Here is a 121,896-nt window from a genome sequence, read left to right on the forward strand (position 1 = left end):
ACTGCCTGCTGGGTATAAACATTACCAGGAGGGGACAAATCCCGAAGGTAGCTGCCACCTCGCCCACAGTAGCAGTTAGCCAGGGTCCTGCTGTGCAGGGCTGAGCCACCCTGGGAGGGAAATGACCAACGTCAATGTTGGGGATGCAGCATCTGCAGGAAAGTGTTTGCCCCATTCTCCTCCTGGGGTCATTGTTACTTTCCACTGACCAGCTGCCTGCAGGCTCCAGGCAGAAACAAAATGGGGAATGCAGCCACCATTCAGCGAAGATTAGTGCCTGACAGTAGCCACACCTCGGAACAATTGCTCCCTACAAGAGGTTCAGCACTGAATGAGAGTGCCCTATTGATGATGGTTATGAAAGAGTTGAAGGCCCGCTGGTGGGGAAGAAAAGTTTCATGCCCCCCTCAAACCCAGCACTGACTCTTCCCTCTCACCCTGCTTTTCCTTCGGACAGCCTCTGATATAGGCTTGCTCTTCCATGTGCAGGGCCTGGGGCAGCAGATTTCTGAGTCACTGAGGTGCTCCTGGAAGTCAGCTGGCTGCGGCGTGCCCACCGCATCAGTGCCGCTATATGCCCAGCGTCCGGACTTCACGATTAGTTGCTATCATTCACCCTGTGCAGTCGGCTATGTTAAATCCTCGTTTATGCTCATTTGAATGAGAATGTGCTGCTCAGTAGTGTGTTAGATTGCCATGTTTACAAATACACTCCAGGTATTTAGAAATTCAGAGGGCGCTAACCATACTGTTGGAGTTGCACTGGGCACCAGTTTTAATAACTTGAGCCTATAGATCCATCAGTTAGCCATTCTCTTCACATACTTTTGTTTTCCTCTGCCCTCCCCTCCTCCACCACAACTAAAATATGCTCCTTTTTGTTGGTTTGCTCTGTCGCTGTATGACACTAATCATCTCCAACAGGGGACTTGATTAGCATGCACCTCTAGGTGGGACTTTGGTGTCTCATTCCTGCCTCTTTTAGAACCAGGTGAAACAGTAAGTGGGGAAAAGAATCTATTTCTGCAGCCACAGTGTTAAATATCATGTCTCTGAGCTCATGGGTCTTATGTAGCACAAAGGGAGAGGAGAGCACCTTTTTGAATGGCAGTGAAAACTAAGAAAGCAAGATAATCTGACCATGACCTCAGGGGAGGAAAATGAGGCGTGCTTGAGACCAGGGCTTCTCAACCCTGAATGTGCATTTGAATCACCTGGGGCTTCCCCAGTAGCAGCTGCCCCAGTAAGGAAGGCTTGGCTGAAATGCCAGGTATCAAACTATCTCCCAGGTGCTGCTTGACCAGATACCACACTGGGCAGCAAGACACTGAAACATGCATAATATATATCCACATTCAAAGATATATATGCACTCCTATATTCACTGAAACATTACTCACAGTGGCCAAGACATAGAGACAACCCAAATGTCCCTCAGTAGAGGACTGGATAAAGAAGATGTGGTACATACATACATTGGAATACTATTCAGCCATAAGAAAGGATGAAATACTATTGTACTATCTGCAACATGGATGGAATATTATGCTAAGCAAAATATATCCAGTCAGAAAAACCTAAGAACCATATGGGATTTCACTCATATGTAGGATATAAAACTGAAACTCATAGACACAGACAACAGCATGGTGGTGACCAGAGGCATGGGGGCTTGGGGGTAGTAAAGGGTAAAGGGAGACAAATAGGTGGTGACAGAAGATGATTTGGCTTTGAATGGTGGGCACACAATGTAATATGCAGATGGTGCATCATAGAATTGTATACTTGAAACCTATATGGTCTTATTAAACAATGTCACGCCAATCAATTTAATAAAAATAAATAAGTAAAGCATATACAATATATTATCTTTAGCTAAAATCACTACAATAAGAATACACTTTCTTATTGGAGATTTGGAAACCAAGCTTGACAATTCCACTTCAGGATATATATCCAAAAGGAAGCAGGGACTTGAACAGATATTTACTGTATTTCCCCATGTAGAAGTTGCACACTTTTTCAAAAAATTTGGGGTCTAAAACCTGGATGCATCTTATACAGTGGTTGTAGATGTTTTTACTTGCATTTCCCACTTTTTCCCAGTTGTTTACATTGTTGAAGACAGTGATTCGTCATCAGACACTGAGGACAAGCTAATGGATGGGAGTTTTGACAGTGAGGAGTTGTATGAATTTCATAATGAATAAAACTTGAGTTCAATAACTTTATGTAATACATTTTTTTTCAAATTTAGGGCCCCAAAACTAAAGTGAATCTTATACATGGGGAAATGCGGTATATACCAATGTTTATCGCAGTGTTATTCACCATAGCCAAGAGGTGGAAGCAACCCAAATGTCCATCAGTGGGTGAAGGGATGGATAAACAAAATGTGACCCATCCGTACAAAATGTGGTCCATTCATACAGTGGAATGATACTCAGCCTTAAAAAGGAGTGCAATTCTCATACAGGCTACAACATGGATGAACCCTGAGCACATTATGCTCAGTGAAATAAGCCATACACAAAAGAACAAATATTGTCTGACTCTAGTTATACGACGTACTGAGAATAGTTCTGTTCACAGAACAGAAAGTAAAGCGGAGTTTTGTGGGGGCAGAGAGAGGAGGAAACGGAATTGTTTGATGGGTATCAAGTTTCAGTTTCGCAATATGAGAAAGCTCTGGGGAAGGGCTCACTAGATGGAACATCTTTACCCGTGCTGAGCCATGCGGTCATTACGGGTGGTGGAGGTGGCAAATTTTATGTCATGTGTATTTTACCACGATTAAAAAATTATTTTAATAAATTGGAAAAAATCAATCTTGGGTTTTAGAGACATTGCAAAAATATATTTTTTTAAACCATTTTAGCTGAGTCTTACTCAATTCTACAATGAGTGGGTCAGGTATCACCAGCCCTCACACCAGGCAGGAAAGAATTAATCAATCTTCTTCCATATTCCCATGTTCTTTGATTAGAAATCTATTCAAGCCCTGACAGGACAGCTCAGTTGGTTAGAGCCCTGGTTGGCAAACTGCGGCTCACGAGCCACGTGCGGCCCTTTGGCCCCTTGAATGTGGCTCTTCCACAAAATACCACGTGCAGGCGCTACCTCGATAAGGAATGTACCTACCTATATAGTTTAAGTTTAAAAAGTTGGCTCTCAAAAGAAATTTCAATCGTTGTACTGTTGATATGTGGCTCTGTTGACTAATGAGTTTGCCGACCACCAGGTTAGATCATTGCCCAAGGTGCAGAGGTTGCTGGTTATATCCCCCGTCAGGGCACCTACAGGAGCAGATCAATGTTCCTATCTCTTTCTGTCTTCCTTCCTCTCTTGCTGTGTAAATCAATAAATAAAAATTCTTAGGCCCTGGCCGGTTGGCTCAGCGGTAGAGCGTCGGCCTGGCATGCGGGGGACTCGGGTTCGATTCCCGGCCAGGGCACATAGGAGAAGCGCCCATTTGCTTCTCCACCCCCCCCCTTCCTCTCTGTCTCTCTCTTCCCCTCCCGCAGCCAAGGCTCCATTGGAGCAAAAGATGGCCCGGGCGCTTGGGATGGCTCCTTGGCCTCTGCCCCAGGTGCTAGAGTGGCTCTGGTCGCGGCAGAGCGACACCCCAGAGGGGCAGAGCATCGCCCCCTGCTGGGCAGAGCATCGCCCCTGGTGGGCGTGCTGGGTGGATCCCGGGCGGGCGCATGCGGGAGTCTGTCTGACTGTCTCTCCCCCTTTCCAGCTTCAGAAAAATAGGAAAAAAAAAAATTCTTAGCCTGACCTGTGGTGGCGCAGTGAGATAAAGCGTCGACCTGGAACACTGAGGTCGCTGGTTTGAAACCCTGGGCTTGCCTGGTCAAGGCACATATGGGAGTTGATGCTTCCTGCTCCTTCCCCTTCTCTCTCTCACTCTCTCTCTCTCTCTCTCTCCTCTGAAAAAAAAAAATTGAATAAATTAAGTCTTAAAAAAATAAAAAGCACTACATATGTTTTAAAAAAATTTTTTAAAAGAAGTCTATTCCGGCCCTGGCCGGTTGGCTCGGTGGTAGAGCATCGGCCTGGTGTGCAGAAGTCCTGGGTTCGATTCCCGGCCAGGGCACACAGGAGAAGCGCCCATCTGCTTCTCCACCCCTCCCCCTCTCCTTCCTCTCTGTCTCTCTCTTCCCCTCCCACAGCCGAGGCTCCATTGGAGCAAAAGATGGCCCGGGCGCTGGGGATGGCTCCTTGGCCTCTGCCTCAGGCGCTAGAGTGGCTCTGGTCGCGACAGAGCAATGCCCCGGATGGGCAGAGCATTGCCCCCTGGTGGGCGTGCTGGGTGGATCCTGGTCGGGCACATGCGGGAGTCTGTCTGACTGCCTCCCCGTTTCCAGCTTCAGAAAAAAAAAAAAAAGAAGAAGTCTATTCCAGTAATTATTGAATTCTGATATGTTCAAATTCTGTGTGTGTCTCCATCTCCCTTCCTAAGGTGAGGTTTGAGCAGGGGTCCCCAAACTTCTTACACAGGGGGCCAGTTCACTGTCTCTCAGACTGTTGGAGGGCCGGATTATAAAAAAACCTATGAACAAATCCCTATGCACACTGCACATATCTTATTTTAAAGTAAAAAAACAAAATGGGAACAAATACAATATTTAAAATAAAGAACAAGTAAATTTAAATCAACAAACTGACCAGTATTTCAATGGGAACTATGGGCCTGCTTTTGGCTAATGAGATGGTCAATGTGCTCCTCTTACTGACCATCAGTGAAAGAGGTGCCCCTTCTGGAAGTGCGGCGGGGGGCCGGATAAATGGCCTCAGGGGGCCACATGTGGCCCGCGGGCCGTAGTTTGGGGACCCCTGGGTTTGAGGGCAACAGCTCACCCGAAGATAATGTAGTAGGTGCTGTTGGCTTCCTAACCCTCAGGCACTTCTCTCCTCCTTTCTGACACAGCCCTGATATTTATGTGTTGCCCCTTCTTCACTCTGTCCATATGCTTCAGAGCCGGTGGAGACCCTAGACCAGGGCCATGATTCATCTATAGCAGTGGTAGTCAACCTGGTCCCTACCGCCCACTAGTGGGCGTTCCAGCTTTCATGGTGGGCGGTAGCGGAGCAACCAAAGTATAAATAAAAAGATAGATTTAACTATAGTAAGTTGTTTTATAAAGATTTATTCTGCCAAACTTAGTGAAAATCAGACATAAAGTACTTGGTAAGTAATTATTATTATATGCTTTAACTTGCTGTAACTCTGCTTTATAAATTTTATAAAGTAAAGTTACTTCCCTACTTTATAAATCACCATTACTGTGGAACCGGTGGGCAGTTAGAAAATTTTACTACTAACAGAGATACAAAAGTGGGCGGTAGGTATAGAAAGGTTGACTACCCCTGCTCTAGAGCATTGGCGATGGCTCCCTCCCCTTTCCAGTGATGGATTTCAGCATAGTCATGAGCCAGTGTTGTCCACAAGATGCAAGAAGGTTCAGGAAAAGGTTTCCTTGCTCTTAAAAAAAGACACAGGAAGAGATTGTCCCTCTGCTTATGAGGGATGTTGTGTGTCTAGAGGAGACACGTGGCATGAAACCCGCTGCCATGGTACTAGCCTGAGGATTACAGCGTCAGAAGGGAGCAGAACCAGGGCCATGTAAAATACTAAGTGCTTCTTAGTTTAAGCTGGTTGAGTAGGAGTTTCCTGTCTCTTGCAGCCAAAACCACTTTACCAATCCCAGCAGCACCTTGAGATAGGAAGCTACTCTGAAATTTGCTGGATGAAATTAAAGGAGGGAAAATGGGCTCAGTCACCGCAGCAGGACAGTCCCCCACGCTAAGCAACCTCATCTACTAAAAGATTTTTTTCAACTAGAAAGATAAGAGAGCACTTTGGTTTGTTTGCTTGCTTGCTTTCTGTTGGGTCAACAAATGTTTTTTAAGTTTGCTCTCTTATATTGGGCAGCGCCATGTGTGTGTAGTCTATGGAAGGCTGCCCTGCTTGCCCTCAGAGCGGCAGATTACAAATTGCGGATTGCCTTCCTGCTTGGGAGGGAGCATTGCTTGCTATTATTTGCTGGAGAAGGAATTTTTTGCCCCAGCCTGTTTTGCTGGAGAGTGCAGAGAGAGAGTCTGGAGGGTGAGTCCAGAGAATGAGTCCTGGTTGTGGAACAGAGACCGAGTTGGGGCTTGGGAGCCCTGATTTCCACCTGGCCTGTTTTGGATGGGGACTGCTGAGGCTGGTGGGGGCCTGTGAGTCCAGAGAGGGTTGGGGCTTTGGGAAACCCTGAGTGAGATGGAAGCGGTCATCCCTGCCTGTTTGCTCATCCTTACGAGACTTTAATAAACGGAACGGCCCACTATTTTCTGGCTCCACAGTTCCTTTACTGTCTGCCCGAATCCAATGAGAACCTTCATGGTGGCTGCAGCGGCTGCAGGCCTTAACATTTTCCTAAAGCTTCTCCATAGAAGCTTCTCCATTTTTCCTAGAAAACATTTAAAATGTCATTCCACATACAAAGTTTCATTTAATTTTACATTTCAATAGACCTGGGTCCTCTCAAAGCTAATGTGGGTGGACCTGCACAACCTCTTCTGTTTTGGTGCAATAATACTGACCAAGCTAATATACTGGGACAAAGCATTTAATTTTAAGAAAAGCAACTAGACAAATAGATGGATTTTTCACTTATAGAATTAAGTGACAATAAAGAAATACATTATTGGGTCAACCAACTTACTGCTCAAACATTTTCCTTTGATGAATCAAGAAAGAACTAGTGAGCCTGGCCTGTGGTGGTGCAGTGGATAAAGCGTCAGATTGGAATGCCAAGGTGCTGGTTCAAAACCCTGGGCTTACCCAGTCAGGATACATATGACAAGGAATCAATCAATGAACAACTAAAGTAAAGCAACTGTGAGTTGATACTTCTTGCTCCCTGTCCCCCTCTCTCCTCTCTCTGTAAAATCAATAAATAAAGTCTTTATATAAAAAAAGAAAGAACTGTTGATAAAAATGTAATGACACAGAAATATCCAAGCAAACAGAAAACACTTAGAGGTGAGAACTGTTAAAATATAGAATGACCTGTGAAAAAGTCGCAGGATTTCTAAGCACTTCAAGTCATTTTAAAGTAGACAAAATGAATTAACTCCTGACCATACCCAGTTACTTATGAAATGTGATTGTACTCAATATATTGCCATGAAATTTATTTTTCAGAGCATTGCATTAATAACACTGAAGAACAAAATTTTTGTTGCATCCACAAAAACACTTGTTCTTACCTAATTCGAGTGTGCTAATCTCAAATCTGACATTAGTTTTTCTCTGTAAACTACAGGTTTTTTGCAATTCAAGATTTTAGGTTTTCATCTTATTGTAAAATTTTCAACATTTAGTTTAACATAATGAAGTAGAATGTCTTCTTGGGCATCATTTTTGTGAAAATATAATAATTTATATAATGCAGTAAATACACTAAAAGATATGATTGCATCAGAATTTGTCTACAATTTTGAAAAAGAACATATTAAAACACTTATTTTCATCATAAAATTTGCGCAAAACTTATTTAAATTCTATTCAGACAAAAATTTGCGTTTGTAGCTCTTGCATTTGTGTACTTGTTGAGGACAATCTCATTTGATGCTCCAGCAGTTCTCTGCTCATCACTAACAGCTCCAAGATTTTCGGGAAACTTATCAAGGTGACTGTTGAGGAAGTGAATCTTTTTTTTTTTTTAGTTTTTTTTATTTTGTTTTGTTTTATAAATAATTTTTTATTTTAATGGGTGACATCAATAAATCAGGGTACATATATTCAAAGAAAACATTTCCAGGTTATCTTGTCATTTAGTTCTGTTGCATACCCATCACCCAAAGAGAGATCATCCTCCGTCACCCTCTATCCAGTTTTCTTTGTACCCCTCCCCCTCTCCCTCCTTCCCTCCCCCCACTCCCTGTAACCACCCCACTCCTGTCCATGTCTCTTAGCCTCGTTTTTATGTCCCACCAATGTATGGAATCCTGCAGTTCTTGTTTTTTTCTGATTCACTTATTTCACTCTGCATAATGTTATCAAGATTCCACCATTCTGCTGTAAGTGATCCGATGTCATCATTTCTTCTAGCTGAATACCAGGCATCCCCAAACTACGGCCTGCAGGCTGCATGCGGCCCCCTGAGGCCATTTATCCGGCCCCCTGCTGCACTTCTGGAAGGGGCACTTCTTTCATTGGTGGTCAGTGAGAGGAACACTGTATGTGGTGGCCCTCCAACGGTCTGTGGGACAGTGAACTGGCCCTCTGTGTAAAAAGTTCGGGGACCCCTGTCATGGTGTATATGTGCCCCATCTTCTTTATCCAGTCCTCTATTTTTTTTTACAGTGATTAAAAGCCTTTAAGCAAACTCTTGGCCAATACAACAAGAATCCATAAAAGAGTAGTGTCCTTAACATGTTCACCAAGTCCAAGTTGGCCCCATCACCATGCCAAATCCCTGAAAAATGCAATCCAACCACAGTTCAGTCTGTTAGGAGCTGTCACAGGGAGCAGGTGTCCAGGAAAAGTCCACATCCAGGAAAAGTCCTCATTGCACTGGAATTGTTGTCACCATTCTATACTTTGCAGCTCATGTCCAAGTCCCAGTGACCGCTGCTTCTAGCTGGTAATGATTCAGGTAGACTGGAAAAGCCATCTGCAGCATGTGTGGATATGGAGCTTCGGTTCTCCTCTGCCTGGAGAGATGAGACCAGGTTGTTTTTCCCTGGAGCTCTGCGACTGTGGCATGGTAAAGAGAACCTTGGGATACACTAAGCTGGGTGGCAAAGGTAGATTCATAATAGAAGTTGGCAAAAGGGGGAAAGAGAGCTCTAAATTAGGAGTAGGTCCCAGCCTGAAATATGAGTAGGGTATGAGGTAGGAGGGATAAAAGAAACACTATATATTAAGCAAAGCAGCAGAAAATAGGACTATCAACACCCACAACAGAGATCTTTGAGGGAAGAATAAAAAACCTGACTATTCAGGCAAAACATAGTTAAGTGACCCTTGTACAAATGAGATCAGTTTACCTGCTTCTTGAAAGAAATACCCTAGGCTCGTCCACAGTGTCGTAGATGGGGCCGACAGCCCTGGGCACCTTTAGCCTTCAGTGGCAAACCCCAGCTTTCTGGGCAAGGTTAGGTCATAGGTGGCTGGCGCAGGGCTGGAAGAGACTGAACCCTCCCTTACAGGAGCGAGGGGGAAGCCTACCTTCCAGTGTCCCTGTTTCCTCACAGCAGAGGCATGTAAGTCTGGCAGGCTTTAGCTCAATGACCTTCCTTTCCACTATTGAAGCAGGACCCAGATGGCATCCTATGAGACCCCTTTGGGGTGTTGAAGCCTTTAAGGGTGTATCCTAAAAGCTGGTAGTTCCCCTGATCTCTACTGGGCTTTTTGTGCCTCTAGGTATCTTAAAAGCCATGCTCAGAAGATCTCGCTGAGGGGTTTGAGGATCCCCATCCGCCTATATAAATCTTTTCCATATATCTGGAGCTATTTGGAAAAAGACAAAACAGTGTTATTAGCTGGATCTAATAGAGAAGGTAGTAGTTTGCAGGCGAAAAAGATTTGGTGTCTCCTGTTCATCAGCATTCAAAAGAAATGTAAAAATTTTTTTAAGTAAAAAGCATGATATGGTAGACCCGTAGGAGTTCCAGGATATGACTACCCCCTTTAAAATTTTTTTTTAAATTGACCTTAAAATGTTTGCTGAGTACACTTTAATAATATCTTAACTTTAAAGATTGTAAGCATGACAAAATACAGTAAATGCTTTTCCTCCATATGCAGGAGCATTTTCAGTTTAGCCAGTTTAGGAAATCCAGTAATAGAACAATGCATACAGACAATGAGCTATAACATGCTTAGCAGCCTCTCCTGTTCTGACAGAGGTTACTATAGATCCGGAATATGTATCCACTGTAATGTGGACATATGACTGTTTGCCAAATGAAGGTATATGAGTAACATCCATCTGCCAAAGTTGTCCTGGTAGGGGTCCTTGAGGGTTAACTCCAAATGAAGGGGCAGTATAGGACCCCTTGGACAGGATTTCCCAATCTGCCGTGCTGCTTCCCGAGAAAGTTGAAACTGTTTACACCGAGCTGCAGCATTCTGGTGATGTATAGTATGAGACTGACTTGCTCGGTCTGTCATGGTTGCTCCATATAATTTTCTTTTGGGTAGCTTGATCAACAAGGGCATTCCTAGGCCCTGGCCGGTTGGCTCAGTGGTAGAGCATTGGCCTGGTGTGCAGGATTCCTGGGTTCGATTCCCAGTCAGAGCACACAGAAGAAGCACCCATCTACTTCTCCACCCCTCCCCCTCTCCTTCCTCTCTGTCTCTCTCTTCCCTTCCCGCAGCCAAGGCTCCATCGGAACAAAGCCACCCCGGGCACTAAGGATGGCCCCATGGCCTCTGCCTCAGGTGCTAGAATGGCTCTGGTTGTACCAGAGCAACACCCCAGATGGGCAGAGCATTCCCCCCTGGTAGGCATGCCAGGTGAATCCCGGTCAGGTGCATGCGGGAGTCTGTCTGACTGCCTCTCCATTTCCATCTTCAGAAAAATACAAAAAATAAATAAATAAACAAAAAAATACAAAAAAAAAAAAGAAAAGAAAAGAGACAGAAAAAAAAGAAAGAAAAGAAAAGAAAAAAAAGGGCATTCCCTTGTGTTAAAACTCCAGGGAGCATGGAGTGAGCTTGAGTATGTCCTATGAAACATGGAGCTCTATGTTGACATATAAGTCTTGGAAGAAGGAGGAACTACTGAAATAGTTCATCAGCATTTGTCCCTAAGACAGCAGTCTTTATAGTGGAAACACCATAAATAACTATTTGCTGTCTGTCTGTAGATTAAAGGGGGAATATGGCAAATGCTGAAAAGCCATGATCTTTGTGCCCCTCCCCTCCCCCAACCCCCTCCTTCTCCTCCCCCCACCCTGTAACCCCAACACTATTGTCCATGTCTCTGAGTTTCATCTTTATGTCCCACCTATGTATGGACTCATATAGTTCTTAGTTTTTTCTGATTTACTTCTTTCACTCAGTATAATGTTATCAAGGCCCATCCATGTTGTTGTAAAAGATCCTATGTCATCATTTCTTATGGCTGAGTAGTATTCCATAGTATATATATACCAAAGCTTTTTAATCCACTCGTCCTCTGATGGACACTTGGGCTGTTTCCAGATCTTTGCTATTGTGAACAATGCTGCCATAAACATGGGGGTGCATTTCTTCTTTTCAAACAGTGCTATGGTGTTCTTGGGGTATATTCTTAACAGTGGTATAGCTGGGTCAAAAGGCAGTTCAATTTTTAATTTCTTGAGGAATCTCCATACTGTTTTCCACAGTGGCTGCACCAGTCTGCATTCCCACCAGCAGTGCAGGAGGGTTCTCTTTTCTCCACATCCTCGCCAGCACTTATTCTGTGTTGTTTTGTTGATGAGCGCCAGTCTGACTGGTGTGAGGTGATATCTCATTGTGGTTTTAATTTGCATTTCTCTAATCATTAGTGATGTTGAACATTTTTTTATATGCCTATTGGCCATCTGTGTGTCCTCTTTGGAGAAGTGTCTATTCATTTCTTTCGCCCATTTTTGGATTGGATTGTTTGTCTTCCTGATATTAAGTTTTACAAGTTCTTTATAAATTTTGGTTATTAACCCCTTATCAGATGCAATGTCAAATATATTCTCCCATTGTGTAGTTTGTCTTTTTATTCTGTTCTTATTGTCTTTAGCTGTGCAGAAGCTTTTTAGTTTGATAAAGTCCCATTTGTTTAACCTGTCTTTTATTTCACTTGCCTGTGGAGACAAATCAGCAAATATATTGCTGCGAGAGATGTCAGAGAGCTTACTGCCTATGTTTTCTTCTAAGATGCTTATGGTTTCACGGCTTACATTTAAGTCTTTTATCTATTTTGAGTTTATTTTTGTGAGTGGTGTAAGTTGGTAGTCTAGTTTCATTTTTTTGCAGGTAGCTGTCCAATTTTCCCAACACCATTTGTTGAAAAGGTTGTCTTTACTCCATTGTATTTCCTTACCTCCTTTGTCAAATATCAGTTGACAAATATCATAGAGCTGTGGGTTTATTTCTGGGTTCTCTGTTCTGTTCCATTGATCTATGTGCCTGTTCTTATGCCAGTACCATGCTGTTTTGAGTACAATGGCCTTATAATATAACTTGATATCCAGAAGTGTGATACCTCCCGCTTTATTCTTCCTTTTCAAGATAGCTGAGGCTATTCGTGTTCTCTTTTGGTTCCATATAAATTTTTGGAATATGTGTTCTATATCTTTGAAGTAAGTCATTGGTATTTTATCGGTATTGCATTGAATTTATAAATTGCTTTGGGTAATATGGATATTTTAGTGATGTTTATTCTTCCTAACCATGAGCACGATATATGCCTTCACTTATTCGTAACTTCCCTGATTTCTTTTATCAATGTTTTATAATTTTCCGAGTACAAGTCTTTAATCTCCTTGGTTAGATTTATTCCTAGGTACTTTATTTTTTTGGTTGCAATGGTAAAGAGGATTGATTCCTTGATTTCTTTTTCTGACAGTTCATTATTAGTGTATAAAAATGCCTCTGATTTCTGAATATTGATTTTATATCCTGCCACCTTGCCGAATTCATTTATCAGGTCTAGTAGTTTTTTTACTGAGACTTTAGGGTTTTCTATATACAATATCATATCATCTGCAAATAATGATAGTTTTACTTCTTCTTTTCCAATTTGGATACCTTTTATTTCTTTTTCTTGTCTGATTGCTGTGACTAGGACTTCCAGAACTATGTTGAATAAGAGTGGTGAAAGGGAGCACCCCTGCCTTGTTCCTGATCTTAAGGGGACTGCTTTTAATTTTTGCCCATTGAGTATGATGTTGGCTGTGGGTTTGTCATATATGGCTTTTATCATGTTGAGGTATGTTCCCTGTATTCCCACTTTGCTGAGAGTTTTGATCATGAATGGGTGCTAGATTTTATCAAATGCTTTTTCTGCATCTATTGAAATTATCATGTGGTTTTTCTCCTTTCTTTTGTTTATGTGATGAATCACATTGATTGATTTGCAAATATTGTACCAGCCTTGCTTCCCAAGAATAAATCCCACTTGATCATGGTGTATGATTTTTTTCATATATTGCTGGATCCGGTTTGCTAATATTTTGTTGAGGATTTTTGCATCTAAGTTCATCAAGGATACTGGCCTATAATTTTCTTTTTTTGTGTTGTCTTTGCCTGGTTTTGGAATCAGAATTATGCTCGCCTCATAAAAGGAGTTTGGAAGTCTTCCTTCTTCTTGAATTTTTTGAAATAGCTTGAGAAGGATAGGAGTTAGTTCTTCTTTGAATATTTGGTAGAATTCCATTGTGAAGCCATCAGGCCCAGGACTTTTCTTTTTTGGGAGTTTTTTGATAGCTGTTTCAATCTCATTTGTTGTAATTGGTCTGTTTAGGTTTTCTGATTCTTCCAGATTGATATTTGGAAGATTATATGATTCAAGGAATTTGTCCATTTCATCTAGGTTGTCTAGTTTTTTGGTGTACAGTTCTTCATAGTATTTTCTTACAATATTTTGTATTTCTGTTGTGTCAGTTATTTCTCCACTCTCGTTTCTAATTTTATTTATTTGAGTCCTCTCTCTTTTTTTCTTGGTGAGTCTCGTTAAAGGTTCATCAATCTTGTTTACCTTTTCAAAGAACCAGTTCCTGGTTTCATTGATCCTCTGTATTGTTTCTTTAGCCTCTATGTCATTTATTTCTGCTCTGATCTTTATTATTTCCTTCCTTCTACTAGCTCTGGGCTTTACTTGCCGTTCTTTTTCTAGTTCTTTTAGATGCAGGGTTAAGTTGTTTATTTGAGCTTTTTCTAGCTTCTTGAGGTATGCCTGTAATGCTATAAACTTCCCTCTCAGGACTGCTTTTGCTATGTCCCATAAATTTTGAGTTGATATATGCTCATTATTGTTTGTTTCTAGGAATTTTTTAACTTCTTCTTTGATCTCAATGTTAACCCATTCGTTATTTAATAACATGCTATTTAGTTTCCAAGTGTTTGAATGTTTTTCAATTTTTCTATTGTGGTTGATTTCTAGTTTAATGCCATTGTAATCAGAGAAAGTGCTCGATATGATTTCAATCTTCTTAAATTTGTTGAGACCGCTTTTGTGCCCTAACATGTGGTCTATCCTAGAGAATGTACCATGAGCGCTTGAAAAGAATGTATATTCTGCTGTTTTAGGGTGAAAGGTTCTGAAGATATCTATTAAATCGAGTTGATCTAATATGTCCTTTAAATCTGCTGTTTCTTTGTTAATTTTCTTTCTTGAGGATCTATTTAATGATGTTAATGGGGTATTGAAATCCCCTACTATTATAGTATTGCTGTTGATCTCGCCCTTTAAGTCCATCAAAGTCTGCTTTATATATTTAGGTGCTCCTATATTAGGTGCGTGGATATTTATAATGGTTATATCTTCCTTTTGTTTATTTTTATTTTTTTTGTATTTTTCTGAAGCTGGAAATGGGGAGAGACAGTCAGACAGACTCCCGCATGCGCCCGACCGGGATTCACCCGGCACGCCCACCAGGGGCAACGCTCTGCCCACCAGGAGGTGATGCTCTGCCCCTCTGGGGCGTCGCTCTGCCGCGACCAGAGCCACTCTAGCACCTGGGGCTGAGGCCAAGGAGCCATCCCCAGCGCCCGGGCCATTTTTGCTCTAATGGAGCCTTGGCTGCGGGAGGGGAAGAGAGAGACAGAGAGGAAGGAGAGAGGGAGGGGTGGAGAAGCAGATGGGCACTTCTCCTGTGTGCCCTGGCTGGGAATCGAACCCGGGTCCCCTGCACGCCAGGCCGACGCTCTACCACTGAGCCAACTGGCCAGGGCCTATATCTTCCTTTTGGATTGCTCCCTTTATCATTATGTAGTGATCTTCTTTATCTCTAACTATGGTCTTTGTTTTAAAGTCCATTTTGTCTGATATAAGTATTGCTACCCCAGCTTTTTTTTTCATTGCCATTTGCATAAAATATTTTTTTTCCATCCTTTTATCTTCAGTCTGTGTGCATCTTTTGATTTAAGGTGTGTCTCTTGTAGGCAGTATATGTATGGGTCCTGTTTTCTTATCCACGCAGCTACCCTATGTCTCTTGATTGGATCATTTAATCCATTAACATTTAAGGTTATTACTGATATGTAATTGTTTATTGCCATTTTTTTTTTCTTTAAAACTGTATTCCTCTTTTGCTATATTCTTTTTTTCCTTTGATCTGTTTACAACAGGTCCCTTAGCATTTCTTGCAGCCTTGGTTTGGTTGCAGTGAATTCCTTGAGTTTTTTGTTTTTTGGGTTTTTTTTGTCTGTAAAGCTTTTTATTTCTCCTTCAATTTTAAATGATAGCCTTGCTGGATAAAGTAGTCTTGGTTGTAGGTTCTTGTTCTGCATTACTTTGAATATTTCTTGCCATTCCCTTCTGGCCTCAAGTGTTTCTGTTGAGAAGTCAGAAGTCATTCTTATGGGGGCTCCTTTGTAGGTGATAATGTTTTTTTCTCTAGCAGCTTTTAATATTTTCTCTTTATCATTTAGCTTTGGTATTTTAATTATGATGTATCTTGGTGTTGGTTTCTTTGGGTTTCTCCTTAATGGAGTTCTCTGTGCTTCCTGAACATGTGAGATGTTTTCCTGCCTTAATTGGGGGAAGTTTTCCGCTATGATATGTTTGAACAAAGTCTCTATCCCTTGTTCTTTCTCTTCTTCTTCAGGAACCCCTATGATGCGGATGTTATTTCTCTTCATGTTGTCACAGAGCTCTCTTAGAGTTTCTTCAGACTTTTTGAGTCTCTTTTCTTTTTTATGCTCTGCTTCCATGCCTTTATTTATCATGTCCTCTAACTCGCTGATTCGATTCTCTGCTTCACCCATCCTGCTTTTAATTCCTTCCATTGTATTCTTTATTTCAGATATTGTATTTGTCATTTCTGACTGATTCTTTTTTATTATTTCAATGTCCTTTTTTATATTTGTTATCTCTTTATTTAGGTTTTTGTAATGGCCATCTATGGTTGCTCTAATATCTTTGAGCATCCTAACAATCGTTATTTTAAACTCTGCATCTGGTAATTTGGTTATATCTGATTCACTTATGTCCTTTTCTGGGGATTTCTCTTGGTTTATTTGTGTTGTATTTCTCTGCCTCTGCATTTTCTCTTCATGGGAGTGGCTGTGATCACGCGCTCGGGTGCACAAAGGTTGGTGGCCTTGGCTTTTGCCCTGCCCCGTGTGTGACATTATGCTCGGTCCTGAGGGCACTGGCGAGCACCTTTGCTCAGCTGCGGGTCTCCACCTGTTTCCGGGCTTTCGCCCTGCCCTTGCAGGAGGAGCCCACTCGAGGAACGGCTGCTAGCCTTGGCTCTACTGCTGGGCAGGACTGCGTGCCCAAGCTCAGCTCAGTAGTGGAACTCCGCCTCTTCTGGGCTTTTGGGTCCACCCCCGCGGGAGGAGCCGTCTACCAAGTCAGACCGCAAGCCTGGGTTGCATGGGCGGGGCAAGGCTGTGCTCCTCTGCCCTTGCTCAGGGGCTGGTCTCCACCCTTTCTGGGGTTCCTGCCCTTCTCCCGCAGGCTGGATTACAGGCTGTCAGCAGCTGAACTTGACCGCTTTTGCACACCCCCTTCTCCCCAGCCGGGCAAGATTGAGCTCACACCTGAGCCCAGTGGTGGCCAGCTGGCTTCCGCCCCTGTCAGCAGAACCACGCTTTTGTCTCCCACTGCCCCCTGCCCTCTGGTGAGCCCTCAGCCGTGTGGGTGGGGGCGTTGCAGCTCGGACCCTAACACTCACTACTGTAGACCCAAAAGCTCCCTCCTTCTATGCGACTCTGCTCTGAGCACCGTAGGGAAGCTTGTTTGGCTGCTCTCCTGCTTCCCTTTGCTGGTATTACTGTTTCTGGGGAAAATATTCACTTCAGCTTTGGGGAGTGACTCGTCCCAAGGGTTAGGGTAGCTATCTCCCAAAATGTTTCTCCCTGTGCCTCCTAGATTACACCCTCTTCCTGTTACTCTGGTCCTCTCCTCTCTCCCCGTCCCCAGGAGCCCCAGGTGAGTGGTTGTGAGAGAGATGTTCTGCGGGGTCCCTTTAAGAAGGATCCTGGGTCTGAGAAATCAGACTCTTTCTCACAAACAGTATCCTGACTTGTTTCCAGCTAAATACTTTCCTTATGCCTCTTCTGGGCTCTGGGGCTGCAGTTTGGGGCTTTGTTCCTGGGGCTCAGGACCCTTTCCCCTCTGCTAAACTCACTTCCCGCCACGCGAGTCTCTCCCTGCTGCTGTTTGCTCCGGGGAGCTGGGCAGCCCTCTCCATGTTTCTGCTTTTCCTACCAGTCTCGGTGTGGCTTCTTCAGTGTTCCTTGGTTGAAGAGTCCTCTTAGTTTAGTCCAAAGTTGGTTTTTCCAGATGATAGTTCTTAAAATTAGTTTGTAATCCACTTTGGTTCTGGGAGGTAGATGTTGGTACATCCGCCTACTCCAGCGCCATCTTGTCTCTTCCCATGCATAGTCAGGAAGTGAATCTTAATGCTCATGTTACATCCAATGTCACGGAAAGCCAACAGCATCCTTTGAACCAGAAGTTCATAGTTTTCTGCTTTTTTGTTGCCAAGGAAGTTCTTTGTAACTGCCACAAAAGACTGCCATGCTGCTTTCTCCTTATTCATCTTCCTGGCAAATTCTTCATCACATATGAGGGTTCAAATTTGAGGTCCATCAAATACACCTGCTTTTATCTTCTCGAAACACAAGGCAGGAAAAGCAGAAACAATATGTTGAAAGTATTCACTTTCTCTATTCAAAGCTTGAACAAACTGCTTCATTAAGCCAAGTTTGATGTAAAGTGGAGGAAAAATGATCCTGTCTCGATTAACTACAGGTTCATTCACAATATTTTGCATCCCTACTTCCAGAGCTTCACGTTTCAGTCACTCCTTCTGTGTCCAGTGTTTCTCCCGAGCTCAGCTGTCCTACAAACACAGAAAGCAAGGATACTTTGTGAAACTTCTCTGTTGTCCTAGCAGGAAATTTACCATTTTAAGATCCACACAAATGATCCAGTTGTGCTCCTCATACTTCAGAAAGTCGAGGACAATTTTTATGTCATTATAATCTTCTCGCAGATGAGTTGAATAACCAATTGGGACCCTTGCATAAACATTACTGTTGTGTAGGAGAACACATTTCAGACTCTGTTTAGAGCTGTAAAGAAATAGCCACCATTCTGTTGGACTGTAAGTGGTAACACCTAGCTGGCTGAGAAGACTACTGATATCATGACAGTAAAACAAAGTGTCTTTGGGAAAAAAGTCCACAAAAATTTATTCATGCTTCCTGAAATGGAATACTTAAGCTGACCAGTGAAGTACATTCTTTTCTTGAAGTCTGGAGGCTTTAATAACTCAGCTGCTTTCTTTGATAGGCCCAAATCTCTTACTAAGTCATTCCATTCGAGTTGGCTAAACTGCTGAGGGGTTAACAACTGCTTGGCATCAGAAGAAGACCCTTCAGATTCTACAACCATTTCCTCATGCGTCTTATCAAAATACACGTGATCACCATGTTCACTTTCTTCATCCTTAGAAGAAATAAAACCATTGAAAACTGGAACCGGGAGTGTCTCAGAGTGTGGGATAGGTTGTATCGCTGAAGGAATATTAGGATATGCGATCATATGCTGTTTTTTCTTGCCGATGCCCTTTGTATGGATCAGACAGAAATAACAGTCACTACTGTGGTCCTTAGGTTCACACAAAACCATGGGAATACCAAAAGGCATTCCTTTGCATTTTCCTTTTGTCCAGTCACGAAGCATTTCCTCACAATTATGACACACAATATGAGGAGCCCAATTCTTGTCTTGATCGCCAAGGGGAACTTAAAAATAGGCCATATATGCATGTGTCACAAATGATGAAATATTGTGCCTTTGACGTTGAAGTGTGTAACAGCCCTATATATAACAGAAGTTTTCAGGACTATTCTTATATTTACGCCTACTCGAAGAAGCCATGATTCAATCTTAAAACAAAATAAGAGGGTGTTTTTATCAGATAATAATTTTTTACATTTAAAAACAACTACAATTATGTAAAAGTGATGTTTGTAAAACATTAATTGCCTTGTAGTTATGTTCAATCCAAAAGTCTTTGCCCTTAACTCCAATTTAAAAACCAATGCATGCCATTAACTGTAACAAAAAGAAATTAAAATTGCATAAAAACTAGAGCATGCACCAAAAAGTGGATTTCAGATTTGTAATCAATGATGCAGACATATATAGAAAAAGTTCTGAAACCTCATGCAACAGAAAATGAAAAAAATTTGTTTCCCAGTGTAATTGACTAGGATGGTACTGACCAACAAAATTCTAGCTATACCACTTAACCATGCAGTGTCTTCTCAAGTTTGAAAGCACAAAGAAAGTTTTGTTCTGTAAGTATAGAAAAGCTAGAAAATGCCTTATTTTTTCTCTATTTGAGTTATTTTCAAATTATTCAGAGTACCCGTCAATTAATCACCTGATACAGCAATAAGACTGATAGAAGAAAGAAAAGAGGGATTAAAGGAGGGAGGGGACCTATGCATTCACATTGATACTGTCACACAATAGTATGACCTTGATATTATACATTTATTCTTCTGTACCTCCATTCCCAAATAATTGGGCAGGTACACAGGTTAGATCACCGCTGATACATACCGGTCGCATGCCATGACAGAGGTGCAGGCCTGGAAGGGACTTTGGAGATTGTCCAGTGGGTATTTTATGGATGAAGACACCAAGATTCAGATTATTTAAGACACCCAACCAAGTCACAGGGCTTTCATTTTTTTAAAAATCAACAAGAGAGCGAGAAAAGGGGTTTGAACCCCTACAACATGGAATTATTCAACGTACATATTTTTTCTTTATTGATTCCCTTATTCATTCATTCCACAATTATTTCCTGAGGGTGTGGAAGGCACTGCTGAGGAGAGAGCAGCAAACAAAACAGACAGAAAAACTACCCATTCGTAGAGTTCGTGTTGTAGGGATTAGGTATCTTTTAAATTCCCGGCTTTATTTTCCATTCAGGGGCTTCTATTTTAGCAATTCTCAGGAACCACCTAATTAGAACCAAAGAGGTTGAACACATTCTCTGCTGACGTAATTTGGCGAGTGTAGGAATTACAAATATGAATTAACTCCATCAACTACAAAGAGAAGAGGAAGCAGTGTATGTTCAATTTGTGAAAAGAGGGAGAACTCACACCCCATGAAAGAAAAAGAAAATGTTCCAATATGACAACCAGATTTACCAGCCACATCTCCTAAACAGAGGGCAAGACTTTAAAAATACGAGAAGAGAAACCTAAGTGTTTTCCAAAGCTTTGCATCCGGGGCAAAGGAACGCTGAACTAGACAGCTTGCAGACTGCTCACTGCCTGCAAGTGCTTAGCCCACAGCTGTTGGAAATGAAGGATGTCAAAATACGCACAAATAAGGACACAGGCACACACATCAAAGAAGCTCCAGGGGACACCTAGCATTGTCGTGGCCCCTCGGTGGAACACAGGAGAGGCAGGGAGGGGAGGGCTCGGACCACGTATAAATCCAAGCAAACTCGATATCGCCACCACAGGCTCAGCTGTGTTCTTCCCATCTGATGCATCATGGAAAATTCTCCAGATTTTTGGAAATTCTTTTTCACCGGATTCAGAGCCTGCTGCTGTGACAAGGTGTATGCTTTTATTCAGTGATGCCATCATAAACACTTGGATAGTGTGTCTTTTTTTTTTTCTTTTTCTGGCTTTTTTTTTCTTTTTTTAACCAAACCTCATTGAGTACATCAGGCAAAATAATTTTTTTGCTTTGTTAAGCATAAAATTAATGTTCTGGAAGTCCATACATCCCTTCAGCTCTCCGGTTAAAGCCGAAACACCACAGGGCAGCTGTGAGGGAGTGGCGATGTCTCTCCTGGGGCAAATGTGTCCCTTTCTAGAGAACAGTTTGAAGACACTGTTACAATTTTGAGAAACAGTTCTGTTTTCTTTTTCTGTTCTTCAGCATTTATGGATTTGGCTGTGTTAGTTTGATCATTGCGACAGATTTTTATTGAAAGTGCAGCACAGTGACTCCCTGCTGCAGTTGCTGCAAGAGGCAGGTCCCAAGACTCGTCCTTTCATAGAAGATGACCACGCAGTACAAAGATGATCCATGGGCCAATGTGGTCCCAAAACATAGGAAATCTAGGGCTGAACATTTTCCTCTTACATCACCAATTTATTCAAATACACAAGAGATTTTGCTGAGCACTGGGAAGTTGGTCCCCATAAAGCCATATGCTACTTTGGTAAGAAAGTACCACATTGTGCATAGCGCTGAAGAGAAACTCAAGAGGACAAGACAAACCTCAGTTCTGAGGCTGGAGGAACCCCAGCAGTTACAGCCCTGTTGTAGTAATAGAATGTTATGGTAATTAAATATATAGAAATATAAAAAACAAAAATATGGAAGATATATAAATGTAATTAAAATATAATATTAAAAATAATTAAGGAAATTAAATAATTTTATTTAATATAGTGGGTGCAGATGTGATAAACAGACTCTGACTTTCGAGCAGGACCCAGTTAGTATGTGTGTGAAGTTATACATAGATAAGAAGTGGCTTAGTGTCATAACTTTGTAAGTTAATGTAAATAAGAACATCTTAAAAAGTGGTTTGATATAAACATTTCAGTAGATTAACATAAAAGGGGTTCGCTGGGAAGAATTCCCAAAAAGGTGGTTTGAGGTGATAATCCTGTAGATTGACACCTGTTAGAAGGTGTTGGCCAGAAAAAGTACTAAAGCTGAGGGGCCCCCTGCTGCAGTTAGTCACCTAGATTCCAACATTGATGTGGACTATCTCCAAGCCGCTCTGAGCTCTGACCAAAGACAGCCAAGAGGAGCACATCAATGGAGCCCCTTAAGCTGTACCCAGGCACGCCAAAAGAATTTGTGAGTAATAAACTGCCTGTGTGATTCTTGCAGCTAATTTGTGTGTCTCAGTCGTGTCTTTCCTCCGGTGGCAGTTAGTGTGGGCACTGATAAGTAGAATCCTCACAGCCGCCTCAAGAGTAGTCTCGAAGAGGCTGCCAGCCCTGCTGATAAGCAGTAGTGTCCCACTGCACTGGGAAGTTGAATCAGAGACACCTGATCGACGTAGAGCTTGGGCTCTACTAGGACAAGCCCCCAGCCCGTGTATGCTGTCCCCAAAGAGTCAGCTGGCAGGATTGGTCTTAAAGAATAAATTCCCAGAGGACATCCTGACTACATATATAGAAAGATGTCTATCCTTTGATCCAATAATTCCCCTTTTAAGTCTTTAAATGCTCTCCTGAGAAGTACACAAAAAAGCTGGTACAACGATGCTCACTTCAGCATTCTTTATAACATGAAATAAACAGTCTTGCCCTACACGGCCTGCAAAAAGGGCTTCATTAGACAAGTAAGGAGTATCTGTACATGGTATGCATATGTTGCCTTTAAAAAGGAGTGTGCAGCCTGACCAGGCGGTGGCGCAGTGGATAGAGCGTCGGACTGGGATGCAGAGGACCCAGGTTCGAGACCCCGAGGTCACCAGCTTGAGCGCGGGTTCATCTGGTTTGAGCAAAAGCCCACCAGCATGAACCCAAGGTCACTGGCTCCAGCAAGGGGTTACTTGGTCTGCTGTAGCCCCACGGTCAAGGCACATATGAGAAAGCAATCAATGGACAACTAAGGTGTTGCAACGCGCAATGAAAAACTAATAATTGATGCTTCTCATCTCTCTCCGTTCCTGTCTGTCTGTCCCTGTCTATCCCTCTCTCTGACTCACTCTCTGTCTCTGTAAAAAATAAATAAACAAATAAATAAATAAATAAATAAATAAAAATTTTTAAAAAATTAAAAGGAGTGTGCAGACATAGGGTCACTTATACGGAAAAAAGTCTCCATGACATATTGGTGAAAAAACATGTCATTATAAAATGACATGCATGATCTAGTGTCATTCTTATTTAATGAGGTGTACATATGGTAGACACCTGGGGGGTAGCCTGAAGTCTATTGGTTCTGGGCATCTCTAGGCAGATACCTTAGCGAAACCTGTACTTTGTTCCTTATTCTGCACTGTGCTGCTGGAACATTCTCCAAGAGTAGGTGAGGATTTTGTCACTGCAACTGGAAGCCGGCTGCCAGGAGACTTCCAGGACAACATTGCGGAGGCTCTGGGAAGTCCTGGGAAACCCCTGTGTAAGCAAGGACCACTGGAGGCCCCAAGGATGGATGTGAGGGTGGGCAGAAAGGCTTACATGTTGTGGAAGCACAGAGGGGGCCAAAGCAGAATTACTGGGTGATTAGGGTGAATTCTCTCCAGGGCTGAACGGGACTGCATGTCTCCATTATTATTCATAGACTTCCTGCCATCCAAGGACTCAATGGGCCAGGCCGTTGGAACAGCCTGGCAAACTGGGGCTTTTTTGCTCTTGTTTTTCTTGGGGGGGTGGAGGGTGGGGTTTTTTTTGGTTAGCTTGTGCCTGTGCAAGGGAAGCAAATACCAAGCTAACTTTCTCAAGAAGTACCAGTGTTCGGAGGTGGGGAGAAATGATTCCACGGAGCATACTGATTCATCGGGCCTCCCCAGGGAGCCTGGAACTGTCTGGATGGGGAGTTGTTTTCAGCACTGTCATAGTGTATGTGCTTCTTTTCTAAAAGAGGGTGAAATAAGAGGTACTGACTGTAACAGGAATCTAGCAGTGGTTCTAGACTCTCCCTGTAACTGTTATAGTTAGCTTTGGAATCCTCATAAACCAAATATGCAACTGGTTGTCTACTAGAAAGTGTAATAGCTCTTATGGTGCAAAGTTTTCTGAGTGGGTACGTGAGAAGCATTTTGGGGCCTGATCACCAGTGTGCCTGATTGTGTGTGTGTGTGTGTGTGTGTGTGTGTGTAGCCAAAATACTTATTGAAAAGAAATTTTTCAAAATTATTACATCAAGGAGCTCCAATGTAAATGTCTGGGGAAGTGATATTCTCATTTTCAGAGGGCTTTCCTATTCAGTCATCTTAAAACTTTGCTGCCAAAAGAAATATAAAGTAAAACCATGAAGCAAAACCCAAGCTGCAACAAAGGATCATCAAACATTTGAGCCTATTTAAACATTTCAGAACATCACAAGGTCAAAAAATAAAACAAAATAAAATAAAGCAGCCTCTCTGTTCAAACCTAGTTGGCAAACGTTTGATGTTAAGACGGCAGACTTTCTACCATGCCCTTTGAGTTAATACAGGGATACAATGTAATCCAATAAGCATGGCTTCTCCCATTGGGGATTCTTAAAACGTAAGAAATAGAGCACACTGGCTGTTTCATCGGTTTGAATTAATAGCAACGTTCCTAGATAGGATATTGTTAAGGCAAGTTATTATTCTATGACCACTTGCTGCTTGAAATGTTCCCATTCAGTGGGATCTATACATTGCCAATGTTAAAAACGAGAGGGTTTTCTGGTGACAAAAAAAGAGTATTTGATTGTGTAATCTTCAAAGTGTTTAATTTGTATTAACGCTAAATCCAGAGGCCCCCGAAACATCGGGGGCTCTCGACGTGGATTTCTGTTCTGGTTCACACACCTTGAGACAAAGGCTCCTAGTCAAGACGTGGAGGAAAAAGACGTTTTGTGTGTGTATGCACGAGATGTGGGGCAAATGTATTCCTGGGGCAGCCTGAAACGGTCTTCAGAAAATGGATAGAGTGTCTTCTCGCAGAAAGGGCCTCTAAGTAAACTCAACTGCCATTCAGAAGATTTGCTCTGACACTTTGCAAGGGCTGCAGGAAGAAAGGAAAAGCTGTTGTCAGGTTTGGGGTGTTTATCAGCCCCCCTCGAGACACTTGACCTAATGCTGCTGCCCCCTAATCCGCTGATCTGCATGCGGTGGCCTCCAGCCTGAGCCACAACCGCCCTGCAGAATTGCCTGGGACACTTGTCCCAAGAACGCTGATCCCTCGGTACATTGTGTCAAGCTCACCTACTCCCCCCTCCCCACCCGCCCCCTCCCACGGCTCCCCCGAAATTGAATTCTGCTCACAAATTGTGAAATAAGTTGTTTGGGCTGGATTTGTCCAGTGAATTGTCCCCCTAATGAAACAGTCTGTTCATTATACAGCAGCGGGATCAAGACCGAACGCTCCCAGAGCCCAGCCTGGGCAGGTTAACGTTTGTAGACTGACAGTTGACAAAAGAATGAATAGCTCTCTCCTGTCAAATTGGGCTTACAAACAGCTTGGCATACAAACAGTTACTGCTAGTGCCCGCAGATTTAGGGTCCCCGCCCAGCTAATGCCTCAGATTTGTATGTACAAATGTCTCCGTCTTCAAACTGTTTGCAAAAGAAATAAAATGACCAAAAATTAGTTTGTTTTAGCTTTCTCCCTCCCTCCAACTCCCACAAGTGAAACATTAAAAAACAAAAGAAGGAAAGAAAGAAAGAAAGAAAGAAAGAAAGAAAGAAAGAAAGAAAGAAAGAAAGAAAGAAAAATAAAATAGTGACTAATGGTCTCATGGAATACTGTTGAGTTTTTGCTGAAGGCATCAAATTAAGCAAGTCCATTATTTGGCAGGAAACATTTATTTCTGCCCAGGGTACGCTGCTTCTTAGAAAGCAGCAGAAAATCTAATGGAATTAATTTAAGATGGGTGATTTTAAAAAATAGAGATCAGAGAGACGGGAAGAAATCAAAAACATTTATTTCTATTCATTTTGGTACCTGTTGCTTAAGACTGGCTATAAGACCTCCCCTCCTTTAAATTGCATTGGTCTTTTTAAAATGCAAAAAGATTAGATTTCTAAATCTTTTTCACAGGCAATTACGTGTAAATTAGATAAAACTCATTTTATTTTTCTGTGGTGGTTTTTACTGTTTTGTGAACAAATTAGACTAATGTAAAATCATTGAGCCAGAAAATTTTACAGGAAAGAAGCCACATATTTTTACCATGTGGTTTATCATCAGTATGGCAATAATTGTTAGTCTGGATTGGGTTAAAGAACTCTTTGGTTTATTATAACTACAGCAGAAGAGTAGACAAAAGCAATATCATTCAAACGACAGCTCAGATAAGGGCCTAATATCCAAAATTTACAAAGAACTCATAAAACTCAACAACAAACAAACAAACAATCCAATAAAAAAATGGGAAGAGGACATGAACAGACACTTCTCCCAGGAAGAGATACAAATGGCCAACAGATATATGAAAAGATGCTCAGCTTCATTAGTTATTAGAGAAATGCAAATCAAAACTACAATGAGATACCACCTCACTCCTGTTAGATTAGCTATTATCAACAAGACGGGTAATAGCAAATGTTGGAGAGGCTGTGGAGAAAAAGAAACCCTCATTCACTGTTGGTGGGACTGTAAAGTAGTACAACCATTATGGAGGAAAGTATGGTGGTTCCTCAAAAAACTGCAAATAGAACTACCTTATGACCCAGCAATCCCTGTACTGGGTATATACCCCAAAACCTCAGAAACATTGATACGTGAAGACACATGTAGCCCCATGTTCATTGCAGCACTGTTCACAGTGGCCAAGACATGGAAACAACCAAAAAGCCCTTCAATAGAAGACTGGATAAAGAAGATGTGGCACATATACACTATGGAATACTACTCAGCCATAAGAAATGATGACATCAGCCTGACCTGTGGTGGCGCAGTGGATAAAGCATTGACCTGGAAATGCTGAGGTCGCCGGTTCGAAACCCTGGGCTTGCCTGGTCAAGGCACATATGGGAGTTGATGCTTCCAGCTCCTTCCCCCTTCTCTCTCTCTGTCTCTCTCCCTCTCTGTCTCTCTCTCTCCTCTCTAAAAATGAATAAATAAAATTAAAAAAAAAAAAAAAAAAAAAAGAAATGATGACATCAGATCATTTACAGCAAAATGGTGGGATCTTGATAACATTATAAGGAGTGAAATAAGTAAATCAGAAAAAAACAAGAACTACATGATTCCATACATTGGTGGAACATAAAAATGAGACTAAGAGACATGGACAAGAGTGTGGTGGTTACCAAGGGTGGGGGGGGGGAGGAAGGACATGGGAGGGAGGGAGGGAGAGAGTTAGGGGGAGGGGGAGGGGCACAGAGAACTAGATAGAGGGTGACGGAGGACAATCTGACTTTGGGCGAGGGGTTTGCAACATAATTTGATGACAAAATAACCTAGACATGTTTTCTTTGAATATATGTACCCTGATTTATTAATGTCATCCCATTACCATTAATAAAAATTTATTAAAAAAAAAGCAATATCATATATATCCATAACTTTGTAAGAAAAACAAACATACAAACAAACAAAAGGTTACAGATTTACAGACTAAGAACTTTTCAAACTCAAGCTTGACCTACCATTTCCTTCTAGGTCAGGCTCATCAGGATGGCCAACCTCCCCGTCATATGAAGAGTCACTCTCATGTTTTTGTAAGTTCCCCATCATGTTTCCATGGTCTCTAAAGATCATTTTTTGAAAAATAAACATTATAGAAACTCTGCCAGTAGCTGTAATGATTTAATTCAAATATTCCTTAAAAAGTCTTCCCTTCTCAGTGTCTAATCCTGAACTGATATTACGCAGGTTTAAGAATTCTAAACAATAAGTAGGATCTTAACTCAAAGTCAATGACAGTGGGCTGTTGGAAATCTGGAAAAAACAAAAGCATTAGACTGCTGAAGAGAACAATGGGCAGCCTTTATCCCAGATGTGGTTGAATCATTTTTATGAGGCTGTCCAAAGCTATAGAACAGGGGTCCCCAAACTTTTTACACAGGGGGCCAGTTCACTGTCCCTCAGACCATTGGAGGGCCAGACTATAAAAAAACTATGAACAAATCCTTATGCACACTGCACATATCTTATTTTAAAGTAAGAAAACAAAATGGGAACAAATACAATATTTAAAATAAAGAACAAGTAAATTTAAATCAACAAGCTGACCAGTATTTCAATGGGAACTATGCTCCTGTCACTGACCACCAATGAAAGAGGTGCCCCTTCCGGAAGTGCAGCGGGGGCCGGATAAATGGCCTCAGGGGGCCTCATGTGGCCTGCGGGCCATAGTTTGGGGACCCCTGCTATAGAATATACAGCCCTCGTATTCTGTAGTCTGGGGACAGGAGTGGAAGAGAAAGTTATGAACAGTTCAGCAACAACAGACTCCACATTGCAGCTGCACGAAGAGCAGACCCAGGAGTCACTTCCACATCCCATCTCTACCCATGACTCCCAGAACTTCGAGAATATTTTCCATAACATCCACTCCTTTTGATCCTGACATTTTAAGACATTTAAAAACCAAGGTCCATGACTTGTGTGGAAATTTGGGCTAAGAAAGAGAAATATGTTTAGAGAAATGGTATTTCCCAGTGACTGTTGTGATGCAATGACTACCTGGCCATGAGGAGCTACCAGAAAATGCAGGGGTGTCAATAATCAGTCACCTGTTTGGGCAGGCTTCTCTTTACAATCCACTAAGATGAAAAAGAACCCAGGGGGAACGTAATAGTACCTTTCCTGAAGAGAAACAAAAGCTATTGGCAGAAGTGGTTTTTAATAGCAAACAGTAGGCTAAAAGACAAAGCCTTCCCAATGCTTAAGAAAAGCAGCATAGTGTGACCAGGTGGTGGCGCAGTGGATAAAGCATTGGACTGGGATGCGGAAGACCCAGGTTCGAGACCCCAAGGTCGCCAGCTTGAGTGCGGGCTCATCTGGTTTGAGCAAAGCTCACCAGCTTGGACCCAAGGTTGCTGGCTAGAGCAAGGCGTTACTCGGTCTGCTGTAGCCCCACGGTCAGGCACATATGAGAAAGCAATCAATGAACAACTAAGATGTTACAACGAAAAACTGGTGATTGATGCTTCCCATCTCTCTCTGTTCCTGTCTGTCTGTCCCTATCTATCCCTCTCTCTGACTCTCTCTCTCTGTCTCTGTAAAAAAAAAAGAAAAAGCAGCATAATTAGCAAGAAGGGATGGACATTGTGTGTAGGTCTCTGAGGAATGAAGCACCATTGACCTCTGTGTCCAGTCTTCCATGGAGGTAAAGTGAGTCCTCCAACAGCTTTTCTGCCCCATCTGTGAAATGGGAAGTCATACCTTCTGCTGTTGTTAAACTGAATAATTTATGTGTAGCACAGTGCCTGGTCACGTGGTCCAGCAATCAAAATGCATTCTATAGTATATATGCATTATATCTATAACTGTATATACTCTTGAGGAGCCACTGAGCCACTTCACCAGCAGGTGTTGTAAAGTACCAAAAGCTACAGAATTAATATTAATATTTTGGGAGGCTTGAGGAACATTTTGTTGATTTGGGTTAAGGTGTGCAGAGAAATTGTGAGAATAGTCTCTGTACTGTGTGATTGGCATAGCCAGGATGGCTCTTGGCATTGTGTTGTAAATGCAAAGCGGAGGAAAATATGGATCCCCAGACATTCCACCGCGCCTATGGGGAAAGGGGTGAATGGCTAGCCAGGTACAGGGAGAGAAAAGCCAAAATAAACCTTTTCTCATAGCAATGAGCCATTTGCAGGCATTTGTCCCCACAGAAACTACCTCTCCTATGTAAATGCGTGTGGTTAACACGTGTGACTCTGGACAGAGAGATAGCAGAAGAACACTAGATAATATAGGAATGCCTTTTAATAGGGAAAGAGACATCTTTCTACCATTGTGTTGGCTTGTAAATTTTGTTTTCCCCAAAAGGATGTATGGCTTGCAAATTGAACATGGTCCTATCATGTTAAAGGACATATGACTATAACCAATAGTGGTAAGAGGCTCCTAATTACAATTTTTGCTTCTGTACTTCCCACTTACAAAACTATAAAATCTAAGTAGAACAAAGGGCCGGCTCGCTCTCCTTCAGATTTCTATCGGAGTTCCCGCCGTTTGGCCAGCTAGACAATAAAGCTTTGATGTGTAACCGACGGACCTGGTTCGTGTCTTCCATGTTTCGGGTCCCTCCGAATTAGGCTTAACACTCTTATGAGGATTTTGAGCAATCTCAACTGGCTAAAGTAGAAAAACACTAGTGTCTTATGAGACACCCAAAAGAGCCAATGGAAAGCAGAGAGCATGGTTATAGATTTTAATAAGCTAAGGTCACTTTCACTCTGCCACAATTTGCCAGGTGAGACTTTAATTCACCAAAGGTCAGGTCTAGATATCTCCCTCCCTTAGTTCATAGGTGAGGAAACTGAGGTTCAAATTTCTGAGGGGTTAAAACTCAGGCCTCCTGACCCCCAACTTAATAATGTTCTTTGTCTTCAGCTCTTTCATTTGAAAGGAAATGTTCCTTTTTGATGCATAATTCTAATTTCATTTGTGTAAAATGGAACATTTGGGCGAGTTTAGTAACTTTTCTGAATCTAAAGCCATGTTTTGTCTTTTAGGTGTGTGCATGGGTCCATGAGAACTGTTTTTAGATGTTAATTATAGTGTCTACTCTTTTCCAATTAAATGCTGAGGTGGTCGTTATTGGTTTGTAACTTGTAAAGTCAAGTAAACAAACAAACAAACAAAATTTGTTAAAGCCTTTTAACAATAGAATATAAAAACTATATTTTTCACATAAAACTATATTGATTTGAACTTAAACCATGGCCCAAGGGTAAAATGAACAGGAGTGCTAGTTGAGACAGGCTGTATGAGACATGTACTTGCTTTATCTTAGTTCTAAGATGCCCTCAGGTCCCCAAAAACCTCTAAAAGGTGTTTGTTTCTCCTTAGCAGCTCCTCTCCCTCTGAGAAGGCTGCCAGACCTGCTTCACAAGTACCAACTCTACAGGGAGGGACAGTCTAAAGCCACCACCATACAGGCTCAGGTTGAGCTGTCCTTGCTCATCGCTTGGGCCACATGTTGCCTTGGTTCCACAAACTCCTAAAATTCAAGTATGATCACATCAGCAGAGATTATGTTTTAGAGAAAGAGATAACAAAAAAGAAAGCTATTTCCATAGTTTTTCCCAGTACCAGCATTGTGTTATAAATGCAAAGGCATTTGTCCCCACAGAAACTACCTCTCCTATGTAAATGCGTGTGGTTAACTACTTCTTCCATGGAAGAAGTAGTTCATAGACACCACTCTTTACTAAAGGTGGGACCAGGGAATTAGACCCCATGTCAAAGGAACAGAGTGTAGGGGTTGAAACCAAAACCCAAATAAAAACACAAAGCCCCAAATAGGCTGTGCAGTCAAAGGCATTGACTTTTAGTTCAGCTACAGATAAGCTGTGCAACCTTGGTTAAGTCATTTAGTGAGGCTGTGCATTGGTTCCTTCATTTAAAAGGTAGGAGTGATAATATCTACGCTACAGGGTTGGAAATAAGGATGAAATAAATGAGCACACATACAAAGCACGTATCAAGCATGGAGTCAGGAAATGTGAACGGTTATTATAGGATGTTCTCAGTATCCTCCAGTGCCTGCTCTTTAGAGGTGTGGTTCCTAGACCAGCAGTCAACGTCCCATGGTCAGCAGTACTGAGTCCCAGCCCCATCCCAGGCCTGCCAAGTCAGAGCAGTTAGATGAGTCATACGCACCTTCGAGTTGGAGGAATGCTGGCTTAGGACACGAGTCTGTCTGCATGCTGAACTTACCCCTGAGGCTTTGGTTGGGCGGTGTACAAGCATGATGCCTGCTGAAGTCTAGGGTTAGGGTCCTCCTGTGCCAGAACACCACCCAGAGTGGGGGCTGCCAGGCCGCTTGTTTAATGAGTTTTATGATACATTAAATCTTCCAGGCCTCATGGCAACCTGACCATTAGCGAAATAACTTTTTTTAAGGTAGCCCAAAACAAGCCAGCTCAAGCGAATAATGGAATTAGCGTGTTGAGATTGAAATCTGGGTTGTACCACGTGAGTCCCTCCCTGTCAACCACAACTACTGTCCTCATGGCTGATGATGGCACATTGTTTCATCAAATTAAGCACCAAAGGGATGTTGTATAGGCAACATATGATCCTCTTTCAAAAGTAATTAGGCTGGCATCCCACCAGCAGCCTCACCATGGTGCCCCCTGAAACCTTCTAAGTCACAGCGTCAAGGGCATTTGTTTTTGCAAAACAACGTCTTGTAGACATGGTTGTTTTTCATTGCAGGCTTGCTGTTGTCGGAAGCACAGCCAGGATGTGAGACATGAAGGGGTGGAGATGAGCAGGTTAGGAGGTGTATTAGTCTTCTCCTGTCCCCCATTATGATTGTGGTGGCAGCCACAAACACCTGTACTCTCTCCTGCCACCTGATGGAGGCTATGCTGTCAGAGATCTGTTCTTTGTCCCTTCTCTGTTTCTTTAAATTTTGTTTGTTTGTTTACTGTATTCATTAGATTCCACATATAAGTGAAATCGCATGGTATTTGTCTTTCTCTGACTGGTTTATTTCATTTAATATAATGTTCTCCAGGTTTGTTCATGCTGTTGCAAAAGGTAAGATTTCCTTCTTTTTTATGGCTGTGTAGTATTCCATCTTGTAACTGTAGCATAGATTTTTTTATCCATTTGTCTTCCTATGGGCACTTTCATTGCTTCCAAATCTTGGCTATTATAAACAATGCTGCAATGAACATAAGGGTGCATATATTTTTTTTAGTTTGTTTTGGGTTTCTTTAGATAAATACCTAGAATTGGGATCACTGGGTCATAAGGCAGTTCCATTTTTAATTTTTGGAGGAACTTCTGTACTGTTTTCATAGTGGCTGCGCTAATTTGCCACCAACAGTGCATGAGGGTTCCCTTTTCTCCTCACCAGCATTTACTGTTTGTTGATTCATCAATGATAGCCATTTGACAGGTGTGAGGTGGTATCTCACTGTGGTTTTAATTTGCATTTCTCTGGTGATTTGTGATGTTGAGCAACTTTTCATATGTCTTTGTCCCCTCTCTTAAGCAAAGTATAGTGGGGGTAGGTTTTAGACCATGATGGGAATAATTACATGGGTTAAAACACTTGCTGGGAAAAAAAAGAGAGAGAAGAGAAAAAAATTTTTCTCTAATGATCAAGGGACAGAGAGGAGCTTTTTGTGGGAATGCCAGTCAGCCTAAGAGCTGGAGGGTCTGCAGAACCTTCAGTATAGAAGAAGTGGTTTATATGCCCTTGAACGTTGAAACCGGCCCCAGATGACCTTTCAAGAGAAAAGTCATCAGGCACATTAAGAGCAGTGCTTGGTTGTTATATTGCTTTTATGTGGCTGGCCTTTCCTCCAAGGAGCAGGAGTGCTCACCACGGTGCAATCAGCAAACAGCAGTCTTTACCATGCCTGCTGGGCTCAGCGTGCCAGGGTGGCAGAGGCCATTAGCTGCTTTCCTCTCTTCCGGCAGCAACTCTTTCTCCTCTCCTCCCCTCAAAGGCCCCCAAAATGAAAAGGTTTGAGCAACCTGAGTGCAAAGGTTACATAAAGAATGCCACACACACACACACACACACACACACAAAAAGGAATGCCACAGGGCGCTTCCTACCTTCTGGTTTATATGTAGCCCTTTGTCACCGCTCCCTGTGCAGTTGTCACCACCACTAGGGGGCAGCCCTGAGGCTATAGCACCTTCTGTTCTGCTAAGAGGCAACCAAGTAGGTAGGAAATCTTTGAATCCCAGCCTGAACAAAGATATCTCTCTCTCTCTCTCTCATTGAAAAGAAAGACTCAATTTTTAAAAAAGTTTTTCAGAATATACTGGAAAGGGTAAAATAAAAAATGAAAGTCTTATCAGGTGTCCCCTTCTGACCATCCCTCTGCACCAAGAGAGCCGCTGTCACTGGCGTATTGTGTACCGGGAAGGGATTTTACATGCTGCTGGATCAACTTTCAGTACATACTGGAATTTCCTCTACAGTGCTGAAAATGAGCCAGAATATACCTGTAACTTCACCCTGGTGGGACTGTCTCACAAATAACGTAGCATTACCCTTTCAGTTAGGAGACACTGTTTTTTTGTATTTTGGGGGTTTTTTCCTGATTTATTTTTTAACTCTGATAGGATTATTACAGTATCCTGGGGCAACTCTTGACCCTTCATAAAATGAACATGGCAAAACTGACCACTTTCCCACCAGGGGCAAGAAACAATAAACAACTAGGTATCCAGGACAATAAAATCCAAGAGAGCCCCAATTTTAGTGACCTCAGCATTGCAACTTATTTTCCTGAACCAAATCAAATGCTTAAAGCTTCAAATGCTTAAAGCTTCAAATGAGCAGGAGTCAAACAATTCTTAAGGTTATGATCTGCCAGAGAAGCTATTATTCATAAAGTGACAGAATGATTTTATGAGAAATAGAACCCATCTACTGGTCTGGTTAAAAATATATAAACGAGAAAGAAGCATTGTGATTCCTGCTGGAATCACTGGCATCTCAGAGTGGAGAGTGGCCCCTGCATTACAAGCTTAGAGTATAATACAGATCTGTGTCCAGCCATGACAGGGGCAGGACCTGATGACCAGGTTCCTCCTGCGATGGGGATGGGCACAGTGTACAGTCCTTGTCACTCAGAGAAAATAATGACTATGCTGAGCCAATTTAAATGACCTTAAACTCGTAACCCTGGTGTTCTGGCCACTTTGGGATCTGCCTGTGGCTGAAGCGTAGCAAACAACCAACCTGCTGGGGGAAGGTGCTACTCAAAACACACCTGTAATGAGTTATTCTTATTCTTATTAACTATTTTGGTATCAATTTAAGACCCAAACACTGATGCAATTTGGGCCTCTTTAGCGCTGGCCTCATCAGCCTCTCTCCCCGTTAATTAGCGCCAGCGGTAAGATGTTGCTAATAGCTACACATCTTGTAAACATGTTGAGCAGACCGTGCCCCTGGAGGCCCACACTGGTAAGTGATATCTCAACTGAGGCTGGCAGAGCCGTGTCCCCACCGGGGACCAGCCTCGAGGTGTGCAGCCTCTGCTCAGTCAACACAGCGTGCTGCGGGCTCCCTGTTTGCTGTTCCCGTAGAGGTGACCGCCTTTCTCAGTAGTAATGATCATGACAATGAGAAGGAAATAAAAATGAAGATGAGAAGAAGGAGCCTGAGAGGACACTTGCATTCACGCTCATGAGGGAACATTTCAGACAAGGCCAGGTGGTAAGATCAGGCAAGTGCTGGTGTCATCCCTGAGGTGAACAGACACAGCAGGCCTGGCAGAGGACAATGTCTGTGACCATCACTTAGTCTGCTGAGATGGCTGGCTGGCAGCTCCCAAAACCAGCAGCAGATCGTTCAAAACAAGTCTGAGAAACGACCTGCATTCAGGGCAAACTCCCTGGTTCGCCTGGACTCTCCCCACCAGCACTGGAAGTCCAGTCAGTCTCAGGCAGACCAGGACAGTTGGTCACCCCACCTGGAGTCACAGAGGGCCTGGTTGAGAGATCCTAAAGACCACCTAGTCCAACTTCCTCATCCTACATAAGGGGAAACTGAGGCCCAGATGGTGCAGGAGGCAGCACAGCATAAGACTCAGGTCTTCTTAATAAACAATGACCATATCTTGTCACATGGATAAAATCGCCAGATCATTAAATGCCAGCATGGTACAGGACAAAAGACCATCCCCAGAGTGAGGTGATGTGGATTCTAATCCTGGCTCTAACCCTAACTGGCGACTTTGGATGAGATAACACCCACCTGCCAAGTACTTTCCACTGACTCTTTCATTAATCTGATCCTTTGAGGGATGATTAATATGTCCATTCAACAGGGGAAAATTGAGTTCAGTGTCATAGTAAGAGGTGAGATTTGAAGGCAGGCTTCTGTGACACCAAAGCAAACGTTCTTCCTGGAACAGCCCTCATACTGGCATGAAACTTCTGGCAAGTCCCAATAGCTGCCGCTCTCACCAAACAGTTCATCAGGTAGGAATGGTGGCCAGAAAAGATTTTTCCAGTTTCTGTGCTGGCAGTGAGGGTGGGGACATAATCCTCTCAGAATGCCCAAAGGACTGATAATCGAGGAAGTAGCACTGTGCCTTCTTCTGAGAAGGACATAGATTAGCAATACCCATGCATTGACCTGAGCTTTCTTTGCTTTCTTTGGGACAAATTCAGCATCTGATAGAGTTTAAACATTTTCAAAGTCACCAGTTTCCTATCTCCACCACAATCAGAATATAAACTGCAGGATGACAGGACTTTTATTCATTGCTCTAACCTCAGGGCACATATGCCTCACACATGGTAAATTTCTGATTTATGTTTGTTGAATCAGTGCATGAATAAATTCAGTATAGGAAATGTTGAGTAATTTTAGCATACATTTTAATTTTTAAATATTTCAAAGTTGGCCCTGGCTGGTTGCTCAATGGTAGAGCATTGACCCAGTATGTGAATGTTCCCTAGGTTTAATTCCTGATCAGGGCACACAGGAGAAGTGACCATCTGCTTCTCCATCACTCTCCCTCTCTCTTTCTCTTTCTCTCTCTCTCTCTCTCTCTCTCTCTCACACACACACACACACACACACACTTTTCCTCTCCCGCAGCCATGACTCAATTGGTTCAAGTACATCAGCCCTGGGTGCTGAGGATGGCTCTGTGGAGCCTCTGCCTCAGGCACTAAAAATAGCTCGCTTGCGAGCATGGCCCCAGATGGGCAGAGCATCGGCCCCAGACAGGGGTTGCCAGGTAGATCCCAGCCCCGTCAGGCACATGTGGGAGTTTGTCTCTCTATCTCCTTCCTCTCAACTTGGAAAAATAATAACACTATTTCAAAGTTGATCACAAACCTAATAGAGGAAGAGGTAAAAATTAGAGAAATGAAGATGTATCTGCATAAAAAATATTGGATGGACCCTTGATGAGATGTGTGTGTGTGTTTAGTTTTTATAAATTAAATACTTTTAATTATACTACAGAAGCTTGCTATGTAAAGGAATTTTGGTGGACCCTGTAATAAAACAATCTTTTTTTTTTTTTAATCCTGGTTCCCTCCAGGATTTTTTAAAAATTATTTATTCATTTTAGAGGAGAGAGAGAGAGAAAAGTGGGGGAGGAGCAGAAAGCATCAACTCCCATATGTGCCTTGACCGGGCAAGCCCAGGATTTCGAACCGGCGACCTCAGCAGTCCAGGTCGACGCTTTATCCACTGCGCCACCACAGGTCAGGCCGAAACAATCTTTTTATAAAGGGAATAATCACTGTAAATTAATTTTTCTAAAATATTTTGAGGGTTTATGTTGGATTTGCTTTCAGGGAAGGGTCTTTTTATGGTCAAGTTAAGTCTCACTTCCCTTTGTTTAGGTGGTGACTTACATGTAGAAAGCACAGAACTGAAATGTTATTATATTTTGTAATCATTTTGCCTCTTGCATATTTATCAAGTATCTATTGTCAAAATAATATTAAATAATCAGAAGGCTTCAAGCTGATTTTTTAAAATAAATCTTGAGGGTTTTTCTAAATGATTAGCATTTTTAAATTAAACTTTTCTACAAACATGTGTGAGCCCCTCTGGTTTTTCAGCATAGATGTGGCATACAGGACTCCTGTGAGGCCATGGAAGAAGTAGGTGTGTGGTATTAGGGGTCTGAGATTTATGGGGGAGCTTTATATCATTTACCAATTTCTATGATCCCTAACTCATTAGCACTTGAAGATGGTGGCACATCTTTAAATAGTGTATATTTTGACAATGGAAAATAAATAAGAATAAATCACAACAGCTTCAAAAATGTTAAAATAGCCTCGGACCTGAAAACTCATTTTAGAGAAAAAAGTCAACTATAATCTAGAGTTAGTCATAATAATAAAGCGATATAGAAAAAGTCAGGCTTGATGGTCGGAGTACAGAAAGTAATTGATATATTGTGGTCAGAGTTTGTGTGTAAATGTAATGGCCTGAGAAATAACTTTCTGATTGGATTTTACTGCCACTCTCTATTGGTTGTGCTATTAAGATAATGATGGAACATCTTTCCTTGTGAGCACAAGAGGTTTAGTGCTTAAAGAATTAAGTCTGTGACTATTTCAAGGCAAACAGTGCAGAAAACACCCACACTTCGAGGAAAAGTGTCTAAGCCAGGTTAACAGACCCATGAAGCTATATGAATTCTGCTTCTTTGGGCTTCCTTATTATATCTCCCTAGAACTATAACTAATCCTCTTTATTTGAACAACTTCAAAGAGTCTGATTTGACACACACGGCTCACACATAACAGCCCAACTTAGTGCCTGCCAGCAGGTAATCAGAGGCAACAAAAAGGTATGTCTTGATGAAGAATGGCCTTGTTTTTCAAGCCCCACTTCAGTTTACCCAACAGAAATCCATCCCGTCTCAACCCAGTAATCAGAGGCAGTAGGAAGCCTAGTTTGCAGAGGCAAAAAAAAAAAAAAAATCTAGCTTATCAGATTTAGAAGTAATCAATTTCATCCCACTGTGTTTACTTATAGAAAACCTATTAGTTTTTGTACAGCTAACTTTGTAACCAGGCACTTACTTAGTTATCTTATTGTTTCTAATAGCTGTTCAATGAATTTTTATGAATTTTGGAGATATATAATGATATCTCCCACAAGTAGTTCATTCCCCATAGTTAGAGCTTTCTGGTTTCTCTTGCCTAATTGCATTGGCTAAAACCTCCAGAATGATATTAAATAATAGTTTCCAGCCTAACCAGGCAGTGGCGCAGTGAATAGAGTGTCAGACTGGGACATGAAGGACCCAGGTTCGAAACCCCGAGGTCGCCAGCTTGAGTGCGGGTTCATCTGGTGTGAACAAGGCTCACCAGCTTGAGCCCAAGGTTGCTGGCTTAAGCAAGGGGTCACTAAGTCTGCTGTAGCCCCCCTCCCGGGTCAAGGCACATATGAAAAAGCAATCAATGAATAAACTAAGGTGCCGCAATGAAGAATTGGTGCTTCTCATCTCTCTCCCTTCCTGTCTGTCTGTCCCTATCTGTCCCTCTAACTCTGTCTCTGTCACAAAATATATATATTTTTTTCCATAGTGGTCAATATTGTCTTATTTTTGATCATGGAAAAATGCTTTAACTATTTTACCATTAAGCATCGTGACAGCTTTTCAATTAACATGTGTATATGTATTTACATGCAAATTCACTGAGTCTGGGATCTAATCCTAATTAAAACTTTTTAAATTTAAAAAAAAATGGCTTTTAAATTTTGATAAAAGAGCCCTTTTGTCTACCGAAAGTATGATTATGGAGTTTTTGCCCTGTAGCCTGAATAATGAATTTTGATATCAGAATTCATCATATCAAAGTATCCTTGCAATCCTACAGTTTTTGCATTTTAATAGACTTGTGAATTCAACACGCCAATATTTTCTTTCAGAATGGTATCTAAAGATGTACCATGTAAAGAAATAGTATTATCTCTCTCCATTCTAGTGTTTCTATTCTCTTCTGCACCATAGGAAGGGGGATGCTTTTAATATATACATCTCTGGAATTCAGTTGCTAAAACAATTGATAATAATAATTGTAGCTCACACTTCTATAGCTAACCTAAGAGCTTTGCAGGTATTAATGCTTTCAGTCTTCAGAATGATCCTTGAGAAAAGTACTATCACCATCATCATCATCACCATCACCATCATCATCACTGTCTCTGAGGAAATGAAGCATAAATAACCTTTCAAGGTCACCCAGGTAGTTAGTGACAAAAGTTCAGACAAATCGGCATGAGAAAGTATGCTCTGATTCCCTAAGTCACTCATTTATTCAAGCTACAATGTGTATTTATGTAATGCCTCCTATTTTGAAAGCACTAAACCAAAATTTTCCTTTAAAAAAGCAAGTGAACATTTTGATGAATACTTGTGTCTAAGAAACATGGTTTAAAAAGTTTATATCTCTTTAGTCCAGACAATGTGTCCATAAAACTTTCTCCCAACTTCTCCACATCTCTGTCTGTGACATACATCCCAGTATGTCAGACTGAGGAAACAGGAAGTTCAGCCCAAGATACTCGCTCAGTCTGACAGCATCGTGGGAGATCCCGTGTGGACGCGGCATGTCTGGGGAAGGTAGGAAACCAGCTGGACTGAGACAGGCAGCAGGACAGCATGCTTGGGCCAGAGAAGTGTGAGTCCCTCATGTCCAAAAAATACTCAAGTGCCAGCCAAAGGGGGAGCATGAGAGTGGACCAGTGTCCGGGAGGTGGCTGTCATACCATATGTCTTTGCCCCTGAGCCCCTGTGGCATTTTTAATGTGTTGCTCTTGACCCTACTATTACCTTGTTTTAATTAACCTCCTGAAGCCCCTCTGTCTGGGTGGCCATGTCAGCTGTGCAGGTGATGGATAGAAGGCACCCCATCAGTATTTTTTGGAAGGAGCCCTGTGAATGGGCCTGATGAGCAGAGTTTGGGGGCAGGGGAGAGTGGACAGAATGTTTCCTCTCTAATCCAGCATTTAATCACAGGAGCCAGCAGGGACAATGGAGACCCCTCCAGCCTATCTCCCAAAGCCTGATTCCATGTGGTGAGCCCACCCTCTGTTGTCATCCCACAAGGAGGCCCCTCCTCCCCGTGCTCCACACAGGATTAGCTTCACAAGCATCATTAAGGAGAAACGGCCAGGATGTGGGACTCAGGACCACAGGGCCAGCCTCTGCCACTAGCACTTGCCTGTCCACCATGAACCTTTGTTACTTTTTGGACCTGTAATTCCATGAAAAGGCCTTATTTTTCATTTCCAGGAGGACAGTCCCATGAAACTATTTAATGCATATCATTTTTCCTAAAAAAATTGTGATTCCAGCCCTGGCTGGTTGGCTCAGTGGTAGACCGTCGGCCTGGCGTGCAGGAGTCCTGGGTTCAATTCCTGGCCAGCGCACACAGGAGAAGCGCCCATCTGTTTCTCCAACCCCTCTCCCTCTCCTTCCTCTCTGTCTCTCTCTTCCCCTCCCGCAGCCAAGGTTCCATTGGAGCAAAGTTGGCCCGAGCGCTGAGAATGGCTCTATGGCCTCTGCCTCAGGCGCTAGAATGGCTCTGGTTGCAACAGAGCAACGCCCCAGATGGGCAGAGCATCGCCTCCTGGTGGGCATGCCGGGTGGATCCCAGTCGGGCGCATGCGGGAGTCTGTCTGACTGCCTCCCCGTTTCCAACTTCAGAAAAATACAAAAAAAAAATTGTGATTCCACAGACGATTGAAAAGGTGCCCACTGGTTCCTAGCAATAAGAACTTCTTCTAACTTGGTTCCTATTCTACTCAAAGTCTTCCAAAAAATTGAAGAAGAAGCAATACTTCCAAACACATTTTATGAGGCCAACATAACCCTCATACCAAAACCTGGCAAGGATGGCACAAAAAAAGAAAACTACAGACCAATATCTCTAATGAATACAGATGCTAAAATACTAAACAAAATACTGGCAAATCGCATACAACAACATATTAAAAAAATAATACATCATGATCAAGTGGGATTCATCCCAGAATCTCAAGGATGGTTCAACATACGTAAAACGGTTAACGTAATACACCATATCAACAAAACAAAAAACAAAAACCACATGATCTTATCAATAGACGCAGAAAAGGCTTTCGATAAAATACAACACAATTTTATGTTTAAGACTCTCAACAAAATGGGTATAGAAGGAAAATATCCCAACATGATAAAGGCCATATATGATAAACCATCAGCCAACATCATATTAAATGGCATAAAACTGAGGACTTTCCACCTTAAATCAGGAACAAGACAGGGTTGTCCACTCTCTTCACTCTTATTTAACGTGGTGCTAGAAGTTCTGGCCAGAGCAATCAGACAAGACAAAGAAATAAAAGGCATCCATATCGGAAAAGAAGAAGTAAAGGTATCACTTTTTGCTGATGATATGATCCTATACATCGAAAACCCGAAGGACTCCACAAAAAGATTACTAGAAACAATAAACCAATACAGTAAGGTCTCAGGATACAAAATTAACATACAAAAGCCTATAGCCTTTCTATATGCCAACAATGAAATATTAGAGAACGAACTCAAAAAAATAATCCCCTTCACGATTGCAACCAAAAAAATAAAATACCTAGGAATAAACATAACAAAGAATGTAAAGGACCTATATAATGAAAACTACAAGGCATTGTTAAGGGAAATAGAAAAAGACACAATAAGATGGAAAAATATTCCTTGTTCTTGGATAGGAAGAATAAATATAATTAAAATGGCCATATTACCCAAAGTAATATATAAATTTAATGCAATTCCCATCAAAATTCCTATGACATTTTTTGAAGAAATGGAACAAAAAATCATCAGATTTATATGGAACTATAAAAAACCCCGAATAGCCAAAGCAATCCTAAAGAAAAAGAATGAAGCTGGAGGCATTACAATACCTGACTTTAAACTATATTATAGGGCTACGATAATCAAAACAGCATGGTATTGGCAGAAAAATAGACACTCAGACCAATGGAACAGAATAGAAAGCCCAGAAATAAAACCACATATATATGGTCAAATAATCTTTGATAAAAGGGCCAACAACACAATGGAGAAAAGAAAGCCTCTTCAACAAATGGTGTTGGGAAAACTGGAAAGCCACATGCAAAAGAATGAAACTCGACTACAGCCTGTCCCCGTGTACTAAAATTAATTCAAAATGGATCAAAGACCTAAATATAAGACCTGAAACAATAAAGTACATAGAAAAAGACATAGGTACTAAACTCATGGACCTGGGTTTTAAAGAACATTTTATGAACCTGACTCCAATGGCAAGAGAAGTGAAGGCAAAGATAAATGAATGGGACTACATCAGAATAAAAAGTTTTTGCTCAGCAAGAGAAACTGATATCAAAATAAACAGACAGCCAACTAAATGGGAAATGATATTTTCAAACAACAGCTCAGATAAGGGCCTAATATCCAAAATTTACAAAGAACTCATAAAACTCAACAACAAACAAACAAACAATCCAATAAAAAAATGGGAAGAGGACATGAACAGACACTTCTCCCAGGAAGAGATACAAATGGTCAACAGATATATGAAAAGATGCTCAGCTTCATTAGTTATTAGAGAAATGCAAATCAAAACTACAATGAGATACCACCTCACACCTGTTAGATTAGCTATTTTCAACAAGACGGGTATTAGCAAATGTTGGAGAGGCTGCGGAGAAAAGGGAACTCTCATCCACTGTTGGTGGAACTGTAAAGTAGTACAACCATTATGGAGGAAAGTATAGTGGTTTCTCAAAAAACTGCAAATAGAACTACCTTATGACCCAGCAATCCCTCTACTGGGTATATACCCCAAAACCTCAGAAACATTGATACGTAAAGACACATGTAGCCCCATGTTCATTGCAGCACTGTTCACAGTGGCCAAGACATGGAAACAACCAAAAAGCCCTTCAATAGAAGACTGGATAAAGAAGATGTGGCACATATACACTATGGAATACTACTCAACCATAAGAAATGATGACATCAGATCATTTACAGCAAAATGGTGGGATCTTGATAACATTATACGGAGTGAAATAAGTAAATCAGAAAAAAACAAGAACTACATGATTCCATACATTGGTGGAACATAAAAACGAGACTAAGAGACATGGACAAGAGTGTGGTGGTTACCAGGGGTGGGGGGAGGGAGGACGCAGGAGGGATGGAGGGAGGGAGGGAGAGAGTTAGGGGGAGGGGGAGGGACACAGAGAAAACTAGATAGAGGGTGACGGAGGACAATCTGTCTCTGGGCGAGGGGTATGCAACATAATTTAATGACAAGATAACCTGGACATGTTTTCTTTGAATATATGTACTCTGATTTATTAATGTCATCCCATTAACATTAATAAAAATTTATTTAAAAAAAAAGAACTTCTTTTTTTTTTTTTTTTTTTTTTTTTTTTTATATATAGAGAGAGAGTCAGGGAGAGGGATAGACAGGGACAGACAGACAGGAACAGAGAGATGAGAAGCATCAATCATTAGTTTTTCGTTGTGCATTGCGACACCTTAATTGTTCATTGATTGCTTTCTCATACGTGCCTTGACCGTGGGCCTTCAGCAGACCGAGTAACCCCTTGCTGGAGCTAGCGACCTTGGGCTCAAGCTGGTGAGCTTTTGCTCAAACCAGATGAGCCCATGCTCAAGCTGGCAACCTCAGGGTCTCGAACCTGGGTCTTCCGCATTCCAGTCCAACGAAGAACTTCTTCTAAACACAATGGTGCTAAGACAAAAGAAAACTTCTCGATGACTTCACTTTCTTCTCGATGACTTAACATTCCTTAATGGCATGACTCTGTAATTATATACGATAATCACAGCAAAGTTGTGACTGTTTTGTGCTTTAGTTTTTGTCAGCCAAGTAGTTTTTAATATTGCTATGTTGCTAATGATAATTTTATTTTTTTTATTTTATTTAGAAAATTAACTTCAAAGGGGTGACATTGATCAATACAGTATATAGGTTTCAAGTGAACATCTCTATAGTATTTGAACTGTTGATTATATTGTGTACCCATTATCCAAAGTCAAATCATTTTCTGTCATCTTATATTTGGCCCTCTTTACACCCTTTCCCCACTGCTTCTCCATACCCCTCCTCCCCAGTAACCACTTCACTTTTATCTATGTCCGTTGGTCTCAGTTTTATATCCCACCTATGTGCGAAATCATATAGTTCTTAGCTTTTTCTGATTTACTTATTCCACTCAATATAATGTTCTCAAGGTCCATCCACGTTGTCGTAAGTGTCATTATGTCATCATTTCTTATGGCTGAGTACTATTCCATTGTATGTATGTACCACATCTTCTTTGTTCAGTCCTCTATCAAGGAACAGCTAATGATGATTTTAATGACTATGCATTTATTTTATCATAGAGTGAACCTTTACCCTACTGCTGGACACATACATAAAGGGATGTCATACCATGTGCAACGAGGCCCAAACCTTTGGAATCTAGAAAGCTCAGTGTGGTCTGCCTGTGACCTTTGTCCCTGCACCACTCTGGGTCTCTCCGTCTCTAAAAAGAGAGGGTTACAAGGACACCTCCCTTCCAGAGCCACTAGAAAATCGAAGGAGATGATGTATGTACCAGCTCATTCGGAACTACAGCACACGTACAAGCATGGTTATTATTCACTTCTTTCCAAATGTTTGATACTGAAAATAAAGACTATGGTAAACATTTTCATGTGTATAGTATTTGAGTTCTTTTGAATGCTTTGCTTAGGACACATTCAAAGACGTGTATCACTGGATCAAAAACTAGGAACATTTTCATGATGTTGGATCCAAATCATCACCTGGTTTTCAAAAGGGTTGAACCACTTTACCTTGTGACGGGCTACGTATGGAGGTAAAATTTCGCCTGGCGAAAGGTGTCCTGGGCACAGCCAATCTTCAAGACAGGTTGGCTAATTATGTACTTTGCCACCATTTGAGTTGTTTGCTGGTTAAGTCTGAATATTTTTCATGTGCTCCCTTAAAAAAAAGAATTCCTTCCGTGTGCAACTGCTTATCCATATGTCAATAAGTCAGCTGTCACACAGTAGTTAGAACATTTTCAAAAGAATGCAAATTAACCAAGGTAGGGAGAAAAAGCCTATGTCAGGTAGAGAAACCGGTGTGAACTTTAAAATGTTGCTTATGTACAACAGTATGTGCAGGGCTCTGGAGTGGATGAGTGCTCAACAGTCAAGGATTCAAGTTTCATTCTTTCTACTGAAACGCATCCATCCATGACGGTGTATCCAGGCCTGGAGCTCAACTTCACATCTTCGGTCCTTTCCTGTGGTATAGATGTGACCCTATAAAGAAGACAGATAACAAATTCAGAGTCCCACTTTTCACCTGTAAGAAACTGAGGCTCGGGGGGGGGGGGGCTGTACTTCAACCAGTGGGTTAATTTGTAAGATTTACTAGGTGTTATTTAAGCACTCATTAAAACTACAGGAAACCATCCGGGATCTCTGAACACACTTGGAAGTCTGGTGGTGTTGCCTGCAAGCTCCCCAGAGATTAGGAAATGAGGGGAGTGGAGAAGTCTTCAGCCATAATGACAACAGCACACAGATGCGAGGAGCTAGTCCACCTGAAGCATCTGCTGCCAGACCCCTGTGCTCAGCTGCCCCTTGCCCATGAAGAGCATCGGTCCTGATGGCTGTTCACAGAGACAGCACTTGGAAATAAATGGCAAATCACAGAACAAAGAGAAAACTTACAAGAGAGCTCTGAAGAGAGTAGTATAATTATAACATGTGAGTGTTAGTATAATAGTACAATATTGAAATATGGTTTATAATGATAATATTTGAGTATTGGTGTTTCAGTATAAGATTTGAATGTGGCATTATAGGTATAAATAAATGGAAACAATTTATTTCATTAATTGTTTATCAATAGTGAAAGTTATGAAATACATTTTAATGTTGATCTGGGATGATTAGCATCTGTTGAACGTTTTATAGCAGGAAGTTTGCCCTGGGAAAAAAAACAGAATTTCCTGCATTTTCTACTGGAAGCAGGAGAGGATATGCCTGGACAACAGAGGACAGACCCATGGCCGCTGGCCCTGCAGATGGTGACCCTTTGTAGGTCTGTTTAGGGCCCTAGCAAGTTCACTGGACAAGCACAGAAATATTTTAAATAATTGAAACAATTAGTGTCTTTAGTTTCAGAAAATTTCCCTCATATTTCAGCAGCCATCAGATTATATAAAAATAAGAATAGTAGAAATACTAGGTAAAACAGTGTGGTTTTGTATGGACACTTTTTTTAATTCATGTTTTTCAATGGTTGATCTTAGTTGAAGGCGGGAGCATGTGGCTGATCACTAAGGTTCGCAGGAAACCATGAAAGTGAGTTAATTATCTGTGATTGTTTGCTACCTGTGACCATATGACAGCAGTGGAACATGATGCTGGTGGCAAAAATAAGATACAGGAGAGCTTTGAAGACCTCTGGAGAGAAACCAGAGCCTGGGCTCTGTCGGGTTCATTAGGACACCTTGGTGTGGAGCCCTGCCTACCCACCTGCTCAGGGTGACTTGGCTCTGCCCATTGTTCCCAGTTCAGCTTCAGAGTTGGGACTAGAAGGACTGAAAGACCAGTGTACAACAAGCCAACAAGGGTTAGCATCTCTGTTCTCAACAACCTCAGGCTCTGGGGGGGGAAGTCTGCCTGTTTATCTTGAATGCCAGTTATCTGCTCTCTTCTCATCCTTTGCAACCCCTTCTCAGTCCCAGCTCTTAGTAAAAGGTCTGGTACCCCTTTGTTTATATCTCCCTGTCATTTTAAGTAGTCATTACCTCTTCTATTTTAAATTTAAACCTTATCTCTTAAATAGATGGTAGGGGTTAGTTAGGCTATTGTTGGGTCATGTAAATATGTGAATGCAGGTGAGAAAGGAAGAGTAACCAAGCCTGCCTAGCACTCAGGCCTCAGAGCAACAGGGGGCTCAGGGCTCATCTGGTGTGGCCTTCAGCTTTCTGCCTTGAGGCAGGCAAGGTGCCCAGGCCTGGTCACTGCCTGAGTTTGCCCAGGGAGTACCTACTGGGGGAACAATTTAGCCAATAGAAATCAAGAATTTAAAAATAGTTCCTATATAGCAATTCAATAATTTGACTTCTATGACATTCATCTAGAGAAGTGAGCCAAAATGGAGACAGAACTCTATATCTAGGATATTAATCACATCATCATTTATAGCAAAAATAGGAAGGCACTTGACATCCAGTGATGGGGCAATAGTTAACTGCAATAGTCCATATACAATTGAGCATTTTTAAGCCAATAAGAATCAATGTTTTTGTGAGATTATACATCAAAAGTGGTGAACAAAATCATATGGTGTGGTCCCCATTTGGACTTTTTAAAATTAGCATTAAAAACAAAAGGTTAACAATGATCTTCTCTGTGTAGCAAGAGTAAAAGGGATTTTATGTTTTTATTTACACTCCTTTGAATCTTCTGAACTTTTAATAATAATTTTATAATAGGAGAAAAGCTTATGTAATAGTGGTAATGACAACATAAAAGCTAGCGTTTACTGGGAGGTTTATTTATATGCGCCCGGCACTGTGACAAGCATGATGCCTGTCTTAGCTCATCTATGAATAATCCAGTGTTGTAAGGATTCTCACTAATTCTGCTTTGCAGATAAAGAAACTGACTCAATGTGAGTTCCAGGAATCAAATTAGGCAGTCTCTCTCCAGAGTTCATGTTTAAAGAATTTTTATTAATAACAGGAAATGCTCCTGATATTTTTTTGTAATGCACAGAGAAAAATATTGACACCGAAAGATTAACATGATGATCTCTGGGGATGAATGTGGGGACATTACAATTTATTTTCTCATATTCATATATATATATATATATATATATATATATATATTTTTTTTTTTTTTTTTTTTTTACAGAGGCAGAGATAGACAGGGACAGACAGACAGGAACGGAGAGAGATGAGAAGCATCAATCATCAGTTTCTTGTTGCGCGTTGCGACTTCTTAGTTGTTCATTGATTGCTTTCTCACATGTGCCTTGACTGTGGGCCTTCAGCAGACCAAGTAACCCCCTGCTGGAGCCAGCGACCTTGGGTCCAAGCTGGTGAGCTCTTTGTTCAAGCCAGATGAGCCCGCGCTCAAGCTGGTGAGCTCGGGGTCTTGAACCTGGGTCCTTCTGCATCCCAGTCCGACGCTCCATCCACTGCGCCACCACCTGGTCAGGCTCTCATATTTATATTTTTATAACCATAGATTCCCTGACCTGTGGTGGCGCAGTGGATAAAGCACCAACCTAGAATGCTGAGGTCGCTGATTCGAAACCCTGGGCTTGCCTGGTCAAGGTACATATGGGAGTTGATGCTTCCTGCTCCTCCCCTCCTTCTCTCCTTCTGAGTCTTTCCTCTCTAAAGTGAATAAATAAAATCTTTTTTATAAAAGAAAATTTATAAATAACCATAGATTACACTAATGGTAGAAGAAAATGATTAAATATAAAGTAACATTATGGGTTAATTAGAAAAACAAACTGCTATGTAGAACATTTTAATTAGAAAATGTACTTTGAGCTCCAAAAATTAAAACATAACAGCATCTCCACAGATAGGTAGCTGGTTGTGGCATTTGTGATGATCCAGCATGATTATACAATAGTATAGCAGAACTTCTTCAGGACCTACTAAAGGGCTAGCATAATTTTTTTGAGCATGGAATTATCGCCATAAATATTTACTAGTGAAAAGCAGCAGTACTAAAAGGCATGTTCTGGAAAAAAAAAAATTAAATAAGGAGGCATGGCCCTAGTCAGTTGTCTCAGTGGTAGAGTGTCGGCTGGGAGTGTGAAAGTCCCGGATTCAAACCCCAGTCAGGGCACACAGGAGAAGCAACCATCTACTTCTCCATCCCTCCCCCTCTCTCTTCTCTCTCTCTCTTTCTTCCCCTCCCACAGCCATGGCTCATTCAAGCAAGCTGGCCCTGGGCACTGAGGATGGCACCATAGCCTCATCTCAGGCACTAAAATAGCTTGGTTGCCAAGCAATGAGCAACGGCCCCAGATAAGCAGAGCATCACTTCCTAGGGGGCTTGCCAGGTAGATCCTTGTCAGGGTACGTGCAAGAGTCTGTCTCTGCCTCCCCTCCTCTCACTAAATAATAATAATAATAATTAATAATAATAATAATAATAATGAGGCACAAGGACAGAACAAAGCAAGTACCTTGGCAGGTGACTTGACCCCTCGCTAAGTCATACTAAGACCTAAAGCCTCCCTGTCTGGCCTTCAGATTCTTTCCAAAGCAATTGGATGAGGGAAGTCTGAGTATGGACCATCCAGGAACAGGAGAGCAAGCCCTATTCTCCAGCCCAATGCTGGGCCCCAAAATGCTCACTCAGAAAGCCATCTGCTTCCCTGTGTGCTTTCACTGGGTTACTCACTGTGATCGAAGTGAGCCCCTCTTCTCCTTCACCCACTCCCTTCCCTCCCCTGGTGCTAACTTAGTCACAGACTCGGGGGATGCCAGCATCATGTCTCCCCCTGAAAACAGAAGCTTGTACCCTTCTCATTTGGCTTCCGGGGTCAGGAATGCTCCCTGGAATGCTCGGGCACCTCCTAGGGGAAGTCGGCTGGCTCAGAGGAGCCCAGTCAATCTGGTTTGGTTTGCAGGGGCATATCGCCATCTAGCGCAATAAAAAGCAATGGTTCCACTTCTTTCCTTCAGCGAATGATGTCACTATGGATTGAATATTTGTAGCCATGTCACTTTTAAACTGAGTCACATTTAAGCTTCCCTAGGAAAAGTTTTGGTCATCTTTCTGTCTTTGGTGTTATACTTCAGTGAGTGGAAGAAAATGTAATGAGCACTGCTCTCCTATGGAAATTACCCAAAACCTGAGCTACTCAGGGGATTAGGGAGGGAATAATCTGCTGTTTTCCTCTTTCGATGGCATCTTATTCTTTGTTAACGTTCACAATTATGATTCTTTTTCCAAGAGTTTCCCCTAATCCCGCCGCACGGGCTGAGGTTCCACAGGTGCTCGCTCGCTCGGGGTAGCCAACCTTCCTGGTGTGGTGTTCTAGTTTGGTGACCTGGTTTCAGAAAGAAGCCATCAAGTAATCACTGTCAATACAGAGATTAATTAATGACTCAAAATCCAGAGTAAAGGTTCAGATGTACGACAGATCGTGAATGATGAACATGACCTGCTATGCACCACAGGCCTTGGCAAAGCAAACCTCAGCAAGTTTAGAGTAAATATAGGAGAGGTGATAGGGATAAAAAATTCTACTGTGGAGCAAAATGATAAAAAACAAATCTACATATACTGTTACTAATATTAATACTTATGGACCAAATTCTCACATTAAAACAGATTGGCTGACTGACCAGGCGGTGGCACAGTGGATGGAGCATTGGACTAGGATGCAGAGGATCCAGTTTCGAGACCCTGAGGTCACCAGCTTGAGAGTGGGCTCATCTGGCTTGAGCAAAAGCTCACCAGCTTGAATCCAAGGTCGTAGGCTTGAGCAAGGGGTTACTCAGTCTGCTGAAGGCCCCCGGTCAAGGCACATATGAGAAAGCAATCAATGAACAACTAAGGTGTCACAACAAAAAACTGATGATTGATGCTTCTCATTTCTCTCTGTTCCTGTCTGTCCCTATCTATCCCTCTCTCTGACTCTCTCTCTGTCTCTGTAAAAAGGAAAAAAAATTAAACGGAGCCCTGGCTGGATAGCTCAGTTGGTTACAGCGTCATCCCAATATGAAGAGGTTGTAGCTCGATCTCCAGTCAGGATACATACAGAAACAGATTGGTCTCTGTCTCTCTCTCTCTCTCTCTCTCTCTCTCCTCTCTTTCTCTCTTTCTAAAATTAATAAATAAAATTTTAATGTCTTTTAAAAAATTAAATTAAATGGAAATGCATAGGGTTATGAGTACTGTTGAAGAAGAACAAACCAGGCCCTATTTATAAAAGACCTACGAGAAATAAGGCTATAGTAAGTAAGGCAGTACAGTATTGGCATGGGAATAAGACAAAGACTGCAATGAGACAGACAATGATCTAGAAAGAGACCCCCATCTATATACTCACCTGACTTATGAAAAGCTGACACTGAAACAGTTGGATAGGACAAGAAGCTTTTACCCAACCTCACATCAAATATGAAAATCAATTCCAGATTGATTGTAGGTTAAATAAGTTAGGTTGACCTGTACTGCCACTTTGGTAGGCTGAATATTGATAATTCCATATGATGTAGCCCAATAAAAAAAAAAAGCTTTTGAAATAAAACACTGGAGAACACTTTCACGATACTGAAACAGGTAAAGGTTTATTAAAAGGATGCATAAAATATGATACTAAGAAAGGAAAAAAATAAGTAAGTGAGAATATCTTTTAATTAAGGACTTTTGTTTATCAAAAGACACCATTTAGAATAAGGAGGTAAGCCACAGGGTGGAAGACTAAAATACATGCATTCAACAAAGCACTCATATCTAGATTACGTAAATATCTACACAGTTACTTTTTAAAAAACCAGACAACCAGATAGAAAAGTGGGCAAAATTATGGGCAATTAAGCTTATTCACAAAGAAGCTATCCATAAAATAGTTATCAAGAAAATGTCAAGTGAGACCACAGTTTTATACCAATATCCACCCACCAGAATGACTAAAATGAATAAGACACTACCAAGTATGGAAGGATGGGAGAAAACTGGAACCTTCATAAACTACTGATGAGAGTGTTACATTGTCCAACTGTGTTAGAACACTGTCCGCAAATGTACTAACTATGAAACCTACGTGTACTCTGTCCCCAGGAATTTCACTCCTAGGCATGCATTCAACAAAAATGTATACATCTGTTCACCAAAAGACATCCATAAGAATGTTTGTGCCTCCCTATTTATAATAATCAAAAACTGGATATAACCCAAATGTCCATCAGTAGTAGTATGAAAAATATAAATTGTGTTCTGCTCACACAGTGGAATAATACAATGGAAAATGATTTGACTTTGGGTGATGGGCACACAACATAATCAACAGTTCAAATGCTATGGAGATGTTTACCTGAAACCTATATATTCTTATTGATCAATGTCACCTCATTAAATTTAATTTAGAAAGAAAGAAAGAAAGAAAGAAAGAAAGAAAGAAAGAAAGAAAGAAAGAAAGAAAGAAAGAAAGAAAGAAAAGAAAAGAAAAGAAAACAGTGGTAACTTGAAGGTGGAACAGAGCCATGTGGATGACAAGGTCTAGAGCGCAGTGTTGCAAGGTAAGGATGTGAATGTCTGCACCCTGCAGCAAATTGAGTAATACAATGCTGACAGTGCCACAGAAGGGTTTGGGAAGGACAGAGGGAACTCGGGGTGTCCCTGAAGTTGCCTCAGTTGGAATGAATGGTAACAGAGCTACCAGTAATGAGTTGGAGGCAGGTAAGCCAGGGGTAGTAGAGACGTCAAATGATAATATGTGGAAAAAGGCTGTTGGAGCAGTGGAATTTGGAGCCTCACTGTAGAAGAGTTCAGGAAGCCAGCACACTAATGAACAGAGCAGCTGCTAAAGCTTAAAGACAAAGCAAAATTTGCTTCAGTGCCGACATATGCCAGCATCTTTTCTGCAGGACACGTTGGAGAGGTGGGGGCAGATTTTCACTGTTACTTTATACACTAGGTATTGGAATGTGCTATTAGGATCCTGCATTGCTCTCATGATTAAAAAAAGAAGAAGAAGAGGGAAAGAAAGTTAATCAAGAAAAACTGGCATTCAAGCCCACAATGAACAAACGCTTGCCCACCGCTCCTGACTCTGCCGCTGAACAAGACAGGCCGTCTAGGGTGTGGTGTCATTTGTTTTCCCAGCACAGATTTTTCCTAAATCAACAGACACTCTGTGACCTCGTCAATACAAAGAACAAATGGAAGGGAAAGCTTTCAGATCCTTGGAGAGGCCTACAACCCGAGTCAATGTTTAACATGCCGCACACAGAGATCCCGCCATATTTCACCAGTAGCTGTTTGGCCTTCAGGTTTCTGAGGAGGAATGTACCTCCACACTCTCTGCCTTTGTCCTAGCACCCCACTCAGCAAGGGGTCCTGCAAGGACTGACATCATAGACAAGGTGACAAAGAGTCATAATGATAACAGCAGCCACTGCTATATGCCTCCTTTATGCAATGTTTACACTCAATACTTTATGTAGTTTATCTTAGTCATTAAAATAACTGAGCAGGCTATGTTGTCTCCGCCTTGCCGATGGGGTGTCCAGAGCTGCTGTGAGGTTCAGGCCTCCTGTGTCCTCAAGGCCCCAGCCTCTTTCACGTTCCTGTCTGCTCCTAAGTGGTAGGAACTGCTCCTCCAATCTGTGTCTATGTTCAAGCAAGAAGAAGCAAACTTCCACTCACCTTGTCTCAGCCAGGATGAGTCACTGACCTGTCATCTGGGGTTCATGTCAGTGACAGACAATGGAGTCCACTTCAGCTGGTTTAAACAGCAAGGGGTTTCTTGACACAGAGAGATGGTTCACGGATCATGGGGAGGGATGAACAGACTCCGATGGAACTCAAAATGTAACCATAAAATTGGGTCTTCCAGGGAGCTGCTGCCTCTTCCTCAACCAGGAAGCTGCTGAATCAAGACGTCACCTTCTCCAACCACAAGCCAGTGCCACAGTCATTAGCTCTACATCATGACATGGCTGCCACAACCAGAGAGTCAATCAGACAACCATCCCTACAGAGTCAGGCCTATGCTAGCAACAGAGATGCCCAGAACTCCCCTCTGGCTCCCCACCAAACTCAGTCCCCAAACAAAGCCTCATGGTCCTCTCTTCCTATGACTCAGCTCTGACTCAGGATAAGTGATCCATAAGACTTAATTCATGTCTGGAACCCCAGCTGCCATGGTAGTTGAGGGTTCTGCAAGTTGAAATTTTTAGTTTTCTGATCTCTACAGCAGAGGCAGGCAGAGAGAAAGGTGTTAGAACAGAGGTGGAATATGCCAGACCATCGGTTAACCACAGTTGTCCTGGAAAGCTAGGAAAGCCGGTGTCTGGTGGGCCTGCATTCCCTCCCTCCATCCTCAGGTATCCTGTCCACAGGTATCATCTCACTTCATTGGCACCTCGACCTTTCAGTGAAGCATTGCCCTCTCCAGTTTATAATAAGAAAACTGAGGCTCATAATGTTTAAATAACGTTCAAGAAGGTAGCTGAATCAAGATTTGGACCAAAGTTCATGCTCCACTGGCCTCGTGTGGTAGAATTTATGGGTTTAGCTGAAGCTACACAACAATAGCGGGTTTTCCCTATTCCCAATGTCCTGGCTACTGACTAGGATTTGCTGACTTCCAAAGGGCTGAGCAGACCCGGTGCTCTCCCCTCACCAAACCTCTGCTCTGGCCACGTTCTTCCTGGCTTGGAGTACTTGAGCCCGTGAACCACCCGAGAAGTCAGGCGATGTGTGTCAGAACTGTCTGGTGTGAGCACACATCCTCCATTGGCCAAAGAGTCACTCCATGAGGCATTATTTCCCCTTATATGTGAACACTTCAATCCTAGCCATCCTTAAAGGCCAACTCAAACCACCTGTCTATACAGACTTCTCCAATCTCCCTGCCTAAAGGTAGCCCTGCCTTCTCTGAAACTCATACTTACTTACCTCCCTTTAAATATTTCCCACAATCAACCTAAATAATCACCCCTTCCATCTTATAGTGTCCTTGAAGACAAGAACTATGAAATTTATCTGTTATCCCTCGAAACTCCTGGCCCAGGGCATGGGGGTGGTTGCGGGTTTACCAGATGAGTAATAAATAAATGGATTTCCTTAGTGATGCACTCTTTTCTTTCAAGTACTGGATAATCTGCATCTGGATAATTATAAATCAATTGCTCCAGGTTTCCAGTGTTTTTAATTAGCATACCTTCCTTCATCACCACCGTGCATCTGATTTCTCCTATTTTGTGAGCCCTCATTGGTTCATGTGTACGGAGTATTTTTGCATATTTACTTGCTTTGTAGCTTTAAACATTTTTAAAAATGAACTAAAAGAGAAAGAAAGAACCGGACTACATCTTTGGATTTAAAATGAAGTCATTTTCTCTTTGGAACAACCACAATAGGACAATCTTTACCCTAGTTTGGGGCATTTGCCGTAATAGTTCACTGGGCCAAAAAGAGTGGAACAAACCCCGAAAGTAAAAACATCAGAGTCTCTATGCTCTACACTTTCATACATTCAATTTCCTGCTAAAGTAAGATTTCTTCTATTTTTATCAGTCCTTCAAGGTCAGCAGACAGCAGCAGTGTCCTTAGTCCCTTCTGGAAACAGTCCACGTGAGAACCCCCAAAAGAGTGGCCAGTACTCACCAAGACGGGTTCTCTCCTGCCCTGGGCTTAACACTGGTAGGCAGGCAGCTTCCTCTTGGTTGCCATGGAAATGACCAGGGCTGCTGGCCCTCTGGAGACACAAAAGAACAGCAAGTGCGAGACCAGGCATTCCGTCCTGCCTCCAAGATTAAGCGGTTGTCCAGCCAGAGTGAAGGCTCGGCAGGGCCTGAGGGGTGGAGAAGCCAGCCTCCCGTCAGAACTCTGACATGTAAGTCGCTTCTCTGTTCTTTTCTTGAAAGGTATCTCTAGCTGGACAGATTTTAGCAGCTTCAGAATTTCTGCTGTGGGGCAGGAAGTGGCTGTGACAGTTTGAAGAGCCCCTTCTTATAGTACTGACATTTCTTGAATATAATACATGCTTATGGGTGCCTTCCCCACGGACCACTCTTGAGCTTCCAGGCACATGAATTGCTCTTTACTGAGATTCTGCCTTTAAAGGCAATGTTTTCAATACATTAAGCAAAGGATAAAATGATCTTCTCACTAGTCCCTAAATAGATAGGCTCACTTAGGTTAATATTATATAACAGGTATTTCCATGGAATCTGGGCTTCTTCTTCTATTTTAAAAGTCTGGCTATATTTTCCTGCTGGCCTCCCTAGCTAAGTAACAATTCAATCAAAGAGACACATGTCACATCTCTTTCCCTGATTGTGATCTGTCCCAGGAGAGCCCAAGCTCTACGTCAATCAGGTGTCCCTGATTCGACTTCCCCGTGCAGTGGAACACTCCTGCTTATCAGCAGGGCTGGCAGCCTCTTCAAGATTACTCTTGAGGCGGCTATGAGGATGCTACTGTTAAGTGCCACCGGAGGAAAGACACGACCGACACACAAATTAGTTGCAAGAATTACACAGGCAATTTATTACTCACAAATCCTTTTGGCATGCCTGGGTACAGCTTAAGGGGGCCCAATTAGCATGCTCCTCGCGGCTGTCTTTGGTCAGAGCTCAGAGAGGTGTGGAGACAGTCCACATCAACGTTGGAGTCTGGGTGAATACTGCAGCAGGGGGCCCCTCAGCTTTAATACCTTTTCTGGCCAATGCCTTCTAACAGGTGTCAATCTACAGGATTAACACTTCAAACCACCATTTTGGGAGTTCCTCACAGGGAATCCCCTCTATGTCAATCTACTGAAATGTTTTACATCAAACCACTTTTTAAGATGTTCTTATTTATGTCAGTTTACAAAGTTAATGTAAATAACACTAAGCTACTTCTTATCTAGGTATAACTTCACACACATACTAACTGGGCCCTGCTTGTAAGTCAGAGTCCATTTATCACATTACAGAGTTATGGCACTAAGCCACTATATTAATTCTTATTCAAATGGTATAACTTTATTTAATTTTAATTATTATTTTTAATATCATTTTAATTACTTATATATATCTTCTATATTTTTATATATTGAATTACTATAACCTTATATTACTATGTGATCACAGGCAAAGCTAGAGCTCAGAATACTCGCTGATCGTGTTTCTTTGCCCTGTTTTTATCTGATAGTTTTATATTTACTGCTTATTTATACATAACTCATTAGAAAGCACAGGTAGATAAAAGAAACTAAGTTTAGATAATCATTAACATTTGAATAGGTTACTTAACTTTTTTAAACAATGGGCCTTTTATATAAAAGTAAAAAATAACAACAATACTTTTGTAATTCAGTAGTCCTTACACAGTCCGGCATGCATTTCCTTGTTTAATAACCATGTTTTTGAAAAGTATTTTAGCAATAAGTGTGTTGGGGTTTATTGAGAAAGGAAAATATTTCAAAATAATTGCGTATGATTTAAAAGAAAAAAAACCTGTCCTTAAAAACTACGCGAAATATCAGACCTTGTTTGTTTGAACTTTTTTTTAAATGAGGAGTGGGTTTGGAAAGTTTTTTACTTTTGTTTTCAGACCAAATAATGCAATATGTTTGAAAGAAAAAAAATTTTTTAAATTTATTTGACAGATATTAGGTATTTTCTGAAAATAACAGTGTCGATAAAGTATTTATGGTAATGAGTGCTTTTTAATAACTGGCTTACATTTCCCAAATTTCTTCTCCACATCAATATTTTTACTGCTTGAAGCTGGTATGCCATCCGCTTTTAAAATTCAATGTCGGCCCTGGCCGGTTGGCTCAGCGGTAGAGCGTCGGCCTGGCGTGCGGGGCACCCTGGTTCGATTCCCGGCCAGGGCACACGGGAGAAGCACCTATTTGCTTCTCCCCCCTCCCCCCCCTCCTTCCTCTCTGTCTCTCTCTTCCCCTCCCGCAGCCAAGGCTCCATTGGAGCAAAGATGGCCCGGGTGCTGGGGGTGGCTCCTTGGCCTCTGCCCCAGGCGCTAGAATGGCTCTGGTCGCAACAGAGCGACGCCCTGGAGAGGCAGAGCATCGCCCCCTGGTGGGCAGAGCGTCGCCCCCTGGTGGGCGTGCCGGGTGAATCTCGGTCGGGTGCATGTGGGAGTCTGTCTGACTGTCTCTCCCCGTTTCCAGCTTCAGAAAAATACAAAAAAAAAAAAAAATTCAAATGTCAGTGGAGAGAAGAGACAGACCACACAGTTCCATGGCTGTGTGAACAAGGGGGCAGCTGAGCCATGCTGGGGGCTGGAATCCCGGTGATGGAGAGGCTGGAGGGGTTTATAATCATTGGTTCATTAACTCTCACAAGGACATGTGTCAGGTGAAAGGTGCATTAGTGACCTATTCCAGTAAGACTTCCCATTGGCTGACTCTCTGAGGTATAGTCTTTCTCCCCCATTCCGTGTTTATCTTAGAAGTGGCACTCAACTAGTGCTATCCTTACTTTTAAATCTAATTTTAAATATTCCTTTTCTCAAAAAGTGTTTCTGAAACGTTTGTGTATAACAGAACCCACCAGATTCCTTTTGTTTCCTACTCAGCCAGCACGCTGTTCCACATCCACACTTTAGGTTCAAGGTTGCAGAGCCTAGTGCTAGAGCAGGAGGCATGGAACACTGAGCAGGAACATGCCCCAGGGGTGAGAGGGAAAAGCTATGGTTTTCAGCATGACTCTTTTGAGTAAAATTTGGCTGTCTGGGTTCTAATCTTCACTGTTTCCTACTGGCTCTGTGACCTTGAGCAAGTTAACCTCTTTGAGTCCCCATTTTCTGATATGAAAACGGGATCCCAATATCTACCTTTAGGATTATTGCATAGGTTGACTGACGTAAAACATGCAAAGTACTTTGAACCATATAGGGCACACCAAACGCATTCATGAAATGTTATTATTAATCAAAAGGCATGTACACAGGCAGACTCGTTTCACTGTACCTTGCTTTATTGCGCGAGGTGAGCAATTTTTGCAAATTGAAGGCAAGACTCACCACCAGAAAAAAGATGACGACTCGGGGTACTTGCTTTGTTGTGGTGGTCTGAATAACTCGTAATCTCTTTGCTGGAAGTGGGTCTTGCCTTCAGTTTATGAAAATGCAGCATCTGTGAACCCCAATAAAGTGGGGCACAGCAAAACAAGTCAAGCTCCGGGTTCCTGATTTCAGTCAATTTTCAACACATGGGTCTCCTACATTTCTTATCTTGAAAGTGCATTGTCCCTTATCGAGGACCATTTTCTATATTTAGCTAGGTTAGCCTTGGGAACACAGGGTTGAGGGGCAAGCGTCCCAGACGCTTGCGAGTAAGATACTGGGTGACTGAGCAGGAAGCTCAGGGAAGAGTCTGGCGGTAGCTCACAGGTGATACTTCAGTCGGGGGGTAGCCTGCAGTCACCAAAGAGTGGGGTAAACATAGAGAAGAGAGCCAGGCACTGAGCCGGGAGCGTGCAACAGCAAATGGAAGCAATGGAGACGCCAGCTGGGTAAAGAGAGAGGCAGCAGCCATCAGCCAAGACTGCAAAAAAACAGGAGAGTTTGGTGTCCCAAAAGCGCAGCAGAAAGGAAGGAGTGGGCAACTGTGTCAAATGCCAGTGAGGTGTCAAGCAAATGAAAGGAGACCAGGAAATTAACACCCTGCTTCTGCACTTTGGGGGATGGGAGTCGCTGGGAACTCGAGATGTTTTCAGTGCTCTAATGGGAAAGGCAGCATGATAGGAAATGGCTTCAGAGTCTAACATACGCACAAGCCCTGGGCTCTCTGTAAGATCACCACCAACTTATAAAAGCTCCTTGTTAACCTCTCTTATATGGCAGACTGGTGTGGTCCTATGGAGACGCAGGTTTGAAGCCAGCAAGAATTGTGCCTACTACATGCTGCTAACCTACTGAAGTTCTGTGAAGGAGGTGGGATCTGAAGACCATTTAAGAGATGAATATTGTTTCTTAGAAAATGAGAAATAGATTACACAGACACAGGGGTCACCGTAAGCAGCGGGAAGGCATCTCTCACCCAATGGAAGACCACACACACACACACACCCCTCAGGACTTGCTCCCACAATATTCTCCTTTCCAGGTTGTTGTTTTTTTTAATTGATTTTAGTGGGAGAGAAAGGGAGGAAGGGAAGGAGACAGGAACATCAATCTGTTATATGTGCTCTGACTAGGGATCGAACCAGCAACCTCTGCGCTTTAGGATGAAGCTCTAACCAACCGAGCAATCCGTCCAGGGTCCCTTTCCAGTTTTGATAGCATTTTCCATTTGCACCTCTGAAATGTCTGTTCTCCAAGGTCACTAGACCAGAAAGCCAGAATCCTCTCTGTAGCCAAGAGGTCTAAAGACTTCACTGGGAGTCATGCCTAGGCAACGTTTCGTGGGTACCCATTTAGACCAAGTTGTGATGCTCAGATTACCCACAGGAGCTCTGCTGTTCTCACAGAAATAATTTTCAAAGAGGAGTCAATGAGATCAGGAGGGAGGGATTCTTTTAAATAAACTTCTTATTTTAGAATGGTTTTAGACTTACAAAAAATTTGTCAAAATAGCACTGAGAGTTGCCATATGTCCCACACCCAATATTTCCTATTATCAACAACTTATGTGGCTTTGGTGCATTTATCACAATTAACACACCAATATTGATACATTATCATTATTAACTAAATTCCACACTTTATTCAAATGTCCTTAGATTTTATCTAGTACCTTTTTGTTATTGTTCCAGGGTTGCACCCAGCTTCTCACACTACCTTTAGTTGTCATTCCCAGGAGGCATTTAAACATCTTTCAAGAAAGCAACAAGGTTTTAGATTACCTTTGGTTCTGATATTTGTAACTAAAACCATTAAAGGAAAATTTGATTCTTACTTTTCTAAAATCTAATCGTTGAAATAGTTGACTATGGATGAAAGGAAATAACTATTGAGGAAATAGTTCAAGGGACCTTGTGGGACTGTAATCATGTACAACTGTAAGGAAAGCTCTGAATCCCTTGTATTGTTCTGGAAGGAAGTAATTAAAATATTCAAGCCCTAACAGATTTTTTTTTCTCATCTCCTAGCAAAGAAATTTCTCAGACTCATTTTCCTTGGCAACCTCACACTCATAATACTGGTCCAGTAATTTGAGCACAGCTCTCCCTGAATTAGTGTTACAGGGCTGAACACTTAAATGTTAGGTTGTGGGCAACTCTGCAGGAGGGGTCTCTCAACCGAGAGCAATTTGGCAGTGGCTTCTGCTGCTCACACATGCCTCTGAGATCAACACACACTAGCTCTGCTCACCTGTCCTTCGGCCCTGAAAGGGTGTGCAGAGAGGAAGGGCAGTGAACAGGGGCTCCCACTTGGGGTTCACGGTCCCCATTCCAGGTGAGCGTGTTTCTCATTACATTCACAAGAAAGTTCCAAGTCACCTGCAAACCCAGACCAAGCTCGTTGGTAAAGTCACGGGAGATTGAGGATGCCTCATGGGACTTGTGCCAGATGTCTTTCAATGGCTTTCAGGAGACTCACAGGCAAGGCAGAGGATACCGAGCTCAATCTTTCCACCCTCTCAACCCACACACACACGCTCTCACTACGCTTCCTGAGTCACGGCTGGGCCAGATGCTGAAAACCTTGCTAAAAAAGAAGATGAATTTCACTTGCTTATCTGACAACATGATAAGCTCCACAGTTTTAGGAAAGAAAAGCTAAAACAGGAGTGAAGAATTGGTAATGTGCATCTTTGATTTAGTCAAAGGGATTTATTTGGATTGTGTAAATGTTTATGGGCTGCTTCTCTGTGACAGGCACTGAGATAGAGACGGGGGGAACCATGGTCAACAACAAGACAAGGACTTTGTCCCATTAGAAACCTGACTTAAAAACAGCATCCCAATAGAAAGGGGCCCGGCACCCAATAAGCAAGTTAGTGGATGAAATTAACACTCAGTTGAGTTTAATGCTTACAAAGCACAAAATGCCTGCTTCTCAGTTGATTCTTCATTATCTAAACCAGGGGTAGTCAACCTTTTTATACCTACTGCCCACTTTTGTATCTTTGTTAGTAGTAAAATTTTCTAACTGCCCACTGGTTCCACAGTAATGGTGATTTATAAAGTAGGGAAGTAACTTTACTTTATAAAATTTATAAAGCAGAGTTACAGCAAGTTAAAGCATATAATAATAATTACTTACCAAGTACTTTATGTCGGATTTTCGCTAAGTTTGGCAGAATAAATCTTTATAAAACAACTTACTATAGTTAAATCTATCTTTTTATTTATACTTTGGTTGCTCCGCTACCGCCCACCATGAAAGCTGGAATGCCCACTAGTGGGCGGTAGAGACCAGGTTGACTACCACTGATCTAAACTGATAAATATTTGAGCACTTTAATCCATTTCTATTACTAATCTCAAATCAGTAATCCAGTTGATACTTTAGAAGGTGAAGGATTGAGAAGTGCAGATCGGTAGTTACAGAACAATCACGGGGACATAAAGGACAGCACAGTGAGGTCAGTTTTCTGCCTTTCACAAGGTACCACCCTGAACCTCAACAAGAGGGGAAGTGATCTCTATCAACAGAGACTGCACAGAGCGTGACTTCAGAATTAGGTGCTTGTGAGGGCATGGGAAAATTCAGTGGCTCATACCAGGGGTGGGGAGGAGGGTGTGTGCTTCTGTGGAATGTGAAGAAGAAAGAAAAGACAACACTTATCCCAGTAAGAAAACACAGGGGAGAGACCCAAATGAACTCGCAACATTAGAAGCTTTGAAATATCAAACAGCAAGGATACCGCTCCTCTTCTCAACTTCATCTTGCGCAGTGTTTCCCTCTCGCTCACCTACCTCCTGCAGTGTGTTTGTGGAATGGAGCCAAAGGAAAGAAAATGCTAAAACGACTTCTTGAGCAAAGTCTTCTACCTCTGGCCTCCATACAGTGTTTCCGTGGGCATCTTGTCCACATTATACAGAGGAGCCGATATCTCCTGCTGGACCCAAGTGGGAAAGGTGGTGCACAGCCATGGACAAGTGGGAACCAGATCTGAGAACAGGTGACCACTGAACTCTGGAGCCCTCCACACAAGTCTTCCATATTTTCTTTTAATGCTTACAGTCCCTCTAACAAGGGACAAGGTAGAGGTAAGGCTTAAGATGAAAATACAGTACACTTGGGTGACAATGTATTTATTTCCATCTGTACCAAGGTTTATGCTCTGGCCAGATAGCTCAGTTGGTTACAGCATTGCCCTGGAGTACAGAGGTTGCCAGTTCGATCCCTGGTTAGGGCACATATAGGAACAGATGTGCCTGTCTCTCTCCTGCTCTCTCCCTTTGTCTCTTTAACTTCAATAAAATAAACATTAAAAAAACTTTTTTTAAGGTTTAATCAAGTGCTTTTAAACCCTTATATGAAAGTGGGGTTTTTTAGCACCAGGCAGCTGGAAATAGTGGATGAAGGGATGACCAAGGAGCTAAGAGAAAGGCACAGCAAAGGGACCCTGGGAATAAGAAAGGCCCTATACCAACTTCAGGCTCTGGCCCAAACTGGTCTTATTAGCTATGGGTCTGGCAGCCAGTCTATCGAAACCCTCAAGGGGCTCTTGACCCTGAGAACATGAACTGAGTCTTCCTCGAGGCCATCAGAGGACAGAGGAGCTGTCTTCAGAAGTGGGGTCCCAGGCAAGAGTGAAACAACAAATGCTTCCCAGTGCTGCCCATTTGGGATCTCCTGCTTCCTCCACCACCTGCTCCTTCTGAGGCGTTCAGGAGGGCATTATTGGGAAAGAGACTTTTTTTTTCCTCTGGGGGTTGCTTGGTGTGTAGAAGAGAAACTTCAACCCACTGGTGACCATTTGGTCACTAAAAGGGGTGACCTTGTCTGAGAATGAAGCCAACACAGAGGAGAACAGAGACAAGAACTGGACAGACATTCCTAACAACCCACTTTTGAGCACCTGGATCAAGTCGTACCTGACATCCTTTCTTGATTTTTTAAAAAGTATGTGAACCAAGTTTTGTTGTTTGATTTACTCAAGAGAACCTGAACTGTATTTCTGTAACAAGCAGTTAAAAGAGTGTTAGCATACTGACATTGATAAACTGCTTCTTTTTTCATTCATTCCATAAACATTTATTGAGTCCTTGCTGTGTGCTAGGCACCGTGCTGGAAACTGAGAATATAAAGCCAGTTAGAGCTCCTTCCAGGGCTTAGACCCCAGTAGAAGTGACTTGTGAAGCAATAATCACAGTGCTTGCTGTGTGACAATCACTGTAATTAGAATTCATGTGGGGCAGTGGTTGGCAAACTCATTAGTCAACAGAACCAAATATCAACAGTACAACGATTGAAATTTCTTTTGAAAGCCAAATTTTTTAAACTTAAACTATATAGGTAGGTACACTGTTATTAACTTAATTAGGGTACTCCTAAGCTGGCCTTTGCTAAACACTCAATGTGCCAAAGAGCCTCATGTGGCTCACAAGCCGCAGTTTGCTGACCAAGGGTGTGGGGTGTTAAGTCTGCACCTAACTGCCTGGGAATGGAAGATGCCATGACAGGCCTCATGGCGGAGGTAGTATCTGAGTTTGGGAATATTTCTTGAGTGGGAAAAAGGGAAGGGAAATCACCTGTGTAGTTAACCTAGGGTGGCCAAGGTTTGAAAACCCTGAAAGTGGATAGAGAGATTGGCAGACTGGCAGTGGGAGAGAGGAGTGGAGGGCTCCTGTGGGCTGGAACCCTCCGATGCACTCTGACGTGTCACTTTCTCAGCACGCTAGCGTTTGTGTGCTCCGTAGTTGAGGCCTGCCCCCTGCCCTTGCGCACACCCAGGCAGGGAAACAGCAAGGGGCAGGGGCATCATAATGTATCTGCTCATTCCACTTACACTATGCAGAATCTGCCCACCAATGAATAAACACATAGTGAAAGCAGGGCGTCCACAATCCACATCCAACAAACCCCCAGAAAGAAATCTGTGGTAACACTGGAGGAGGAAAGTGTCCACCTGGCATCTCTACAGTGATCCCATCAACTGGTTACCAGGGATATGTGTTCCGCTCTGTTCCCCTTCATGAGGCTTCCTGCATCTGGCCTCCAGCTCTGGCTTTTGGGCTCTCCGATGTCCAGAGAACAGGGCCATCGGTGGTCCAGCCAGAGTCTTGACTGCTGAGAATTTGCTCACAAATTGCTCTGGGACTCCCAGCCTCACTCCCTCCAGGAAATCAATGTCCTTTTCCCTTCTTATCCCCTGCCTTCATCCATGCATGCCTCTGAACAGTGTTAGCCCCCGCAAGAATGAGGCCCTGAGCTGGTAGACAGATCCTCTTCTGTCCCTTCCCTTCAAGACCAATGGTACTGACAACTGCCCTCCCAGGTCTCCGTGGCAGGGTTACTGGGATGTGAAGCCCTAGAAACCTGTGGTGGAATCTGGGACAGGTGATCATCTAAAATTATCTTGTAGTTAATAAATTTTCACTGTTCCTTAGTGGTAATAACCACCACCACACTCTAAGACTTTAACACTGGGAAGCCTCTTGTTCCGGGTGCATTCTGGCTCTCCACATCTCTCAAAGCCTTTCTCTTATTACAAAGTGATCAGTGAATAAACCCTTTAAGGAAATCTCGTGCCAACTTCAGAACACACACAGAACACTAAAAAAGTGCCTTATTCAGTCCTCCAAATGGACTTTAATCTATCTCTCGGCTATGTTCCTATAACCATGTATGTATTCCATAGAGCCTTTCTTGGAGGGCCGGGTTCAGGTCTTGTTTACCTTTGTTTCTTCTGCATGGCCTTGTCGAACAGCCTATGCTGAGGCCTACTGGCTCTTGCCTTTGTCCCCCTCCCCTGCCTTCTGAAGTAGCTCTCAGTCCTCACCTGCAGGCCCTGCCCGTCTGAACTCTGAAGCAAGATCAAGTCCATTAGGACATCAGCTCACCACAAGCTCCTCGTCTGACTCTGGACTGTCTCCCCAGGGTCAGCAAAAGTGATGGCCACCTAAGAAACTCCCAGCAAGCATTTGTTGAATGACTGAATGAATGACACTATGATTGCTCTGAGAACCAATGTCTCACCTTCTGTTCAAATTCTCTTGGCTGAGCTTATTTTCACTCCCCCGCACACGAGCCTGTCCATCCACCTGACTTGGCATTTTCAGCTCTGCCCATTTGAGCTTCTCATTGCCTCGCCACCTCCGGCCTCATTTTACACCCTTAGTGTCCAATGTCTGTCTGGCCTCTTTCCTCCTGTCACCATTCTCTATGAAGACACGTTTAACTTCCCAGACTGACCCTTTTAGTCCCTCCCCAGCCATCCCTAGCTCTGGTCTCTCCTGGTCAGAGGTGTCATCCCAAGTTTCTCGCCATTCCTATGGGCTCTATAAATATAAATGAACTGAATTGTATTGCTTGGTCTCTCTCTTAGTCATCACCTAACTCAGGGGAAATTGGATTACTTTTGCAAAACTGGAATCTGGTGCTTTATTTCATAATGCCTATCTTATTTCAATCCATTAAAGGAGATTGCACATCTATTATCTACCAGGCACTGTAGTGCATTTTCCCCCTAAGTTGGACAACCAAGTTGGTGTTGCTCAACTACATGTGCAGCCCTGTCTTATCCATATCTCAGCACTTACATATTGCTCGGTTTGGAGCCCTGTGGTAAATTATCTGATAATATAAAATCATAAAATTTGCTCTAAGGAAAGAATAGAAAAATCAAGATCATTGTGACGAATGGCAGGGACTAGTCTTTTCATCATCTATCAATACAGTTTAAATTGACTCTAACACTTATATTTCCAGGAGGCCAGGAAAGGCATGAATGGACCTATAAACAGGTTAATGGGATGGGGGCATGTTTGTCTAGTTAGAAATTAAAGTTGACCATTAACTAACTGTTTCACTGGCATTCATGCTATGTTGTCTAACAGGTAGTGCTCAGGCAGCTAAATAAGGAACTGCTTTGTCTGTGGATTCCAGGAAATCAGATACGGAGAGAGTGGAGGGAGTGTGCATGTTTGGGGCAGAGGGGGTGCTGACAGGTACTCAGTACCAGACCTCAGAGGTTTGGAAGGTGTGTACACCCACATATAGGATGTGCTAGGTCTCCTCCCCGGCATCCACTGCCCCGCCCTTGCTGGTGTTATTCTGTCAGCAGGTGTCACAAGGAGTTTTATGCCCCAGATGAGTAGAGTTCAGGGTGTTGGCACCCAGCAAAGAGCATCCCTGCACTTGGGCACCTGGCATCATCTGCTTTTGTTAGAGCTGCAAGAGAGGAGAGTTTACAGCAGGTCATTCAAGGGCTCCTCTCCCATGAGCAGTGCCTTTCTAACCAGTGGTAACCGAGCTACGTATCTCCCTCCAGGTGAGTTCTGATGTGCTGGCTGATGCAGGGACCATGAGCATGCTGGCTCCCACTGGGACAAGAATGGCACCACCTTCCGGACACAGCCTCCTTCTGATCAGCATGCTGGGCATCTTGGCACTCGACCACCTCACACGAGGCCAGAACAGCACACTGATTTTCACCAAGGAAAACATCATTCGAAACTGCAGTTGCCCCATGGACATCCAAGACTGTGACTACAGTCTGGCCAGCCTCCTGTGCAGCTGCAAAACTGCCCTGCTTTGGGCCTCAGAGCCCCTCAGCTATAGTGGCCATCTGACGGTCTGGTTCACGGATGCCTCTGCACTGGGCCTCCTGCTGAACTTCACGCTGGTCCAGGACCTGAAGCTTTCCCTGTGCAGTGCGAACACCCTTCCCACTGCATACCTGGCCATCTGTGGTCTGAAGAGACTTCGCATCAACACCGAGGCCAAGCACCCTGTGCCAGAGCAGAGCTTACTCATCCACAGTGAACCCAGGGAGAAGCCTATGTGGCACACAGGCTGGCAGTCATGTACTTATGTCTCGTTCTTAGATATGGCCCTGTTCAACAGGGAGTCGTCCCTAAGATCCTATAGTATTGAAAATGTTGCCAACATTGCCAACAACTTCCCCTCCTTTTCTGACTTGAAAACCTTCCCAATTCTGAGCAACAAAAGCTACGTTGTCACATTCATTTACTAATACTGTCAGTATGCCTAACCACTGGAGACTTTGACCCACTATGGATAATTTGAAGAAGGGACCTGGGAATAAGTTCATGGGTGTCTCTGCCCACAGCTCCCCTCTCCCCAGAACCCCTTACAGCAGAGCCACACATACGGGTCACCAGCCTTCTTTGCCATATTCCCTGCCCAACCATGGGAGCTGTTTTGGAAAAAAAAAAAAAAATAGAAAGAAACCAAAACCCAACTTGGTTTGGCCCAGAAACATCTCTTGAGGGCCAGCTAGAGGCTAGGTCCCTTTTCTTGGGGGTCTGTAAAGTCATGTTAGACCAGAAATAGAACAAGCCAGTCACACCAGGGGCTATTTAGTGGAGCTCAGCGTAGGGGGTGACCTCCAAAAGGGTATCGTCCTTCAAAATACTGCCTTACTGGTGTTCTGCAGTATTTTGTGACAGGGCCTGAGATTTTTCTCCTAAGTAGAGAGCAATAGATTTCAAAGGCGTCAAGGTTGTGGGCTCCGCATGAATGATGAGGTTCTCTTAGACAGATATTTTCCAAGTACCTTGAAAAATATGTGCTAAGAACAGATGCATTGAGAAAGGAGAATTTTGTGAGGGTGTTTGTGTAGGGGTGAGGCCTGGGTAGGGTGGGAACTCAGGACCAAATGAGGGCACCAGGGTTTCAAAGAGGGGAATAGAAGTGAAAGTTGGGGGGCACAAAACCAATTGCATATACCTCCAAATTTGCCTGGACCCTGGGAAAGATTCCCTCTCTTTCATGTCCTGCTCTTTCTTTGCCTCCTTCTGTTGTTGTCCCCACTGCCACTTCCATTTCTCCTCTCCTTTCCCCATCTCACTCCTCCTGCTCCAGAACCAGAACTAAGAGTAACCACCATTAGAACCATGTTTAACTACACTAGGAGCAAGCCTGGGAACCTAGCAATCACAACATCATTCCCATGGATAAAATGCTCACATGACCAATAGATAATTAAAAGAACTTGAAGGGCTCAGTCCATTTGGAAGTTTAAGACTGGAACGTTAAGACAGATTGTATGACACGGTTAACACAAAATGATTTTATGTGTACTGATATAAGAAACCAAGGCAACATTTTTCAAATTAAACTGACTCATCATTGTGGAAAGAAAATTTTTCCTCACAGAGACCCAACTATTAGAGTGGAATGAATAAAAAGAATGCATGCTGCTTGACGAGGCAATGGCACAGTGGAAAGAGCATCAGCCTGGGACGCTGAAGACCCAGGTTCAAAACCCCAAGGTCGCTGGCTTGAGCAAGACGCCACTGGCTCAGCTAGAGCCCCCTGATCAAGCATATGAGAAAGCAATCAATGAACAACTAAGGTGCTGCAACAAAGAACTGATGCTTCCCATCTCTTTCCCTTTCTCTCTCTCTCTCTCTCGATTGCAAACAACAACGAAAAAGAATGCATGCTAATTATAGTAGAAAGGTCTAAACTCAGAGTGCAAAGAAATAAAACTTATTGCATTCCTTATGCCATAATCATAAGAAATAATTTTCTTATGAAATAAGATAATGTCTTGGGATGATGACTTTAGATCCCATTTATCATATTTTTCTCTTAATCTTAATATAGTGTAACTGGAATAACCTGAAATGTCTATATTTGCTTAATTGGAGGGGGAATTGCCCAGCGAGGTTAATTAGCTTGAGTCCATAATGCCACTTTTTAAATTAGGCCACAACTAAGACCAAAATATGAATTTTAATAGAAAAACACAATGAGAGGTAAGAGTAAAGTCACAGAAAAAAGATAAAGAAGGAAAGAACAAAGAACAGCAAGAAGGATATAAGTGTAGAAAATTAATGATAAATATATTTACTGTCAATAGTTACTGGAAATGTAAAAAATTGAATTTCAATGGACTTTGACTAATAAAATATAAAATTAAATGATGTCAGAAATTCTGAACATCTTAATGTGCATATCTTCTTCCATTTAGTGGCTTTTAATAGTTTCAAAGTCCTTTCACATATGATCTAAATTCTAAGTGATTCTCATAAGAAATAATTGTGGGTCAATGGGACTTGAATCAATAGCAGAGGGAAGTTAATGCAGTGACACACTGAGGTTGCCAGATTTCTGGACCGAAAACGTGGTCAGCTTGTCCTGACAAGATAAAGAGAGAACTGAGAACATCCAGAGCACACACTTGCTGGGGACGGCATTTGGTGCTCAGCTGGGGGAATCATCAGGGAGTCACAAAGATGGTGGCAAACTGAAGGGGCCACAGTAGCTCAGCTCTGGCTTAGTGTTGCCAGTGGAGAACACAACGGGGCCAGATTCAATCCTTCAAGGAATTAAGAATTCAGGTTTTTATGTGAAATCTCAAAGTCTGTAAAAGGTAGCCCACTATTCTGCTTTTTTGTTTGCTTCTGGCTCTCAATAACACTGTGTGGGTCAAACCAACCACATCAGAGGTCCCCATTAAGCTTGGGACTAGCTGTTTGTCACCCTTGATTTGTAGTATGCTGGTAAAAGTTTAACCCCAGCTCTCCAATTAGTTTTTAAGGAATTTGAAGCTCGATTTGATTATTTCCTCTGTAATCTTATTATAATGTTACTGTGTATTGATTGTACAACTTTGCAGCCCTCTAGAGAAACTAAGTAACAGAGAAAAAGGAAACATTCTCCTTTTGTACCCAGAAGAGGTACTTATAACTTTGTTGTCTTAAGTACCTCTTCTAGTATAGAGGACAAACAATAATGTATGATATTGAGCTAAGAGAGAGAAGTGATTCCTTTCAGAAAGGATACATTACTATTTTTGCTTTTACATTGGTTGTAGACTTCTTAGAGGTTGTCAAAAAGTGTCCATAGTGTATGTAATATATCACATTGATACCATGATTATGAATTACATTCTTTCACACAGTAACACTAGATGTAAAAAAAACTGAACTGAATAAAAATGATTTCAACTTTTTATTTTACATGAAATATTCTGAGAAAAGTTTACTAAAGGAGACATCCTGGAATTAAGTAAATTAAGTAAATTAAGATAATTATAATTATCTTAATTATAATCATCCCAAAGGAAAATGTTTTGCCTCAATCCCAAAAATCTTTACACATTTACTGATAAGTATCTATAAATGGCCATTGGCATACAGGAAAAAAAACGAATCGAATTGAAATGACTATCATTTTATATCTGCAGTTCTTAAGATGTAGCATCTTATTGGTTTCTTCTTAATATTAACTGCAGTTTTTGTTTATTCACTTATCTGTATCCAGAACTTGACTACAGGTTTAGGAGAAAGAACACATGCCTGTTCACTACTGGATTTCTGCTGCCTAGAACATAGTAGATGCTCAATAAATTTTGTTGAATAAATGGATGATAATAGAATTATCTAGTCTAAATAAGAGGTATATTTTTAAAAATACTGAATAAGCTCAATATTTCTATTTGAAGAAATAAAATACTGTTTACTTTTATTATTATACTCCAAATTTGGGTGAAGAGAAATTTCCCTTTCTTTTTGTTGAAGAAACTGTCATTTCAGGAAAGGAAGGAATAGTTATTACAGTTAAATTGTCGATATATTCATAAACATTAAGTAGCTCTCCACCAGGGCTACTGATGTGACAAAAAAAAATTAACTTTTAAAACCCAGAATTAAAAAAACCCTGCATTTAATTAATAACAACAGTTTGATAGAAAAGATAATCTTACTGAATTAGATATAGTGGCTAAATTTCAACAGAGTTTGAAAGGATTTAGAAGTTTTCTAACATTTTTAATGGGAACCATTCACATGCTCTGGAAAAAAGTACTTGTCATTACTTGAAATAATTATTTACTTGCAAGATAAAGAGTTTTTTGCACTTTTACCCACTGCTGAAATGTCAGGGAGCATAGTTGTATCGATATCTTTAAAAAAAGAAAGAAGAGCCTGATCTGTGGTGGTGCAGTGGATAAAGTGTTGATCTGGAACACTGAGGTTGCTGGTTTGAAACCCTGGGCTTGCTTGGTCAAAGCACATATGGGAGTTGATGCTTCCTGCTCCTCCTTCTCTCTCTCCCTTTCTCTTTCTCTCCTCTCTCTAAAATTAATTTTTAAAAAAGAAAAAGAAAGAAAAGGAAGAAAAGCTACTTTTTGAACAAAAGCTATAGCTGAAGTTATTAACTAGTAAATTTTTTAAAAACAGTTGTATAATTTACACAGATGAAATTAACATTACTACAAAATCAAAATAACTCTTGGTTATTCTGTTAGAATTCTTTGGTAAAAAAAAAAAAAAAAGAATTCTTTGGTCCTACCGTTCTTTGGTTTTAACTAGTGGAAACAACCTTGAACTACTTTAAGCAAACACACACAACAACAATGAAGCATTACCAGTAACAAAACAGAAATGTATTCTAAGGATCCTCAGGTACTCTGCCCCAACAGAAGCACAGTCCTGCTTCAGGAAGAGCTGTGAGAAAGAACAGGAAGGCAGGACGACCCCACACGCCATTCTCTCTGTCCTATCTGCTTCATCCTTTTCTCTTGCTACACAGAACTGTTTTTTCGGCTACTGGACTGACATGGTAATTTATGGCTTTCCTTCTGCCTTCTTTTTTGTTTTTTTGTTTTGTTTTGTTTTGTTTTTTGTATTTTTCTGAAGCTAGAAACCGGGAGAGACAGTCAGACAGACTCCCCCATGCGCCCGACCGGGATCCACCTGGCACGCCCACCAGGGGGCGGCGCTCTGCCCACCAGGGTGCGATGCTCTGCCTCTCCGGGGCGTCACTCTGTTGCGACCAGAACCATTCTAGCGCCTGGGGCAGAGGCCAAGGAGCCATCCCCAGCGCCTGGGCCATCTTTGCTCCAATGGAGCCTCGGCTGCGGGAGGGGAAGAGAGAGACAGAGACGAAGGAGAGGGGAAGGGGTGGAGAGGCAGATGGGTGCTTCTCCTGTGTGCCCTGGCCGGGAATCGAACCCGGGACTTCTGCACGCCAGGCCGGCGCTCTACCACTGAGCCAGCCGGCTAGGGCCTCTTCTGCTTTTGAGTTCATTGCAATTCCAGCCACAAGCAGGGACTCACTCTTTGTTTCAAGTGCAAAATCTTGGGAGAACCTGATTGGCCCACCTTAGATCAGGTGCTCATCTTTTGCCCTATCTGGGCATGTAACTAGACAACCGGCCTTCTTCTCACTACAGGAGTCAGTTCCCACAGGTAGAGGTGGGAAGGATCTATAACTACTTGAAAAACTAATCTACTGAGTAATTTGTAACAAATGTATTGCAATCTTGTTTTGGGAATAAAGGGATGCAAGCTGTAGAAAATGTTACTTTATATCAACATAGGGTAAAGTGTCTATTATTAATTAAACACAGATATTGTTCAGCATCATTCATGTCAACAAATATTTATTGCCTACTGTGTGCCAAGCCCTATTGCAAATACTGTGAAAACAGCAGTCAACGAAACATAAAATCTCTCTCTCCATGAAACTTATATTTTACCTTAAGTTAATGCAGAACTGCCTTCAGCAAGACAAAGTTTAAATTTTTAAATGTATTCAGCTTTTTTCCAGAATAGAATTATTGTTATAGTTTTATAAAGAAAAATTCCTAGATCAGAGAATCCTAGACTATCAGATTCCACCTGCGAAATAACATTTTTAGATACAATAAGAAATGGAAATGGGCAAAGAAAAAAAAAAAGGTGCATCTATTAATAAATAAATAAATAAAATGGGCAAATTAAAAAAAAGTGCATCTATTAAAAATAAAAAAAGAAATAGGGGAACTCAGAGGTTTCACCACTTTTTAGTTTGCCAAATAAGGGCATGAGAACAAACAAGCACACTATCATCATTATTTTACAGAAGGAAAGAGATTTTAGTATCTTAACATGGAAAGAGAAAGACAATCTCAGAATAAAGGACTATTTTTCTCCCAAGTAAGGACATCTGGCTATGTTACATGGACAGACTGTCCTTATGCTTCTCATGTGGCAGCTGACAAGGGAAAAGTTTTCACGGGTTCACAGACCCGCATTTGGTAACCACCACCAGCCAGAGTACAGTCTAACACTGAATCAGCAAAACAAAACAAAATTGACTTGCCTATTTGGTCTGAATGTATGGGTCAATTATTCTACGTAAAATCACAATTTGGTGAAAAAAAATCAGAAATATTGCTTGGAAAAATGATTCTAAAGAAAACCTGAACTCACTTGATTCAAACAAAATGGTTGATGTAACAGTACTCTGTAAGCCATTTTTGTCTTCCCAGAATATTAAAGTCACCTCAATCTTAAATGGTGATGACACTATGTTCAATAAACAAAGCTTAATACTTAATAAACACAGTTTAATACTTAACACATAGAACCACTTTATAAAATAATTTCTGATAATATACTACTGACAGGCAAATAAAGCAGCTATTCAGTTTCAGAAATTTAATTTCCACAAGATCTATAACCTCAGAAGGACCTTTGACTTGCTTGGGCAGCAAGATAATTTTTAAGCATTTGACTTTGCCCTTTAATTATTGAATAGGTAGACTGTCAAAGTTACAAATACATTTGTTGTCTTTTAATATCTTGGCTCACCTTAAAATGCAAGTGTTCTCCCCTCTATCCATATTAAGTCAACATGTTTACAGTGGAATACCTTTTAGGCCAAGGTATTAACATATTCTGCTCTAGACCTTATCTTTGTTACCTCTATGGTATTCATGTTACTCCTAATCTGTCTCTTGGCTCAGATGTCTGGAGACTGACCAGGCACAATTTGAATCTTTTGTGATGGGGACTGGAGTTCAATTTCACCAATGAAACACTGTTGGAATCAGAACCTAAATCAATGCTGAACAGCCAGAACATAAGAACTTAGAGTAATTTAAATAAAATGGAAACCAGATTTTATTTACTTCTCCTATTAACTGGAATAAAATGTTACAGAGTATGCTCTCAGCCGAGGTCAGCAATTTTCAACCTTTCTCATCTCATAAACTAATTACTAAAAATCTGTGGCACACCAAATAAAATGTATTTTTTTGCCAACCTAAGAAAAAAATAGGTATAATTTTGATTTGTTCACAGTAGAGGGTTATTGTTGTGTTGGCTGTCATCGTTTTTTTATTTGGCATTTTAAGGTAGAAGAGGTCAGTGCCCCTGGCTAAAATAGTCAGGTATTGCATGTTTTAAAAATTCTTGTGGCGTACCCATTGCAAATTGCTGACCAGGGTCATCCTTCTATTTTCCAAAAGTGAGTCCTGATGGGCAGATCTCAAATCCAATCAAAGAAAACCAGAGAAAAGAGGCAGATGTATATGTGGGCTTACGGTCATCCACATCAATTTGGAATGTAAAGCAGAAGTGAAATGTTGACAGGATAGTGTAGGCAAAAAGGCATTCGCCTATTTGCTGGTAGCAGTACATATCGGAACAGCTTCTGTAATGAACAATTGAGAATTAGCGAAATTACAGATGCACCCATTGGAGCTAGCAATTCCAAATCTACTTCACCATTCAGATGTGACTTTATTTTTTAAGCTTTATTCTAGCATTGCTTATCATACCAAGGCTGGAAATAACATTAACATCAATCTTTAAGGTATGGATTACATAAATGATGGTACATTCCCCACAATGGATCACTATACAACTGTGTAAAAGAGGAGACAACACTGTGTGTAGGCATGAACCGATCTCCCACTTATGTTAGTCAAAAAACGCACTGCTTCTTTCTATACTGTGTAAGAAAGGCAACTAAAAAATAAACCATCGGGTTTTATTTCACTTTCTGAATGCCCTTTGTTAACTTCTGGGTTTTGACACAGGAAATAAATTCATGTGTGCGCGCACATGCAAAGGAAAAGGCCCAAGTGTGGCGATGCCACAGGAAAGCCTGCGAGTTCAATCTCAGGGTCCAGTCCCCGTTCCGGCCTCTCCAGTTAGGGCTGTCACCTCTGGGATGCAAGTCCGGAAGGTATCATAACCATCCGCACCCCCAAGTCGACTTTCCTTACGTTTCTGAAATTGGCTGTTTCCACTCCTCGCAAACCTAGCATTCTTCCGCAAGCACTAACGCACTTTGTTTTCATTGTGATGGAAAGGAGGGGGCTCAAACTCTACGGCGGCTAACATTTACTCCAAGTGAAATGCAATGGTTCTGAATGCGCTCCGTTGCGACCATGGCCATAGGACAGCCGATTCACAGTCCCGGGAGCACCTACCCTGCGGACCAATTTCCTTCGCCCCGCCCCGCCCTCCTTTGGTTCCTTCCCGGTCCCGCCCCTCCTCCTGTCGCTCCCGCGCTCGGCCGGACGTCAGCTATCAGGGCCGCTGGTCGAAAGTGTGGAGGATGTGCTGCATCACCTTAGCCGGAGCTCACTACGTCCTGAGGTCTCTATGATCCTCTTTGTGACCCGTCGAATAGCACGCGAATCCCGGAGTTCCGTGCCAATAGTCCTCCATGCCGACAGAGGACAGTGCAGGGAGCTAACATTCTCGCGAGAGGCGCTGCGCTCTCTGCTAGTGAGGGCATGCGCGCATGCGCGCTCAAGGGTGCGCGGTAGCGCCAGGGCAGACAGCACCGGGTTAGGGCTCCCAGTAGTGCGCGTGCGTCCTTGCGAGCTCGGCGCTGCCGGGGCCGCCGTGCGGGAGCGGGTGGTAGATCGCCGTGCGGGCCGAGGGAATGTTCCGAAAGGCCAGGCGAGTGAACGTGCGCAAGCGGAATGACTCGGAGGAGGAGGAGCGAGAGCGCGATGAGGAGCAGGAGCCGCCGCCGTTGCTGCCGCCTCCAGGCACTGGCGAAGAGCCGGGCCCAGGCGGCGGCGGCAGCGACAGGGCCCCCGGGGGGGAGGCGCTACAGGGCCCGGGGCCGCCGCTGCCGTCTGCGCTGACCCCGGGGCCCGGGGCGGAGGCCGGGGGCTGCTTCCCGGGCGGCACAGAACCCGGCAACGGGCTGAAGCCGCGCAAGAGGCCGCGCGAGAACAAAGAGGTGCCTCGGGCCAGCCTGCTGAGCTTCCAGGACGAGGAAGAAGGTAACCGCCGCGCTTGGGCCCGATCCCGGCACCCCGCCCCGGTCCCCGCACCCGGAGCGCAGCGCCTTCCCGCCCGACCCACTGCACGCTTTCCCCGCCTCCGACTTGCTGCTCCGCGGGGGACGCGTTCCCGCGCCGCCACCAGTCCTTTTTTGAGCAGTGCCACCTCACCGTCCGCCCGTGGGTTTCTGCTCCAAGGGGCAGCGGCACGGACCGGCCTTGCGGAGCTTTTCCGACGGAAGTGAAGTGCCCCTGCGCTGCCTCTTTCCTGGCCGTGCGTTTCAGGGGCTACTTGAGCTCGGTCACTGGCTGCCGGCGGCCGGTTCCCCGAGCCCTCTGCAGGTCACCCACACCTCTTGGGTGCTCTGCCCGCACCTCCTTGACCAGAAGGCTAAGTTTGTAAAGAGCCGTCGTACTGGGTCTGAGAACAGAAGCCTGGAGTTGGCGCTCTGGTTCTTAGTGATCTTGGGCCAGTCCCTTGCAGTCGCCGAGCCTCAGTTTCCCCATAAAAGTAAATAAGGGTCCAGATGTCCGGCTTTCCGCGTGTAGGCCTTCGGACAATGGAGAGAGACGGTGTCATAAATATCCCAGGCAGTTTATCCCCTCCAGTAGGCTGCAGTCTGTTTAGATTTCTGATCGGAAACGAACCTTTCAGTATTTTGCTTTCCGACCAGTTCATTATATAACCCTTTATGTCCATATTATAAAATAAGAAAATAAAACAATTGGAAATGCTCATTTGTATCTTGATCTGAGATGCTTTCATGTTTCCAGTAAGGTAAGGTGCACACTTTCTCTTATGCCTTTCTGTTGTTATTTTATTTTGTTTAAATGAGGAGGCCAGCCAGTTTTTTTGTTGTTGTTGTTGTTTTGTTTTTGAAGATGTCAAGACAGTTTAGTAGTGTTTGTGTTTGACTTTAATATTTTTATATCGGAGACAATGGGAACATTGTTAAAACTTGTTTTTGAAGTATTTTTGTTTTCTGCTTAGTCTTTGAAGTGACTGTCAATCTGGGATGGATTTAGAGTTGCTGAAGTTGGACAGTTCTGTTAAGCACCTTTTGATTTTGGTTATTTTGTTTCAGATACCTTAGCAATTTGGTAATTTAAGTGCTTTCTCAATGATTCCCCCTCCCCCCCACCTCCTGACATAGATGATTTGAAAAAGACAATAGGACACCGAAAATCTTGTGCAGTTTACATGTTTTAGGCCTTAAAGTCATAAAACTTATTATTCCAGATTAATTTATGAAGTTGACTTCAGTTTCTGAGAGCCTGTGATGTATTTAAAATACCTTCAAATTCTGTATTCATTTGGGGTGTATGAGTATATATCTGAAAGAATTCGAAAAGCACTAAGATTGTGTAAAAGTTAGGAGGGAAGAGTGTATCTGAAAATGGTTGCTACAAACTTCATTTGATTTCTTTTTCAAGAAAATGAAGAAGTTTTCAAAGTGAAGAAATCAAGTTATAGCAAAAAGATAGTGAAATTACTCAAGAAAGAATATAAAGAAGATCTTGAAAAATCGAAGATTAAGACAGAGCTCAACTCAGCAGCTGACAGTAAGTACCAAAGTAATAGGATTCTTTTGAAAGGTCAGACTGAAAGCTCTTTCCCATACAGTTGAGTGGGTGTCTATGCATACTGTGAACTTGTTCAGTTGACTTTGTTTTTTTCAAGGGTCTAAACTGAGTGATGATACAGTGTTGTTATTTCTAACACAATTGCAACATAAATGCATTTTAAAGAAGACAAAAGTCATGGCCCCTAGAATGTTTCTACTGTGAAGTTAAATCTTCTTCCCATTTTCTTACCTGTGTCAGACTGCTGTTGAGCAGAGAATGGTTTCCCGCTGAATCCTGAGACACAGATTTATTCCTCTTTGAGTACTGTGCCAATTCCTGAATTTGCGTTTAATACACATTTTATGTTTCTCTGGTGGTATTGCACAGTTGGTTTAATTCTCAGCGTATTTCTAGGAAGGCCTTTAATTTAATGTTGCTTCCCACTCCTCGGTGTGGGGCACCGGCCCACATTGTATAGACATCACTCACCTTTTCTCATGACCAAAGCTGAAAGACTATGAGCAGTTATTTGTCTTTAGGAAAGTGGACCCATTGTACTGTGCTATGGTCTGCATTTTCTTGTGTAAATGCCCTAGGGAAATCTTTACTTTGTGTAATTAAAGCTAGTATAATTATTATTTCTCAATTTTGGAGACGCCTGACTTTGGAGACGCCACTTAAATGTATATTTTGGACCCACTGTACGGCAAATGTCCAATGAATTGCTGAAAGGGTAACTACACCTTTTTTTAAGATGCCAGAGAAGTGGAATTTGAAGCTAGATTTTTGATTATTTAAATTCCAAAAGGTGGAAGAGGAAGGGTATAGGGATATATTCAAAGATTAAAGTGACTAAAAGCTGTTTTGGAGAAGAGCAAGTACTCCTGACAGGCCAAAGCAGATGATTTGTGGAGGAAGCAGAGGTTTAGGGTGAAAGGTATGTTGTTGACAGATAGTGAAGGATGTTTAGTATCCAGTAAGGGGTTTAGAGTTGCTGTGTTCACTGGCTTGCCAAGATAGTGACATGATAAATGCCTTTGTAACCCTAACCTGGTAACCTTGCACAGCACCAGGAGAGGTTGGAGGCCTGAAACACTTTACACGTAAGGGTCATCTTAGATTTGTTACTAGTGGATCAAAAAAATCTCAGTTGAGCAAGAGTGAGGCTTTTCCTAACTGGGAAATTGTGGACGAGTTTAAAACGTTTGCTGTGATGTAGGAGAAGAATTGGAAAGAAAGCATCATTTGAGAAACGTTCCAAGGGAACAGTTGGCGGGTTTAGTGTGAGCTTTTGTGCCAGGTGACTGAGAGAATAATTATGTGTTGCATGCAGAAATAGGGAAGGCAGGTAGGAGGAGGAGTATTTTTAGGGGAACTGATTATCTTGGAATTGAGGAAACTGCTTCATTTTTTCAAGATCTCTTGAAAATCCACTGTATATGATGAAATAGTACGAGAAAGGTCAGGAAAAATGAGACCTGAGAAAGGAGCATTTACTGTTGGGTTTAAAAATCTAGGTAGGTACAAGGTTTGAGAGGCCATCATCCGTACCATTGTCTATCTTTCCACTTTCACGAGGCTCTCAGCAGATAACCCAGTTAACGTCCACCTCGAAGGTGGACTCTGAGATGTAGATTGTCATCATTGACCCTGAAAGGATGTTGCCTTGGAGCTCTTTCATTAATCAAGTCACAGTTCCAAAGTCTTTCTCCCGCAACCCTCCTTAGATAGGCAGAGATGCATTACCTTCAAAACAAGGGTAGTATTGTCTTGAAAAACTATTTTTGTGTTACTCCTAAAAGAATGAGCTCACTTTTGCACTGAATTTAAGTGGAATAGCCAGTGACAGTTGGAGATACAGGTTTAGGTTTGTTGCTTATTGAGAGGATAAAACCAACAGTAAATGGAATTGATGAGGGTGCAGCATAAAGAAAATGTTTCTGAGAACCCAACCTCTGCCTGTCATGAGCATACACATAGAGGAGGATTTACTAAAGAGATGCAAGAATCCTAAAGGCTAATGGAGAAAAGACAGGAAAGTGTCAAGATGACGATGGTCGGTCACAATAAAGCAGTACCAGAACAGTTGAGAAAAGGAAGGACCAAGGAAGGGCTGTTGGCAGGGTTGCTCTGTTTTTTCTTGGAGGAGGGTATCTGACAAGACTGGTCCACCAGCCAAACTCTGTGCCTGTGAGAGGAAGTGTATAACGGAGCTGTGGCTGCAGCCATTAGGTGCTGGTGAACTTGTTGGAACAGAACACAAAGGCCATTGCTGGGGTTAGTGAGGAAATGAAATAGAAGGCAGCTGGTCCCCACTACTTCTTTGAGAAGTTGGGCAAAGAGAGAGTGGAGGACAGTAGCTAGAGCGACCATTGGGGTCTGTAGCGGTCCAGCCACGACAAGTCTATTACGGGGTCCTCGAACAGGAAAAGGTATGGAATTAAATAAATGATAGAGAATTAAAGATATATACATACAGATGGGTTCGGGAGGACCACACAGTGAGCAATCTCTACTGCTCCTAAGCCGATGCAATGGCGGCCCCCAGAAGCTCATCTGTCTTTATTCAGGGAAAAAACGTAGTCCATTAGCAAATCAGTTGTTTCCAAGACAACTCAAAGACAACCCCCACCATACCATTTAGATCTAACTTTACACCAATAAGAAACTAGCTTCAGGCCCTGGCCGGTTGGCTCAGCGGTAGAGCATCGGCCTAGCGTGCAGAGGACCCGGGTTCGATTCCCGGCCAGGGCACACAGGAGAAGCGCCCATTTGCTTCTCCACCCCTCCGCCGCGCTTTCCTCTCTGTCTCTCTCTTCCCCTCCCGCAGCCGGGGCTCCATTGGAGCGGGGATGGCCGGGGCGCTGGGGATGGCTCTGTGGCCTCTGCCTCAGGCGCTGGAGTGGCTCTGGTCGCAGCATGGCAACGCCCAGGATAGGCAGAGCGTCGCCCCCTGGTGGGCAGAGCCTCGCCCCATGGTGGGCGTGCCGGGTGGATCCCGGTCGGGCGCATGCGGGAGTCTGTCTGACTGTCTCTCCCTGTTTCCAGCTTCAGAAAAATGAAAAAAAAAAAAAAAAAGAGAAAAAAAAAAGAAACTAGCTTCCGGCCTCTTCCGGAGAACATGGGTGGAATAAGCAATAATCAGGTATAGGTCTTTGTTAACTGGGCAGGTGATATGGGTGGTTAGGCCCAGCACCTGTCCCCTGGATATAAAAACACCCTGTTTATATTTCGGTCCCCAACAGATCCCCCTTTTGTATTTATTAAAACTTCAAATTCGTGTGTTGTGATTCATACTCATTTGAATTCCCATGTTCGGATTTGGAGGTAGACTGGAAAAATATAAAATCAACAACAATATTAAAATCACCAATGCTAGCAGATACTATAACAAGTGTCCTAATACAATGAAGTGATTAAAGCCTATTAGATTATCAAGCAAAGTCTTAACTAATACAACAGGATTTAAAATAAAATTCTTAGTCTTAAATGTCCTTAACATGTTAATGTAATTTCACCAAGTCCATGTTGACACCATCACTACTTCATATTATTTGTAAATGTAACCCAACCCCACTTCAGTCTGAGAAGTGTCCCAAGGAGCAGGAGTCACACGCATTCAGGAAAAGTCCACAAGGCACTGGAGTTGTGGTCACATTTCCATGCTTTGCAGCTAGAGTCCAAGTCCCAATGACCACTGCTTCTAGCTGGTAACAATTCAGGTAGACTGGAAAAGCTGTCTGTAGCACGTATGGAGATGGAGCTTCTGTTTTCTTTAAACTGGAAAGGTAAACCCAGGGTGCCTTTCCCTGGAGCCTTGCAATCTTGGCGTGGTGAAGAGAACCTGGGGATACACTATGCTGGGTGGCAAAGGTAAATTCGTCTAAATTAGGAGCAAGTCCCAGGCTAAAATGGGCATGGGGCATTGAGGCAAGAGGAATAAAGGAAACACTAAATATTAAACAAAGCAGCAGAAAATAAGACTATCAACACCCACAACAGAGAGCTTCGAGGGATGAATAAAAACCTGAATATTCAGGCAAGACATAGTAAGTGGCCCTTGTGTTCAAAAGCAACAAGATCAGTTTACCTGCTACTTGGAAGAAATACCCAGGCTCATCCACAGCGACATGAGATGGGCCCGATGGCCCTGGGCACCTTTAGTCTTCAGTGGTAAGCCCTAGTAGGCTGGCAAGGTCAGGTCACAGGTAGCCGGAGCAGGGCTGGAAGAGACTTGAACCCTCCCTTGGAGGAGTGAGGGGGCAGCTTACCTTCCAGTGTCCCTTTTTTTCACAGCAAAGGCATGTCCCTGGTGGGGGCAGAGAAGCCTGGCAGGCTTTAGCTCAATGACCTTCCTTTCCACTCTTGAAGCAGGGCCCTGATGTCCTATGAAGCCACTTTGGGGCATTGGAGCCTTTATGGGCATATGCCAAGAGCTGGTATTTTGCCTGATCTCTTTTTGGGCTCTGTCTGCCTTTTCTGTTCCTCTCTTGGTCATTATAGACCTTAAAAGCCATGCTCAGAAGATCTTGTTGAGGAGTTTGAGGGTCCCCTATATAAACTTATTCCGTATATCTGGAGCTAATTGGAAAAAGACAAAAACAGCATTATTATCTGGATAACAGATATAACAGATTTGACAGAGAAAGGGACGAGAGCATAGTAAAACAAGCCTTATACAATTGCTCTTGTGAAGTGAGTCTCTCATCCAGGGTCATGGTGTCTCACCAACCATTCAGGAACCCACCAAGGAGCTTCAGCAGACCTAGGAAAAACACATATTCTTGGCCCCATAAGAGAACAGGGTCTGGCCCTTGCCAGATTCCTGTGAGTGGGTCCCTCCATCACACTTCAGGGAAGGCTTTCCTTGTAGGATTCCAGAGTCTCTCAGCTGCCAAATGACCCTGTACATCAGTATTCAGAAAATTTAAAAAGAGCATGACAAAGATTTGCAGGAGTTTGAGGATATAATTCCCCCTTTTTAATTTTTTCTAATTGACTTTTAAGCATTTGATGTGCACGCTCTACAATGCCTTGACCCTGGGGATTGTAAGGAATTCCCGTCTTTAGGTCAATTCCAAAAGTGATGAAATGTAGTAAATGCTTTTCCTACATATGCAGGAGCATTATTAGTTTTAATCCGTTTAGGAAATCCAGTAATAGAAAATATATACAGACAATGAGCTATAACATGCTTAGCAGCCTCTCCTGTTCTGGCAAGAAGCTACTATAAATCCAGAATAAGTATCCACTGTAACGTGGACAAAGGACTGTTTGCCAAATGAAGGTATATGAGTAACATCCATTTGCCAAAGCTGTCCTGGTAGGAGTCTTTGAGGGTTAATTCCAAATGAAGGGACAGATTGTGTTATAGGACATCTTGGACAGGATTTAACAATTTGCCGTGCTGCTTCCCAAGAAAGTTGAAACTGTTTACACAGGGCTGCAGCGTTCTGGTGATGAATAATATGAGACTAAATTGCTTGATTTGTCATGGTTACTCCAATAATTTTCTTTTGGGTAACTTGATCGACAAGGGCATTCCCTTGTGCTAAAGCTCCAGGGAGCATGGAGTGGGCTCGAATATGTCCTATAAAACATAGAGCTCTATGTTGACGTACAAGTCTTTGAAATAGGAGAAATTGCTGAAATAGTTCCTCATCAGCAGTTTCCCTAAGACAGCAGTCTCAATAGTGGAAACAACTATAAGTAAATATTTGTTGTCTGTGTACATATTAAAGGAGGAACATGGTAAATGCTGAAAAGCCATAATAACAGCATGTAATTCTACTCTTTGAGCTGATTTTGAGGTGACTGTTTCAGTATAAACTTGTCCATCAATTATTAAGCCTGCTATTCCTGAGCTGGACCCATTAGTAAAAACTGTAGGCGCTTCAGGAATGGGCTTATTAACAGTTGTCTTAGGAAATACAAATGTAGTAATTAATGAAAATTGAACTATTTTATCAGCTGGGTAGTGAGAATCAATTTGGCCTGTAAAATTTGCAAAAGCAATTTGCCATTTAGTGGAAGTTTCCCAGAGCCATTGTTGATCTTTTGAAAAAGGAACAATAATTATTTGAGGCTCAAAACCTATAAGTTGTAAAAGTTACCTACACTCCTTGATAATCAAGGAGGCAACACAATCAAAATATGGAGATAAAACTTTTTTAGGAGTAACAGCTAAATGAATCCATTCAATAGGACCTGAAGCTTGCCACAATAGTCCCGTTGGAGTGTAACTCGAGGGACAAATTAATAAGGCAACTGATTCTTCAGGATTTATGCGTTTTAGTTGTGCTTGTTGCAAGGCTTTTTCTACAAGCTTTAAAGCTTGCTGTCCCGCAGCTGTAAGTAATCGAGGAGAAGCTGGTTCAGCCGAGCCTCTAAGAATATCAAAAAGTAGCTTCAGTTTCCTGGTAGTTAATTTCAAGGAAGGTCTAAGCCAATTAATATTTCCTAATAATTTCTGGAAATCATTCAAATTTTGCAAATGATCCGTTCTGATTTCTAATTTTTGTGGACGAATTTGTTGTCCCTCAATAGTTGTCCTAAATAAGAGAAAGGCGAAGATTGCTGTACCTTTTCAGGAGCTATATAAAGTCCTGATTCTTTCAAAGAATATTCTAGTTGTTGTAGAATAGTCAGCACAGTGTCTTTATCTGGATTAGCAATAAGAATATTATCCATATAATGAATTATATATGCTTTAGGGTGCTGCCTTCGTACTGGAGAGATAGCTTGAGCAACATATTTTTGGCACAAGGTAGGACTGTTAGTCATACCTTGAGGCAAAACTCTCTACTGGTATCGCTCCATGGGAGCCTGAAAATTAAGTGAAGGAACATTGAATGCAAAACGCTTGCAATCATGAGGGCTTAAATGAATAGTAAAAAAGCAATCCTTCAAGTCAATAATTACAAGGTGAAAATTCCATAGAATGGCAGTAGAAGGGAGTCCTAGCTGGAGAGGACCCATAATTTCCATTCTTACTTATTTCTCTCAAATCTTGTAATAGCCTCCAGTTTCCTGATTTCTTTTTAATGACAAATATAGGCGTATTCCATGGACTATTAGATGGTTCAGTGTGCCCAAGCTGTAACTGCTCTTGTACCAATCGAGCAGCTGCCTTAAGTTTCTCCTGAGAAAGGAGCCATTGGTCTATCCATACAGGACTGTCTGATTTCCAAGTAATTGAGTCTGCACAATGCATTATTTGGGTAGCAGGAGCTACCAAGGCCCCTCTGCTAAATTTTGATATTCTAACCCCTTAGTGGGCAAAAATTCCTGGTCAAGCATCTGAGTACTAACTAAACTATTAGGACTGACAAGCAACGCTTCCATATTTTTTAAAACATCTCTACTCCACAAATTAACTGGTAATCCAGGGAGCACATAAGGCTGAAAAAGTCCAGAATGACCTTCTTTATCTTTCCATTGTAAATAACTAGAGCTTTGCTGAGGGGATTTACTCTGCCCTATACCTTGTAATTCTGTGGTTGCTGCATGAGTGGGCCAGGAAGGAGGCCAATGTAGCTTAGCAATAACAGATACATCAGCTCCAGTATCTAAAAGTCCTTTAAATTTATGTCCTTGTATTATTAGTTCCATTTCAGGGCGTCCCTGACCTATTTTTCTAATCCAGTAGGCAGCATTAGTGGAACCAAATCCTTGATTCTCTCAGGGTCCCTTTTGCAGGGTTTGGCCCTGTCTTAAAAGAGGTAAAGGGATTAATTGAGCAATTTTCATGTCAGGGGAGTTAGTGATTATATTCCTCAGAGTGTGAGCCATTACTTTAATTTCCCCTGTATAACCTGAATCAATTACTCCAGGGAGAACAAAAAATTCTCTCATAGTTTTAAACTACTTTTGCCTAATAAGAGTCCTACTGTGTTACCAGGAAGTGGCCCAAAAATTCCAGTGGGTATAGCTTGAGGTCCCATCTCTGGAGTTAATATGAATTGGGAGGTGGGACTGAGGTCCAGTCCCGCACTGCCTGTTGCTGCCCAGGACAGTTGGGCAATGTTTGGCCTGCTGGAATCGGAATTTGCTGAGGAAACACCTGCATCGCCCCTATTGTTTGATGGGGCTGGGGAGGGCCCTACTGTCCGTTTCCCTGAAACACTTGCCCTTTGGCAGTATATTTAGACTTATATTCATTTGCCCAATGTTTCCCTCTCCTACAGAGTGGGCAGAGGTCTAGAGTTTTAGGAACTGGCTGCCCACGAATAGGAGGCTGAGGCTGATATCCAGGGGGAGTAGGGCAACTTTTAGCAAAATGTCCCACACCCCTGCATTGGAAACAAGGTCTATGAGCAGCAGTACTTTCCTGGCTTTCCTTTTTCGTTTGTTTTGCCTTTTATCAAAATATCCTGGAATTCTTGCCTTAGCGTCTGTGGTAAAAGCAAGCCCTTACATGTATGAAGTCCCAACATCGGCGCATATTCTGATATAGTCCTCTATATCACCCTTCTTGAGGTGAGGCCGAAGTGCAGCCTGACAAGCCAAATCGGCATTCTCATACGCTAACTGCTTTATTAGAATCTTTCCTAAGTTTTTATCCTCTACTATTCTTTTGACTGCTTGAATTAGCCGTGAAACAAATTCTTGAAATCGCTCGTCTGTGCTTTGTCTAATTTTACTAAATTCTTCCGTTTTTGCCCCTGGTGTAGGCAGCCATTTCCATTGCCTTTGTGGGTATCTGATTAATTATATCATAAGTAGTTAATTGATACTTTAATTGAGTTGCCATATGGGCATATTGTCCTTCTCCAGTTAACATATCTATAGTAACAGCACCCTCCTCTTGCTGGTTTTTCTCATCCTGCTCCACAGCCTTTTCATGAACGGCTGACTTCCACAGCAAATAATCACCTCCAGAGAGACAAGCCAGTCATTTGGCGGAAGAGCCTTTGCACTAATAGTATCTAATAAACCAAGTGTAAAGGGGGCAGTAGGCCCATACTGAGCACAAGCAAGTTTAAGTTCTTTCAGAGTTTTAAAAGGTACAGGTTTATGTTCTCGCACTAATTTTCCTTCATCATTCTGTCTTTCTACAACAGGAAAATAGGTAAAGCCATTTATTGTTTCCCCTATATTTCTAGCCTGGTCTATAGATAGTTGGAGCTGGGATTTTCCAGATTTTGAGCTATAGACTCTGGAATTAGCCTGATAAGGGTACGGAGGAGCAGAGGGTTGAATGTAGGAAGGAGCCAAGGGTGGTGGAGGCTCCGCGGTTAAGGCAGCCATAGCTGCAAAGTTTTTATCCCCCGGGTCATCCTCAGACTCCAAGTTGTTCTCATATTCACATTCCTGTGTCCGGCTTGCCCTGATACTCTTCAGACGTCAGTTCATCCTCATATGGAAACATTTCTACAAAAAAGTCCCTTATTTTTGATCCTAGTATTCCCATAGTTATTTACTCCCAAATTACTACTATACTCTTCCCCCCACATTGTACTTAAAAGCTCCACTCTAAAAGCTTTAACTTACTTCATGTGCTCACTTCTGGGGGAGTTCCATTACCTCTCCGCTTTCCTTTTTTCAATGGCCCCACATATGGGCGCCAATTGTCGCGGTCCAGCCACGACGTCTGTTACAGGGTCCTCGAACAAGAAAAGATATGGAATTAAATAAATGATAGACAGAGAATTAAAGATATATACAAAAAGATGGGTTCAGGAGGACCACACGGCGAGCAGTCTCTACTGCTCCTAAGCCAATGCAATGGCGGCCCCTGGAAGCTCATCCGTCTTTTTTTTTTTTTTTTTTTTTTTTTCTTTTTCATTTTTCTGAAGCTGGAAACAGGGAGAGACAGTCAGACAGACTCCCGCATGCGCCCGACCGGGATCCACCCGGCACGCCCACCAGGGGCGACGCTCTGCCCACCAGGGGGCGATGCTCTGCCCATCCTGGGCGTCGCCATGTTGCGACCAGAGCCACTCTAGCGCCTGAGGCAGAGGCCACAGAGCCATCCCCAGCGCCCGGGCCATCTTTGCTCCAATGGAGCCTCGGCTGCGGGAGGGGAGGAGAGAGACAGAGAGGAAAGCGCGGCGGAGGGGTGGAGAAGCAAATGGGCGCTTCTCCTCTGTGCCCTGGCCGGAATTGAACCCGGGTCCTCCGCACGCTAGGCCGACGCTCTACCGCTGAGCCAACCGGCCAGGGCTCATCCGTCTTTATTCAGAGAAAAAACGTAGTCCATTAGCAATTCAGTTATTTCCAAGACAACTCAAAGACAACCCCCACCATACCATTTAGATCTAACTTTACACCAATAAGAAACTAGCTTCCAGCCTCTTCCGGAGAACATGGGTGGGATAAGCAATAATCAGGTATAGGTCTTTGTTAACTGGGCAGGTGATATGGGTGGTTAGGCCCAGCACCTGTCCCCTAGATAGAAAAAAAATCCTATTTATATTTCGGTCCCCAACAGGGGTCAGAAGCCTGTGTCTGGAGACTGACAAGGTAGTGAGAATATTTGTGAGAGCCAGTTTCCTCAAGTAGTACTAAAAGTGGAGTTGAGAGCACAAGAGGAGCCTAGAAAAAGGGTATTTAGCATCTCTTTATATAAAGATGTTTGAAAGCATAACGCCTGAGACTACTGACAAAAATTCAGCTATCACTGTGTTTTAGACTAATATTGACTCAGTCACAAACAAGTACTGTACTTATGAACTTAACGAAACATTGAATCTTTTAAAATCTGAGCATATCTGAGCTGGTCAACCTTTTGTGGTTCTGTTTTGTCTATTAAAAGTCATTGATTTAGTGTGAATTGAGAGCTTAAGGAAGTGGGTATTTTTTGACTCATCTAACCATACACATCTGATAAAGTAAGCTCCAAAATCTCATAGTCTCAGAATGCATTTCAGAAGGAAGTGTATGATTAACAAGGTAGGAAGGTAACAGGAAAAAATTTAAGAGCCTAAAATGGAATGTTCTAACTCTCAGTGAAGTTAAGGGGCAGGTGGGTGGTGGTGGTAGTGGTGGTATTGTCTCTGGAACTCTTGTTTAGGGGAGAGAATATGGCTTGAGAAGAATAGAGAACTTTTATTTTACCATATTTCCCCATGTATAAGATGAATATTTTTTCCAAAAATTTGGGGTCTAAAAACTGGGTGCATCTTATACAGTGGTTGTAGATTTTTTACTTGCATTTCCCGCTTTTTCACGCATGTATGAATTTTATGATGAATAAATTTGAGTTCAATAACTTTATGTAATACATTTTTTTCCAAATTTTGGGCCCTCAAAATAAGGTGTGTCTTGTACATTGGAGCATCTTATACATGGGGAAATACGATACTGTCATTATATTCATTGTACCTATTGTGTGCATTGCCAGATTCAAGTGCTTCAAGGTGGAAAAAGTTTTGGTTTGCTTAATGTTTTCCTGGGACAAAGGATGTGATATAGGACTCTTTAGTTATAAGTAAAGTAAACCACTGGGTATAAAGTAAACAATGATAGTCCTTCGAAACCCAGCGGCAGGAGAGCAGTCTTGAAACTGGCCTTGGGAATGGCCTGGGAATTAGAACTCAGAATTGGAGAACTCTCTTCTCTCTCCCCATGGTGGAATATGGCCACTGCACAGCTCCCTTCCTGGCACATACATGGCTAGTCTTAGTGCCACCTACTCGCTGACTTGTCTCTCTGTCCCAGTTCTAGATTACCAGGAAGAGAATAAAGTTGTCTCTGCTTTGGTCGAAAATTTATTCTTAAATATTTAGTCATGGCGGTGGGGTCAGGGTTGCACAGTGTAAATGACAAATGGTTATGACTAAGAAGATATCCCTAAAGCCATTTATTACAGAGAGATTTAGCTGTTCCATGAACTTGGTTCTTGATAAATGGTGCCTGGAATGGGCTTAGTGTTTAATGAAATACTGACATAGAAAATGAAATGATGTACCCTGGCTGGATAGCTCGGTTGGTTAGAGCAGTGGTCCCCAACCTCTTTTGGACCATGGACCAGTTTAATGTCAGAAAATATTTTCACGGACCAGCCTTTAGGGTGGGACGGATAAATGTATCACGTGACCGAGACAAGCGTCAAGAGTGAGTCTTAGATGGATGTAACAGAGGGAATCTGGTCATTTTTTAAAAATAAAACATTGTTCAGACTTAAATATAAATAAAATGGAAATAATGTAAGTTATTTATTCTTTCTCTGCAGACCAGTACCAAATGGCCCACGGACCGGTATCGGTCTACGGCTCGGGGGTCGGGGACCACTGGGTTAGAGTATCGTCCAGACGCACAGAGGTTGCCAGTTAGATTCCCGGTCAGAGCACATACAGGAACAGTTGTTCCTATCTCTCTCTTGCTCTCTCCCTTTCTCTCTCTAAAATCAATAAAATAAACACTAAAAATACAAAATGAGTGATGCTTCAAAGATGTACCAAAAAGTCCCCTATGGGAGTTTGGAAGAAGAAACAGTTTATTATAATAAATTAGCAAAATTTTGATAAAATTAACTAAAGTGGGATTGAACAGGACTTCAAATGCAGCCATCTGTCCCATGTATTATTTTTATCTCACAATTATGTCTGTTGTGATATTTCATTTTCATGCATCAGTGGTGTGAGATTTTTAGAAATAATTAAAATAGTTCAAGCTTTAATGAATTGAGCCCATAATCAAAAATATCTCCTCAATTTATGAATTTTCTTTTAAAATCATTTTATTTTTCAAAAATGTAGGTGAAACAGCTTTGGACAAAGCAGGGCATGTTAAGGATGCAGGTCAAGAAGATGGAGTTGTCATCAGTGAGCATGGTGATGACGAGATGGAGATGGAGAGTGAGAAAGAGGAAGAAAAGCCAAAGGCCGCTGGAGCCTTTTCAAACGCTCTGTCCTCCCTGAATGTGCTGCGTCCAGGTGCGTGCTGCGTCCAGGTGCATGCTCGCCCACAGAAGAGGCCTTTGAAGATCCTTGTTAGGAGGATTCGTTAAGTGGTGTTCCTTATGTTGTCCTGTTTGAAGCCAGGGTATCTCCTTTTGCAGGCATGCAAAGTGAGAGAACTAGAGACTCCCTGGTTCACAGGATCCAAAACAGGCAGGCAGTTGTGGACTTCAAGTACATTGGTAAATGGTCCTGAAGTCTTTTTATGTATTTCAGGTTAAGATTTAAACTCTATTAGAACAGCTACTAAAAGCAAAAGTAACTGCTATTTTTTCTACACTTCATTTTTTTGGTTTCTATAGGAAATAGTTTGCAGATCTCTTCACTATTTAATCATCTCTTGAATAATTAAGTGCTTAGTAGTGAAATTTAAATTATAAAGAGGTATCATTTAACATTTATAAAATTTAAAAATGCTTACTCTGGGCCGGTAAAGTTGTAAAAAAATATATTTATAGATCTCGTGGCATTCTAATTGGTACAGTCCTTAAGCTGTTTGGCAATGCTTTCAGATGTTCTTGACCCTGTAATTTCATATCTACACATTTATTCCAAGGCAAGAATGTTTTCATTGCAGTAGTATTTGCAGTGAGAAAAATTTAGAAATGTTGGAAACTGTGTAGTCAGAGAGGAATGGTTTAGTAAATTAAGGTACGTTTACAGTAACAGATACTACATAGCTATTAAAATAACAGTTTGACAGGTAGGAAGGTTTTTTTACTATAGGTAAAAAGGTCAATTAATTTAATTATGTAGTAAATAATGCTTTATCTGTTAGAAGTTGTAAAGCCATTAAAAATTATATTTACATCAAACAGTAATAAGGAGAAAAACTTATGTTCTAGCATGCAGAAAAATGAAATACAGGATTATGTAGTCAATATGTTTACAAGTGAAGCTAAAACTACTTGCCAGAAAAATGCACTGTAAATCTATAGTGTTGTTTGGGGTCATGCGGTGTGGGTTCCTTTTAAATTTTTATTTATTTTCCAGTTTAGTAATATGATTTTACTACTTAAATATTAAAAAAAATAACAAAACTGCTTTTAGTTGATTCTGCATCACACACACACACACACACACACTTGCTGTTCCCCAAGTTGCTATTCTGTATTCTTTTTAGTTTCCTTAGTGACTTTTAGTTTTGATTTACACTAAATTGAAGATAAATCAGTTGAGTTGCAGGCATGGTTTGGGCAGGGCCGCCAGCAGCTGGCATTGGAACATCATCACTGTGACAGGGCTCTCAGTGAGGCTGTCTTCCCTATATAGTTTCAGGAAGGTAAAGTTTCACACCTGACATACAGGTAACTCTTCCTGTTGGTCTCCAGGAGAGATCCCGGATGCAGCTTTCATCCATGCTGCGAGGAAAAAGCGGCAAATGGCCCGGGAGTTGGGAGATTTCACCCCGCATGACAGTGAGCCCGGCAAAGGCCGCCTTGTCCGAGAGGATGAGAATGATGCCAGCGATGATGAAGATGATGATGAGAAACGCCGCATCGTGTTTTCTGTGAAAGAAAAGTCACAAAGACAAAAAATTGCTGAGGAAATAGGTAACTTGATTGAGTAGCATAGTAAGCCCATTACATTGCTGTTACAGCCTGTTGCTAATTGAATAGTCCTTAAGCTATTTGGTGATGGTTTCAGATGTTCTTGGCCCCATAATTCCATATCTAGAAATTTATCCCAAGGAAAGAATGTTTTCATTGCAATATTATTTTCAGTGAGCAAAATTTGGAAATTTTAGAAACAGTATATAAGTCGGAGAGGAATGGCTTAGTAAATTAAGATACATTAACAATAAGAGATATTATATAGCTATTAAAATATTAAATGTGGTTTGATAGTGAAAATAAATAGTTGAATAAAGAGCACCTACTGTTAGTTAGCTATGTTTAATGTCAGAGGACTTTCCTTGCTTGGACACAAATGTCTTACAGTATTAGAATTTAATGAAAACTATAACATGATTAATTGAGTACTTCTGTGGCTGGTGTAGTACTAAGCACATTACACACATACATTTGTGTCGTCAGCTCAGCATTCTTTGGAGACATTTGGTTTTGTTATTCGCTTTGTGGAGCTGATGTCAAGCTCACAGGGATGAGGAAACCTGTCCAAGGTTTTAACCATGGCATTAATGCCACCTTTTGCTTCAAGGGATACTGAGTATAAGACAAGCAGAGTTAGGAGCATTGAGTGAGACATTTTAGTGAGGTTGCGTGAATACCAATAGATTAGCTTAGTTTTTGTGAACTGTCAGGCTAGCACCTTTTCCCTTCCTGCTTCCTGGCATTACTGACTAGTCTCTGCTGCTGTGGCTATAGGCATCGAGGGGAGCGATGATGACGCGTTAGTAGCTGGGGAGCAAGATGAGGAGCTCAGCCGCTGGGAGCAGGAGCAGATAAGGAAAGGAATCAACATCCCTCAGGTGAGAGCAATGGCTACACTTTCAAAATGAAAAGATGAATTTAAGAAAAAGTAAATTTTCCTTTTTTCTTCTTTCCCAAGTGAAAGGAGGGGTGATAGACAGATTCCAGCATACGCCCCAACTGGGATCCACTTGGAAACCCCCATCTGGGGCTGATGCTCTTCCCATCCAGGGCCATGGTCACAGCTGAGCTATTAGCACCTGAGGGGGAGGATCCATGGAGCCACCCTCAGCGCCCGGAGCCAGTGCACTCGAACCAATTGAGCCATGACTGTGGAGGGGAAGAGAGAGAGAGACAAGGGGAAGGGGAAAGCAAATGGTCACTTCTGTGTGCCCTGACTGGGAATTGAACCCGGGACATTCGCTTGCCAGGCCAGTGCTCTACCACTGAGCTAACTGGCCAGGGCCAAAAAGTAAATTTAATAAAAGTAAAGAAACCTTTTTTTACCTGTTTTGTTAAAGTTAAAATATTGCATATTGAAATGAATCTTGGTCATTTGCTCAGGTCACATAATTAAAAAAATTACATAGCTCTGGTCAGCTAGCTCAGCAGTAGAGTGTCGGCCTGGCATGTAGAAGTCCCAGGTTCAATTCCCAGCCAGGACACACAGGAGAAGTGCCCATCTGCTTTTCCATTCTTCCTCCTCTTCTTTCTCTCTGTATCTCTCTTCCCTTCCTGCAGCCAAGGCTCCATGGAGCAAAAGTTGGCCCAGGCACTGAGGATGGCTCCATGGCCTCCACCTCAGGCGCTAGAATGGCTCTGGTTGCAACAGATCAATGTCCCAGATGGGCAGAGCATCACCCCTTAGTGGGCATGCCGGGTGGATCCTGGTCGGGCACATACAGGAGTCTGTCTCTGCCTCCCTACTTCTCACTTCAGAAAAATACAAAAAAAAAAAAAGAGAGAGAGAGAGAGAAAGAAAGAAATTACATGAAGTTATGTATCCAGTAAGCTTTTTAAAAATTTTTGATTGATTGATGGGACAAAAAGAACAAAACATTGATTTGTGTTCCACGAACTTACGCATTCATTGGTTGATTCTTTTATGTATTCTGACCAGAATCAAACCCGTGTATCTAATAAACTTTTAGAACAGCGGTTCTCAACCTGTGGGTCATGACCCCGGCGGGGGTCGATCGACCAAAACACAGGGGTCGCCTAAAACCATCAGTTTCCAGTTTCCGATGGCTTTAGGCGACCCCTGTGTTTTGGTCGTTCGACCCCCACCGGGGTCACGACCCACAGGTTGAGTACCGCTGTTTTAGAAGAAACTTTATTATATCCTGTTTTTTATAATCAATAGGTGAAAGAATATCTAGTTTCTTAGAACAATGTTTCTCAAGATGGTTCTTCAACCAGCAGCATCACATATAATCTGGGAGCTTGTGAGAAATGAAAATTCTCACCTTCCCAAAACCTAGAGAACAGGAAACTGTCAGGTTGGGTCCTGCATTTAATGAGCCCCTCTAGGTGATTCTGAAGCACAGTCAAGGCTGACAACTACAGTGTAGTACAAGGTTTCTTTCCTGGATAGCTTATTTTTTTCTGACTTTAGAAATTATTTATAGAAGATGGGTTTCTCTTACTGTAAATGAAAAATGCCTTCCTAAATAGTTAGAACATTTGTTTTATGGAAGTGAGTTGTGCAGTGGAAATGCTACATAAATGGAAGCCTTTGTTACTCGCACATGTGGTAGAGGAAGGCCTGGCCTGAGTGTGAACAGTCTTGGTACTCCTCTGCTTATCAGTTTATTCTATAACTGTAACTGGTAACTTTTCTTCTAATGATAAAATAGTGGACTTGGATTATTATTATAATATTGTTATTTTTTATCAAGTGGGAGGCAGGGAGGTAGAGAGACAGGTGCCTGCATGTCCCCCAACTGGGATCCATCCTGCCACCCCCATTTGGGGCTGACGTTCTGCTCATCTGGGGCCGCTGCTTTGTTGCTGGGCAACTGAGCTATTTTAGTGCCTGAAGTTTGGCCATGGAGCCATCCCCAGTGCCTGGGGTCAGTTTGTTCATTCGAGCCATGGCTACCGGAGGCGAAGAGAGAGAGAAAAAAAAAAGGGAGAGAAGGGGAGGGGTAGAAAAGGAGATGGTTGCTTCTCCTGTGTGCCCTGACCAAGAATTGAACCTGGGACTTTCATACTCTGGGCCAACTACCATTGAGCAAACCAGCCTTACCCAAAAATAACTTGGATTTTTTTTTTTTTTTTTTTTCTGTATTTTTCTGAAGCCGGAAACGGGGAGAGACAGTCAGTCAGACTCTCGCATGCGCCCGACCGGGATCCACCCGGCACACCCACCAGGGGGCGATGCTCTGCCCCTCTGGGGGCTGGGGCGTAGCTCTGTTGCGACCAGAGCCACTCTAGCGCCTGGGGCAGAGGCCGAGGAGCCATCCCCAGCACCAAAGCCATCTTTGCTCCAGTGGAGCCTCGGTTGTGGGAGGGGAAGAGAGACAGAGAGGAAGGAGAGGGGGAGGGGTGGAGAAGCAGATGGGTGCTTCTCCTGTGTGCCCTGGCCGGGAATCAAACCCAGGACTTCTGCACGCCAGGCCGATGCTCTACCACTGAGCCAACCGGCCAGGGCCTAACTTGGATTATTTTTAATGTCCCTTCCAGCTCTTTGATATTTTGTTTTTCTGAAAATTATTAGAAATAAATCCAGTAATCCTATAAGAGTTAGAACATTTATCTAGCCCTACTTTATTTGATTTTGAAGCTCTAAATAGTTATTTTAATGACATACTGTTTGGGAAATGGGTATAATTTTTGCTGTTAGGTTTTTTGTGTGTGTGTTTGTCTTTTAACCCTAAAGCGTTATTCTTTTCATAGTTTCAGCTACTAGTTTTCATATATATCCCATTTCTTTTCTAGGTTCAAGCCAGTCAGCCCAGTGAAGTGAACGTGTACTACCAGAACACTTACCCAGCAATGCCTTACGGATCCTCCTACGGCATTCCATACAGTTACACGGCCTATGGATCCTCTGATGGCAAATCTCAAAAACCAGATAATACAGCCCCTTTCAAAACTCCCAGTAATGAGATGACTCCCGTTACTATTGATTTGGTAAAGAAACAGCTTAAAGACAGGTAGGGCAGACCAGCTTCTTAAAGACCTGTCCTCTAGCTTTGTGTTCCTCAGCCGCATGTAGTCTGGGGTAGCAGACTCAGCATATCAGCACGGAAGATTCACTGGCCATCCTCAAAGCCAAACAGAAGATGACTTCATTCTTTGCTCTGCTACCTCCTTGGATGACTGTGGAAACCTCGAAAAGTTTTAAAAATGCCACTCGATGATCTTGTTGAATGAAGACAGTTCTGAGTTTGCATCTCTTGGACTCTGAAAAAGTGTAGTCAAGATATGGGGGGAAAAGCAGAACAGTGAGATTTTGGTTAGCCCACCAAGTAACTAATGATATCTGTAAACTGCTACTTTTTTTGAGAGAGAGAGAAAAGCAGTACAGGTGAAGAGATATCATTCCCAAGTATTTTGTATTTTTATAGTGGAACTAAATGCATTGTAATGTTGCAAGAGTCCTGACAGCATAGACTTTGGGGTGTAAATGTGTCATATTTATCCTTTTCTGTTCTGAAGGTTGGACTCCATGAAAGACGTGCACAAAACAAACCGACAGCAGCATGAGAAGCACCTGCAAAGCCGCGTGGACTCCACCAGGGCCATTGAGAGACTAGAAGGGTCTTCTGGGGGTATTGGTGAACGGTATAAATTTTTGCAAGAAATGCGAGGGTATGTCCAAGACTTGCTTGAGTGTTTCAGTGAAAAGGTAAGAATGCAAAAATATTAATCTCTTTGAATAGGGCAAAATTAAGAAGGTCTAGACGGCTTTGTGTAGATCGTTTCTGTATTTCTCAGAATATATCCACTGAATTTGACTTCAGAAGTGATGAGAAGTCAGGCTTTATTTTCTTCACTTCCTTAGTGGCATGGTATCTTGGGGGCAAATACACTGCCTTTGTTGAAAACAAAAAAGTAACTCAGCACATTTGAATAAGATACTGGCAAGTCCTGCCTTAATACAGTGTTAGAGGATTGGCCTGCCCTGGACTGTTAGATTATAAGAGACTCGTCTGATGGGATTTTCTTTTTTATGGTTTAGGTCTAAACTTATCTTTAAAATTGTTTAAAGTAATTCCAAATATGTATGAAGTTGAAAAATTTTATTAGTTTTTATTTTTTACCCTGAAGTTGCTCACCATTGCTGCAAATAGATTCATCTAAATAAGCCTATGCTTCATCCATGTCAGAAACCATTTATTGGCCATAATTTCTTTTAAGGTCTCTTTTCTTCCAAGTTCTTTTTTAGTATGTTAGTTAGAATTTTAGTATGAAGTTCAATTTTTCTTTAGTATGATTTTTTTTTATAATTAGCTGCATTGAGAAACCCTTTTCTTCTCAGACAGCCTCTTAATTGATTCTTTGTCTTTAAGATAAGTGTTATTGTTTGATGAGTTGGTTTATAAGCATTTGTGTATTTTATAGCCTTATCTTTAAAAAAAAGTTCAAACTTTGACTGTATCCTGTCTCTGAATTTTCAAATGATGCAGGATTAGAAGGCACATTTTTCCTCTTTTTTTGCTGTGTGGATTTAGTATAGAATCTGTAAGCATATGTTATGTTCAGATGAGTATTTTGACTTTTTGTCATCTTATTAATATGATTACTTCTGTACCCTAAAGCCATGGGCTGGGAAAAGAACCCTGCTAGACTGTGTCTTACCGGTGGGCTTTAATGAGTCCAACTGGGCTGTGGTCAGATCCAGGCTGAGGTAGTGCTCAGCAGTCCCCTCTGTAGGACTTATCACGAACTGGTCCTTACCAGCTGAGCTCTGGTGTACTTCTGAGGCAGACCAGAAGCATAGGGTGACGTAGTACAGGGCAGGAAGGCAACGCAGGTCTGCCTCTGTGCAGATGGGGTCAGCGTCAGCTGCCAGTAGTGTTTTTCCTGCTAGTGAAGCCCTTGATCCCAGCAGATGGTGCGAGCTGTCTACAATCTTTCTGAGACTGGAGAAAGAGGGTCTTTGTCTTAAACCATACATGTAAGTGAGGTTGTCCCTGGGGAGCTATCTTTTGGCCTTTGCTTTGGAACTTACTCTAGTAAACTTTACATGCTCCTGATTGCAAACTGAACTCTTAAAAAGTATTGACAGTAATATCATCAACTAGATTTACGAAGAGACTACTAGGACTTCTAGTTCATGTAGTTCTCAATTTGATACTGATAGTCAACTTTATAAGTAATGAGCAGTGTGCTTCTTTGCTTGATTGCTCTGTTCCTAGTGAAGGCTACTTCAGATTATGCTGACAAGATTCAGAGTTGCTTAGACCACTGTTGCTGGAACAGATCTTAGACTTTATATGATACACAGTAACTACATTTTAATAAAAAAGGTAGATAATTTCTCTTTTAAAGATGAGTATTTTATTTCATTTTACATTTTCATATATGTTCAATTTTTAGAAGACCTGCTAAATGCATGAATAATGTCATAAATTATCATCTAGGAAATAGGAATACTTGGATAGATTTGAGTATATTCATTTTTGTTACACTATAAAAATATTTCAGGGTAAGACCATAAAAAGATAACCATTCTTTTATTTTTCTTCTTTTGTTATAAAAGTTTAAGTGGTTTTGAACTTAAATTTTTAATTATTTGCAAATTATTTTAACTTTCCTTTGTTTTATTTCCCTGTAATCATCTTCTTTCTTGTGTTCTTCACCTTATAGTTGGTCTTGAAATAATAAAAGTCAATAATAACAGTTTTGAGTTGTAGAGGGTAAAGAAAATGTTCAGGTGCATCTCTTGAGATAAATTCATTTTGTTAGGAAGCATAATGGGAGCTTAAAGTGTGTCTTAGGCTTTCAGTCTCAGTAAAGTTTCTCTGGGTTTTGTTACAGGCATTTCAATTACCTCTGCAGGACGATTATATTATCAAAATTGTAACTAAATTGAATAGTTCTGTGAAATGTGACCTCAGGTAGAGGAACATGAACAGTCCCCAGAACTAAAGGGATGCCCCTTGGGTACATAGGTGTATTTGTCTTCAGTTCTGCATGGTTTAAAGCAGCGAGGAGGCAGGGAATGGAAATCACAATGATACTACAGTGAATGCTTAAATGTTAAAGATAGTCTCTGGGCTCAGCTGTATAATAATCAGTACAGATTTGGGGACATTGCTGCCCATAATATGGCATATGAGAGAATAACTCCATCACTTTGCCCTTTCTGTGAACATTTGCTGCTTTGCAATGGGATCATGCAAGTGTGTACAATTGCTCTTATTACAGACATCTTTGTGTTCCACCTGCCTTTTTATTCTCCATTCGCAGTCTGTTCAGCTCAGGAGGCTGCTATAGCACTTGGTGCCACTGTTCCCACTCTTAACTAATGTGTTTTCCATTTGCATTGACCACCAGGAAACTAGAATTTCTGGTTTCCTCAGGTATGTGTAGTGGTTGTTAGTGTTTTGTGACAGTTTCATAACATTTGGTTATAACATAAAGTTATGAAAAAAATGTTTTTTCTCTTTTTTCTTCTTTCTTTTTATGTTAGGTCATGTTCTGTAAGCTTTTGTATTTTGTATGAGGCACATCGGTGCTTAGCCATGGACTGTAACCTGGAAAAACTTAGCAACTTTGTCAAATGACAGTTCATGTGAAGAATTTTATTATATTACAAAATATGGAAACATTTCTGTATTTGATGAGAATAGCTTTTTGAGTTTGATTTCAGACCAGTTAGTGACAGGAATTTTATTTGCCTTATTAATGTGAATAAATGCAGTTTACATTTAAAATGTGTAATAAAGGTGCAAAGTGTGAATGACCAAGTAGTTTAGGTGTCTGAAATTGGGCAGTCAGTAGATTCCTTAGCCAACTCAGAGGGCCATTGCAGTTTTTGGCATCACTGTGATAAATGTTTATTTTAAATTGCAAAAATTGCAAGGCAGATGCTGCTGCTAGAAAGGTAAAAATGGACTTTAAGAGATAGCCAAGTGCTGTATTCTAAAAGAAAAGCAGTAAAACTTGTGATATTTTTTTACATTCAAGTGTTAAGTTTCCTAACCAAACTTTTTTCCAGTAATTAGGCACCGGACATGATAGCTCTGTATATGGATAAAAGAAGTGATGTTTCCTAAACATCATAAAACTGAATGGCTATTTGTGTCCCATTGGGAATTCATGATTATTCTGTCGATAGAGGGTGCTTTTTCAGAAATCCGGAAATAGTACGGAACCCTCAAATAAATCAGCAGCTGAGGAGTTTGGTGTTACGGAGTGTGTTGTATTTTCACAGGTGCCACTGATTAATGAACTTGAATCAGCAATACATCAGCTGTACAAACAGCGAGCTTCCCGCCTTGTCCAAAGACGACAAGATGATATTAAAGATGAATCTTCGGAGTTTTCAAGCCATTCAAGTCAGTCCATCTTGAAGGTTTTTATTATTCATTAAACAACCTTGTTTACTTAGTACAGCCTAATTGAAAATTAGACATCCCAAGCACCTTTTTTTCAATAAATGAATTCCCTTGCTCTTGTGTCAAGTAGATCTAAAAATTATCACAGCATTTATTTGAGTTCTGTTTAAGAAACTACAGCTTCACAAAGGAGCTGAAAAATGTACTAATTTGCTATCAGTCTTATTTTCTTTGGGCTTATTTTTTTTATTCTTCAGTTAGAAAAGACATTACAGTGTTTTATCTTAAAACCACTGTCTGTTTGGCTCTAATTGATTTTATCCCCCATTTTCATCCTGTTGATAACACCAAGGCAAATGCTATTGTTGATCACAGTAAAAGACTGAGTTTAGGGACTGGGGGATTTTGGGGGGCAGAGGGGTTTTATTCCATAAATGAGTTTTGAGCTTTACCCCTTGGAGAAGCAAAATTTTTTGTATTTTGCAGTTTTGTCTTATATACTATACTAGGGAATTTAGTAAGTCAGTTGATACCTACATTTCTTGAAATACTAGTGTAAAAATGTAGAAATTGAATTTATATTCCTTTCACTGTGTTATGGAAAACCAAAATTAATTGGAAACCTCTTATTAAATAATTTAGCTGAGACTATTTAACCAGACGTTTTTAAACTTTAATTCCTCTTTTTCCATTGCCCTCCATATTGTTGGGTGCTTTCATAGGAATTGTCTTAGCGTGGGGTTCTTGTGGGGTTTTTTTATCATCTCTTTGTTCCCTGTGTCAGCAGTTCTCAGTGAAAGTGCACATCAGATTACCCCTGATCGTAACTTAAAGTGCAGATTTCCTGATCCTTTCCCTAGAGATCCTTGCTAGGTCTTGGATGGTGTCAAATAAACCTGCATGTTAAACAACCACCACAAGCCATCCAAGTGCAAAGGGCTCTGAACATAATGCTTTGTCATGTGAGGTCCCTGAGAGAGCAGCCTCCTGTGTGCTGGGCGGTTCTAGAGCATCATCAGGAGGTGGCGCTGTGGCCCTAGGGCTGAGTCAGACTCAGACACGAGCCATGTGAGTGGCTCGGACCTTTTATTTTTGCCACCTATGTTTAAAGTGGAGTGTTGCTGTCTTGGGCACCTAGATGACGAGAGCATCCCTCCAAGAGCACTTGATCCAGGCAGAGTACAGGTAACTGTTACACCTATGAAGGGAAGCTATTTCCTTTTCAGTTAAATGGTTTGTGTGAGCCGTGCATTTCATCAAATACCCTTTTCTATTTATAATCTCTTTATAATTTGGAGCTGTTACATGAAATTAGAAGTAGGGGTTGAATGATGATGTCTATTACTTAGATTGAGAGTTGGAAAGAAATTGAAAGATAATGGGTGAAAAATACTGCCCTAGAGGAAGTACTCATTAATTGCTAAAGATTTGAGGAAAATTACACGTGGACCCTGAAATACCAATTCCATTTCTGATCTTTTTATAATGAAACAAAATGCCTGGGGGCCATCTCTTGAGATTAAACTCCACAGTTACTGCCTATAGTTCTTAAAGAAGTGGAGGCTGTCATTTGAGCCATCAACTCTCCTATCTCACTCTATATGCATTTTATAAAATCAGAAATATGGCAACATTTTAAACATGTCTTATATAATAAATATTCTTTAATTTTTTCATGAAAGAGACCTTTAAAGAGGCAGGAATTGTTTTTTGTAGTGTGGGACTTTAGCTAATTCATCTATAGTATGCAGTGAACTCACATTTGAGGTAAAGCTGGGCATCTCCTGTACTATACTAATCTTTCTTTATACGTTATGAACGCTGAAACATCCTTTCTAATGTCTGAGCTATTTTTAAATATGAATGGAAAACTCAGTAAAAAAAATTCAACTTTAAAAAGTAATTGGGTCTCAGATAGTTAGATGCTGCAGTATAGAGGGCTAATACTTGTTTTTATTTTTCCTTTGCTGCTGTTGGTGACACATTTCAGGGGAAAAAATATATGCAAGTCTTTCTTGCATTTTGCCTGTGAATTCCCCTTTTATTGTCCCTTGGGTTGTTTTCTACCAGTGGCTACCCCATACATAGTAGGTCCTCAAATAACATAGTGTTACAGCATTGATGAGATGCCTAAGAACTTAGTTCGTTTATATTGATTAGCCTTAGGTAAAGTTGGTTCCATTATACGTTTTGCTCACAGTCACGGAACCAATGGACGATGTTGGTGAGGACTCACTGTGTTACAGAATGTCTTCATGCTGTGGAAATGGGGGGAGGAGTGCAGTTAGATGTTTCCCCCCTCCTCCTACTACCTAAGGTGGGAGAAAGAGAATGGGGTCAGAGAAAAGACCCTGAGACACTAACAATCTTGGGGCCTCCAACAAAGGAGTTGAATTTCTACCTAGCTAGCTGATGGAGGTGGCTTCATTAGACAGCTCCCAGCTGTGTCCACAGAACATCCAGTCTTTTATATGAGGTAGCTCACAGTCATCAGAGAGCAACATAAGCATTAGAACCAAAGGGACAGAAGAAAGTGCAAGTGGCAGGTCACACATAACTGATGTCCTCAGGGAGGTAACAGAGGATCTCCCACACAAAAGATGGGTAGGGGACGACACTGTAGGAAAGGAATAGTCTGAGGACAAGAACCACCTCTTGGAAACTAAAACTATGGCAACTGAATTGTAAACTTAAATAGGCAGGTTGGAAGCCAAAGCTAAAATATTGTCCTAGAAAGTTAAAAAAGAGATGGAAAATAGGAAAAGGAAAGAGGCAATTGTGCTTCAAAATAGTATTTGAGAAAGCCCAAGTTGGTCCCATTTAGATGGGTTTTCAGTTTACAGGTTGATTTTTCCCTTGATCTAAAAGTAACAATGAATTTTTATAAAGCAAGATAAGAATAAAAGAATAAGTTATACAATTCCTGCAACGAAGCTGTTTTCTCATCCTACTATGTTTCTTTTCTGTCATTTCATATCAACACGTGATGTTTAAGTTCTTAAAAAAATTATTATTATTTTCCCTTTGCATGGGGGTAATGTAGATTTTTAATTTATTTGGTTGTCATGATAGCATCAACTTCTGTAACTTAGACATAAAAATAGTGATTAAGTCCAGTTGTATTTATAAAGGGTGGTTTAACTTATTTTTCTACTCCTTTTTGTGGGAACACAGAATAGTACTGAGAATTGCTCTAAACCAGAAAGCACTCTGGTTTACCAATTATGGCAGAGCCCTGCTGTTGAGATTAGCAAGCAGTCTATCATTATGGCTTATTCTGTGCAACTCTTTCCTCAGGATTGTTGAAGGAGGTTTTTAATTGTAACCATTATTGTTTTGCAGATAAAGCTCTGATGGCACCAAATCTAGATTCCTTTGGACGGGATCGGGCCCTGTATCAAGAGCATGCGAAACGGCGGATTGCAGAGCGGGAGGCCAGGAGGTAATTGGAAGTGCTTGCTGCGGGGTGGCTTGTGCAGGGCACGTCTCGCTTACCTGGTTTGAGAACTCAATGTTTGTTATTTAGGACTCGTCGTCGACAGGCCAGAGAACAAAGCGGTAAGATGGCAGATCACCTTGAAGGCCTTTCCAGTGACGATGAAGAAACTTCCACGGATACTACAAATTTCAACCTGGAAAAAGGTCAGACATTTATTTGGAAATGAGATTCGTTGTCAGTTTGGTTTCTGCTGGGGTGTGGTTTTTACCATAAAGTGACGGTTTAAAGGTTTGTGGCCTCGGTGTTAGAACTGGGCACTTTTTTCCTGATTAGAAACACACCCATTTTTACTACTGAGTTCTCAAAAACAGTAATAACCTCTTGTCATGGGGTTTGTTCAGTACTTACATAATAAATGATACTACTCTTCAGTGTCATAGGATTTTAACTGAACAAAAATATGTTCGATGCCGCGGCAGCTGCCTGGTCTGGGAAGGTGAGTGTGGAGTGGAGTATGCAGCCCTCTGGAGTGTCCTGACCACCGTGCTCCACCAAGAGGAGTAGTGGTACTGTGATGGGCCAGGCATTTCCAGAGCATCCCCAAACAGAGGTTTTAATTGCTCACCATCAGCTCGAATTGTTTGGAATTACACTGGCTGCAAGCCTTTTGCAACTCAGTTGGAGAAGCCTATTTTTCTTCCCCTTTTTTATAGTGAACGTTTCTAAACATATAAAAAATTTGAAATAACGCAGCGATCTCATGTACCTGTCACCCAGATTCATCAGTTCTTACCGCCATCTAACCAAGTGTTGCTGAACCATTTGAAAGTAACCTACAGATATCATGACACTTGTTCCTCAGTACTTTATTGTTTGTCTCCTTAAAACGAGGATCATGGCCTGACCTGTGGTGGCGCAGTGGATAAAGCGTCGACCTGGAAATGCTGAGGTCGCCGGTTCGAAACCCTGGGCTTGCCTGGTCAAGGCACATATGGGAGTTGATGCTTCCAGCTCCTCCCCCCTGTCTCTCTCTCCTCTCTCTCTCTCTCTCTCTCTGTCTGTCTCTCTCTCTCCTCTCTAAAAAAAAATGAATGAATAAAAAAATAAATAAAAAATAAAAAAAAAATAGCAAGAGTGCAGTGGTAGAGCATCTGCCTGGCGTGCAGAAGTCCCAGGTTCGATTCCCGGCCAGGGCACACAGGAGGAAAAAAAAAAAAAAAAAAAAAAAAAAAGAAAACGAGGATCATCACAGTACCTTGTCGCACATAACAACTTAATTTCTCAATACTGTGTCTGTATTCAGTTTTTCTCAGGAGCAGCTTTCAAAGTATTTTGATAGCTTTTTTGTGGGTTATTCTGTATTTTCCAAACCAGGAAGCACACAAGGCTCCTGCCCTGAATTTGGTTGTTAGGTCTTTTTGTCTAGAATTAATGAGTGTCCATGAGCACCTGACACACACACTCCTGTTATTTGTTTATTTAAAGCATTAACTTTTTGAAGAGACCAGGCCACTTGTCTTGCAGAATGTCCAATGTTCTAGATTTATCTGTCTCTTCTTCATGGTATTAGTTAGTTCTTCCATTCACTGTATTTGTTGTAAACTGAAATTTAGGTCTGAAACCTTGTTTAGATTGAGGTTATTTTTTTTTTTAATTTTTTTGGCACGAATACTCTATACAAAATGCCGTTTGTTGCTGCATAATAACAGATGACAACTGTTAGCTGGTCCCACTATTAGTGATGTTAAAATTGGTTTTGAGAAGTAGGTTGTCACAACTAGGTCTCTCCAGAATAAAGATTGCCCTTTCCCCAGTCATCTGGGGGCATCAAATGACCTTTCACTTAGAGATCCTAACATCTGTTGCTGATTCTTGTCTGTGTGTGGTACATGTGTGTGCACATGTGTTACTGATGAGTGGTTTGTGTCCTGAAGAGTGAGCTGCAGGTTGGTGCATTGTGTAATTACAGCTAATACACCATGGTAACGGAAATTTGAACTGAATTGTTGGGAGACAAGTGTAAATTAAACTATAACAAAATGGTTCACATTGAAACTGCAAAAGAGAGGTGCACTTTCCATTGAAACCTAAACTTACCTGTCTGTCCTTTCTTTTACATTGTGATGAACAGTTATGACTTAATTAGCCTGTCTTACTGATAGATAGGCTGAAAGTACTGAGCTGTGTGTTTTCTAGGACATGCTAAATGGTGGCTCTCTGTGGGTCTTGTTTTCAGATCGCATTTCAAAAGAATCCAGCAAGGTTTTCGAGGATGTCCTGGAGAGTTTCTATTCAATCGACTGTATTAAATCACAGTTTGAAGCCTGGCGTTCAAAATACTATGAATCCTACAAGGATGCTTACATTGGCCTTTGTTTGCCAAAGTTGTTCAACCCCCTCATACGGCTGCAGCTTCTCACCTGGACTCCTCTTGAGGTGAGTGGCTTCTAACACTGTTAAAAAGCCATATAACAGCCTGACCAGGTGGTGGCGCTGTGGATAGAGTGTTGGACTCCGACACTGAGGACCCAGGTTCGAAACCCCGAGCTCAGCAGCTTGAGCGTGGGGTCCTTGCCTTGAAGCCCTAGGATGCTGGCTTGAGCAAGGAGTCACTTGCTGTGCTGGAGCCCCCTGATCAAGGCACATATGAGAAAGCAATCAATGAACAACTAAAGAGCTGCAACAAAAAGTCAATACTTCTAATCTCTCTTCCTTCCTGTCTGTCTCAAAAATAAATAAATTCATATAACATGATGCCCAAGTCATTTTAACTCAAAGTTACAGTGTGCCTGGCCACATAGTTCAGTTGGTTAGAGCATTGTCCTGAAGTGCAGAAGTTGCCAGTTTGAACCCTGGTCAGGGCACATACAGGAACAGATTGATGTTTTTCTCTCTCTCTCTCCCTATCTCTGTCTCTGTCTCTGTCTCTCTCTCTCTCTCTCTCTCTCCCTCCCTCCCTCTCCCTCTCTCTGTCTCTCTCCCACTCTCTCCCTCTCTCCCTCTCCCCCTTTCTCCTCTCCCTCTCTCCCTCTCCCCTTTTCTTACTTGCTAAAATCAATAAATGAGAAATTATTTAAATTTTAAAAGCTAGAGATGTAAGCTTAAGCAAAATATTTTTCCACGGAGAGAGTGCCCAGAGCTACATTAACACTGATTGTAGCTGGCTGTGTCATAAGCCAGTGGTAATAGAATTAGGACCGCGAGACAAATGGGTGAATTTAGGAGGCGGGATTAGTGGGACCTGTTGGCCACATAATATGAGAGACTGGAATTTAAGATACAGTTTTGGAAGTTACCAACCTACAGATGGGGCTGTGGGCATGAATGAGGTTGGCTGGGTGGTATGTGTAAACTATAAGGCAAAGAGGGTTGAGATTGAAGCCCTGGAAATGACTGGAAAAAGATGTAGCTCTAGACCAGGGGTCCCCAAACTATGGCCCGCGGGCCACATGCGGCCCCCTGAGGCCATTTATCCGGCCCCCACCGCACTTCCAGAAGGGGCACCTGTTTCATTGGTGGTCAGTGAGAGGAGCACATTGACCATCTCATTAGCCAAAATCAGGCCCGTAGTTCCCATTGAAATACTGGTCAATTTGTTGATTTAAATTTACTTGTTCTTTATTTTAAATATTGTATTTGTTCCCGGTTTGTTTTTTTACTTTAAAATAAGATATGTGCAGTGTGTATAGGGATTTGTTCATAGTTTTTTTATAGTCCGGCCCTCCAATGGTCTGAGGGACAGTGAACTGGCCCCCTGTGTAAAAAGTTTGGGGACCCTTGCTCTAGACCATTCAGGTCCCGGCTCACTGTAGCGCTGTGCCAGACCCATGGTATTTCCCTGTGCACATGTGTCTTCATGTACATTAAGGGTTTGAGGGGAACATGTGTGCACACTGGAGTTCTTCTTTCCTCCTCTGCCCACAGCTTTCAGAGGCCCAGCCTCTCTGAGCCCCAGTTCTATCTCCTGAGCTCTGTCCCCACCCTGACCCCCTGACGGGCAGTTACCTCATCCGTCCCCGTCAGGGTCTCAATCCCATACTGCCTGTGGTGCATTTTCTGAAAAGATACTTTTCGTCTATTCTGTCCAGTTTTGATGTGTTTATGACTAAAGGTTAAATCCAGGTCTCAGTACTCTTACCATGGCTAAAGACATCGGCAGCCTCCATTTTAAATGTGTTTCGGTCACCTTCTTAATCTTCTGTAGGCCAAATGCCGGGACTTTGAGAGCATGCTGTGGTTTGAGTCTCTGCTGTTCTATGGCTGTGAGGAGCGGGAGCAAGAGAGGGACGATGTGGACGTGGCACTGCTGCCCACCATCGTGGAGAAGATCATCCTCCCTAAACTAACAGGTGGGGTCCTGGAGCAACATTCGCACACATTGGCGTTCTCAGATCTGGTTTTAGGACTTTAATTACAGCATATTTCCTCATAGATATTATGTTATAAATGATAAAGTTCCCACTGGGCCCAGAGGTAGCGAAAGGGTAAATACCTGTCTCTTACCATGGGACTTGAGGACCACCTTGGGGTGGACCTGGAATTGGGGGCAGTAATTGATCTATGGGAGAATTTTAGAGACCCTTAAAAACGGCCTGAAACAAAACATAGATTTGGGGGCATGTGCATATTTCTGTGGAGTTTCATTACTTTCATCAATTTCTCACAAGAGATTACAAAATCACTGATACAGGAATATATTTGAAGTATTAAACTTAAGTTTCAAGTTTAATTAGAAATTCTTGGTGCTGGGTTTATATTTCTTAGGATATGAAGTCTTCTTTTCCTCTCTTTATTTTCGCTGACTAGAGGAAAATAGAGGAATATATTAATTCATGAGGGTTTTCCTTAGCAACAATGAATGAAAACAGCCTCATTGCCCGTGCCCTGCAGATGTGGGGTGATTTTCCCCTGGCCTGATCTCCTTCTTTCCTGCCTCCACTGTTCCTTGTGGCTAGGCATCTCTGGTGGCTCAGGAAATCTTTTTCTATTTAAAAAAAAAAAAGAAGAAAAAATGAGTAATCTATCCCTTGTCCACATTTGCCTAATACTCAGCATTCCTACAGTTAATTGGACCAAGGCTTATACTGGAGAGAAAGAAAAAGAAAATCAGCATCTATGCATTGAGGACTGCTTGACGTCAGATTTAAGTCAGCTGCAGTTACCTCTGTATCAGCATGGTCTGCCTTTTTCTTCACAGTGATAGCTGAGAACATGTGGGACCCTTTTTCTACAACACAGACTTCAAGAATGGTTGGAATTACATTAAAATTAGTAAATGGATATCCTTCAGTAGTGAATGCAGAAAACAAAAATACACAGGTAATTTAATTACTGTCTATGAAAGGTTCTTGTTTTTTTGCTTTTTCTCCATCCTTTTACAAATAAGCAAGAGTTGAGAGAATGAGAGGTTATGTTCTAAGTCAGCCAGAAGATCCAAGTCTCCCACTTGAATCATCTGGTCCTTTAGAAAGCCTGAAATAGACAAAATTTGAGATGAAACTTTTTCGTTTTAAAGGATCTACATGGAAGAATGCTATAACGAGCCTCGGCAGCCTCTCAGTCTTACTGGCCTCACTCTTTGCACCACCCACCCTAACTCCCAGTCAGACTAATCTCAAATATCCCTGTAAGAACTGTATTTTTTAGAAAAAAGAGAAATGTGAAACTACTAGAAGGGGTGTTAATTTATAATTTAAGTGCTAAAACATTTAAATAGTATGTAAAACAACTAAATATTGTTTTATAACTGGTTTCCAAACTTCCAATTGCTATTGTCCCTCATCGGACATTCCTATGAGCTGTTTAGGAGGAGGAACGGTACTCTTTACCCATGTCATATTCCAGTGATGACATTTTGAGAAGAACCAGATTGTGTGTCTGATCTTAACTCTTTACGTGGTAGAGTGAGGGCTAAAAGGTTTCTGAATGGTTTTACTGCTTGTTGAAGGATGAACTAATTTAATAGTAGATATTAAAGACCTTAGGGGCCCTGGCCAGTTGCCTCAGTGGTGTGGCTTCGGCCTGGCGTGCAGGAGTCCTGGGTTCAATTCCCAGCCAGGGCACACAGGAGAAGCGCCCATCTGCTTCTCCACTCCTCCCCCTCTCCTTCCTCTCTGTCTCTCTCTTCCCCTCCCGCAGCTGAGGCTCCATTGGAGCAAAGTGGCCCGGACGCTGAGGATGGCTCTGTGGCCTCTGCCTCAAGCGCTAGAATGGCTCTGATTGCGGCAGAGCATTGCCCTAGATGGACAGAGCATCACCCCCTGGTGGGCGGGCCGGGTGGATCCTGGTCAGGTGCATGCGGGAGTCTGTCTGACTGCCTCCCCGTTTCCAACTTCAGAAAAATACCAAAAAAAAAAAAAAAAAAAAAGAACTTAGGGCTTTCAGAGATAGAAGTGATATATTTGTGAAGACCGTTCACTGAAAATTGAATACTTAATTCTAGGATTTGGAATATGGCTTATTTTTATTTAAAATTTTTTTAGTTTATCACAACCGATATTACAGTGTGATTTTTTTTAATCTCTCTAGGTTTACCTAAAAGCACTTTTATTGAGAATGAGAAGAACTTTAGATGATGATGTATTCATGCCCTTATATCCCAAAAAGTAAGTAAATCCTAAGAACATGAAAGACAATAATAGTTTTCGTTATCTTCCAGAGAAGGTTTTTTATATTCTGGAAAAACTAATGGTAGCAGTAGCTTGAAATGTGAACTCTACTTCTGTAGTGTAGCCGTGCAGCCAGAAGAGCCCAGCTCAGTGGGTAAATGTGCCCTTGAGCAGAATAGAGCAGTGATGCTCTCTGTTCTCTTTAGTATCTCAAAATAAATCTCCACTGCTTTCTGGGCCTGCTATCTTCTCTAGACTATCATCATTTGAAATCTTTAAAAAGTTAAGCTTGATTCTTTTGTTTACTCATTTTACTTGTAGAAATACTCTGAAAGCATGTGGCACTTAGATATAAGACATTTGAACATGCTGTGTTTTTCTTTCAGTGTATTAGAAAATAAAAACTCTGGGCCTTATTTGTTTTTTCAACGGCAGTTTTGGTCTTCAGTTAAGGTATGTATCTATAGGGTATCTAAGACTTCAGCTTGCTTAACTTTATAATAACATATAACAGTTTTGAAAAGTATTTTTATGTTTGATTAACTACATAGGCTTAGATTTGTGTATATATACAAAGTCCCCAGTTTGCAAAATAATTTTATTCTAAAAGTTTATACAGGATTGATGTTACCATAGGAAAAAAAATGAATTCTGAGTTCCAGGTCTAAGCTAGTCAGAAAATGCCTTGCTAAACCACTGTTTAAAAAAAAAAAATAGTGTGCCAGGTGCTCTTCTAAGTTTTGGGAATACCACACTAAGGTAGAAGTGGAGCCTTCATGGAGTGTGCCATCCATCACTAGACAGGCAGGAACCAGTGAGCCCAGGTGTGGGAGGGATTTGTGGCAGTGAAGAGCTATTGAGGGGGTCACAGAGAGCCTGACTGGTAAGCCACCAGAGAGCCCCTTTCACTCTATGGAAGTGGGGTTTGGGTTATTAGACCAGAGGACTCAATAGGAGTTGGCCCTGAGCAGGGGGGGGGGGGGGCTCACTGAATTGCTGAGAAAAGTCAGGATGGCTTGGTTAGGGAAGGTGAGACAGGAGCCACTAGGTCATGTGGAAAACTTGAGTCTTTATCCTTAAATTTATATGAGGCTACAGAAGGAATACAGAAGGATTTGTAGGTATAATTTACTCTTTTTAGTGGATAGCCCTGTCAGTTTTCATGAATCAGTCGTGTAATCACTACCCAAATCAAGATATATAATGCTTCCGTTGTCCCCCCAAACCCCCCACTCCCCTTTGTAGTCAAGCCCTCCCTGCAGCCTGGCACCCCTCTTTATGTTCCTATGGTTTCCTTTGCAGGAATGTCTCATGGACGGAGTTACATAACTGAGAGCCTTTCAAGTCTGGCTGTATTCACTTAACATAATGCATTTGAGATTTATCTGTGTTGTGTGTTACCAGGACTTCATTGCTTCTTACTGCTGAGTAGTGTTCCATTGTTCAGTGGAGATACCGCAGTTTCTTTGTTTTTTAATTCATTCCTCAGTTGAGGGTTATTTGGTTTCCATTTTGGGCTAATGATGAATAAAGCTTCCGTGATGGTTTGCACATAGGTTATTCTGGGTATATTTCCCTTTCACTTGGATAAATAACTGGGCCAAGCTGTTTTCCAAAACAGCAATAACTAGTGTTCTGGTTACTCAGTTACTCCACATTCTTACCACCCATCACTCTTGTTACTGTCAGTGGTTTCATTGTTTTATTTGTGAAGTTGTCTGTTAGGTATGTGTTAGTATGTCATGGTTTTAAAAATACTGATTAAAGTTTTAATATACAGTAACAGTTCCCTAGTTACTGATGATGCTAAACAGAGTTTCTAGTGCTTATTTGCCATCTGCATATGTAGTTTGGTAAAGTGTCTGTTCAAATCTTTTGCCCACTTTTCAATACTGGGTTTTCTTCTTGAGCTTGAGTTCTAGATTCTGGATGTCAGTCCTTCATCAGGTGCGTGATTTGCAAAGGTTCTCCTTTTCCAGTCTATGTCTTGTCTTCATTCTCTTAACAGTCCATAAAAGCACAGAAGTTCTTAATTTTGATGGAATCCAATTTTTTGCTTTTTCCTGTCATGGTTTGTGCTTTAGGTGTTCTTTGTCTAACAGAACGTCACCAAGTTTTTCTCTCATCCTAGAAATTTTATAGTTTTAGATTATACATTTAATTATGCTCTGTTTTGAGTTATTTTCTATCTAGGGTGTGAGGCCTAGTTTGAAGTTAGTTTGTTTTAGCACTGTTCATTGAAAAGACTACCTTTATTGAATTGTTTTTGGATCTTTGCTGAAAGTAATTGACCATATATGGGTCATAGAAAGGTTTTTATAGCAGGAAAGTGGCAGGAAGAGATGACCTCTGGCTGCTATTTGGAGACAGTGGATTGAAGTAGGTAAGGACAGTAATGATGAAAATGAAAGTTAGTGTTTATTGTGTATTTAACTGAGAGCTAATCACTGTGTCACACACTTCATCTAGATACCTTTTGAATCCTCACAGTAGCCCTTTGAGCTATTATTGTCACTCTACTGATGGGACAGTGAGGCACAGATACCTGCCCAGGCCATTCCAGTAGTCAGTGGCAGAGACAGACTCTGACTCAGGCTGGGCTGGCTCTTTTTTTTTTGCATTTTTCTGAAGCTGGAAACAGGGAGAGACAGTCAGACAGACTCCCGCATGCGCCCGACCGGGATCCACCCGGCACACCCACCATGGGGCGATGCTCTGGGCGTCGCCATGTTGTGACCAGAGCCACTCTAGCGCCTGAGGCAGAGGCCACAGAGCCATCCCCAGCGCCCGGGCCATCTTTGCTCCAATGGAGCCTTGGCTGCAGGAGGGGAAGAGAGAGACAGAGAGGAAGGCACGGTGGAGGGGTGGAGAAGCAAATGGGCGCTTCTCCTGTGTGCCCTGGCCGGGAATCGAACCCCGGTCCTCCGCACGCTAGGCCGACGCTCTACCGCTGAGCCAACCGGCCAGGGCTGGGCTGGCTCTTGAGCAGCTTCTCTCACCTGGGGTTTTGTTGAAGAAGTGCTACCTGGTGCGCTGAGACGGCTGTGTGTGTGAGGAGTTCTCTTCTTCCCTTCACGTCCGGAACGGTACTGGCTGTGCGCTGTCCTGGAAAAGATAAGCTAGTTACACAGCATTTCTGTAGGTTTAGTTCTCTCAAGAACCCTCCTGCTTGACAAAGATTTCCCAGAGCTCTTGATCACCTGAGTAATTGCAGTGCCCTGAAAGAGATGGCAGTAGCTCAACTCAGGGAAGTTGTAGAGGGAACTGAGGGGTGCATGGAGATGGAGAGCCAAGAATGGCATATATGCTTCTAGCCTAGCCAGTTGATTGGATAGTGTGACTAATTGCAAGTTGAGAGATACTAGGAAACAGAAATCTTTATGGTCGGACGGGCGAGGGACTTCCACTTTATAATAATGGTTTTCATTTTATCTGTGTGAATCTGAAGTAACTTGACATGTGCAGGTCAAGTTCCTTGAGATCTGGGAAGCATCGAGTGTTGAAGTGAGGAAGAGTTTTTACATCTTTTCGGGAGGTCACTGGACCAACTAGCTTAGGCATGAATTGGAGTGGAAGGCATTTATCTAAGAAAGAGTACTTGCCCAGTAGTACTTGCTGTGATGATGGAAAATGTTCTGTATTGGTGCTATCCAGTGCAGTAGCCACTGGCTATATGTCATTATTTAAATTAACTTATTGCATTTAAATTAATTAAAATTTAAAATTCAAATGCTCAGTTCTAAGAAATATTTGGGCCCCGATTTCATAAGGTGTTTACTCTGTCGCTAACTTATTTTGTACCTCATTTAATTGCTTAACATTGTCTCACTATTTTTTTTTCTTCTTTCTAGCTATTAGGGAATTTTCTTCAATGGTACGGTATTTTTTCAAACAAAACTCTTCAGGAGTTATCAATAGATGGTTTATTAAATAGATACATCCTCATGGCTTTTCAGAATTCAGAATATGGAGATGACAGCATCAAAAAAGCCCAAAATGTAAGTTAAATGACACATATTTCAATGCACAAAGTTAAAATGAATAGTTTTCTTTGAAGAGAAATATGAGATTTTTACAGAAGCCCTTTTGATTATTGGACTTGGTGTGACAGTTACTTGCCTACCCAGGTCATTCTGGACCCTCACTCCATTTTTTATGTAAAGATTTGTACTGTGTTGCCTGACCAGGCAGTGGCGCAGAGGATAGAGCATTGGACTGGGATGCCAAGGACCCAGGTTTGAGACCCCCAAGGTCGCCAGTTTGAGCGCAGGCTCATTTGGTTTGAGCAAAGCTCACCAGCTTAGACCCAATGTTGCTGGCTTAAGCAAGAGGTCACTCGGTCTGCTGAAGGCCCACAGTCAAGGCACATAAGAGAAAGCAATCAATGAACAACTAAGCTGTCGCAATGCACAATGAGAAACTAATGATTGATGCTTCTCATCTCTCCGTTCCTGTCTGTCTGTCCCTGTCTATCCCTCTCTCTGACTCTCTCTCTGTCTCTGTAAAAACATTTTAAAAAATTAAAAAAAAAAAAGATTTGTACTGTCGTGCCAGACCAGGCAGTGGCGCAGTGGATAGTGTCGGACTAGGACATGGAGGACCCAGGTTCAAAACCCCGAGGTCACCAGCTTGAGCGCCGGCTCATCTGGTTTGAGAAAGGGGTCACTCTGTCTGCTGTAGACCCCCATTCAGGGTACATATGAGAAAGCAGTCAGTGAACAACTAAGGTGATGCAATGAAGAATTGATTTTTATTTTTCTCCCTTCCTCTCTGTCCCCATCACACAAAAAAAAGATTTGTACTGTCATATATGTATGCTTCTATCTCTTTCTCTCTTTACCAATATTTTTTTTTTAAAGAGACAGAGAGAGAGTCAGAGAAAGGGATAGACAGGGACAGACAGACAGGAACGGAGAGATGAAAAGCATCAATCATTAGCTTTTTGTTGCGCATTGCAACACCTTAGTTGTCCATTGATTGCTTTCTCATATGTGCCTTGACTGCGGGCCTTCAGCAGACTGAGTAACCCCTTGCTCGAGCCAGCGACCTTGGGTCCAAGCTGGTGAGTTTTTGCTCAAACCAGATGAGCCTGCACTCAAGCTGGCGACCTCGGGGTCTTGAACCTGAGTCCTCGGCATCCCAGTCAGACGCTCTATCCACCGCGCCACCTTCCTGCTCAGGCTATCTTTACCAGTATTTTGCAGCTCTTAATAATTTTAATTTCAGGATAATTTTTTAACATTTGAATGAATGCTGTTTTTAATGTTACTAAAGAAATAGTTTCTCATTTAGGAAATGATTTTTTAGCAAGAGAGAGAGGGAAAAGGACAGACAGAAAGGGAGAGAGATGAGAAATATTTCTGAAACAATCACAAAATGAAGGCAAACTTGGAAATGTAGTGCAGTTTTTCTCCAATTGGAGTCTCTGACATGATCCCCCTCTTCACTTCCATTGAGGTCTTGTCCTGTGGTCATGGGTATTCTTTTCCATGACTACAATGTAATCATCAGAGCTAGAAAGGTAATATTTATATGTTACTATAAACTGATCCGTAGGCCCATCTTCAAGTTTTGTCAGTTATAAAAAATTCCTGGAACATCTCTTGCATTTGTCATGTCTCTTCAGTCTCCTTTAATCTGGATGAGTTCCTCTGTCTCTTCTTGACCTTCATAACCTTGACATTATGTATGATAACAGACCATTTATTTTGTAGATTGTTCCTCAGTTTGGGTTTGTCTGATACTCTCATTAGATTCAGATTTTGCATCTTTGGCAGGAATTACACCAGATTTCATTAGTGGCAGTCCCTTCAAGTTGACTTGTATGACTTTGTGACATGTCCTCTCATTTTGGGGGAGCACATTTTTGCTTTCTGGGACATGGTGCTCAGGCTCATGTGACTGGCTCAACCCAGCCCCAGAAGTGTCATTTCTCTAAGCATCCCTGGTTCTCTTCATGGGGCTCTTTCTCTGCACACATGGACCTATTCCCTATGCTGGGTGACTCTCCCAGGGGGCATCAGCCTCCCCTCGCTGAGTGTGTGCTGCCACAGGCCTTCTTTGCCCCGCCCTGCTGAGGCTGCCCTCTGGTGTGCTCGTCTTCACCCTACCCTAGGCCAACACCGCTCCTCTGCCTGCGTGGTACCTGCTGAAGCTTGTGTGGTGTGGGGAGGGGCTGCAGCTGATATTTCACTGCATGCATGCTAAATCAAAAGCTGCTGATAAAGGAGAACCAGTTCGTTGAGGGCTTCCTGGAAGACTGGAGAGTGAAGCAATTCATTGTCAGTATTATGTCCTTAATGGACTTAAATATTGGAAAACTTATCTGGCTTTTGCTTTGAGTATCTATGTATTGAAGTAAAAATTCATGTATATTAAGGAGGATTACATAGTTAATACAGGTTGAAGGAAATATCCTGTCAAAGTAATGAGTTATATCAGTAGTCCCCAACCTTTTTTGGGCCACGGACCGGTTTAATGTCAGAAAGTATTTTCACGGACCAACCTTTAGGGTGGGACGGATAAATGCATCATGTGACCGAGACAAGCATCAAGAGTGAGTCTTAGACAGATGTAACAGGGAATCTGGTCATTTTTTTAAAATAAAACATTGTTCAGACTTAAGTATAAATAAAACGGAAATAATAATGTAAGTTATTTATTCTTTCTCTGCGGACCGGTACCAGTCCGTGGCCCGGGGGTTGGGAACCACTGAGTTATATAATCCCAGTAATAAGTCTTCTGAATCCAGTCTGCCCATCATCTAGGCTCAGCTTTTATTTTTATTTTTTTTTTAATTTTTTTAAAAAAATTTTATTTATTCATTTTTAGAGAGGACAGAAAGAGGGAGAGAGAGAGAGAAGGGGGGAGGAGCTGGAAGCATCAACTCCCATATGTGCCTTGACCAGGCAAGCCTAGGGTTTCGAACCGGCGACCTCAGCATTTCCAGGTTGACGTTTTATCCACTGCGCCACCACAGGTCAGGCCCTAGGCTCAGCTTTTAGACACTTCCATTTATTCTAATTGTTTTATTCTGCATCTTTTCCATAGGTAATCAATTGCTTTCCCAAGCAATGGTTCATGAGTCTGAAAGGAGAAAGAACAATTTCTCAGTTAGAAAACTTCTGTCGATACCTCGTACACTTAGCAGACACAATTTATAGAAACAGCATCGGATGCTCTGATGTGGAAAAAAGAAATGCAAGGTATTTATTTGTGATTGTGTAATGAAATTGTGATCTAGTCTTTACTGTTAGATTTAGTATTATGAAATGTTTTAAGTAGAGACATGTTTATATTTTAGTTCAAACTGTACATTGACTTGGTATTAATAAACATACCAAAAATACAAACTATTTCCTGGTTTTGTGATTGTACCTAATCTTTTTTAATAGGGTATTTATGAAGGCATTCAGAAAAGATTTCTGGTAAAGACCAGGCCTAAGGAGAATGATGGAGTCATTGTTTTTTGTCTCCTCTTTGGAAGAGCTAGGGAGATCTTGGGCTATCAGAGAAAGCCATGGGTCTTTGTCTTCAGAGGTTGGTTATATAGATAGAAACCCTGGAAGAGACAGTCAGTGAGACCCACGGTATACTAAAGGTTCTTTTCCAAATACTTGTGCTCTATGCTGAGGCTTTTTGCTTTTTTTATTATTATTACTATTGATTTTAGAGAGAAAGAGGAAGGGGGAGAGAGAGAAACATCGATTTGTTGTTCCACTTACTCATGGTTTTGTTGGTTGATCCTGTATGTGCCCTGATGGGTGATCGAACCCACTACCGTTCAGCCTGTTGGGACAATACTAACCAACTGAGCTACCAGCCAGGGCCTATGTTGGGCTTCCTATCCATATCATAGATTAAAGGTCATCAGACAGGATTTTTTGGGAGTAGCTTACACATAATTTTTTATCAAAAGTTGCAGGAAAAGAATAAAGAAATTGTGAATATTAATTTGAATGTTCATGTTCTTTGGGGATAGATCTCTAGCATAAAATGTAAAAATAACTAGTTCGATTTGAAAGAATTTTCTTTTTAAACCTCTCATTTCATATAGTCTTCCTAATATAGTTTTGTTTTCACTTAGATCACACTATATACAAAAATGTTTAATTCTAAACCCCTATATAAAACCTATTTTTTCCTCACTCCTTTTCAATATAAAAGAACCTCATTTTCTAAAGAGAAAATTTGCTATATTTTATGATAAAATTAAAAACAAAGTTGGTAGTAAAGATTTTAGTTGTAAAAATTCTTTGGCCGGTTGTTTTGCTTTTATTTTTTTTATCTTTGGTGTCGGTTGTTACTTATTGGCACTAATGTTCTCAAGGTGTTGTATTGTCTTAAATAAATTCTGTTCACTTTTTAACACTTTTTGTTTGGAGTTAAATATCAACAACCAATATTTACCTTCTACAGAAAAGAACATCAACACCTGCTGTGTGCAATGCACATAAAATAGGTTCCCCGTAGGCTGCAGTTTTACACAGTTGAATCCTTTCCTAAAAGGTACTTACCACAGTTTTGTAGAAAAGAGACAACTAATGCCATATTGTGTGCTGTTTCTCACAAGTGGTTCAAATTAAGTGTTAAACCTCAATCTGAAAGTGTGATTCCTGGACCAGCAGCAGCTAGCAGCATCACTTGGGAGCCTGGTTAGAAATGCATATCCTCAGGCCACCCTGTCCTACTGGATCAGATCTTTGGGGGTGGGGTCTGGGGAACTGTTTTAATAGCCCTCTTGTTCTGGTATTTGCTGATGTTTAAAGATGCTTAATGAGAGGGCAGAGTGACTTCCAGCAAGGATGACAGGAACACTCTTGGATTTAGAAGAGTGGAAATTGTGCTGGGTCTTGATGGTGGGTGAGGAATTACTCAGACATAATTGTGTTCCAGATTCTGAAAGAACTGAGACTCTGGTTTGGGAAGGAATGGGAGGCAGGGATCAGACATAGTTTGGAAATAAGTTGCTTTTTTTTACTTTTTGGGGTATTGAAAATTACTGATCTGAATGAAATTTTAGAGCATTTTTGTTTTTAAAAATGGGTTCTCTGTCTCTAGGCTAGTCATTTAAGCGTGTACAGTTTTGTTTTATATCGCTATATATATATATACACATGCATATATATAAAATTTTATATGCTATAGCTTATCTCTTTGTTTTCCTTTAAAAATAAATGTATGTTTGAAAAAAATCAAAAATGGTCATAAAGTCAATAACATTTTTCCTTGATGGTTTTGTACTAATTAATGAGATGCTGCTACATTTTTTTCTTTTTTAGGGAAAACATAAAACAGATAGTGAAACTCCTTGCAAGTGTTCATGCTCTGGATCATGCTATGACTGTTGCCACTGACCACAATGTGAAAGAATTTAAGTCTTTGATTGAAGGAAAATAGATCTATGAGACTGAAAAGCCTATTTGCTTTCATACCATTCCTGATGTACAAATTTTGTATATATGTAAAGTTTCTTAAACTGTAAAATAGTGATTCTTGTTTTAATACAAAGAATTATTAATACTCAATACTGTGTCATAAAATGCGATTTCTTCTAAATGAAAGGCATTCAAATTTTTTCTTGGAAGTTTATGAATGTTTTCCTTACCGCCTGTCATACTTTGTTTACAGAAGATTTCCTACGGTTACTCCGGTTAACCCTCTCTGTTAACTGTTCTCTGTAAACAGTGTGCAGTGTAAATTGTAATTATGCATATGGGTATTTATACACTGGGAGTTACTTTCACACTGGAAATTTGTCGTGTTTTTCTACAAAGTAAGCCTTTTAACAGCAGAAACTTATTCTGTAGCATATTATTATAGGAAAACTACTACACTGTTGCAACAAAGGGCTGGCAAGTGACCAAGTGTCCCTCACCTTTTGGTTAGCAGTTGCTATCACTGTAGCTGTGCTGCCTTACAACTGGGAATGTGGACTTCACTGGATGACTGGTGAACTTTCTTCCTGGAGTCAGCATTGCAGTCAAATGTGGTTTTCGTGTGAACTCTAATATATGCAACACAGGTTTTTGAAAGAACATAAATGTTTAATTTTTTAAAATAATAGACCCACAACCTAACTGCATGGTTTTGGGCTGACTGTCCTATCT

The 121,896-nt window shown here is 41.9% G+C and overlaps 2 protein-coding genes across 2 annotated transcripts; both read left to right on the plus strand.

Moving 5' to 3' along the window:
- The first annotated feature begins 55,997 nt into the window (after nucleotides 1-55,997).
- EPCIP (exosomal polycystin 1 interacting protein) lies at nucleotides 55,998-70,118 on the plus strand. The gene is made up of 2 exons (XM_066259508.1): nucleotides 55,998-56,167; nucleotides 67,673-70,118. The coding sequence occupies exon 2, from the start codon at nucleotides 67,706-67,708 to the stop codon at nucleotides 68,375-68,377; it is 672 nt and encodes a 223-aa protein (XP_066115605.1). The 5' UTR covers nucleotides 55,998-56,167; nucleotides 67,673-67,705; the 3' UTR covers nucleotides 68,378-70,118.
- Nucleotides 70,119-76,920: 6,802 nt separating this feature from the next.
- On the plus strand, nucleotides 76,921-121,314 carry PAXBP1 (PAX3 and PAX7 binding protein 1). Its single transcript, XM_066259509.1, has 18 exons — nucleotides 76,921-77,389; nucleotides 78,824-78,952; nucleotides 91,657-91,833; nucleotides 93,189-93,410; nucleotides 94,185-94,288; nucleotides 97,170-97,387; nucleotides 97,893-98,082; nucleotides 101,617-101,740; nucleotides 105,083-105,182; nucleotides 105,267-105,382; nucleotides 107,416-107,615; nucleotides 109,384-109,528; nucleotides 110,377-110,498; nucleotides 111,708-111,784; nucleotides 112,174-112,240; nucleotides 115,639-115,785; nucleotides 118,838-118,992; nucleotides 121,069-121,314. The coding sequence occupies exons 1-18, from the start codon at nucleotides 77,041-77,043 to the stop codon at nucleotides 121,184-121,186; spliced, it is 2,760 nt and encodes a 919-aa protein (XP_066115606.1). The 5' UTR covers nucleotides 76,921-77,040; the 3' UTR covers nucleotides 121,187-121,314.
- The last annotated feature ends 582 nt before the right edge of the window (nucleotides 121,315-121,896 follow it).

The sequence above is a fragment of the Saccopteryx bilineata genome, chromosome 2 (genome assembly GCF_036850765.1).
Source record: "Saccopteryx bilineata isolate mSacBil1 chromosome 2, mSacBil1_pri_phased_curated, whole genome shotgun sequence".
In the NCBI taxonomy this organism is placed as follows: domain Eukaryota; kingdom Metazoa; phylum Chordata; class Mammalia; order Chiroptera; family Emballonuridae; genus Saccopteryx; species Saccopteryx bilineata.

Excerpts from the sequence above, each read along its gene's own strand:
- EPCIP (XM_066259508.1), top strand. The coding sequence starts at position 67,706 with ATGAGCATGCTGGCTCCCACTGGGACAAGAATGGCACCACCTTCCGGA.
- PAXBP1 (XM_066259509.1), top strand. The coding sequence starts at position 77,041 with ATGTTCCGAAAGGCCAGGCGAGTGAACGTGCGCAAGCGGAATGACTCG. Across the intron at positions 78,953-91,656 it reads GCTCAACTCAGCAGCTGACA|GTGAAACAGCTTTGGACAAA; the intron begins GTAAGTACCAAA and ends TCAAAAATGTAG. Across the intron at positions 94,289-97,169 it reads AAGGAATCAACATCCCTCAG|GTTCAAGCCAGTCAGCCCAG; the intron begins GTGAGAGCAATG and ends TTTCTTTTCTAG.